This window comes from Passer domesticus, chromosome 6, assembly GCF_036417665.1.
Source record: "Passer domesticus isolate bPasDom1 chromosome 6, bPasDom1.hap1, whole genome shotgun sequence".
Lineage (NCBI taxonomy): Eukaryota > Metazoa > Chordata > Aves > Passeriformes > Passeridae > Passer > Passer domesticus.
In genome coordinates this window covers 8727502-8867751 of record NC_087479.1, presented here as the reverse complement: position 1 = coordinate 8867751, position 140250 = coordinate 8727502, and the positions used below count along the sequence as shown (strand labels likewise).

General features: G+C 43.3%; 3 protein-coding genes across 13 annotated transcripts; 2 read left to right on the top strand and 1 right to left on the bottom strand.

Moving 5' to 3' along the window:
- Positions 1-2443: 2443 nt before the first annotated feature.
- On the top strand, positions 2444-9407 carry SIVA1 (SIVA1 apoptosis inducing factor). 2 transcript variants are annotated; one of them, XR_010364160.1, is made up of 5 exons: positions 2444-2666; positions 2790-2966; positions 3589-3745; positions 4494-4638; positions 5475-9407. XR_010364160.1 is itself a non-coding variant. In XM_064423153.1 (4 exons), the coding sequence occupies exons 1-4, from the start codon at positions 2549-2551 to the stop codon at positions 4268-4270; spliced, it is 510 nt and encodes a 169-aa protein (XP_064279223.1). In that variant the 5' UTR covers positions 2444-2548; the 3' UTR covers positions 4271-4451. The 2 variants fall into 2 exon arrangements, 1 of the variants encoding a protein (XP_064279223.1); XM_064423153.1 differs by lacking the exons at positions 4494-4638; positions 5475-9407 and adding an exon at positions 4213-4451.
- Positions 9408-20067: 10660 nt separating this feature from the next.
- Positions 20068-95975, bottom strand: AKT1 (AKT serine/threonine kinase 1). Of its 7 annotated transcripts, XM_064423146.1 has the most exons (15): positions 95540-95911; positions 94471-94545; positions 88938-89113; positions 56769-56897; positions 50008-50119; positions 47093-47240; positions 42543-42674; positions 42332-42397; positions 40468-40536; positions 39626-39751; positions 38216-38344; positions 33808-34022; positions 26539-26626; positions 21931-22033; positions 20068-21398 (listed from the first exon to the last, which is right to left on the bottom strand). In XM_064423146.1, exons 3-15 carry the CDS (start codon positions 88981-88983, stop codon positions 21319-21321), a joined length of 1443 nt encoding a protein of 480 aa, XP_064279216.1. In that variant the 5' UTR covers positions 88984-89113; positions 94471-94545; positions 95540-95911; the 3' UTR covers positions 20068-21318. The 7 variants fall into 7 exon arrangements, with proteins under 7 accessions (XP_064279216.1, XP_064279221.1, XP_064279215.1 ...); XM_064423151.1 differs by lacking the exons at positions 94471-94545; positions 95540-95911 and adding an exon at positions 95959-95975; XM_064423145.1 differs by lacking the exon at positions 94471-94545.
- Positions 95976-126920: 30945 nt separating this feature from the next.
- ZBTB42 (zinc finger and BTB domain containing 42) lies at positions 126921-133215 on the top strand. 4 transcript variants are annotated; one of them, XM_064423141.1, is made up of 2 exons: positions 126921-127052; positions 128413-133215. In XM_064423141.1, the coding sequence occupies exon 2, from the start codon at positions 128427-128429 to the stop codon at positions 129852-129854; it is 1428 nt and encodes a 475-aa protein (XP_064279211.1). In that variant the 5' UTR covers positions 126921-127052; positions 128413-128426; the 3' UTR covers positions 129855-133215. The 4 variants fall into 4 exon arrangements, with proteins under 4 accessions (XP_064279211.1, XP_064279213.1, XP_064279212.1 ...); XM_064423143.1 differs by lacking the exon at positions 126921-127052 and adding an exon at positions 127152-127289; XM_064423142.1 differs by lacking the exon at positions 126921-127052 and adding an exon at positions 127622-127708.
- Positions 133216-140250: the final 7035 nt, after the last annotated feature.

The window sequence follows — 140250 nt, the reverse complement described above, 5'->3', positions numbered from 1 at the left end:
AGAGTGGCAGGAGTAAGATTTTGGAGTTCAGAAGGGATTTTTGGGAATTGCTGTGAATTACAACCAAGGCTTCTGCTCCACAGACCAGAAGGCTGAGCTCATCAGCTCTACAGAAGAACAACAAAAAAAAAATCAGATTAACCTGTGTGAAACGAGAGTGGTTGTACCTGCAAACTATTAGCGGTCCAGAAACTCACTCTCATCATTTTGGTGTTTGGACAATGCTCTCAGGCATTGGTGTGATTTTTAGGGCTGTCCTGGGTGGAGTCAGGATGCAGAGTTTGATGATCCTTGTGTGTCCCTTCCAATTCAGGATAGCCTGTGATCCTATAGCCATAGTTAGGCACTGTGCTCTCTGCTACTGGTCTTGGGGTTTCAGCAGTTTTGGAAGAACTTGAGCAATGAAACCAGACAAGAATTGGTCCATTAGGTATTGTGGCCCATTTTCAGCACATTAATCTATGCCATTCTAAATCTTGTGCTAGTATAGAAAATTCACATTGAAAATGTACATTTTTATGAGTTTCTGAATGAAGGAAAGCTTTTTAAAAATACTGATTCTATCACTACTTTTTGAGGAGGTTGTTATTGTCTGGGTTTTGGTGTTTAGAGTTTTTGTTTGTTTCTTTGTTGTTTTATTTTTTTCAGGAAGAAACATAAGTCTTTACTTGATAACTTGCTTTTGACCAAAACAAAACAAAGAAACCAGGAACAAGTCCTTCACCCTTAGCAGACTGTAAGTTCATTCATGGAAAAATTGCTCCTGTACTTGGTTGTGATTCTGTCCACAGTACATACAGAGGAAGTTTTGAATTCAGAGACCTCTGGAAGAAATAGAACTGTCTTGACAGATCACCTTCAAGTGACGCAAAACATAGCACCTAAACTCCAACAGTTTAAAACTTGTTTGCCCTGAGGAAAACAATGTATTTTCAAAATATACATAGTACCCAGCCTGGCTGCCACTTGAAATGGCATCTGATACTTTTAACCCATGTAACCACACCTGCGGTGCTATTGACCCCATTTGTAAATTGCAAATTAATTGCAGTAATTCCCTTTCACACAGAAGAAGATCTTGGAGAACTCCATATTTAGCTGAAACTGGGTGTCAATCCCCAAAAACTCATTGTGCACATAAGTGGTGAACCCACTCCTGATGTTGACTGGAGCTGAGGAGCCCACCAGAGCCTCCTGGCCAGACAGGGATTCTCCAGCCTCCCTGGTGGTCTTTCAAAAATGAAATTCCCAAGCTTGTGCATATTTTTGTTGGTTCCACAGCATTCACACAGCCCAAACCCGGGCAAGGCTCTTTTAGGCTGCACAAAGAGCACAGTGTAGTGTGGGGGCCTGCCAAGAAGGGAAAAGAGGGTTCATAAATTGGATGTAAGACTGGAAATGATACTAAGTAGGTTTACAGATAAAATTGGGAAGAGCTATTGATTCCCTGGAAGGCAGAGGTCTTGCAGACAGATCTCGACAAATTAGAGGGCTGGGCAATCACAACTGTATGAAGTTTGAAAGGGACATGGGCTGGTTTCTGCACCTGGAACAGGGCACCTCTGGATGTGGAAACAGACTGGGGAACTAGGAGAGGGACCTGGGGGTCCTGGTTGATGGGAAGCTGGGTGTGAGTGAGCCGTGCCCTGGCAGCCAGGAGGGACAATCCTGTCCTGGGGCATCAGGAGCAGCATCGCCAGCCAGCAAGGGAGGGGATTGCTGCTCTGCTCTGGGCCGGGGCTGCCTCACCTCGAGTGCCGGGGGCAGCTTTGTCTGCCACAAAATAAGTAAGAATTATAACGTAAGAGAGATTAGAAGGGAGGGCCACAAGGAAGGTGGAGGCTCTAGTGGGGAAGCAGTGTGAGGAGTAGTTGAGGGCACTTGGTCTGCTCAGCCTGGAGGAGACTCAGGGGAAATCTCGCTGCAGCTACAACTTCCTCATGAGGGGCAGACATTGATCTATTCTCCCTGGTGACAGCGACAGGACGTGAGGGAATGGGCGCCAGCTGTGTCAGGGAGGTTTAGGGAAAGGTTCTTCACCCAGAGAGTGGCCGGGCCCTGGAACAGCCTCCCCAGAGAAGCGGTCACAGCCGCACGCCTGGCAGAGTTCAAGAAGCTCTCAAGCTCTTTGGACAACGCTCTAAGGCACACGGCGCCAGTCCTGGGCTGTCCTGTGCAGGGCTAAGAATTGGAGTCGATAATCCCCGTGGGTCCTTTCCAACCCGGCATATCGGTGATTCTGAGTTTATCGACAAACTCGAGTCCCAGAGGCGGTTTCGCTTTGCCCGCTGCGGGCGCACGGAGGTGACGCCTGAGGGGCGGTGGCAGCGGGCGGGGCAGCGGGGCCGGGCCGGCGCCTCCTCTGCCAACCCCGCCGGGCGCTCGGGACGCGGCGGGAAGAGAAATTTTCCGCTGCGGACGAAGCTTTCGCGTCCCTGTGAGAGAAAGGAGCGGCCGCGGCTCCCGAGCGCCCGGGCCGGGATGTGAGGGAGGCGGCGGCGCGGCCGTGACGCGGCGCGGGGCGGAGCGGGCGCGGGTCCGTCCGGCCATGCCGAAGCGCTCCTGCCCCTTCGGGGACGCGGCCCCGCTGCAGCTGAAGACCCGCGTGGGGCTGCGGGAGCTGAGCCGCGGCGTGCGGGGCGAGGAGTACCGGCGGGAGGTGTTCGGTGAGCGGGGCGCGGAGGGGAGAGCGCCGGGCCGGCCGCCCCGCCGCGGGGATGTGCCGGCCCGCCGCGGCCCGCGGGCGTGGGGAGCCCGCCCCTAACTCTGCTCTCCTCTCCCGCCGGCAGAGAGGACCCGGCGGCTGCTCTTCAGGGGTGCCCAGGCCTACATGGAGGGCGCGGCGGCCGCAGCCCGTGCGGCGGAGCCGGGGCCGGCCGGGGAGGCGCAGGGCGAGGGGCCCCGCTGGAGCGGGCAGCTCCTCATCGGCCACGACGGCAAGCTGCGGCGGCGGCCCGCCGACAGGGGTGAGTGCCCGGGCCGTGGCACAGAACCCCGCCATCCCCGAGCTGGAAGGGACCCATCCAAGTGCAACCCTTGTCCCGCCCAGGGCATCCCCGACGTTCCCACCGTGAGCCTGGGAGCGTTGTCGGAATGATTCTTAAAGTCTGGCAGGGTTGGGGCCGTGACCACTTCCCTGAGGAGCCTGTTGCAGTGCCAGACCACCCTCTGGGTGAAGAACCTTTTCCTAATATCCGACCTAAACCTCCCCAGACACAACAGAGGCCATTCCCTCTGTTCCTGCCCCGGTCACTACAGAGACCAGTCCTTTGGCCTCCCCTCACAAGGAGGTCTGTACTATGATGGTTTTGTGGTGTGTAGGTCTTCTTTATTGATTTTCCTTAAAGGAAGTGTTAGATTTGAGCTGACGGATTTCAGTTTTAGTATCCCTCAGTCTTGCTACTGAGAAAGAACCAAGAAAGTTCCAAGCGGCGCTCCCGTCCCTTCGCATTCCCGAGCGTCCTGCCGAGCGCTGCCGCCTGCAGCTGTGCCCGGACGCGCCGCGCTCTGCAGCTCCTGGGGCTTCCAGCCGCTTTCTCTGCCTTGCTCTAAAGCTCATCCCTTCTTTGCCGTGTCTTTGCCGAGCAGTTCCGCCGCTGGGAGCGTCCAGAGCCTGCTCGTCGTGTGTGAGAACGGCCGATGTGAAGGAGGCGTGTGCGCACTGTGACCGCTTCGTCTGCCAGAGCTGCAGCAGGCTCTGCAGCTGCTGTAACACGGTTACCTGCTCTTTGTGCTCCGCTGTTGAGTAAGTGCCTTTCGAGTTTGGAACCTTGTTTTAATTACACATGGCCTGGTGGTTGGGTGCCACAGATATCTAGCTCATATACATAAAGGAGTTAAACTCTTGCCATGCTTTAGCAGCAGTAAAACTGTCTGGAACGTGCAAACCAAGATTGATGTGTGAAGCACTCTAATCAACTGTTGTACAAGTCTAGTTCAGCTTCTTACTTAAATGCTGTAGGAGGCAAAAATTTCTCTTGCTTTCCCACCAGTGATATTCCATACTGCCAGTACTGAATGCATGCACTTCCAAGGAATAATCTCAATTTTTTTTCTCTCATTGTTAACAATTCTGTGGTATAAAGAAATCCTGAGTGTGCTGTGTGGGAGTCCCGTGGTTGCAGTTGATAATGGAATAGTATGCCATTGTTATGTTCCAGAAACATGACTGACTTTTGTTTCTTCTGATTTTTTTGTTCTTTTTTCCCCTAGTTATGGTGATGTGGGAGAGCAAGTTCTCTGCAGTGGTTGTTCAGTATTTCAAGTCTGAAACTTGATGGCTAAAACTCTGAACCCTTGTGGTTAAAACATCCATGAATTTCATGAAGTCTTCTCCTTGCAGCTGGTCAAACAGTCCTTTTAGCATGTGAATTAGTTATGGAATTTCTATGTTTTATATCTTTATATTGTACTTTTAAATATTGTAGCTAAATAAACATTTATATTTTAAAGCTTTTTAGATTATTTTGAGTCGGCTCTCTCCTTTTCCCTAGTTGTGATATGCCTGTCTGGAAGGGACCACTCTGTGCTCTTTCCTGGTGATATGGGATTCAGAATATTCTCTTCGCTTGTTGGTCATGTTAGGACACACTTTTGTGGGATCAGAATAGAAATCAGTTGCTCCTTCTGTGCTTTCAGGTGAGTGTAACTCCATTCTAGACACAAAACATTTTCTTTGTGAGCTTACTAGGAAAACCAGCCAGGCCTGAAGGCTTTTCCAAATAAGAGAATTTGCTGATTCTAGTTTATTTTTTTTAAGCTATCACAGACATCTTGTGTTTACTGACAGCTTGAATGGTTTTAATCTTTCTATGGTAACTTTGACAGAAAGAGCCGTGGCACACCAGGCTTGGAGTAGAAAAGTTTTTCTTATTAGTAAATTTTCCAGTACCTTCACTGAAAGGTCTTTCTTGGAAAGCAGCTTATCTGTATGACTTTATCACCTAGACTGTAAACTTCATATTGTTCTGAATACCCACTCAAAATAGCTCATAATGGTCAGCACTTAGGGGTACCTCTCCATAAACCAGCTCATTCCTCATTTCCAAAATGAGAAAATTCCTCATTTTCTTTTCAAATCACTGCAGAGGCTTAGTGTTGTTTGTGCTGTAAGAGTGAAGTAAAGTACTACTGGACAGCCCCTCAAAATGGTTTTATTGATTTTGCTATGTTTCATAAAAAAAACCCACTTTTCATCTGGCAAACCAACTGTGCCTAAGAGAAAACTACAGTGGTCTTTACCTCAGGAAAATGCTGATTTGAGTGGCTGATTTCAGACTGTAGGGTAGAAGGAATAGGTTTGACACACACACAAGAAAAGAAATCCTTGTGGCACAGCTAATGGTTTGTTTTTCAAATTTTTTGCCCTGAACTCCTGAAGCAAAGCCTGCCACTCATGCTTCCCAGTCTTCTCAGCAGTAATTAGTATGTTTTGGGTGGAGTAACCTTGTTTTACCTGTTTCCCTCCACTTTAGCCATTTCTGTCTGAAGAGATGGAAAGTCCATGGCAGTGCAATTTGAGAGCCTGACTCCTCCCTCATGGGGACACCTTTATTTGACATTCTGTTGGAGATACTCTGGGTATTTTCCTGTCAGAATCCTGCAGCTACCCAAGAAGACTGGTAAATGCTTTAGCAAAGGGTGGGGGGCTGTTGCTGGAGAGCAACTCTTCTTCATAGCTGCAGTGTCATGGCTTTGGGTGTATCAGCCACAGTGAGGTGCAGGATGACATCCCCTCTAGTCTGTGTAGCACTTTGTATAACTATGCAGGCACACTTCAAAAGCATTTGTGCCCTTTAGGGTTTCCTGAGGGGTGTCACTTCATTCCCAACCTTCTGTGCCGGCTTAGACTGACCATCTGTGCCAGCCTGGACGTGCTGATGGATCTGGTTAGTTTTCCTGTTCTACATGCCAGTGAAAATGGGAGACTTTACTGGTTCTTACTCCAGTCTTCATTTTGAGCAATTCTGAAATGTGTCTTATCTTCGTTCCCCTAACAAACAAAAAAGTCTGAAGTCAGGTGACTTGGTAGTGAAGGAATTAGTTGGAATGTGCAGGAATTCCATAGCATTATCTATCTTTTCAAAGCTCTCATAGATGAAGTCAGGATGGTGGCAGATCTCTGGTGCAGTTCCCAGCTGGTATCACAGGGCAGCTCCTGTGGCAATCATTTTAAACCACAAAGCTGAGTTTTATGGATGGGAAGAACCTGTGGTTTACTGCATTTAGATGTTAGTTTTAGGAAAGAGTTTTAAGACTTGTCTTTGTTTCATTTGAAGCTTTAAGCAGTGAACTAAAGTGTTTTTCAGTCAAGTATATTTTTCAAAATAAAACCTTTAAGTATGTGTCTGCTTTTTCTTACTCTCTCCTGAGGGTGAGAGATTGAAAATAATGTTTTGCTTCTAGGCTCTGGGAGAGATGAGACATGTTGTTACAAATGATTTGTGTTTCAAACTAGTGATAGAAATGTTTTTTTGGCTCATTTACTCACTGCTGTATTTCATAGAAAACTGTCCTCTGCAAACAATGACATAAATTTCATGGCTTAATGTTCTTATTTGTTATCCTCTAGCTGCTTGAAAGACAGTTGTGCATTAGGATAGATACCCAATGCAGCATGAAGAGCTGGGAGAAGAAAAGCAGGAGGGCTGGAAGAAGGTTAGAGGCTGGGAGGGGAAGGGCAGGAGGAGCACTGAGCAGCATGGCCAGCTCTTGCATAGGGGAGGTCTTTGATACCTGTGAGGAATGGGGTTTAGTGGTTACCAACTCTGCTTATGTGGCTTCAGAAGGTGAGAAAACTGCCTGTGCCTACCCAAAGACTCAAATATTATTCAGGAAAGTTCTTTTTCTAGTCCTGCAGTTCTCAGATAAACAATGGGAGGTAAGACTGGAGACTGTTTGTAAATCTTTATAATGCCTACAGAAAAAAAATAAACCTGTGTGATGGGAAGAATCTTTGGGTGAGAAGTATAAAGATTTTTCTCTTTGCCTAATTAACTCCTCCTCACAAGGACTTGTCTGTTGCCACTGATCATTGAGCTGTAATAGAGTTACAATACAACACAAAGGGTACCCCTAGGACTGTAAATGAGAGCCAGAGAAATTGTCTGGTTTATTAGCTGAGCAGGAAATTGGGTTTAATCGTGTGCTTTTTTGTTGCAATTGTATATTCTTCCCCTCCCACTCAGTGCAAAGTGTCAAAAATCAAAGTTTGCCTGCTGTTCCAAGGGAAGGAGATCCCCTGAGGAGCCAGCATATTGATAGATAAAAATATCCTGCAGTAATGATTTTACAGATGGATTAGAAACTTCTGAGGCCTGTGTGACATATGTCTCAAAAAGCAGATCTTTATGTCCAAAAGGATCTGATCAGGATAAAACAATTTCTCTTGAGACTAATAACTGAGTCAGTTCTAGAAATGTGTGGTTTCATAGACACCAGGTATTTAAGGACAGTCTAAGGTGGTAAATTACTGCAGTGGTCTCCAGACTGTAATAGAACAAACCCACAACCTTATAAAAAAGCTCACTGAAAAGAACAAAAACACTTCAGCTGTGTCCTTCAATAGCATTTGTCCTGTGCACAAGGGAATTCCCAAATATTTTGCAGTTCAGTCCAGAAGTCTGCTTTCTTCCAAGAGAAAAGTGAGCCATTCTACAGGTGATCCAGACAACGTGAAAATTAAAAATAAATAAATGTTAGCTCTGCATTCTGTGATTGATGTGTCTTTTGTTTAATACAGCCAGCACCTCAGCCTCTTCCCCTCCTTTTTGTTTTAGTGTCCTACACATTTGGGCCCTGACTTGTAGCCAGTTCAGGTGTTTTTTGTATTCCTTTCTGAACAGGTGATAACTAGATACAGCTGTGTTTTACCTCAGGACAGGGCATAAACCCCAAATAATGCAGGTGGGTGTGAGAGACAATGTCCTTTTTTTTTTTCTTACAAGTATGGGCAAGACATGTATGCTTTGCTTCTGTGCTGAGTTGGCTGCCATCAGCTGTGGCACTCGGAAGTGGCAGCAAAATGCAAAGGGCTTAAATCTTCTGAATCTTACTTTGAAGAGGTGCAGCCAAGAAGTAGAAATGGAAACAGTTATCTTTGTCCCCAGGTTTGTTGGGCCTGTTTTCTTTTGAAAACACTCATCTGGCCTCTGGCTGGATTGGTGAGACAACAGCAAATGCCAGCACCATGCAAGGAATAAATACTTCTCTCTTTCACCATGCTCCCTACCAGTCATTGCGTGATGGCTTTGGCTTTTGACAGGATCAAACTGGATTAAAAAATTGAATCCCAGCAAAACTTACCTGTCATTAAGCTCCCAGGAATGGAGTATTTGTACAAACTTGCATGTACCGCTGCTCTGTAGCTTTTGGTTAGGTGTGATACTGTTTCATCGTGGCAAATTCTGCAACTAAAAGCTCTTTGTGCTGCCTTTGCCGCCCCTCTGGATCCAAGAGCCCTGACTGCCTGGACACAAAGCCCTGTGTTCCTGGGGAAGCTCCAGCTGGGATAGAGTGTGGCAGAATACCTCCACAGTTTGTTCTGTGTCTGTCAAGCTTTGTGCTCTGTTCTTTGCAGAGCTTTACCATGGATTGTCAGACTAAGCTTAGATCCAGGAACATGTAGGGCTGTCCAGGGAGAGGGAGGAAAACCTCAACCCAACAGCAGCACTCAGATTGTGCAGAGCAAACCTGCTGCAGCAGCACAGGGACTCCAGAGCCCAACCTGGCCGCACAACCTCGGGTGTGGCAGCTTGGAAAAGGAGAGGGAGGTAGGGGCCTCTTCCCAGAGAGCATCCTGCTCCCTGCAGGCTTCTGAGCGAGGACAGGTAAGGCTGAGGAAGATCACCTCTACCTGCTCTTTCCTCCACCCTCTTTATGGTTTTTCACTGCTGGAATGGGGAAGGTAGCAAAGATTTAAACATTGTTTTTAGTGAGGTAAATTGGTTAACCTATTTAAAGCAGTCAAGAGGTCTCGGAAAATGTTAATGATTCTTTAAGAAATAAGTAGGAGCTGTGTAATTTAAAGGCAAATACTTGTGGGTAGAAAATTGGAATAAAAATCTTCCAAACTACTTTTCATTTTACATTATTAAAATTGCAATAGGGTGAAAGCGATCACACAGTGTTGTATATTTTAATGGCTAATAGACATGCACACACATATATAACTTTTTTGTATAGATATTTTATATTGATAGATGTTAAAATACCATTGCTTTTACAGTTGATTGCCTTTTGAACTGCTACAATTGTAATACAAGCTTTAATATTTACTGGTGGTGTGTATTCTGGGATTTTGTTATTTTGTTTTCTTCCTCTGGGGAAAAACTCTGCTGGAATCAAATTATTATGTCTTACACTTTTATTAAAAGTTTTTATTCTCATGGCTGTGATTTGCATTAAAACCCTCTGATAGATGTTAAGTTACTTATCTCTTGCAGAGCTTATTATTGCTTGAACCTTTTGTGGTTATAGGATTTACTTTAAATTTTAGGATTTATTTAATTGTATTTTCCTACATTGTTTTGCTCAAATGTCATAGTTTAAATCATGATCCCCTTCTTATTTATTTGTTCTGTAAGATGCAGCTGGTTTTCTGTTCCTTTTTTCCCTGACAAAGACGCAGTTGAAGGTTTTGAGGGGTGGTGTCCCTTTGATAACCTTTGCACAGGTTATCAGAACCGCGATGGGGTCACCAGTACTGTCCTGATCTGTTCTGTACGATTTCTCTTAGACTCGCACTGAATTCCACCAGCTGCCAGCGGCTCCTCCTGCAGAATGGCTCTTTAATCTGATTAGTTTTAAGATAAAACAATCCCTCCTCCAGCCTTCGCAGCGGAAGTTTTATCCTCAAGCCACAGGGTGGCAGCACGACGTTGAGTTTATGGCTATTGTTACCCAAATTTTTGGTTTTTTTCTGAAGTCCTCACTGCTCAATTGATATTGTAGTAATTGCACTGCTAATGTGGAGGGGAAGTGTGTTTTAAAATATTTCCCTCATTAATCTGTAGGTCAAATAGTCATAAAACAGATTTGTTTTTAATCCCAGATATTTTGTACTGTTCATAAAATATGGCCTGAAATTCAGACCAGACCACGAAGACAAGAGCAAAATGTAAATCAAATGCAAAAGCATAAATTGATCCCATTTTTTTCTTTGAATTCTAATGTATCAGCATGACAAATAAGGGTGATTATATGCCAACATGTAAGTTATGTCACACTTAAAAAATAAAGCCCAACAACAACAATAAAAAAAAAAAACCCTACCAAAAAAACCCCCAAACCAAATATTCCCATTACACATTTCTTTGCATTTAATTAGCATCTTACTCAAGTTGCTTCTCATAAAGATGCAAAAGAATACAGTGATGCCCATGCCAAGAGTAGGACTGTGATTCTGGACCAGGAAATGTACAGTGGGATGCTGACTGGCAGTGGCACCTCAGGGATGGTCCTGGTAGTGGTGGAAAAAAGGTGAGAGTTGTGCCAGACTTTGAGGAGAAGAATTTAGGGAACGATGGGCTGGTCAGTGTGACCTCAGCCCACAGGAATGTTACAGTGTGAATCCTCACAAAAGCTGTGTCCAGCTCCATCCAGGCACAGGAAGGGTGGGAACATAATTGGGAACAGTCACACAGATTTATCATGGACCTGTTACAACCTCACTGGCGTTTCTGATGAGATGAGCAGCGCTGGATGAGAGGAGAGAAATGGAGGTGTCCTTGCAGGGGAAAGGCAAACCTCGTTGGGCTGCAGGAGCAGGGGCAGCACAGACCCTCCTGTGCCACAGATCCAGAGCTGCTGCTGCTGCAGGCTTTGGAGACCCTGCAGTGCACAGAAACCACAGAGGGGAACAAGAAGCCTGGCGACTTCCAGGTCACACATGGGGCACATCAGAGCTCTTCAGAGTCTGCCAAAGCACAAGGATTTCATGAGTTTCTGAGCACTGCAAGGCTGTGTGTTGAGGCGTGGTGCTTTTGGACACACTTAGGAGTTTATAGTACCAGTGAAACTCTTCAGCACTCTGAGATCTGCTGGCGTCTTCCGTTCTCCTGAGCATTGATTGCTGCTGCCAGAAATGAGAAACTGGTAAAAGGCTACGAGTGTGTCCACTCTTACATCCTGTTTACTCTTCTAGAACTGCTGATAAGATCAAACTTACTCATATCCTTAGGTGTTTTGGTAGGATGTGCTGTAGAGTGCAGCACTTGGCTGAATATTGATTTCTGAACCTAAAGAAATGATTCAATTTTCAACCAAGTCATTTACATACAGAATTTAATGCACTTTTGTGTATTTCATCCCAGTAAGTTTCATTTCATTCATTGGAGCTTGGTTCTCCCACGCTTTCTTGCACTGAGTAATACCTCCCCAAATGAGTAATCTGATTGTTCTCTTTTTGCTTTCCATGATATCAAGTTTATTTACTGCCCCAAAATAGATTTTGAAAAATTTTTTAATGGGGTAAAAACAAGCTTAGGACCCTGGGATCAGTTGGGATAACCAGTATAAGGATTTTAAATACAGTAAAATGTAAGGTTGAAAATATGTAGTCAATGTGCAGATTTTCATGGTCTCCTCCCAAAAATGTTAAGAAAGCCGGTTTGAATATTTCCTTCATGAAGTGTTTTCTCTTCTGTTGAGTGGTTTCACTCCAGGTTGTTCTGGAAATCCTCACTTCTCTAAAAATGAGAGAACTTGGTTTCAGTTGGGTGTAGTTGCCTGTACTGCTGCTTACAGAGCTGGTTTGAAGAAATTTGTGTACTGAGATGGGTCACAGGAATGCAGGATCTTTCTTGCTCAGCCAGGGCATGGAGAAAAGAAGTATTATAGAAAACTGCTTTATTCCTGTGACTTTGGATCAGCGCTGCTGAACACAAACTTCTATAAGTCCTGAAAATACCTTTTGTTCCTCACCTAGCTATACTGGAGTGCGCTGCCTTGGTGAGACCAAAAACTAGAAGTTATTGAACGTGGAGTTAGAGGGACTTCCTTTCTTCCCTGGTACAAGACTTCGCTCTGTGCACTCTCCTATACCCTCCGTCGTGTTTGGGATCATTGCTAGATCAGTTTTTCTTACATCTTGCACTGGCTTTGTCCCTTCTGTGCTGTTGCTGCTGCTAAGGACACAGTGAGAGCCTGTGCACTTCTGTTCCCCTTAGCACTAACAAGGCTCCCATTTGTGAACTGCAGTGCTGTCCTCGTTCTGCTGGAGAAATCATCAGTGCTTGTCCCTTCATTGCTGCTGCTGCTTGTAATCTACTGCAAAACAACACAACTTGGGGTTCATTCCTCTTTTCCTTAGTGCCAGACACTGTGGCAAGTGCAGCTTCATGTGCAGGAGTGGTGGCTCTGAGCTGTACCTGAAATGGCTGTGATATTAATTCCATGTGTGGTTGCTTCTGCCCAAGTTAAATGAAGACTTCCACCCTAACGAGTGCTGCCAGAAGTGAAAGTACCCTTTAAAGTTTAGTGGCATACATCACTTGGACATGAAAAATAGTTCCAACCTTAACACTTGTTCTTGTATTTTCTCAAGAATTTCAGTTCTTGTGAGGCCTTTAGCTTAGAATATTTTCTTAGTTTGCTTAACTCCTGCTACCATCTGTTGTTCAGTAACAACTCGGAGCCAAGGCGGCTGATGGAGATCTGAGTTCTCCTAGATCAGCACTTGGCACCACAAGCTTTTTCACAACCCAACAAGCAGTTCCAACAGCTGCATGCATGAATCACTTAAGTTATAGTACCCTGCAGAACCCTGTAAGAATGGGTTTTGACAATCTGGTCAGATGCCACACAAGCAAAAGTGTGATGAACTGAGTTCCTTGGAAGGTGTAAAATAAATTTAAGATGATTATTTTGCTACATATTTTAATGCAACGTGCTCCACAGTTTCATTACTGTTCAGAAAGTTCTGGGATTACTTAGATTGCATGTAAGAGTTTATAATTACTGAAAAAATTCAGTGGGCTGGGGTGTGTGTGTGTTTATTTGTTGTAGCAAACTATTCTGACACATTCCCTGTGGCATTTCATATTACTGAGAGACAGTTTGCCCCAGCAGTAGAACAGCTCTTCACGTGCTTTCGAGTCAGCCTATATTTAAACCTGTCTCCAGCACTATTTTATTTCAGTTGTTTTACTCTGGTTTGCCTAGCTGTGGATGCATTCTTGATTACGATCTGTGTTTATTGAAAATTTGCTGTCACAGAACCACAGAATTGTTTAGGTTGTAAAAAACATCAAATCCATCCAATTCACCCAGCCCAGCACCAAACCCAGTCCCCAGGTGCCACATCTCCGCAGCTTTTAAATACCCTCAGGGTGATGGGTGACTCCACCCCTCCCTGGGCAGCCTGTCCCAGTGTTCACGTCCTGCTCTTCCACAAACACTGCAGAACACCCTTTCATTCGGCTGGCCCTGCAAGGGCACCCCTTAAAGCTTTGCAGGAGGATTGTGTGGATTCCAGGTTGGTTTCATAGCAGGCAGCACCAGCACCGAGGGACCAGTGTCAATGAGCCTGGTGTCACTGGGCAAACTGGGCTGCACAGCTGAGGATCTGCCCCGTGTGTAATTTGTGTTCTGCTCTAGTGGTGTCATTATTTGTTTAATGATAACCATTGCTTTGGCTGAGTGTTTAACACGAGGCCATTTACAAAGGATTTATGGAGTCCATATGTTTGGATTTCACTTAGCTGCCCAGAGAAGGGGGAGGAAGCAGAATGGAGGTTGATTTTATTTTGAACCTGCATCTGCAGACTAGCTGGAGCCAAGCAGGGTAACTATAGGATGGGACAATATCATCCAGGAATAGGGTGTTAAAACTTCTTGGGCAACTTCCACAGAGCTGCCTGGCAGGAATTCCCCCTCAGTTCCTCTTAGAAAATGAGATCAGTGGATACCCAGGAGATAATGTGGGCTGGGTGCCAGAGAGGGGAAGCTTTCCCTGGTTCTGCAGTAGGATGGGAAAATACATGATTAAGTCTTGAGTTCCAAGAGTTTTATCAATATTGTTGAGTTGGACTGCAAGCCTTTCACACCTAGAAAAAAAGGATGTACAGACTGCAGACTGAAGCAGTGAACTTGAGGATGCTGAAGTAGCTAGGGTTTAGTTTCCCACATTTTGAAGAGTTCTTAAGTGTTTGTAAGAGTTTTAAAGAGAAGATGTAAATATTTTCCATCAGCAATTTTCAGTTAGTGTCTTATCAAGTACTTAACTCTACATTTTTAGAGAACTCTAGATAGGTTAAGCTTGATAGTTCATACCACAAAGCAAAGCAGAGTGAGATAAAGGGCAGACAAATTTTCTGTTTTGTTTTCCCCAGGTTTTTTATATTTAGGAGGTGGAAGTTCACACAAATTTAGGTATGTCCTGTAACAGAAATGGATGGCAGACAGTAAGGGGTAACCAAATATTTTTTTAAAGCAATCAACTCCCTTCTAACTCTACTAAAGGAGCAACAGTGTGTGACAAAAGGCACTGGACACGTATCTCCTCCTCTTATATGTAGCAGAATTGATATTAAAAATATCAGTAGGACTAGGAAATCACTTTAAAACTCAATGGGAGACTTGCTCTTTTCTTTGTTTAGGCCAGTATTTCATGCCAAAATACACCAGTCAAGAGTCTACATGAACCTTGAGGACACGGGTCTGTACAGACGGTGTAAGTGTTCCTATGGATTGGGGTCAGATGAAGGCTCCACAGTGACACAAGGAGCATCCAGCATGGGGAAAATAATTATTTAAAGAGATATTCTGTCAGTTGATAAGGGCCTGCAGAAGAGGAGAGACAGGATAAGGCACAAAAAAAAGAATTAAAGCAAGGGAGAAGAGTAAGAAGGAATCCATTGTTCCTTGTCTTCTGGGAATAGACGGAAGAATGATGTCATAAGGCAAAAGGCAAATAAAGAGAACTGGAATTCTGGAAAAAAAATACTGAAAAAAGGGAAAAGGAACTCAGTAGTGCAGGCTGGTCTCTACAGGTACCACCCAGCAATCTGCACCCAACCTCCGTGCAGCAGGGAACTGAAAGCCCACCTCCATGTGCCAGCTTTTTTCCTGCTCCCAGGAGAGGAGATCTGCTCAGCAGAAGACAGATGGCATTGCCATTGCCTGTGCTCCTGTGGGGGCTTTTTCCAGATGGGGAGTTGGAAGCTTCTTTGTGCTGCTCCAGCCTTCCTGTGCAGCAGCCCTCGGGTGCTTGGGGCTCCACCAGCCTGCGTGCCCGGATCCAGTGCTGCTCAGAGAAAACTGCAGCTGAACCCACTGGGAAAATAAATGGATTTATATCCTGGGTTTGAGGTGTCCTTGTTGACTTCTCCTTTCTTGTGAGGAGAGATTATTGAGAGATTGCTAATAAAAACCAAATTACTGTCAGTGATCTGAAAAGAAAGTTGACACAACTGTTCTGCACAGGGGAACCCCAGAGAGCTCTGTGCTGCTCACACACTGACCTGCAGCCAAACTCGGTGCTTTCCTGCATTGCTGGGATGCCTCTCCTACCTCAAGCAAGGCACAGCTATGAGAAGTTTCTCAAAGTTACCTGAAAAATCACTGGGCAGTCCAGGAAGCATCGCCCTCATTACAACTCCCTTTGCTGCTTATGGGAATTTTAAAAAAAGATCATTTTAAATACCAAGCAGCCACCTTTGATCCCCACTTCCTTCATGTTGAGAAAGTCACCACAGAAAGTAAAACTTTGGAGAGGTAACCTGATTCTAAGTTTTACAATCAAGTAAAGAGAGACACACTAAGTTTAATCCCTTTATCTTAGTTACACATTAAATTTATGACCTCACCTGCATAAATAGTACATTTTGTTCCGCTTTCTTCCACTTCCTTTCCTCTGCAACTTTCCAACCTGCAATCGCTCCAAGAGACTTTGTTCTCTCTGCTTTTTACTCAGTTTCATTCTATATTCATTACTGGATACCTGGGCACCAGGTATTCCTGTCTTCCTGTTTAGTTTCATTTCTCCCAATATCATCAGAATAAGGAACAATCACAACAGCTAAAGACATCATAAGGAAAACTTATGTGTGCTGCAACCATCCTAATAATATCACTCCATTTTTTGTTCTGGAAGTTCATTGAAGGGCTAATGTTCTGATCCTTCTGCACATCTATAAAGCCTTTCAAAGTCACTGGAGCAATTTATCAAGTATGTGAGAAACGTTCATTAGCTATTTAGAAATAAAAAAATCACTCAAATGCTGTATGAACTCCAGCCCTGTGTGTGGGAGAAGGTGCTGGAATCATTCTCTGAAGTCAGATCTGTGCCCCAGTAAATTAAAATAATTTCAGAGAAAGGAGTCTCTGAAGTGCAGCGAGTCCTAATGCAGAGCAGGATCACAGAATCACAGAATCAGCCAAGTTGGAAGGGACCCACAAGGACCATCGAGTCCAGCATGTTTAAGAATGGATTTCATGTTCATTTTAATCCAATTTCAATGAACTCTCAGGTACTCTGCTGAAGATCACAATCACTATTTTTTGTTCTGATATAGATTTTTTTCAGTACTACACAACTTCCTGGGTAACAGCATCAGTACTGTAAGGACACAGCAGCACAAAGGAACAGATACAGGGAGTTTACCAATAACTAAAGATCACAGCATTTGAGGAAGAGTTTCTGTGTCCTCTGTGAAGATTTTTCACTCCAGCATAAAAATAATTATATCTTCTGCAGGGTGAATGTATTAATATGTAGAGAATTTGGGAGACCTTCAGAATCCAGAAAATACAGCAAATGCTGTGTTGCCATTTGTCTTCTTGAAACAAACTCAAAGCCCCGATGAAATGCAGCGTTGCAAGCAGTTACAGTAACCTGACAAAACACATGAAGAAAGTGTGGAAAGCAGGGTTACACTTAACACAAAGCCCATCTTTGGGGGGGAGGCAAAAAAACCCAGTTACAGGCAAAAAAAACCCCATGTGAAACAGCACTTCAGCAAACGGGAAACAGAAGTGAGCTATGTGCAGGCTCAAAAACCACAGAGGGAAGTAGAGTTTTTACACATGAATACAAACCTTGATTTGGTCCTTAAGAACCCACCACGGTCACAAACCCAGGGTGGCGACCATCAGTTACAGAAATTTTAAAAAGTGTCAAGCAGGAACTACTGTAGCAAATTGCATTTGTTTAAAATGATTTTGGGCAGAGAGCAAGCAGCCATCACCTGATTAGAATGCAGCATATGCTGCAGCAGACAGCGGGCACACGGCTGCACTCTCAGCTGCAGGGGGATAATAATCCTGCTCACTACAGGCACTGTGTGTTCCTTGCGTGTTACTCCTCGTGGCAATTAACCTCCCTGTTATTACAAAAATTGAGCTCAAAGTGGAAGACAAACACTCATTAAGATCGTTTACATTCGCCTGTTTCTTCAATTTTACCTCTGAAGCTCTTCTAGATACAGTGAAATAAACCAGACCTGCTAAATCACCATTTCCCAGACTTGTCAGGCAGAAGAGCTGTACAAGAACTTGCACAGGCACTTTCTGTGTGTGGGCTCCCCCTCTGCACCTCCGTCTCCTTGGAGTTTGCACTCCCACTGTGGGCTGTGACCTCTGATCTGAGACCACCATCCTACAGCCAGCTACTGGAGATAAAAACCTGTTTTGGCACGTGCTCTCTAAGAAGCAAAGGGTATTTTCTCTGACAAGGATTGAAAAGGCCCCACAAACACTCAGGAGTATGAAAACAGTGCTGGTGCACTGAGCACTTCAACACATGGGCACAATCCAAAGCGGCTGACAAAATTTCCCACTAGTTAAAGCAAAGACAGTTCAATTCAAACAATTCAGGCAAGTTTTTGCCCTCAAACCTTCAAAAACTATCATTGTTTGTTTCTCAGGTGGAAAACTGTGAATGAATTTAAAAAACAGCTAGGACTCGAGGCCAGTATGAGAGCTGGAGAGCAGGTGGAGGTCACCTGCTGGAGGAGTGAAGGTGCAGAAAGAAAAGTGAAGGTGCAGAAAGAAAAATGAAGAAAAAGCTGCTTATTGTACTTGTTGTGGCGGGTAGTGGTCACAGCTTGTGCAAAATTTGGAATGCTACGAACCAGTTATCTTCATCCACTTTAAAGGGAGAACAGCCTGTCACATCCTAATGGGATTGTACTGGATGCTTTAGTTACACCAGGGAGTACAAAATGGAATTTGCAGAATTACCTGGCTCCAGCCCATGCCTCAACCCCAAGCAGTACTCAGGGGTGTATCTGTTTCAACCACTGCCCAGCTGACCTCAATTCCAGACTGCAGTCACAGGCACACAGAGAACTTGCTCTCATGTGCTCTTGCCAAGGGTTTATTTTCCCTGTTTTTCTCCAAGTTCAAATTTACAAGATTCCTGGGCAGTAACACAGATCCACTGCAGGTGTTCAGAACCTGGGATGCACCATCTTTGCTGCAATGTGCAACACCAGAGCAAGATGACATTTTCCAGTGCCAGAAGGAAGAATGGGGAGGTTCTGCTGCAGAGATTGCTAGAAAAGTTTTGAGGTTTCAAACCAAAGAGCTAAAGATACATGCAAGATTTAAGCAGTCTCTGCATACATGGTACAAAAAGAATCTGAGGTGAATGACACTCAGGTCACAGGTTTTTGCAGTAGGATTTTCTGTGCTAAAAATGTAAATAACACATTTTATGTTTGCAGATATACAGCTCTAACAGCTATAACCATTCACTTATGGACAACAAGTAAGGTATTTAGAACAATCACTGGCAAAATGAGGGAATGTGGCCAGAAGACCCAGCATTCAGGTGTGGCCCTCACAGCTCTCAGCTGCTGACAATATTAAGATTCAGAGATTTCTGGTAGCTTTTTTTTTTTTTTTTTGAGTTCCATTTTATATAAGGGAATTAAAACAATCCATTAGCAACAACTGGCAGAAAAATAGTGTGATGTAATCAGCCTCAACAAAACGACCTGATCCATGCCTGCTCCTGCATTTGACAGAGCAGATTTTCCTGGGCCAGATAATGGTAACCTTTGCTCAGTAGTGTTGCCTATATTTGGATGCACAAAGTTGTGTTGGTTCAGAACTTGTCACGACTTGTAGACTTGCAGAAGAGTTTCCTTGGACTTGGTCCCTGGGCTGGCTGGAGATGTAGATGAAGACTTGGAAGCAAAGGAAGGAGAGCAGCTAGATCAGTCTTGCTGAACAGGACAGGCTGTCCAGCACCAGTCTCTACAGAGGCACAGATCTCTTCTTCCCCTTCCCTCCTTGCATAAACACGCAGTAAATTGCACTGGGAATTACAGCTCATTCTTTGAACCAAACAACGTGCTGGATGTTTAATGGCTTACCATGGTTGCAACTCCTGTTGCTTATTCTGAAGCACACTGCAGTTGTTCTTGGATGTTCAGATCTTGGTCTTTGTATTCTTGTTTGAAAAAGGACATTCCAGCCTTCTGTAACCCAGCTGTGATTAACATTAGTGCCTGAGAGTGTTAGAGATTGTGCAGCACAGGCTGGCCCAAGCGGTGGAACAGAAATACCTTTGCAGATCAGGGCTTTTGCTGGCACCAGGAGGGCAGCAAAACAAGGCCAGCCCTCATTCACCTCAAAACAATTTATTCCTGGCACAGGTTGCTTTTCTCTGAACAAGCGTTTTCCAAAATTATCTTTGCATAATGATCAGCACAGAGATGAAACAACTGAGGAGGAACAGAACAACATGAATCCCTCAGTGATAGGCACATCAAACTTGAGAAACTGGAGCAGTTGTTGCATCTCTACATAATCAGAAGGCTCCTACCACAAGAAATAAGAACCTAACTTGTTAAAGCAATTTTATTTAAGTATTTGGAGGGAAACTTTCATATCATGAGTAAAATTACTAGAGTTGAATGTTGTTAAAAAAAAAGTCAAGATGATGGGCTCTTTGTGCAAGCACTGCAGTGTCTGACAGAGGGGAATGGGAGTTTTCATAATATAATTACTTTCAAATAAAAATATTAAATGCTACTTAACTGGAATACATGTCATAATTTTTTATACAATCAAGAGAATGAAAAAAAACAAAAAAAAAAGCGCAATTTAAAGAACGCAACCTACAATGGAATAACTTTATTTGCAGCAGAGACAGAATAAGACTGCTTTTATGAAAATTACAAAGAAACATGATACAACAAAAATAGGGTGTGGGGAATTTCCCACTAAGATTAAAAATGAAAAACAAAAAAAGAGTTCACTTTTTGAACACCATTATTATTCAAACACATATGAAGTTTCAACCTAGTTTTTTTTATACATGGGAAACACTGTTAAACTGAATCTTCAAGAGTGAGAAGGCACCATGAACTGTTGGTTGATACCTTTAATGCACACTCAAGAAAGAAGAAATGATCTGGCATGATGCAAAAATTCATTAAGTGTTTATATATATTCATATATCTTTTCATAAAAAAAAAAAGCGGCAACAAGTCATTACTTCAGTGCCAAATGTACTCGTGTCTGGCTGACTTGCTCATGAGGATGATTTCTCACTTAGACCTGTGTGGTATTTCTGTACAGTGGTGGAAGTGGGTGATTTTGTGTTGTTGCCTTTCATATTAGATTGGTAAATCAAGCGTTTTCTAGGTTCTGAGAAGCCAATCCTATGAAGTATTCCTAGATTCTATGCAAACGGAATAATTAAATGCACTGTCTAGAATGAAATACTCATCTGTACGGCGTGGCAATCCCAGCGGATTCAGTTTGATATGTAATGTCTTGTAGCAGATGTTATAACAAAAATAACTTTTGCTTTTTGATTTACCTCACTGAGGCCATTAATGCTGTTCCTATAGTTGGTTTTCTGGAGTTGGATGACACTTCACTGCTGTCCAAAATGAGTTTGAACCTTAACCCTCCAGAGTTTGTTCACTTTGTTGCTTATATTATTGCACTAGCTACTAACGTCTTATATCTTCCTCTATAAATCTAATTGATCAGAGTGCAGATTCTGTATTTAGATAATGAACTGTATGAAATAAATAAAATAAGGGGATTTTCTGGTCAGAGTTGCTGATATGTTGAATACCTTAATTATTTCTAAAGTAAACAGTTTTGGTGTATATTCTTAAAAACCTATGGTGATTCAGCATAAAAGCCTTGACGTAATACTTAAAGAATGGATTTGTTCTCCTTCTCAAAAACGCATCAAAGAATTGTTTTAAATACAGAATCTGTGAGGCTTCCTACAAATTCATCTAAGTCGTAATACAAACACAGTTTGTAACTTGATAATATAGAAAGTTCTCTAGTGTCCATTGACGTAAGGTCCCCAAAATGCAGTCTGTTTTGTTTCTGAATGGCAAAACATTAAGCGGTTCCACTGGCTGAGTAGGAGAACTGAGGAAAATGAGGTCTTCTCTCATTATCTACACAATCCATGCTGTCATCTGAAAGAGGAATAAAAACCCATTAGGTAACACTAGCTACCTTTAGTTTTATTTTCAGCAAATCAACAATAAGATAATGCATGGTAAAGTTATTTCAGAAAATAGATGTTCAGGTGTCCATTTAAAATTGCTAGGAGCTGCACTGATTAATCCACGCTCACTGCTCTGAATTTCTGGCAATTGCTATTTGAGAGCATCAAACATGCTCAGTTATCACAAAAATACAATATTTTGATGAGCCTGTGCTCAACTGGCTGCTTGCATATACACAGTGCATATGAATATGGACATGAGCTAAACATTATTACCACTGATTTCCAGTGGGAGTGTGCAGATTGGAAAACACCATAGTACAAATAAGTTCACTCTTATTAAGCAGGTTTTTCATTTTACCAACTTCTTGGTCAAATATATATGGAAAACCCTCAAGTTTAAACTGGTACTTTTTTCATATGGGCTGAACAGACCCATCATAGCAAATGATTTCTGGTGGTGTGGAGAACACAGTGGGAAACATTTGGAAAAACTTTACCTTGGTCAGGAGGAGTGATTGTTATCATCTGTGCTGTAAATTCTTCATCAAAGTATCTTGTATCTGTTTCAGATGTAACTTGTGGCTTGAATGGAGGTACAAGCTAAGGAAAGAAAAAAAGGGTCCATTTACAGGTTCTTGCAGTGCTTTTTGTAACAAGCAGAATTTGACATAGTTATAAGCTACAGTGCCTTTTTGTAAGTTTCTAAAATGTCCAAAAATCACCAGTTCCCAAAGAAGGAAGTATATACAGTAAGAATACTTACTTAGGTGTGCACTTACTATTTATGGGGCATTTAAGGCATTTTTTTCCTTAGGATTTAACTGCACAAAGAAAACTTAGAATCCTAAAAATTCTTCAAGTAATACCATGCTGACCAGTGTTTAAAAGTAACAACACATACTAGTTCCCCACAATTATATGGAAATTGTCAACCTCGTCTAGTCAGATTTATGCTTAAAGGAGGATGAAAATGAGTAAGAAAGATACTTAGTGATATAAAACTTATCAGCTAATCCTGTGTATCACCACAAGGGTTCTAATATTCACCAAAAAGTTTCAGCTACAGCACTACTGTGCCCACGCAGCTCACACTGGATGTCTGACCAACCCAGCAGAATCTAGGCCAAGGCAGCAGCAACACTGAACTTTAATACTCCTGGTCCCCAAAAGCAGTTTGATGTCAACTCTGAACTTTGAAAACCTGGAGTGCTTACAAAAACCTGAGCCCAGTCAGCAGTGAACATCCTCCTCTTGCTACACCAGGAGCTGCACTTGTTGGGGTTTATTCCTGAAACTCAGGCAGACAGGCTGGAAATCATCCATGTGTACCTAGGCAAGCTCTGGCAAGAGCAGCTCCAGATGGAGCGGAGCTGCCTGACTGGGGCTGGAGGAGGAGCGCGCCTGGGAAGCGGGATGGGGAGCTGGCTGCATACAGATGCACACTCTTGGAACATGGACAGCTCTGGAGGGCACTGGAGCTGGGATTCAGACCTTGCCCACTTTCCCTTGCATGGGGGGGCAGAACCAGGATGTGAACAGGGCTCTGAGCCCTCCTGAGCACAGGGACAGTGCCGGGGTTACGCGTGGCCACCTTTTAATAGCACACAGCCACACCGGGCAGCAGCTCAGGAGCGTGACTGAGGAAGTGCCAAGCTTCCAATCCAAAACTGCAGGGAGAGATTTAGCAAGGTGGATGGCAAATTGCTCCAACTGGAATGATGCAGTGACCCCAAGACATGCACTTCTGCATTTGTACAAACAAGAACTACACCGACAGAAATCACTACCTGGAAAACATCAGCAAATCCTGAATACACAAAACACCTCTTCCCCACCCCTGACTTTGCCTCCTGCTTGGATGTGAAGAATTATTCGTTTGTCAACTTTCAAGCTCCCTATCACCAGGATGGTCTTTCTGATCTGTTTTGAGAGCACCTAACAGTGTCCTGTCTTATAAACAGCAATCTAATCAAATGCGTTCATTTCCAATGCAAAGACTGTAAGAAATGTAATGCATACACATGGCAGTGTTCCCACATACAAAGAAGCATTTCCTGTTTAAAATCAATCCTTAAAAATTTAGGAGCATAAAAGCTCCGTTTATTTTAAGAGAACACAATTACAGTATATATTCATCATCTTTTTTTCCCAATTACTCACAATCCTCTGTGCCGAAGAATGGCTTAAAGGAGCTGGGTACATTTCCCTTACAAAAAAGTATTAGGTCCTTAGAAGCGGTTTTTATGTCCTGAATTTAAAAAGGGAAAGGAAATAGGATATCCCAAAGTCAGAAATTACTATAAGCTTTGCAGTCCCCTGAAGCTATTGAAGAGGGAACGCTTTATATTATAATGTTAATAACACTTCTCAATCAAATCACACCAGCATGTTGCATATAAAAGCCCTGTGGAGCAGGAAGATTCTTCCTCATGTAACTATTCTCTCTCTCTCCTTGCAGCAGTTTCTGCCTCCTTCCCAAAGCAACCCTGGGTTTGACAGGCTGTGCATGTGTGTGAAGCTCTATCTGTCCTTTTAAGCTAATGGTGGTTTTGGCACTCACAGTGCCCCCAGTTGCTCTGCTTGCTGTGCACAGCTCGGAGTGATTTAGGGCTTGGGCACTGCAGCAGCCACCTGAACTGAGCACATTGCAGCGACTCGGAGCAGCAATCCCAAGCCAGCACACATGTGGAATGGGCTAGCGCTGCCTGTATCATTTTCCTTTTTATTTTAGTATCTGTTAAAAGCAATTTGAGACAGATTATGATGCACCCACAAGACATCTTTTCCCCCTAGCTGTCAAATTCTGAGCGCTAAGCTGGAAACAGAGGGGAAGCCGCAGAAAGCTCCAACGCTGGCTTTAACAAGCAAATATGTCACTTTACTGGAAAGCTGTCACTGCAATAGCTCTGCAGTTCAACTGGCAGGGAGGTGCCACCTGTAGCCTCCCACGGCTGCAGACCAGCATTGGTACCCACAGGCTCATGCTGGTTTAAGAGAGAAAAAGGACCTGAAAAAAATCCCCATGTGATTAAAATCTCTTGGAGTATGTTTTGCTTGTGGGTGGGCAAAATGCTGCAAATTAAACTGCACCTTTCTCTGCACCAGAGTCAGACAGCATTCTTCCAAGTGAGCCTAATAAACATTTTAAATTTAGGGGGCAACCCCAGTTATTCAAAGCTCCTTATAATTTAAAGCAAAGCTATGTTTCCAAAAAGCTTAATTACAAAGCATACATTCTGAATTACCCAAGCCCATACTCATGCACATGCCCAGCATTACTGGAGATGGTGAGGAACCAAGCTTAGCACACAAACACCTCTTGGCAGCTGACAAAATGCAGCTCTAATCCATGGGACTGCATGTCAGGTAAATGCTGCAAGGTCCTCTTTGGACCCCCAGAATGTAGGCAGCAACTACTCACAGGCTCTCCATTTGCACAGTGTGCCTACCTCAGCTGCAAACACTAATGGGACATGACCAAAGCCAGGGTCTAGACTCCCTGCATAGTCCAAGGTCAGGAACAGTCTCAATTAGCACAGTTTTCTCTAAAAGATGCAAATATTTCAAATTTCCTGAGAGTTTCCAGAATAATCTCAATCATTACCACTATGGAACAATTTATAAAGGCTTTCTCAGTCCTATGGATAAATAAAACTGCCTCCAGCTTGTGTGATTTCTCTTCTGTTCAGGGAACTGGGGACTACTACCAAATTACAAATAACTTTACTCAAAATATTTGAGCCCCATTGTCAGCTTTGTACCTTTACCTTTTACCTGCACAAACCCAGCAAACCCTCAAACATTCAGCTTGTCAGCTGGGTGAAAATGGGGACAACTTCCTGTTTAGAATAGGAATTCAGATCTACTTTTCACATTATACTGAATAAACTCCATGGAACTCTCTCCTGCCCTCATGACTGCATGCAGCTCTCCCTCAAGGGATGCTCTGAAAGGGCTGAGGTCCTAACGTCTTATCCACACTTTCAAGGCACAAAAACTTGTCTGCTGATTTTTCAGTTCTTTTAGGCACACAGATCTGTGAGGAAGTGAAAGAAGAGAAGGAAACAGAGCCCTCTCTGTAGCTGTATACAGGCACTGGACAATGCCCCCACTACAATATGGAAACTCGGTTTCTGCCAAGTTTCTTACCTGCTCCCACCAACTGGAGGGACAACCAAACTGTATTTAGAGATCAAATGAGATCTGACACCAGGAGGGACTGCTGAGGGAATTCAGGAAAGGCTGGGACTGACCGAGACCGTTTGGCACCAGTAGATGGGAGCCTTGAATCAGCAGACCCACGTCTGGCTGCATTTCACAAGTGTTATGAAAATGCGGCTGTTGAGGATTGAACTTGAGAGGACAACAGCACACCACCCTTAGAGTACAAAGCAGGGCATCTGGGAGGTGTGAAATAGTTATCTGAGAAATAAGGGGCAGTGAGGCACAGACAACTGATGAAACACATTCTTACAGGAAGGGCTGGGCTCTTTGACTTCAGTGGCTCCCACTGAAAAGCCAACAAACCCAGTGGGTCTCAAAGAAAACCCATGAAGTGCAGACACTTCGTATCAGTCCTTTGCCACACACAAAAAACAGAATTAGGCTTGGACTGATGTAAGAGCCTACACTTGTCTGGACTTGTCTTGAATGCTGACAACATTAGATTGAAAAAGTAGGAAAAATCCAACGGGAAAGAAAAGCCCATCTTCTACTTCTCCCTCTAGAAAGTTTGGCTACAGATGCTCAGGAACCAGCAGCAACTCTGGGATTGCAAGGGATGCATCAGTCAACACAAGCAATGGCAGCAAGAGTTCATAGGAAAAGCCATTTTAAAAGCTTACATACTCTCTCAATTTGGAAGCTATTTTGATTACATCCTATTTATTGAGCCATAAAACCATGTATCTCATTAAGAGATACTCCTACCATTGCAAAATAAAAACCCAGAAGTAATCTGATTACAGTATTTTAAGTTGTTGCTAAAAACAACTACAAACCTTTTCTGTGGAGGGTTTCTGTGTACCTTTAGAGAGCGACAAAATTTGAAACATTTGATACATCCACAGCTACAATACACCTTGGGAGAACAGTTGTATAAATACCTTTTTCTCGTATACATCTTGCCAAACAATGCCAGCAAAGAATTTGTGCTGCATGATCTCCTTGGCATCATCAGGACCGCCACCTAACCTGTAGGAGGCAAAATAAGTAATTAAATGTTTGAGCACAGTTATTTTTTCTAATACAATTTTTATTGCAGTGTACTGAAGAAATTCTGAGTTTATATAATGCATTTGGGAGCAGTTCTAGCATTTGCTGTGTGTTTGGTTTTTTGTGCAGGGTCTATTTTAGGCTTCAACACAGTTCCACTAAAAGATTTAAAAACAGGCTAACAAACAGAATTAGAAAAAAATGTCTCTCTTACACACAGAAAAAAAAAATCACTGTTCAAAAAACCTGCCTTTCAGGAATGATGCTGTCCTGGGACCACAGCAGATCCTGTAAAGTAAAAGGTCTGAGCCACAGATCCTTCTCTCTACATTAACATGCAACTACCCCTTACAGTCCTCTAGAGCACAGTGATGCCAGCAGTAAAACTGAATTTGAAGGGAAAGAGAGACAAGGCTTTTTAAGGCAAACTGATTTATGCAACCTGATTTAAATTTCCATTAAAGAAAACAGTTGACAACTGCAATGATAATATCACAGCATATGCAAATCTTTCCTCTTCCTTGGCTTCAGGAAAGCACAAAGGGTGTTTTATTGACTTGAGGTATATCAAGATAAAGCACTTTTATTCCAAAATAAAACTGTCCACACAGCTTATAGATGCAATCAGTTTTGCTGCAGTGTTGAGCTAACTGATGCTTAAATTTTGCTGTGGAGGTTAAAATGTTCTCTAAAAGACTGAACCACATCTGCAAGCAAAGGAGGCACAGAGAAAACAAAACAGATACTGGGTGATCAGCAGCAGACTCAGGTAACAAGGTCAAAACAATGCTCAGGTGTTACCATGTTCACCCCGGCTGATCTCCAGGATCTGCCTGCTCTCCCATGCCTGGTGCCACTGGCAAACTGAGATACTGACCCCAATTCAAGAGCTTGAAGCAATGACTGTAGAAGGCCCAGGCTAGAGTTATACTGTTACAGACATCAGGGACAAGGCCTCTTCTCTGGGCCTGAAGCCAAGACCTGGCCAGGCCTCATCCATTGTGCTCAACATCTGGCCCTGGATGTCCTCTGGGCCACCTGTGGTAACCCCATGCCCCAGTTCATGATTATCTGCAGATAGAGGGGAGGAGTTTGGTTCAAAATATCAGAGAAAATATGAAGGCTGTACTAAAACCCATTGAAGTGAGATTTTTACAGCTTGACACTGCATGCTCTGGAATGCAGCATGAAAGCACAATGCTGTTGGGACAGCACTGGATGACAGTTCAGCATGGAAAAGTCAAATACTGTGACACTTTGTTCTCAGTGCTCACTGGGAATGGATCCTGATGCGTTCAACCCCTCGGCCATGCCTGAGCAGCATCTGCAGAGAAGGCAGACTGGCAGAGGCCACAGCTGTACCAGAGGCACCCAGCAGCACAGGTGCCTGACAGTCCAGGGGCTGTGCTTGCTTCCTTGCCCCCTTCCATCACAGTGCCACAGTGACCTAAGGGGTTTGCTCCTTATCACCCTTTAGGAAATGTGCTGTGGAACAGCTCCCCAGCCTTCCAGTACCTGGGTGACTTTCTACTCCCCAGGTGAGCTCTAAGACCAACCCAAGTCCACCCTAGAGCCCCAGGGGCCAAACCAAGCTGGATGAGGGCTCTCCCATCTGCCTGGCAGCACTTTGTACAGCTGCAGAGCAGCCTGGAACAGAGACAATCTCCAGGGCAGCCTGGGAACAGAAACAAACTCAGTGAGTAATCACTTCTCGGCTGGTTCCCTCCAGGTGTAGTGGCTTTGCCAGGTCTCTGCCAGGCTCCTTGTTGCTTCCACAGCACAATGCTGATGGCTGATGAGGAGGGTGGAGTCAATCCTCTATCCACACACTGCACAGGAGCTCGGCAGTGACTCTGGGCTAAGAAGCACCTGGATGTGCTCTGCAGAAGCAGGCAGGAAGGCTGGCTGCAGCCATGTACAAGTGCTTTGCAGAATATGTTATCTAACGCGAGCCTGTGTTCCATGAAGGGCAAACACGTATTCAGGGAAATGCCAAGAAAGACTCCAGATGTTTTACTTACCTTTTAAAAATGACACAAATCCAGTCAAAGTGAATGGCAAAAACAACAGAAACCTCGTATTTTGGATATGGATTTATCCCAAAACACAGTTTTGTTTTCCAGAATTATTATGAAAGGTCTGTCTCAAGGACAACACAATTAAATTGGCAACTAACACAAAAATCATGGTTAAACACCAGTGAGAATGTAAAGAGCAGCAGGTTTGTCTTTCATAGGGACATGCAATAAATAAAATGCAGCAGAAATAAGAGCTCTGAAGAGATTCCTGGATAATAAAGTTAAATTCTGCACATTTAAGTCCTCAGACAGAACCAAAAATAGAATATATAGGACTTTAAAAGCAAAAAAGCTACAGAAATTTACAGTATATAAAGCAATAGAACAGAAAGTATAGAAGCCAAAAAACAATTTAAAGAGAAGCAAGAGAAAACATCCCTCAAAATCTAACCACCAAACAATTCTGGTTATTCATTTAACTTCTATCTACACTTGAGAGACTTTCTTATTTTAGTTAAATTCAAAAGTGAAAATTATTAATAAAGTGCAACATCAATATTAAAATTAAATTATTTGCACATTTTAAATTTTTATGAAACTGCATATTGCTTTTAAGTCCCTTTAACCATTTAATGACAAATGTCTGTGCTCCATAAACTGAGGGCAATCAGCCATCATTCCACAGATATATCATATAGAAATAATTTTAAAAATTTGCCGTACTGTATTTTTAACATATATAAATATATTCTGTAAACACATAGGAAGACTGCAATAAGTGGATCACATGAAAAATAATGTATCTCTACTGGCCCACTTACTTGTAGAAGTAAACAGTGCTCAGCTCACAGGTCCATTCCCAGCTCTTTAAAAAGAAACCTGCACACTTCTAGTTTTCCAGCCCTGTCTTCACATGATTTCTCTGAGTCAGCCCTGCCCCCAAACCTGATTCTACCATGGCACAAACATCCCTACCAGGCTCAAGAACAACAGCCCAGCTAAGGCTGTTGGTGTTCTGCAGCTCTGAGCACACAGACTCCTATTTCTCCTCTCTGATACAGCCAAGATGGACACCAGCAGCTTGTTTTACTATGGCCCTTACCTTCAGAGGCTTCTAACAGCCACAGGAAGGATTTGGGAGCTCCATCCACATCAGCTTCCTGTGACTGGCACTATCAGCACACAGAAGCTGTCTTTGGCTTTGAGAAGAGCACGATTTGAAGACTCCATATTTGGAAGGAAAAGGCCACATTCTTCCCAAAGCCCTGTACACAGTCTTTGGGTGCTTTCCTGCTCAGAGATTAACACTTTTGGAAAGCCTAATGCAGCTAACTCCCAGTTTTTTGCTGAGCATTACTTCCCCACTTCTTCATTAACCACATGCATATGACACAAACATGGTAGATACAGAAAGCACTGAAAAAGCTCCCACTTCACAACATCAGTAATCGAGAGGAGTCATGTTTGAGGTTGGTGAAGCTTGGGAAGTCTCTAAAATAGTAATTTCTGGAAAGCTGGGAGAAAAAAATCTTTAAACTTGCCTTTTATGTTTTTCTCAGCTTCAATTTAGATGTCTGTGGGAGAACTGTTTGTCTAACTTGCTGTGGACAGAACTGATTTAGACTAAAATTATCATACACAACAGCTAAATCTCAGCCTGTCTCAAAGCCCCTGGTGAAACATGAAGACTTGAGCATTTTGCACTTCAGCTGATGCACAGGACCCTGAAGCTGTCTGGAGACAGAAGCACCTTCCTACTCAAGCACACACGTTTCAGAGCAAACACAAGTCACCTGTCACGTGTGGCTCCAAAACTCTGCATGTCCACAAGGCATCCAAGTGTGCTGTCCAAGAGGACCAGTAACTCTTCCAACACCAGCAGTGGCTGTGAGGGCTGCACACCTCCCTGGGCCTGAGGGCAAGGGTGCTCAAGAGCCACCTAACCTTCCTGTAGCAGAGCAGCAGGGAGGACACAGACACACAGCTTAACTACAAATCTCCTCCTTTCACTAGGGAAAAAACCAGGAGTTATACAAGGAAGGGCTTGATCGACTCTGACAGTCCTGAACATCTGTGACCAAACTTTCATGTGTTAATGGAAAGAACCATCATGGCTAGGGAAGAATGAAGTATCAGATCTCCATGTGACTGCAAGAACTGACCACCAGGTCCCAGGGAAGACCTTCAGCTCTCCAAAGCCACAACTACAACTCTCTGAAGTCATCAGAGTTTTGAACTGGTGTTTTTGAAATGCTGCATCATCTTCCTCTCATTCTTGCTGAATGGCAAGGTCCAAGAGCACCACAGAGGCAGGTGAAGCAGCCTGTGACAAACCCCACCTGAGAGAGGCTGAACAACCCTGCCCTACAACAGGGACTAAGGCACGTAGTAAAATCCTATGATCCAAATTCAGATTAAACCATCCTGAAGTTCTCTCAAGTTAAAAACCTGCCAAGATTGAGAGCTTGCAAGACACTGATTATAAACCCACCCACCCACCCATCTAAACTTAGCCTGTTTACACAGGGTGCTCTATTCCATGCCCACTTTCACAGGTTGCAGTCTCCACAGCCACAGGAAGAACAATGAAAGGTAAAAAATTTATTGTTTCATGTATGAAAAAATGCTCTGATTACCTTCCTTCATTTGATCCATGTCACAAAGCAGCAAAGGGGAATTTCAGGTCACATTAACAGGAAATATTTACAGAATAGATTTTTTCCTTCTTAGGAAAATTAGGGCTCACATTACAAGATTAATAAACTTCTATCAATCCCAAAAGAAACTTCAAAATTCCTTTTCTCTTACAAAATGGATTTCATATGACCAAATTTAGAAAACAGCCATGATTAAAAGCAGAATGCAATTTCTTTTTCTTCACATTTTCTCCATATGCCTGGGAGTCTGGTATTACTGAACACAGTGTGCTAACACTGCTTCAGTATATCCAGCTCAGGTACAACAGGTCATTTTGAAGATTTAAGTGACTGATAGACATCACAATTACCTAGCTTCCTGATATTTAACCTAAAGTATCCTTGGCACTAAGCTTCAGTATATCAACCTTTATTGTTGGGTCGGTCAGTTTTTTTTGATGATTTTAGGGGAAGTGACAACATCTCCCAGTTTCCTTTTTCTCATGGTTTTGGCTGCCTCCTCCATCTCACTCTGAAGTTCATCCAAAGTTATGCTGCCAATTCTCACGCTTTCTGCCACAAACATTACAATGACACCAACTTCTGTCCACCACTGGCATTTCTGTTGAATTACACAGTGGCTCCCCAAAGCACACTATCACACATTATGTAACTTTTCAGTGAATGTATTTCAGTAGCTCTCTGGCTGGTTTTTGTCCATATGGCTCCATGAGCACACTGTGAGTCAACTACCAAGTATGCCAAGCACCCTCCCCAGCACCCAGACCACCCAGAAAAAGGAACATAACACTGCAAGGGCAGGATGCAGGACTGTTACCTCCAGTGCTTCCAGATCAGGTGTCCATGCTGCCTGAAATGTCACAAAGTGCAGGGGATTTGCTGAACCACAGCTTCAGTTAAAAAGTTATGTATTTAAGAACAGTCCATGATCCAAAAAAGCTTGGGAAGCACCAGCATAATTAGGCATAATTACAATAAGGCATTTGTACAGGCTTGTCTAGTCAACAGTTATTTCTATCAGCAGCATGAAAATCATCTGTCCACCAGATCAGAGCAGTGCTGCTTCCAAGCCTGCAGAAGATACATGTGAAGAAGTGGCTATTTGTATAAAGTGAGCATATTGTGGAGTAATTACTGGCACTGGGAAAATCTCGTAATTAGAAACAAGTGGGTATTCTTTGTTTGTAAACAAATTGCATTTTGGTTCATCAGAGATGCTCCTTTAAGAACAAACTGCAGCAGATGCTGCTTGTGTTCCCAGTGATTGAAAGGCCCCACCTGAATAAGCTATGAAAGGGTCACAATTGCATTTAACCCAGCGCTTTGCTGGACAGGAATGCTGCTGGCAGGGGCTGCAGCCAGGCTCAAAGAGCAGAGCCTGGGGCTGCTCATCAATTACTCAACCCTCTCCTGGAGGTCCCCTCGCAGGCGCCAGGTTCAGCAGGGGTGCAGCTGTTGCCACCTTGCACAGGGCTGGCCACGCTCTAGGCTGCAGCCCTGCCCCGCTCCCCAGAGCACCACCAAGATGAATCCTCCAACATTAAAAGCGGGCATTTGCATTACGAGACCTCCCAACAGGATTCTCCATCAAGAAATACTGAAGGAAATAGCCTACAGTGATGACAGAAATCCTTGCTCCAAGTATCCAGGTAGTGGCAAATCCCATTTTCCTGCTATGTGCACACACATGCATGGAGACTAAACAAATACCAGAAAGTAAACCGGAATTCTTTGCTTGCACCTCACATGAAAGGTTTCCTATTTGGGGCCTATTAACAGTGGAAGGTTCAGGACAGGAGATCAGGGGCAGAGTCACAACATTATTTGTTTTAAAAATGTCTGGGTTGACAAGATGGCAGGTTTTTAAACTGATGTTTATCTCTGTGAAGGTCAACATCCTTTTTGGATCTTGTTTCATTTTTTGTTTGTTAGCCATTAGGGGCTTTTTTATGTTTTTTTTTTTTCTGTTTTTAAATCAAGGGTTATTTTAAAAAATTACAGCAATAAAAGAAAAACAAAAACAAAAGGAGGAAATGGGAAAAGTCAATTGAGCATGGTATAAACTCCACTACAAACATGGTACAAACACCACCACCTACTGTCCAAAGCAGGACGCTAAACCACTGGCACAGATCTAGACAAAAATTCAGGAAAGGGATAGCAGTCTCAACTGCAACAGAAGGTAAAAGCATTTGGTGTAGAGCATCCCAGCAGCCACTGGATTCATTACAGCCAAAGATAGGGTTAATTTGCTTTCTCTCAGGCTATAGTTTTACTTTAATGGCAGCCACCATACTTTGAAGTTTAGCACCAAAGCTGCTTCGTGTCACTATTTACGCTGTCAGCTCATTTAAAAAGTTTAAAATATATGAGCAGATCCATTTGCTGCATCTTCTTGGATAATCAATTTGAATGGATTAAAAATTAAATTACAATTTTGTCTCAAATACCTTAAAAAAGTGCAAATATTAAGCAACAGCCTCACCTTTGCTTAGGATCTTTCTTCAGCAAACCTGACAAGAGGGATTTTGCTTCAGGTGACAATGTGCGTGGAAATCTGATCTCCTCCATAAGGATGAGTTCAAAGAGCTTTTCATGGTCCTGATTGTAGAAAGGGAGCCGGCCACACATCATTTCATACATCACAACTCCTAAACCCCACCAGTCCACTGCACGGCCGTAGTCATTATCCTCCAGAACCTGCAGATTGTAAGGAAAAGGCTTTAGAAGGTACTCCCAAACCAGGCATGAACACAGAACTCATGAAGCAAAATTCACCCCAGCAAGTCCATCTTCCATAACACAGCCATATCTACCAGCAGAGTATTTGCAGAAGAGCCATGTGAAAAGAACTGGCATCCATGCTCACCGCCCTGAGTGAGCAGAGGGGGTAAAAGGAGGCAGCAGGTCTGTTACAGCAGCTTCCTTGTCTTCCTTCTCCCATCCTCCCTCATGTTATAGTCATGATAAGCACAACCTTTGAGAGTCCAAAGGCCAAGAAATGTTCTCACATTACAGAGCTAGCTGTTAAACTCTCACTTATTCATCACAAACTGTTCCAAACGGGATCCAAGTTTTTAGAAAAAACTCAAACCACCAAGGAGCCAGTACAGGGAGAAAAGGCCATCAACCTGCTCCTCCACAAGCAAAAAGCCAAACATATTCATCATCTTCTTACCAACCTGCACCCCAAAGAGGTGGCTCTCCACATCCTAAAAGACCACCCACAAATACTCAGTGACTAATCTATGTGAAACACTAAGAGCCAGAACCACACTTCTAACATTTGACCAGCTCTAAGGCTGTAAAATGGCAGCCAAATTGTCTGGAAATGTTTCCCCTCCAACCCTTTGCCCCGCTCCAAAGGCACTCCTGCCTCTGCTCAGAGGGCTGCAAACACAGGAACAGTCAGTGGGGTGGATTTCTGCCAGGTCTCACAGCAAAAGGAGCCCAGCACAGTCCATTCTTCCCTTCCCCTGGGCTAGCAAAGCAGCAGCTGTGCAGAGACTTGGGACCCAGCAGTGCTCTCCACCTCTCCTGCTTGCTCCAGAAAAGCCCTGCCACAGAGCATTTCTGATCTGCTGCACAGTGGGTTGCTGAAGGCAGTGGGGAGTGTTTTGTGGCCTGTGCAGTGGATGTTACCAGGACTTCTCCAGACTTTGTGTCTCCTATGCAGTTGTCTGTAGCTGACACCAACATCTCATGTTCCAAACCCTGTCCTCAGGTTTTAGTTATCATCTTTACTCCTTGCACGGGCCTGCACTGAGCTGCTTACTCTTGCTACGAGCATGAACCACAAATGCACCCCCATCCTGTTTTCTTACTGGACAGTGTCTGTGTGAGCTTTACATTCCTGCAATTCAGAATACTTAACATACAAAATTAAAAAGGTAAAAGAGCCCAAGTCAGTGCAAGTTTACCAAAAGCAAGATCTTTACACCTTACAAATCTTGATATAGAGGTTTTGCACATAAAAAAGAAGCATCGAGGCACTTCATATAACAACTGTTTGCACTCTGCCTCTCTTTATCCACTAATTATTCCCCTTAATTATCTGAACGAGGGAGAGGGCCTGCAGTAAAAATCAAAAGGCTGCCAGGTATTAGATTACCCCACGTCGGTCTATTTCCAGCTTCCCCGGCCGTATGATTCACACCAAACGACAGCTGGCTGTGCAGCTGCCCCCTCCATGTCCGCGGCCGGCACAGCTGCCGCCGGCTGGGATTCCAGGAGCCGGCCCCGTCCTGTCCTTCCCGAGGCACGGCAGCCCTCGGCTCACGGAGATTGTGTGACAATGCAGTTCCCGCTCTGAGTCACCCAGCGCTTCCTGTTCACACTCCCCTACACTTGGCTTGCCTAAAATAAAACACTCACACGGCCTCCGATTTGTATTTTTGTTTTTTAAACTGCTGCAAGAGATGCAATAGGAGAGACTGAAAGAAAAAGAAAACCACAGAGGCCTTTGTTGTGCATGTAGTTAATGTTACAGGTGCTTCTGAAATGCAGTAAACACTTCACATGTTCCTTTAAAAAGTGTATTAATACTCTGTATTATAAACTAGATTACTACCTACAATGATTTCCCTCACCTCCATTAATTTTAAATAGAATATAAAATGCTTATTTCTTCAAAGTTCTTTAGCACAACAAGCATATCATCATATTAGTGATTGCATAAAAGAGAGCAATGGTGTGAGTATCGAAACTGCACCGTAACAAAAAAAAATATTGCACTCATCCATGACTTATTGCAAGACACTGGATAGCTGGGGAGCAGTAAAGTAACAACGTCATTTCACTTAAATTAAGGGATCATAATTCCTTAACGAGCAGCTCTAGACTGTTGCGAGATGGAATTCCAAAGAGAAGGCAGAACAGCTGTACACATCACAGCCATTGATGCATCTGACACATCAAAGCTGACATGGCTCAGTCACTGTCATCCATGCATGAGATTCCAGTATGAACCTAAAAACAAGGATGCAACAACTGTACAGACACACTGCTGTCCTGGACTCGAGTTACAAATGCAGACAGGAGCACTGACACCCCTGCTTTTAAGGATATATGACCTTAAATGCATGGAAGATCATTTGCACACAATTTCCAGATTTTTGCATGCTATCAACCAGATGACAAAAACCTCCCCAGAATTTAACACTCCAACTCACAGATGGGATTTGCAAGTAAGGGAGAGAACTGAGTTAATCAAAAGGATTTGTCCTTCAGGGTTTTTGGATGAGCCAACTCATCATAAATATTAAAAAAGAAAAAATAATAGCAAGTAATAGAACAGAAGGAACAGTCCAACTGCCTGCACAGGGAATCCCCACATTCCAAGTTAGGAAAAACCAAAACAATGAATATTTTTAGCATCCTCACAAAAATCCTTGATGAGAAACTGAAGTTCAGCAATTGATTTTAAGAGGGAAGCTAAAATAAAAGGCATGTTTATGAATAATAAACACTCTGTCATGCTGCTAATTACTCTCTGCATCAGTAAATCTCAAATTGTGGTGCATGGACCCCAATTTAGATTCACTGAAGACTTCTGGTGATCCATGGAAAAGCTGGCAGTCATCATGAGACTGGCTCCGCCTCTTTGCTGCAAGCTACTTCGACAGGTGCCCATGTTCTTCATTATTACAAAGGACTGGAGGCCCTTGAAAGCAGCTGGGAGTTAAAAAAAAAACACAACAAAAACCAAACAAAACCCAAGAGCATGCTGCCACCACTATGAAAGCAGGGAGCACAAAAGCACTGATCAGCAAAGACATCAGCTTGCAGCAGAAATATTCCTCCTCCACGCTGGTTTTCCACCTTTGTTACTTTTGCACAGTTCAATTCAAGGCAGGTTTGCAATGCTCAAGTCTCCCAACTCACAGGAAAGTTGTGCCAACAATCCATAACCTGCCAGCAGCCCAAGGCTGGCTTCTGCGTGTGCTCCGAGCAGGATGGAAATACAAATGCCACAGGAAGCAAAGCCCCACTGCAAAGGAAGCAGCCCTCGTGCAAGGCACCCCACCTTGGCCCCGGCTTCGTGCCCCACGAGTCCAGGAGTTTGCTTCCACACAGCTCAGAGCATGAGCAGGGGAACCAACTCTGAGCACCGAGCGTACGCGCACCCCTACAACTTGACCTTGCTTCTCATCCGCCCCTAACTCACCCTCATCACCTCTGCTGCACAACTCAAGAGTGCTCCCAGGAACAAAACTGAAAACATGCATTTGAATTTTGCACTTGCAAAGGAAAAAAAAAAAAAACTGAACAAAAAAAATTATCCAAAACTGTTTGGGAACTGAGATACCCTGCCTGGATCTATTTCCCCAAAAGTGGCGTGCTCAAATTAACACTGAGAAATATCTTGTGCTTTTATAGTCATAAAACAGTCAGCACTTTTAATGCATGCCATGCTAAATAATAGAGAAACAGCTTGGTCTGTCCTGTTTCTGAAAGCATGTCACCTTTTACTGTCCTCAAATAGTAAAAGAATTGGACAATACTTCTACTTCTCAAGTGAAGTCCTACTGATAACCTTTCAAATAGGAAAACACATAGAAAGCTGCAAAATAGACAATCTATCATGAAATATTTGAAGTGATTAAAAGGGCTTTTTTTAAAATTATGTATCTGATACAAGAAACAAGCACTGTTCCAGTAAAATGTACATATTCTGTCAAGTGGAAGAAACTACCCCGCCAAAAAATTATCATGTATCATTATGCTAAAGATGTGTTCCAGATCATGATGAATAAAGGAGTCTCAGGATGCGTAATTATATAACAGCAGTTAGAGCATGAGCACATCATGGCACAGGAATTATTCTGTACTCCTACTGCTACCACGGAAGGCGTGAAAGAAGGCAATTTAACACAACAGCCAACATAAACTACCTCTGGTGCAAGATACTCTGGAGTGCCACAGAAAGTCTTCATTGTTGCTCCATCCTTGATGCCTTCTTTACATAGTCCAAAGTCTGTTATTTTTATGTGTCCATCTTTATCCAGCATAAGATTTTCCAACTGGGAAGAAAAGCCAAATTAAAAGACATGATTACCTGTAACATACACTAATCCTGAGCAGAATAATCAAAGAGGTGAATTTTGCAAATCAGTTTTGAAACTTATCCTCAGTGGGGTCAGAGCCACAGCAGCTGCCAGGGCATGTAAAATGCAAATATACATTTGTAACATTTTTCTCAGTTCTTTAGGGAACATTAAGTAACTAATTTGTAGTCTTGGGGTAACCAACCATATACACAGAAAGAACTCAGAACATAAACATTGTATTTATGCTTCTACAGTATCATCATCAAAAGAACACAAGTTCTTTAGAAAGTATAGTAAATATTCCCCCTCACACAACTTCCTGTTTTTATCTGATTTTATTAAATAATGTGTACCAGTAAGCAATAGCATAAAATAAATAAAACAGAAATCATATGCAAGTTTAAGGAACCACTTCCCAAGAGACTCTTTAAATGAGAATCATGATATACATTTACTCAGCACATGGTAGTCATCCCCCGAGCCTCTAATATTTTAGAAAGTCACCCAGGTATTAGGACAGTTTCCTCTGTGTACCAATAAAGTGCATTACAGGTGAATCACAATAATATGAAGACAAAATCCCAGCAGAGATCCCAAAATTACTCTGACACAGAGAACATTACAGAGAATTCTTCATTTTGGACTGCCCCTAAATAAACCACCACGATCCCTTCATCCTGTTCTCTGAAAACTCTGCTCAGGAAGAAAGAAAATGCTATTGTTGCATTTTCCTCAAGAATTTCTCAAGTTCGTTTGCCCTGAGATACCTTGTTTGGTTGGGGTTTCTTTTCCCCTTCTGTGCTAACCAAACAAATGAGTAACTTGAAGCATAGGCAGTTTTCCAACTGCAAGCAGCTACTATGAAGATGATGTGAGCACACTGCAAGGAAGCACAACATCCATGCAGTGTGAACTTCCATCTCTCTGGTAAGACCAGGATTATGTTCCACCGTGCAGAAGCACCAGCAAAGTTTCTCTCAGAACTTAAGGAGGCAAGTGAAAATGAAACCCCTGTAGCCCAGTAACCCTTCATGTTCTCTGAAATGCTGCCAGAGTCACAATAAATGCCTTATGCAGCTTCTTCGACTATCAAAGGGTTTAGACATCCTGTAAAGTCCAGCCCAACAGCTGCAACAACAGTTTGGACAAAGTTCAGTCAGGAAAGGATTTCTTAATAGTTCAGGATCATTTGCTTTTTTTAACAACAAACAAAAAGGCAAACCCCAAAAGCCTGAAAATGATTTTTCTACGTACCTTCAAATCTCTATAAACCACATTCTTCTCTGAATGCAGGTAATCCAGCGCTGAAACAATCTCAGCCCCATAAAACCGAGCTCGGTCTTCAGAGAAGACACGCTCTCTTGACAGATGGAAAAACAACTACAAGAACAGTAATTTGTTAACTTTAAATGTTTCTGAATCATGTCTTGCAGTTCACAAGCCATCCTATTTGGAAGATGCTATCGACTAAGAGAAAACCCCTTCCCACCCTCACCCAGCTGTGTTCCCAAATGTGTTAAAAAGCATCATAAATTAAATGATTAGATAATTATGTCTCATATTCACAGACACACACTGATAACCAGTTCATGTACTACAGTCTTACAGGTTCAGAAAATTATAAACCTGTATTTGACTGAACTACAATTGCATATTAAAAGTAGAGCCTAATGCATGATTTAAGAGAAATATTAATATTCAAACTTTTCATTCCTGACTGTAATAGCAGTCAGCAGTTTCTAGCTCTCCCTCCAAGTATACTCACAATATTAATTTAAGTGTTAAAACTTGTCTGACAGCTAGAGCAACTAGAAAGCAACCTTGCCTTCTTGAACTTCTAAATGTCAGATCACAATATAATGCTGTCATGTAAAATATGAACCTATGCCCAAAACCTCTATGTTCTAAAAATGGAGTTGAAAAAATTAAGAGTCTTACTTCTTCATATTAGTTAAACCTGTGAACAGCTCTGTTTAATTGGGACAACTTGGATTAATTAGAATTGCAAAAATGGGCCTTAGCTAAATAATATCAAGCAAAATTAATAGTAGAACAGGAAAATCCTAAAGTATTAAATATTATTGTATTTCCCTTACCTCCCCTCCATTAGCATACTCCATAACAAAACACAAGCGATCGTGTGTCTGAAAGGAATACTTTAAAGCCTGAAACAGATTTAAACCAAAACTTAGAAGACAGATCACAGTGACAGTTAGAAAAGCACTTTTAATAGATTTTCAGAAGCAGACGTGAAATTTTCTATTTTAGTGAATTTTTTTGTCCTTAAATCTTATATAATACTTGTATTTTCCTGTTGCAGCTGAGGACTGATTCACTGCCAACCTATTTCACTAAATAAATTTAATAAAACATCAAACAAATACCTTGCAGAAGCTATCATCACCTACAATGCTGCAAAACTAAGTCCTGGCCCATTAACAGGGACTCAAAGTGTACCAACAGTGACTGAAGTCTCCTCCTCTGGCCACAGGTTCAACTGAGAGAAGAGAGGCCTGAACCAAACCCTGGAGCACAAGGCTTCACCACACTGGCTGCAAGACCTCTCATATGAAACACACATATTTTCACACACCAGCCCCCTGGCCTCTGCCCTGCTGCCTGCAACTGCTCCCTGCTGACAGCCTGCCAGGGGATTGGCCAACACTGGCAATACCAATCTGTGAGCAATTCACAAAACCAGACCAGATGGAGGCTGTGATGGAGTCACCAGGTGCCTGTGTATAGTCCTGTCACGTGTGTTCCTGTGGCAAGAGTAACATCAACTTGTTTGCCATAATATTAAGATTTTTCATCACAGAATATGCGGAGCTGGAAGGGGCCCAAAAGGATGATCAAGCCCAACTCCTGGCCCTGCACACGACCACCCCAAGAATCCCATCGGGGCCTCAGAGCATTGTCCAAATTTTTCTTGAACTCTGTCAAGCTGGTGCTGTGACCACTTCCCTGGGGAGTCTATTCCAGGGTCCAACTACTCTCCGGGTAAGAACCTTTTCTAGTACCCAAGCTAAACCCAGTCTGGTAGCTAACGTCTCAAGACAGCCCTTGTTCTGGATATTTGGGTTTATAAAAGCATTAAAAAGAAAACACTGAATATGCTATTGTTGTCTTCATTGCAAAGGGTGGCACTTTTAAACCAGTCATATTTTTTCTGGAGAAATGAAGGACCAAGTTTTAGACATGTCAACATTATTGACTTTACTCAATACAGGCAATGTTTACTTCCAGAGGTCATGCTTAAAAGGTCTGAGCTTCAGCTAAGCCCTTGTACCTGGAAAACACCAGGATCCTACACAGTCTCTTAGAGGCTTTAAGCAGTTGTAAACAATTCAGAGACAACTTATAATAAATACTAGAAACAAAATCTTGAGATGGAACTTGGATATCTGAACTCAGCCCAGAGAGACTGCTGGCACTGGTAGTCTAAAATAAGAGTATGGATTGATTTTACAATTCAAAAAGAGAGCAGCAGATAAAGGACAGTCCTGCTCTTCTCCTTCCCTTTCCACATGCTCCTACCACTATCCTTTGGCTGGTGTTACCAGTGCTCTGATTCCACTGGTGAGCTGTATCTGGGAGCTTAAAAAAACAATGAAGACAAAATCACAGAGTCACCCTGACCTCTCCTACAAAAGGGAGACCAAACATTTAAAGGGCAAGGAAAGCAGATACTCCTCTTGAGACAGCAATTAAATGGGTGAGCCCGAATGTCAAACCACAGCCTGAAACACTGTCTTCAAGAGGTGCTGAGAACCTGCCCTGCAAGAATCAGAAAACTTGAAAAAGCATTTTCATATATGCGCCCCTAAAATGGAAAGCTACAAAACGACACAGCCACTCTGTAAACACAGACCTCAGATGTGTTTAGTAAGTAACAGAAAATAAGGAAAGCCTTGGTGGTGGTGATATCAAGTTACACTGTGCAGAGGCAGAAATGCTTACTGTTAGGAATGGGTGCCGAGAGTTCTGTAAAACCCGGTTTTCTGTCAGCGTGTGCGCTACTTCATCCTGAAACGCAAGCAGAAGGAAATCAGCAAAGTGATTCCCCAGATCAGGGGTCCATTTCAAACACTAACAGAGCAATTACTTACAACTACTCTGAGAATCCTTCCCATGACTCTGACAAAGGGTAAACCACATCCCATCTACTCACCTTTGCTACAATAACTTCCTTCTTCAGAATTTTCATAGCGTAATACCGTCCAGTTGCTTTTTCTTTAACTAAAATGACCTTTCCAAAAGTGCCTTTTCCCAGTAGCTTAAGGTATTCAAACTCATTCATGGTCTGTTAACGATACAGATAAAGAAAAAATGAATTACATGATCTAACAAGAAGTGTATTATTCTCAGACCAGAATTTCTCATTCACGTGAGAAGCCATCGCATATGTCGCACATGTGGGTTTTTTATCCTTTTGTTTAGCAGAATTCAGGAGCAGAAACGATTCTTCCACAAAAATGAATGCCAGTGCACTCCCAAAGATAATCAATCAAACTATCTGCAGAAAACCATAAGCTTTCAATTAACTGAATGCTCTGTTCCATGACTCAATACTGAACTGTACAAGTAACACTGAACATATTAATCCATAGCCATTCTGACCTCTTAGCCAGTGCAGACATTCATTAAAGGGCATATGCTGCTCTGATTCCAGGGATTAAACCCACACCTTTTTTCTGATGTTCCCCATCTCTCTAAGAGACCAGTTTTGTTGTGCTTCATTGAACAGTACCAAAAACCAGAGACAAAATGACACCCTGTAGGTTTCTATCTACTCGCTTAATGGGACATTCGAAAGGGCTTTCCAGTGGTTCATACACTCTGAGTTGGACACATGGGAGAAATACCAACCAGATATTTTCATGAGGTCAAAACAACACAAAACATTTACTGGCAAACTAGAAAATCAAGCAATTTTGGCAAAAGGTTTACTACAATAGGCCAACTTGAGTTAGAGTAGCCAGCCATTCTTCTGAGGCCTTTTCACTTTAGACAAAACAATTTGCATTGGATCTACATAATCTGTTACGTCCAATTTTGCAAATTTGGACTCCAATCCAAAAGCCAACAATAACATATATTTGTTCTGTGTGTGTGATGTTAGAGTGGTCCTTAGGGAAAAGGACACCAATCTCTTTTCTTTCTTGCTCACCCCTTTAAAACCATACTTGCTACTACAATTGTTAGGTACAAGGTCCTGCTAGGATGGTCAACTAATCCAGGAGCAAACAACTGTGCTGGCATACTGGGGACACTGTTCTGAAAATACAACATCATAAACTATTTAATGTATTTCATTTTAGATTTCAGATTTCACTGCAGCTTTATCTCCAATGGATAGCTGTTTACTATATTGTCCAATACGGTTCCTCTGTGCTCCTCTTTGTCCAGAGCTGACTTTATTCACATAATTTAGATGTCTCCAACTGCAGATCTCACAGCTGTGTGTATAGTTAGAGTCCTTTCCACTTCTGCTTAAGCACCTCTTTACTCCACTTCCAGACATACACCCAGTCTTCTGTCTGGTCAGGATATACTTGAACATGCAGACTTATTACCAAGACCAAAACAACAAACTTGCACAATGACAAAAGTATTTTTTCCCCAAGAGGTTATGGATTCTGCAGTCCCACCTCTGGCCTCTAACAGTGGACAAGGTTCAACACCCAGTGCTGCCAGGAGGAGGCAGTGTAGGAAACTTTGAGGGGATTTGAATGCACCACTCTCTCCCACTTTTTGGAGCTGGCACAGAGGTTTTTCGTCTCAGGCTTGATCCTTAAATTTTGCAATAAATAACAATTACATTGGAGAAGACCAAGATGGCACTGGCTGTTTCCCATGCACTGGGTGGAAGCCCACTGCCTGCCATACTCTTCCAGCAATTTACCACATGCTGGAGTGGGGAGAGGGATGAGTTCTTCCCCCTCCAACAAAAAAAAACAAACACTCCAACAGGTTTAAACTTTTCAGGCAATAGGTCACTCCCTCCTCAGAAAGCTTTATTTCACTCCCCATCAGTGAAACTTTCAAAACATTCTCAGTTTTAATTTTCCCTTGCAAATTAACCAATTCTGTTGCAGACTGTGGTATCACCATCGGCTCTGTCTCTGGATAGCAGGGCTTGCAGTGGGGGTTGTCTTTGCTGAGTCAAACTCCTCCTCCAAGGAGTGGAGGGAGGTGACATCAGTGACATCTGCTCAGGGAGTCTCACCTTGTCATTTTTTTTACCGATGGGTGGAGTTTATGGCTTGGGGAGGGGTTTGACTTTGTTGCATCAAACTCCTCCGAAGTGCAGAGAGGGTTGAAATCACTTTCAGGAAGGCACAACTCCTCCCCTAGGCTAGAAGACCCTGGCTCATCCTCCACAGCTTCCTCAATGGTGTTAATCTGCAACTCTAAAGCTCTTTGGCTCCTGCACAAAGTTGTTTAACAGGTTTCTCAGGTTTCGGGCTAGTTGCTTTTGGGCTGTTAATTCTCACTCCACCCTGAGGCGAGCTATTGTTTCAGCCTCCAAGGCAATTTGCAACTTCATCAGCTCTTTCTCTGGCCCTTCCAACACGTGCTTCTTTATCTTTCTGGGCAGCCATTTAGTACTCCGAAGTGGAACCCCTACCAGGCAGTTTTTTGCCTTCTTTTGACCAAGCTCCAATGTATACCTGCATTTTGTGCCAGTTTTTCTCAGACCACATGTTTGTGTCTGATCAAGCTTCTATACTCAGGATTCTATGACCTTTTTGCCAGAAAACACTGGTTTTGACCGAAAACTACTTTCTTATTCTGAGCTGGACACATGGAAGAAATACCAACCAGATATTCTCATAACAACACAAAACATTTACTGACAAACTTTAGAAAATCAGGCAACTTTGGCAAAAGGTTTACTACAATATCCAATCAATATAAAACACTTCTCACAGCATTAACTTGGACCATTCACCTTAGCAAACTATATATCCATTCAATGGCAAGTTACTCAAAATATTCCAACAAGGAATGAGGAGAAAAAGACAGGAAATATCTAGAAAAGCACACACGCAGCTACCAACTCCTGGGTTCCAGCTGTGTTCAGAGAGAAACTCCAATAATAGGTAGGGTTTAGACAAGGTGATGGCCTTGTGCTGCACCCTAAATATCCCTTGGCCTTCATGAGTCTTTTCCCAGGTGGGACTTGTGGTCATTTGGCCTCTCAGGAGCTGGGTTAGGGGAGAGTGGAGCACTGGCTCTGGTGTGTCAGTGAGTGGCAGCTCTGCCAGGCTGGGATACAGGCTCTAGGGGAAGTGGGGCACTTCACTGTCTCACCAGAGCAAGGCCTGACTGTTGCCTTCCCCCACACACACATGCACCCCAACATTTATTGGGACATCTTTCCAGTCCCTGACACTGCCTCATAGATCAGCCATTTGCTCTGATTTGTTTCATCATGAGGAAAAATATTGGAGTAAACAGAGGCTGAGCACAGACTGTACCATCGGATCAGTGACCATTGCCAACGCGGCAGCAATGGGACTGACACAACCAAAGGCTGCTGCAGCCTCAGTTTGGGAAAAAAATTAAGATGTCCCCAACAGCAAACTTTTCCACATATTCCCTCGACCTGGGTGAGGAGATTTTCTGCCAAATTGCTCGATACAGTTGATGTCAGGACCCCAATAATAATTTTGGTTATCCTCACTAACATGTCCAGGAAGAGAGTCACTGTATCAGAACACTGTATCCCTCTGATGAATGAGGCAGTTCTTGCATTTCTATGAAGGACTCAGCAAGAGCAGGATCTGTTCAGCCAAAGACCCAGAATCCTGCTGGCAAGCTCTGATTCACAGAGGCATTAAAGTAGCCAACCACATCACTCTGAAAGCACTGACATGACACAAGGGTAACACACAAGCTAAGTGAAGACACTGGTGGATATCTTTTTTATAGAAAAACATCATCAGTTTTCCCAAAACTGAAACAAACTTATGAAAGTGGGTGAGGATGACAATGGTGAGATGAAGACACAAGGAAGTGCCACCTAAAATCCACAGACAATGGATTTGCATGGGGAAAGGTTCTACCAATTCCCTCTTGCAGGAACAGGTGGGAACACTTTCAAAAACAGAAATACAAAGAGAACAGAATGGGGTAGAAAGAAATAAAGGGAAATTGAAGACAGATACCTAAAAAGGCTCAACAGGGTAAAGATCTTCTCTGGCACATACTCATATCATGGAAGGCCATTCCTTAGCTGGCCCTCTGCATTCAGACTATGTAGTGCCTAATTCAAAACCCCAAGTTGTAGGAGCACTATGGGCAGGCACTGCAGTGGCTGGCTGGAGTTAGCATAAATCCTTAATCCAGAGCAATTAAATCCATGGACCCACCCTAAATACTGCAAATCCATCAGAATACTTCTGCACCAGCCTGCAAGGAGTTTAGAGTCACAAGGTCCAGCAGGAGCTTTGGTTTCAGGCTCTGTACCACAGGAAAATGGGCAAACCAAACTCAGACCTGAGCCGGCCTTGAAAGCCATCCAGTAAGGACACGTGAATTCAGAACTCTGGCAGACCCAGACAGGCTCTGCTCAGCTGAGACAATTGTTTCCTCCAGAAGCTGCATCTACAGGCAATCATGTAATTGTCAGGGGTACAGACATGGCTTGATGGCTATTTCTTGTCTATATTTGAGAAGACCTGAAAAACAGTCAATCCTGCTATACCCACTTACCACTTTGTGTTTTGGCTTTGTCATAGAAACTTCCATTTCTTCGGCACCTGAATTATCACTGGGAGAGCCAGATCTGAAATCCATCATCTCTTCCTCTTGTTTCTTGAGGCTGTCTGCTACTGTTTGGATGGCTTTTGTCCATTCTTCCCTGGCAAAATATAGGCAAAGACATTAATTACTTGTGGCTTTAGATCCTGCCATGGCAAGGATCACCAAGGAACACAGAGCCACTAATACTCTCTCATGAATCAGTGGAAGATATGATGAATTATGTGCATTTTCAAGCACTGTAAAAATGCATTTTAAAAATCTTTATTAATCGTACTAGAAACAAGAGACAACTGAAGTCCTCCCAGTCTGGACACAACACAAGGCTTTTTGGATAACAGAATTTCTAATGGGCATTCAGTCAACAGCTCAGGATATGACCTGGTGATAGAGATTTACATAACCAAAACAGACTTGCCAAAAGCAAAAAGCAAAAGGTTTACATGACGCACAAAGCAATTAAAGACAGTTTCTACATTTCTGTGGTGCACTGAAACACACATCCAACTCCTGGGGACACTATGGCACCTCTTCACACACGTATACCAAATTTTAGTGGCTGCAGTGGCAAGAGACGTTCTTGGAAAAGGTCTTAAAGCTCAGGACACTTAAGTTATTCTTCTGTTCTAAAGATGATGACATTAGCACAGCAATTGCTGTGTAAACTTTAGCAGAATGTCAGCAAAAGCAGTGACATTTCATCTTAGGCACAGGTCTTGGTTATGATAAAGTTTCCACAGCTGTTTCAGCAACCAGTGCTCTAACAGTGACCCCTTCAACTCCCATGGAGACAACTTCCACTCCAGTGTTCTTTGGGAGATTTCACACCTTTGAAGCTACTGAAGTGAAAGTCCTTGGCCTTCACTTGATTTCACTGCAAATTTATTGAACATACAGAATACAACTCATAAGGGCTTCCGGGGTCTCAGGACAGGCTTTAAAGATACACACAGGGGCTGAAGACACATCCAGTGGACTATCTGAACTTAACATGTTTACTGTCTTTTGTACGTGCAGAGAACAGGATGTGGTGGTTTAGTTGGTGTTTTCTAGGGACTGTTTAAATTCTTCTCCTAAGGACATCCCAGGTAAAATATTTTGCTACTACAGCAGGATCAGCAGCAGCCAATGCTGAACAACTCTGTGCACAATCTGCAGTGCAGCCATGCCATCCTTATCAATGTCCAATTTTTCAATGGTCCTATGAAGTTGTTTTTTTTAAAAGTTATATCTGAACATGTGAGTTTCCATTTATAATGGATGCAAGAGGCACATCATTCCCCAGAGGAAGCAAAGTCCATGGGAAAAAGTATCCAACACAAGTTTTTAACAAAAATTGCACCACCTAAGGTCTTTCCTGCCTTGTGCATTATTTTGGATTTTGCCTGAATTGTGCACAATTCATCCAACCCTGTCTGGGGCAGCAAGGCAATGTCAAACATTCAGAACATTCTCCCTATACTCCCAACACAGACTGCTCCATTCACCATTCCTAACATATTCCCTTATTTACTAGTCATATTTTTACATTCAAAATTATTACAAAAAGAACAACTTCTTCCACTTTTCTCTCTCAATTTCTTTCAAAAAAGCAAACATCGGTTCTAAAGGCACGTAGAAAGCTAAAGGCATATTGACCTTCATATCTCTTTTGTTACTGACTTGGTTGAGATCTCAGCCCTCCTGAAGTGAGTATCTTTGATTTCTGGGAGAACAGAATTTCACCCTCAGCTTTTATGTCTCAAGAGTACACAACAGAGGTGACTAACACTCTGAGCCCTGAAGTGTCACAAAGCTGACTTAATTGGCTAGGAGGGAACAAAACAAGACTGAAATACAATCTTCCTCCAAGTGGAAACTGCTATTCACTCCCTTTAGGGTCACTGACCACGAAGTTCCTAAAAGAAACAAGGACCAGTTTCTTTTTCTTTGCTTTTAATTTGACTAAACCTTCTTCTGATCACTGTAACAGAATCAAATGCAATAACAAGGAGCATGCAAAGTGCATGCAAAGGCTGTGAAAGAAATAAGTGAGTAATTCTTGGTAGAATTTACTGGTCTTCAAAATAAACATGTGCTAGGATCATATCTAGGGAGGACCAGGGTTTTAAGATTTCCACTCCCTTAGGGCAATGATACTGGAATAATTTAAGTTCAGTTTCTGAAGAGCAAGTAAATATTTAAATACTCAGTAGTTGCATTATAGTTGTGCTGGAAAACTGTTCTCTCTGGAGGGAAGAGATCAATTATTCTCCAATGATGAGAGCACAGGATGTAGCTCTTAGCTTTGTTTCCTAAAAGATGAAACAGAAATCTGCACCTGCAGCAGATAACTATCACCTTTATTATCTAATTTGCATAAAACATTAGCAATCAGCGATGATACAACTAACTTTTCCTTTAGAAATAGGGTGTCTAAACAGACTTTAAAAGGTCACTATTTTGATACAACTCAACTCTGCCTAAATGTCTATTTCACTTGTGCTCATCCTTCCAGAAACTCCCAGGTCAGAAACCCTTCATTTTACAAACCACAACATTTCCAGTGAGAAATGAACCTTACATTCCAGAAATAACTACCTGTGTGCTGGTACACACCTGCACCCGTCCGTTTTGGATACCCAACCTAGCAACAATTCACTTACAAACACTGCTCAAAATCCGCTCTCTGAAACTCCCCCTTCAGCGTTGCTTTTATACTGGAAAATGCACTAAAACTGAAGGCACTCAAAAATTATTTGTCACTTTTCAGTCCAGACGTACATCATCTGATAAATAAGAGCTTCAGCAGAGGACTCACTATTAATGCTGAACACTTGCATCTGCTTTTGCAAGGAGTTTATGCATTAAATATGAATGAAACATACCGCTCCTCTGGAGTCTCCACATGAAATGTTCTTTCAATTACTGTGGTCCACTGGAGGCATCTAATGATAAATGTGTTTGGTTTAGGTCGCTCTGTCTTCATCAGCTGGCACTCTACCACAATCAAGGAAGAAAGAGTCATGGTACATAAGCAGGTTTAAATAATCATTTGTCTTTATTCTTATCTAGCAAACTGTTGCAATTAATCAGCCATAGAAATCTCTGTAAGTACTTCTTTAGGAGACTTGAGACAATTTACTGTGTTGATGAAACCAATAAATAGCTTGGGAGATAGCCATCTAAGCAGCGTTGAAATCAAATTCTTTTGAAAGGCTCCACATTTGGTCTGCCCACAGAGGTAAGCAGAAATGTGATGTGATAACACAGAAGCCATTCAGACTCAGGTCCCCCCATACTCTAAAGGTCACCCAGAGCACAGCACACGGCCAAAGCCATTTGATAATGTAGCAATTACATACACTGAAGCTAAAGTCAAGCCCCCACATTCCCTCCTATTGACTTTCCCATACAAAACCCTGTCCATGGGTTCCAGGGAGCTGCAGGAGAACATCTGATCATTTTGCAGCAACCTGATGGAGATCAGACTCAGCATTTCCAGTCCTCAAACACTAGAGGGAACATCAAACTGCAGAGGCACCCCCTGAGAGGACCCCGTTCCAAAAGGCCTCGGGAGGGCTGCCGCAGTCGGATGCTGCACGGACACGCAGTGAGCAGCTTCCATCCCTGCCAGGGTTTAAGCACAGCCTAAAAAGGCTACACAAGCACAGCTCCATGCTCAGCCACCACTTCCTTCATCAAAATGTTCTGTTGAGAGCTGAGTGCAATTTTTAAAAATTTTTTAATTACATCTACTACTTTAAGCTTCTTAGGATGTTATGAGTGTTTATCCTTCAAATTTGGGCCAGAAAATGCTCCTAGGTAAAGGGTACACTTTAGGTCTACTAACAGAGATCCAAAAAACAAAAGAAAATCAATGAAATAACAAAAGGAGCCAAACCATCACATTTTTTGGATGAATGTTAATAGAAAAGGTAATTAATTAAGCAGATCCTGCTAGAGGAAAGTCAAATTAAGAAACAAAGTGAGCAGAGGGAAAAAAAATATAACTGTGGGAGTTTTTTTCTTGCATTAAACTCTTTTCCTTGCAGTTAATGAAACCACAAGCTTGCTATTATTTGGTCTTCAGTTTCTAAATAGACTCCTAAATAAATAAAAAGGCACTATGAAGACAATATGAAATTTCTGTTTACTGCTAGAGCTATTCTCCACCATCAACAATGTGCAAGTGGAGGACAGAATACACAGAATAACAGTACACATTACTAAGGCTACACTGGTACCATTAGGTTAATTTCATTATTGTGTGAATTTAGAATGCTCAGTTTTTAAGTTCAAGCTCTTAATTAGCACCAAGATAAAATATTTACTGCCAGTGTTTTTGAGCACTGTATTTTTGGCAATATATTTCATGCCTCATTTGCTGCTGGAATTATAAGCTTTTCAATTAGTAACTCTGCATTTTTCATTACAAGAAAATATAATTTTTCTTTAATAGCACGCTGAGGTTATACTGCATCCTACTAAAGCACTCCAATTAGATAAGAGAAAGTTTATTAATGAGTCATGCAAAGGCTTTAGTGCAATAAATGGCACTCCTTCATTCAGATTAAACAACTTCCACGCAGCAAGGTGGCCACGCTGGGCTCAGCCTTGCAGCCACCTCTGTCCCCTCACAGAACAGCAGCGAAAGCCAAACACAACTGCCCCGTGAGCCTGGGCCTGATAAATTCCACTCCAAACATCTCACTTCTGCTTCCAGACCTCCCACCTCTGTTTAGCTGCCCTTCTTTTTTTGTTGTTTGTTTGTTCTGCCTCCTGCTTTTATCTGCTTAATGTGATTAGATGAAGGCTGGGGTTGTCCTCTAGGAGCCTGCACAATGCAGCCCTAAAACACAGAATGTGGCTGAAGACTCGAAAAACAACATCAGGCTACTTCCTAACCTTGTGCTAATCCAGAGCTGCTCTCCCACACTTATCCCAAAGTTCAGCATCATAAAGAAATAAACACAGAGGTTTTGCTTAGATTTTAAAAACACTTTTGATTCATATCCTGAAGTAGCTGCATAGATATTTAAACTAGCCACAAACTCTAGATTTAACCATTTAATTTCAGCATGATAAACCACACAAGGCTTTTTATGTCAAAGACAGGGACCAATTACACATCACTCTTCCCCTAAATCAGCACTGTCCATTGATATTTGTTAAGCTTGCTGATCCAGCAATCTTTAAGGCATACAGCAAGATGAATAATAGAGATTTGTCAGTTAATAACCACTATAATTCAGGAATGTCACCCAGAATTGTTTTGTTTAGTGAACAATATGCTGTCTAATTACCCTGCTCAATCATAACAGCACATATCAAGAAATACAGAAGGCTTTACTCTACCAAAGTGCTATACCATATAGGGTGTAGAAAGTTTGAAACTACCACATATTTCTCACCATGTATGATAATCACATGGATTTAATCAATGAAACGAATGAACAGGATTTTTTTTCTTATTTTTAAACCTGTGTGCTCTTCACTGTAGCTGAAGTTAGAGAAACACCAAATCCACCTTCTCTAATCATCAATGCAATGTGCCCCACTCCAGCAGAGCACAGAGATGCTGTGTAGTAACAGGTCTGATTTATGGCATGTTTGGGGATTCTGCTATAAAAACATTCAATTTCAAATAGGGGCTGAGGGTTGCTTACCCACTTTGAAGAAGTTTTTCCTGTGAAACAGGCCAGTGTAAGTATTCTCCATTTGTAACAGAGTAGGTACTAGAAACAGCAGCCTGTTAAAAATTATTTAAATTTCTCTAAAGAACCTCTTGATTCTTTCCTGGCGTTTGGTCTTTTAAAGTAAGTAGGACAGAGAAATTGTTCCTAACAGGAATAGACACCAAGGCATTCAAATGTAAATTACCATTTTGTATTTGAAAGACACTTAGTATTATCCCAGTGACTTTCTAAAATGTCACAATATTTGCTTTCCCAGCACTTAAGCTAAAAGGCAGATTACTTTCGATGAAAGTGTCAAACTCTGCTCCCTATATAATGACATCACACTTTAAAACAATAATGTCAAGGAAGATTCCTTCCTATTCCTGCTTTGGTTTCTTTAAGGAAGGGTATGGAGAAACAGAAAAAAAAGTAAACAGATAGAAAAAAGGGAAAAGGTAAATAAGGAAAACAGAATGATGAAGAAATAAAACTTTTGGAAGACAAACATGAATATTATGTTGAAGTGTTTGTTTTCTGCTAACATCACTGGACAGGTTCAACTCTGAACTGTTCAGCATAGCACAAGTGAGGGGCCAGGAGAACCAAGTTACAGACGTGCACAAAGGTGGCTCTTAGTAACAGCAGACAAAAATCCAACCACTAATCTGGCCATCCTATGCCCTCTGAAAAATGCTTGACTGCAGACACACAGTCCTGTCCCAAAAGGAGCTCTCGTATTGTTGAGCAATTATGTTTTCAGCAGTACAACAAAACCACCACAGTTCATCTTCCTTTTTGACAGCCGGGAGCAATAATCCCTTTCTAACAGGAACACCCTCTCTCTCCATGTGGTTTTTCACAATATACTGCTTTTCTCAGCTATATGGTTTTAAAGGCTTATAACCTAATAGGGAGACATACATGATAATCCGAGATTACAATTGGTATGAAGGCTACTTATCTCACAGATTTACAACTCAGCCTCTACTGGTTATTCATCTGCATGAGCTCTGAAGCAGAACTTTTAGGTACAGATTTTTTTTATTCCATCTACCTTATTAGTAGTAATGTACAGAACACAAAACACAAATAAGATTGAAACACTCAGGCACCATGTTTCACGAGTGTGACTTTGGGTTATTCTGTATTTGTTTTTTGTTTGCTGTTAGTTGCTGTTTTTTTTTAATAAATCATCAATAGGTTAATTACAGAGAAAATAAACTCCTTTAACACAGCAAACATTAATATACGGCTATTTTGAAAGGAATAGGTAGAGAACAAGCTATTTAAAATAAACAGTAAGGCTCTCTTTAGCTAGAGGAGATTAGAAACAAGTTTTCAAAAATGTACGTTCAAAACCCTCACGGACCAAAAGGAAAAGGCCAGTGTAGGAGAAAGAAGGTACTGTCAAGCACATGGAAATCACACATTATTTATTGCTAATACTTTTTTCATACCCGTTAAAGGAAAAGACAGGTGACCATTAGTTGTTATCTTCTGTCATAGCTGTCTCATTAATTATTTCCAACTCATGCGCTGACAAAATCACTCAATATTAATTTTACACTACAAGTAGTAAAATTCCCATTTTAAAAAAACTCTCCATTTACTTGCAAAGATAAAAAAGCCTACATTTTTGTACAGCAGAAGAGGGTAAAGATTTTAATCAGAAACATGGGACCACTTCCAAAGAACAGACTGACAGAGACAGCCTGCCATCTCATTAAAAAAAAAAATCTGGTTCACTAATTAACAAAATAAGTCAGGGCTATCATAGTCTCTTGGATGAAAAGAAAACAGAAAGATTAATTTTTACAAAATATTTTATCTTAATATTTAAAATAATTCTTGTTTTTACAAAATAATTCATTTCCCCCACCTTTCACTGGCAGGAGGCTTCTACAGGCCTGTGCTCTGGCCTGAGCCTTCCTCCAGAGACAGCTCAAATTCATTCATGTTAACTTGACACGTTAACCTAAATTAAATGATCAGGCAAAAAGGTTCAAAGGGAAAACCTGTGGTGCAAAATACATCCAAACAGTGATCCCTGAGATGAGCTGAGCTGGTTAGAGCCTGGTGCTAATAATACCAAGTTTGTGGGTTCAATCCCCATATGGGCCATTTACATGAAGAGTTGGACTCAATGATCCTGTGGGTCCCGTCCAACTCAGAATATTCTGTCAATCTGTGAAAGTGTGGAGGGCACCCAGAAGGGACAGGAGTGCTGGCAGCACTGCCTGCTACTGCCTACATGAGAAATTAAATCCTGGTGGGGAAACAGCTGTTTCTGTGGGCCCCAATCCACAATAATCACTTCTAGCAAGGAAGCTCCACTCCAATCTTCAAGGCCTTCCTGAGCTGCCACCAGGCAAGACCCACTGTGAGGAACATCCTCCCACCCACCACCCAGCCCACAATGCCTCTTACAGGCAACTCTTACAACTCATCTATAGGCATGTGCTGTGTCTTCTCTCTCTGACAGTGCTCCAATGCCATGGTAACAAACCTGTTTATCTATAAATGCTGAGACTGATGGGCTCAATCTGCCAAAAAGCACCATATTCCTGTTGTGAAAACTGATTTAAGTTAACCCATTTTAAAGGCAACTTAGACAAAGAAAAGGCAATGGACACATTTTTACCCCTTAGCACTGAGCTGCCCAAGTAATGCAGGTAGCAGCAGCAAGAGGATGGAAGTGTCCTCCAGAAAGTGCATTTGTTAAAAGCCTCTGGCTATAGACCAAGTACTGAATTAATTTATGAATTAATGGCTTTCTTCTGCTTTGCTTTACCTTATTAATCTGTAAGAAGATACCAGTTTGAAGAGGAAAGTACCATGTCATTACTGAAATGAAAACTCAACGAGAATTCTGCCTCTCAAATTAAAAGCCCCAAAGCACTCTTGGAATCCTGCACAGAGGCACCAGGCAACAGCATGTCCATTATGTATTCCCATCATCACTCAGAACAGGTATATACTGCTACTGGAGGAAAAATAATGAACATTTCCATTAATTCCTACTGTTGCCCAGCCCTCTTCCAGCAGCAGGGTGTTTCAAAATAAATACCTGCTTCATGATCAGCTACAAAGATGAATCCCCTGTATTTTGAGCTACCTTGTAATGAAGAGGGAAAGACCCTACCCTTCCCTCTGCAGAACTCTGCTTCCAATAGTCACCAGGAACATAGAACAGACCATTGTTAATAACAGGTGCCACAATGATCTATTTTTAAGTGGTGGAACGAGACACAGGCAGATCACGAGACAGGAAAGATTAAGAACAGGAGAAAATAAAAGCTGGAAGTATACAGTGAAAAGTTAAAAACATCAGCAAGAAAAGGAAATTATCTTCAGAGTCTTCTATCACATCCTGTGCTGCAGCACCTGAGCAAAGTCGGAAATGTTTGCATAGTAGAGAGTGCAGAGGTTAGGAGATGTTATTATTTCCAAACCCTTTTGTTGGCTTTCATAGAAGAACTACGGGTTTGTGTTCAAAATTAAGAAAATCCAAGTGTGCTTCATTAAAACATGTACTCGCTCTGCATTCTCTTATGTTAACAATTAAATAACTCTGACCAATGTCAATGCCACTGAAATCCAGAGCTGGTGGCAGAAATGCTTCTGCTGTACCTACCCACCAAGTACATGCACCTAGGTGAATTTTCACTTTAAAGTAATTTGCTGACTAACATACATACAAAATATTAACAAATAAACCCATTTTATTCAATAACCAGAAACACTAAATTACTAGAAAACTTAAAAAACAGGAAAAATAAGGAGAGCATCAAACCTCCATGTTACGATCACTGCTGAGAAACACGATGGGATTTATCAGCTCAAATATACACTTAGTGTTCAGATACAGCACTCTGGGCAGATCTGAATGTTACTGATGCAGCTTACCAGCTACGTTACAAGAAGACATCAAGCCCAAACTGGACAAGGAAGCAGCTAAAAACACTTACGAGCTACTGAGAAGTTATTTAAAGGTGATTCCCGCTGGTCAACATCCTGTGGCCGCTCCTTGTAGCCAATGAAGGTGCCATCATTCTTCAACAGAAAATACCTCGGCCTCCATGTCTTGATGTATTCTCCTGGAAAGAGAAGATGGGCAAAGGGAAACATCATCAGAAAACACCCCAAAATACTGACACTCCAATAATTGCTGTTAATATTGGAACTACATGTCACCCTGACAGCAGCAGTTTTAAAGAACATTCAGTTCAGTCTGATACAAACAGTGGAAAAATACAGACACTGAGTCACATACTGGTATCTATGTTAGCCATAAAAATGGGACTTCATAAAAGGTAAACAGCTATGTTTTGTTCTTCCATCTACTTTGATTTCCATTCAAATTCTGCAACATCTGCCTTAAATGCATTTTAAATTTTAAAAAAATCAGAGCAGATGTCCTATGTATTATTTTTGCTATTGTCATTTTTCATACTGACAAGTGGAGAAATTTTTTTCATTTACATTTTGCAGCGCAAGTATTTTAAACAAGAATGGGTAATTTACTAATTAGTCAACTGCTTTATCAAACCAACAGTCACTTTCAGACCATAAGAAGATAATTCTCTGCTTATGTTACATAACATCACTCACTTCTCTCACAACATCTCAAGCATGAAACACAAGATGATATATCACAATAAGAAGAAGAAAACACTGGATGATGTATAGCTACCACAAAGCTGAAAACAAACATCTACTCTGAAAGATATGCCACCTTTCTTTGTCTGAGGAAACACCCATTGCTCACACCACACTTCTGCTCATCTGTGTAACCTGCACAGGTGACACTTGTGTGACTGCATTACAGCCACATTCAAAATGTTCAGCAGTAGAATAAGAAGAGTTAACCAAAACCTCAGTTATTTACTGGATTTATTAATATCTTCAGGGAAGGAAGCAGAAATCCCATTGATGGTTCTTCTGGATGACTGTCAGTATGCCTGAGTTTTTTGCTCATTTACCAGATCATTGTTTTCTGAGGCAGTCTCAAGAACCTCAAACGGCTTTTCATGGGGTCAAGCTGCCCCTCTAGGTCCTAAAAGGTCCTGTTTCTACTCAACTGAGTCACAAAAATCTCATTCAAGGTGTTATTCTAAACACAGTACTGGCCACACTTTTCCAATTCTGCTTCAATTTTAAAAGCAAGTGGTCAACTACAAAGCACCCACAGCCGCACATCAACCATGCCCTCCTCCTTTCTGTACGGTTTCTCACTGGTTTGTTTAACAGTGGGGAGACGATGAAAGAGCACATTAGGAGCTGAGCTCCCTTCCAGCCTGCCACAGCAGGACCACGTCTGTGCACCCTGCAATGCTGCCCTGCAGTGGCTGGTGCCCAGTGCCTACAGGTTCACCTGCTGGCAAGCTCTTCAAACAACCAAGAATGGTGAGAGGAGAAGGCTCACCAGATTTATTGGCTCTGGCAACCTTCTGCTGCTCTCCTCTTCTCCAAGGCTCCTCTCACACTTTCCCACTGCTCAGCTTTGCTCCGCTGGTGACTTCTCTCCCAGCAAAATGCACCCTGCCCCAGGAACTCCCTTGCAGCTGCTTTGTCTCCTTCCTGTCCCCACAGACCTCTTCTCTCCATCTGTGGTGCAGTTTCAACCTGCTTTGGGCAGCAGCTGTGTCACTTCTCCGTTCACACTCATCCTTCTCCCTCCTGCACACAGAAGCAGAAGCAACCCTGACACCCACACAACACAGACATGAGTGTGCACGGCCCCCACCAGCTGCTTTCACCTCTTTAGTCCTCACTGGGCTTTCCATTTCCTCATCTAAAACAAAAAACTAAGAGCTACTGAACTGTCAGGGAGAGTCACACAGAGTCACCTTTGAAGGCCATGTCTGCAGAAAAAAAACATCCATTTGAACGAATGAAACAGGTATGGGGCAAGAAAGAGGAGAGGAAAAGGAGCACAGACCTTCTCATTGCTTCTTTTAGAGATGGCTGTTACTGCTCCAAGTGTTACACCAGCCTACAAGGCGTTTACGAAAGCGTCATCATCGCTCCAGGAATTTCAGAACTCACCTGTCATGGTTTAACATTTATAGGCAAGGAGGTAAATGTAGAAGGTTTTGTTGTCATCATCTTTTTAATTCTGACCTTAATTAAATGCCAAAAACTTTCTGGGATCAGGAGGAGATTATGAAGCCTTTCACATTTAAATTATCAGTCCAACTCGGCCCAGATCAGTGAGATTACTCCAATCTCATTACTATTACACCACAGATGTGACTACAGGGATGAGGAGACACGTGGCATGCTCAGCCCAGCTCTTGACTAGAGGTTTGCCAGGTAAGCAGGTTGGGAAGGTGGCTGCCTAGACCATCAGGATTTTGGAACATGCTGTTACATATCTGACTCCTTGGTATTTTCTTCTCTTCCATAAAGCACATCTAGGAGACCTAATGACCACCACACACCCCTTATCATATCTGAATTTAGGACTAAATCCAGATTGGATGGGACAAATAATATCTGAACAGGGATAAGACTGAGAGTTTCTACTTCCCTTACTCCCTAATTTATGCTACACATCTTCCCCACTGGCATTTACAGAGGGGACAAAAATTTTTTGCAGCTTCTGAAATTATTATCTGGTTATTTGCAGTGAAGTACACGTAATTTTAAACAGAATTACACTGTACTGTCACAGGAGACTTTCTCTAAGATTAGATGCTTATGTTTGGCTCTCATACTTTCTTACAGCTTTATCCCACCGATCTGCTTCTCTGTTAGAAACACATCCTGTAACAGGATTAATCACACAGTCTTTAAAATGGTGCATTCCATACATATATAGCATCCTCCTCCACACTTACTGCTTCTGTGTGAAAAATCAAGGATTTCATTACCACCAGCCTTTCTGTAGGGATCATTCTACTTGGATCTTCCTTTAAAGCATTGCTTTAGCTGGTTATGGTTCCTGATCTACCTTTTTAATTTGTAAATAAATAATATGATTTTATTTCAAATATTTTCCAAATGTCTGGAACTTAATGAATACTGTAATATGGCAATCCAACATACTATTGATTATTGTTCTTGCCAAGTAGAGTATGAGGCACAGTGCAGCATCTGTGGTACAAATTTTTATTATATAACACACTGAGGTGGTGCTTCTGCATCCTGCAAAAAAGTGGCAAGACACTGCCTGGTGTGTGACTTCCCAAAGAGATGATCTCCAAGTATAATTTTACATTCAAGCCTGAGCAAGCTATCATTCCTCTGCAGAAGCTTGGAAACACAGATTCACCAAGAGTCATCAAAAAGATGTACAAAGTGCATATTCTTAAGGAACAAGTTTATATTTTTATGATTAGGTAAAAGACTATAAATGGCCTACAGCACATGAGGACCACATCAAAAGATGACAGCAAATCTCAGTACTGGAGGCAGAAAAGGAGTTTGTCAATACAGACAAAAAAATAATTATGTGGAACTGCTGGGACAAAGCTGTCTGAAAAACATCAACACCTTTTCCTTCCTCCGATATACTCAGCAAGCTGTCATGCCTCAAGAGTGAACTGAGCTGTTTCAATTTTTGCCCTGTGTTCTTTGTTCCTGTTGCGGTTTTGTTTTTAAGAATCACAAGAAGAAGTTACTTGAAGTCACTAATATTAGCAGTTATGTAGTCACACTAGAAAGAATCATACAGAGTACAGTAAATGCAAGCATGTGTGGCAAATTCTATCAGACAACACTAAAAAAAAAAATAATGATCCACCATGGAAAAGTGAACAATTTACAAAGCAAAACATTTTTTCCTCTGTGATTCATTGCTTGTGTAATGCCCTGGCAGAGCCTTCTTTGTTTTCAGTAACAGAATGCTAACACTGCAGAGACAGGAAAGCAAAAGCATGGGTTATAAATCCTACATATAAAATCCTGGAACCAAACAGACTCCTCTGTAGCTTGCTAGCTTTATTATTTAAAATCTTTATGTATCATTCTGTTTACTCCGAGCAATTTCCAAATTGCAAAGATTCCCAAACTGTATATATCTGGAAACATACACAAAGATTGTTATAGACTGATTTCCCTTTATTGCCTTGTGCCTGCCCCCACACACTGCACATTAAAATACTTAACACACACTCAGAATGTAAATCCATCTCATGCCAGAAAAGCTTTTTCGCTGTAACACATACTGAAAAGCACACTTATGCCTGAATATTTCAGAAAAAGTTAAACACAAAACTCCTTTGGCTCATGAAAAGTTAACTCTACTGAGGATTTACAATAATGCAGGGTTAGATGATTTTCCTCTCCTCCCCACAACAGTATCTCACCGAATCTGGAGCTGTCTACCACTGATAGAGTGTCTAACATCAGAAACAGCTGCCACTCCCTGGGAAGCTCACGGGGTAAGTGGAGAATAATGAGCAGCAAGCACCAGCAGAACAAAAGAAAATCCATCTTTATTTACCAACTGCTGCATGCTTGTTGCTGCATCAAGCTCATTCAAAGCCAACACCACACCCTTTAATTCAGAACAGACTATATTTAAGAAGCCTCTGCTTTTGTTTTAATCAACTCATACATACCAATGATTTGAAAAAAAAAATCATTAGGTTAACCAAGTCAGCATCCAATGATATTTACAAAAGCACCCGACCGACTATTAACTTTCTTATGGCCCAAAGTAACCAAGTAACAAGCCCAGGAGCACTGACTGAAAATAAAGTCTCAGTTATATGAAATGCAGTCAGGTGGCTACCACAAATCTTCCAATAAATAATGCATTAAACTTTCTGCTCTGAGCATCAGAAGTAGCACCTTTAATTGCATTTAAGCATAACACTCAAAAAATTAGAGCTTTTGAGTTATGCAAGCCTTCTCTACATTCCCACACGCTCTGATGATGTAGGGCACTCCCTGCTCGAACAGCCCCAGTTCCTGTCCGAGGGAACATGAAAGTTATGCCAATCGAAGCGCTAAAGTGCCACCCATCAAAGGCACAGTGACTCATTTCTGAGCCTCAATGGCCACGAGAAGTGGTCTGCATCCTGTCGGCCTAATAAGGGCTCGGAAAACAGACGCCAATTTCCTTAAAGATGTGAAGCTCTCGGGAGCTACCATCTCTTTCGTGCTGAGGAGTGGGATGGGGATTTACAGTTAGTTTTTACTGCTTGAGTAAACCGAGTAAGTGTCCACTCGCTTCAAAACCAGCTGAAATCAAAACAGATTTGGAAAAAGCAAGCAGGGCTTGAAAACTTGCCTTTGCATTTCTAAAGCACTCGGAAGCAAGCCCTTTCCAAGTGCAGGGAGCTAATTCTGGATCTTAACGACCTGACACCAAACAATTAAGTCTAGGGTGACCTGAATGAAAACTCTCAGCTCAAGTATGTTTCGTTTTTTATAAAAATAGCTGCACAGACACCCACCAGGCTGGTGCACCACTCTCCGCTCCCCCGTGCAAACTGTCAGAACAAGATATTTAAACACAGTAGATTTTCGGTAGCTTGGGGAAATTAAAAAGAAAGGAAAAAAAAAAAGAGGTTATGTTAATGTCTTTCCCAACACGCTGGCGGAGAGAGGAGGACCTCTGGTTTGCCTGCTATTCAGAGGCGCGGCGAAGGGGCCGGTTCTTTGATGATTTTTTGGGGCCCCTCTCTGGATGCCTCCCCGGCCACCGCCTCCAGCGTACAGCTGCAGAGGCGCTCCCTGTGCCTGGAATCTCAATGAGGTGGCTGGGGCTGCCGACGGGGCTGCTCCCCGGCGGGGAGGGAGGTCACCCGCAGCCCCGGGCCTCCGCGCCAGGCCAGCGCGGCGCGCACAGCTCGGCTCCCTGAGCACGGCCACCGCCACACCAGGCCAACACTGCACAGCTCAGCTCCTCCACGCCCGGCAGGGCCCTAAAGTGGGGTCCCACAGTCCCAGTGGGCTGGCTGGGGCGCGACAAATCGGTTCCTGGCTTTCTTCCCCCCCGCAGGCAGTGGGGCGGCTGTGGGGTGCATGGCCGTGACTGACGTGACTGCCAACAGGTTCAGGAGAAGTGCCGCCTCCTCCTCCTTGGTTTCAGCTTTTCTAAACCTCCTGCCGCTTCTCAAGCTCAGGGAGAGTTGCAGTGCAGGGCACCTGTTTCATTATCATATCTTGGGGGAATACGGGGAGGGGGGAGGTGGCACTGGAGGTGTGGTGAAGGGTGATGGATGAGCCGTCTGGCCTTCGAGCAACAAAGGGAGCTGTGGGAGGACAACTCCTGGTCACCTGGCACATCTGTAAATTAACTTCAGAAAGAAGCACACAGCCTTGGCTTTGGGCTTCCCACAAAGCTGTGTAGAAAAGTAAACGTACTGGAAGCTGCTCCTGTCCGTAGTTACACAACAGTGCAGGTGGGAAACACCGAAGGAAGGCAGCGGGTGCTCTGATTCACAAAGCTGGCCATGGGAGAGATGAGAAGCCAGATTACAGAGAAAGAAAAACAGATTATCACCCAATACTTTTTCTGTGCAAGGGATGGACGACTACCACGTTCTCAGATTCTCTTTCTCCCAAAGGGTCTGAGATCACCAGCCAACACCACCACTGCAGAAGATGACACCCCCATATTTTTTACCACTATACTTCAACCGTATAGTTATGTAAAACTGAAACATGGAGGTTTATATTTTTCTTTTTCTTTTTTTGCTGAATTTCAGTTTAGAAGGTCAAAAATGTTGCCATATTGCTTACAGCAATCAATTTAAGCAATACCAGATATTCCCAAAGGAGCAAAAGAGAATTAATCAGCATGTAAAAAACTCCTTACTCCTACCTTTGGCACAGCTTAGTCAGGCTAGTCCTAACCTACAGCTGTCTCCAGTGGGAGAAGATGTAAATGAAATTTCATTAAAAACAGCAGTTTTAAGGATAGCTACATAAATTACAGGAAAATATAAAGTGATTTCTTAAGCTATACTGAAAACAATCTCAGAGTGAATTGCATCTTCACTATCTCATGGTGTGAACAAAAGGACTTAAAACTACCATGAGGTGTCCAACACGATTAGAGAAATCTTCAGAAATAAACTTGCAAGCAGATACAGAATTTTAACAAAATAAAACATTCCTGCAACAGAAAGTGCCATGATGTATTTCTCTGCTTTTGACAGGTGCCCAACGCTCTCCCATTTTTATAAATAAATAAAAATGACAGAGGAGGTGTCAGATTCACTGAACTGAATTAAGCATACTTAGAACAATTATTTCTCCCCAAGTAATTTTTACCTTGACACCATGATGGAAAATAGCACAAGCAGCTAACAAGGCACTTAAGCTAATAAGCCTCTGCAAGTTTTTAAATATCTTCCCTTAGAGGAAGGAGGTAGCTACAACTATTCCTCAAGCTCAGTCTGAATATGGTCAGTATTTCTGCAAATCAGGCTATTAAATACATCCCATAAATTCAGACCAACAGCGTGACTTGGTCCTCCAAAGATTTTACGTCTACTACAAATACAAAGAAAAATAAAAACTAAACCAGAAACACCAAGTACACCACACCCCAGTGTATTTGAACAAGGATGGCCTTTTCTAGACAGCCTCTGAAAGCTGATTAAATGATTTTACCTTTTTACCTAAGAATCCTTAGGCATGACACTTGTGCTTAACTGAACACTGATTTGAATATCACAAACCCAGTTTTGTTCTTCAGTAAATCCCATCTAGATACTGGCAGAATGTCTGAGGGGACAAAGGAAAAAAACATACACAAACCAAAGCTCTTTCAAAACAAATTAAGACTGAAATCACAGTTTTTAAACTTTTATTCCTCAAGCGACCTAAACATAGGGGATGTTCACGAAAAGCATCATTAATTGACTAAAAATTATTTTAGGTCTCTTCTCTCACTCTACCCCATTAAAAAAAGATTAGGTGAGTCGAAGACTCGGGCAAGAGTGATTTTTATGATGCATTTATTTGTTTTACGAACATTAAACCTGGAAAGTACTCAGAAGAGGTTCTTCATTAAAATCCCAGAGTTGGTGAGGCTGAGACCTGGTAGCTTGGGGGGTGGGAGCCCATGGGAAAGCAAGACCAGGGGAGAGAAAAAGCAAGAAGGAAACAGACACAGCCAAGAAGGAAACAGCAAACATCCACACTGAGGATGTTTTCATCCACCACTCCTGGCTTGCTCTTCCAGGCTCCCATTACCACATAATTGTGTCATTCACAAAATGAATCAAAACCTCAGGGAATTGTAAAGAAATGGAGGGGGGAAAAAAAGGTTAAAGGACATTAGGGAAGATTTATGGAAACAGCAGCATTTTTAAAACAGATATGAACCAACTACAGAGGCAGTTTGAAGAGGGGGGAAAAAAAGTTCTCTTAGTAAGAACTAATCTGTAGAACATGGATTTTAATAAATAAACAATTTATGGAGAGTAAGAAATTAACACATTGTATTGTTATCCTTTAGCTTCTGGGTTTGAGTCCTAATTTTCAACATAAATGCACAGAGCTCTTTTCGGTCACTTACAACAAAAGCTCAACCAGTAATTGTGTGATCATGCTGCGCATCAGGAAATTTCTTAGAAGTGCCAAGAAAATAAAATCAATGTAGAATTTTCAAATGTTTATACAAACTGATACATATTTCATAGAAAGATGAATGAAAGCTAAGTTAAGCAAACACTTCAATGGAAAAAATAAGAAACAACATTAAAAGAGAGGTGGTGTCTTTATAGGGCTGGGGCTAATTTGGATTTCCCTTCTTCATTTAGTCACTAGCAAGTCTACAAAATCCTGGAGGAGCACAAGGAGACCATGTTAGTTCTAATAAAAAGTTTCATTTATCTTGAGGCATTTGATGGCCATCAATGGAAAAATTAGCAGCACTTCCCAGAAAGCAAGTCCTAATATTTGTTATCATGGCAACCTCCTGGTTACGCCTCCAAATTTAGTATTCCACAGATAAGTTTTACTGAGTCACTACCCCAAACTCAGCAATGAAAATCTCCTCCAGATAACAGGAGTGCTGCCTCACTTCAGAGGAATTTTGCAAAGTAACTTAATTGCATGCTGAGAATTTATTAAAGCAACTTCACCACTGAGTAGTGTAAGAGCAGAACAGCCACTGCAGCTCTGGTGCTAAGCTTAGCTGAGTAACACAGGTGCAAGAAACTCTGCCAAGGATCTCTGTGCCTTGAACTAAGGTGTGTTGTCACTGTAAAGCAGAGCACAATCCACACTGCTGCTTCAACAGGGTCACAAGCTCAGTCAGACACACCATTACATCCCATTTATTTTTGTAACAGACAGTAAAAATATTGAGTCTTAATATAATCAAACAGCAAAACTTCTGCTGGATTTCAGTGGTACCACAATTTAGCACTGTGACATTGAAACATGTCTAAAATACAACCAAAAACACATACATATAATCACAACTATTTTTTAACCTCTAAGTTACCTATTATATTAAGCTCATGATACTTCTCTGTAACAGCTCCAAGCTCTAAGAGAGAATGCATTTCAGTCACACAAAGATCTGTTTCTTACACAAGGACAAATGAAATAAAGACCAACCTGAAAAAAGACACAATAAAGACCCACCTACTTTGACACTGCTACCACAAATTAATTTTCTTGTTGCCAATGGCATCTTGCTACACTAAAGTCACTTTTCATTTTAAAAATAGCATAAAACATGAACAGTGTATCCCATACAGAACTGGGAAGCAGATGCACACAGAAGATGGGAGCCTGAATTACAGTTTCCAGTCTGCAGTGCCTCTTACTTTTGTTTTGGGAGGACACAGAAAAAAATCCAGTTTCTATTCAAACTGCTCCTATAAGCAGTGTTAAAATAAACATCACCCCCAGACTGCCCTAAACTCACACCAGTTTCTGTGGGCATCAAATCTGGTACTTGCCTCACTGGATCTTCTGAGGTCAGGGACTGCAACATCAGCCCCACCTTTCCTCCACACCTGGTATTCCAAGCACAACTGCTCCTCACCACACACATTCCTTCATCCACCCGAATCCTGAAAACCTCATCCCATAACTGAACACAGTCCACTCTCTGTAGTTCCATCTTCCCACTCTCACTAGGATGTCCCCAAAGAACAGAAGCCAAACAAACTCCAAAGCACATCCCTCGCCTAACCGCATTACAGCTACCCATCAGGTGCAGAACTTGCAACAACTACAACAGCTCTCCAGGAAAGTCAGATTGCCACACTTTGAGAACACCAGAAAACCATAAATAAAGCTTTAAACTTTTAAATGACAGCTTTTTGCTTTTTTTTAGTGTTTATTTTTCCATTTTCTTGTTTATTAATTCCATTTTTTTTAAAAAGGAGAGAGAAAGAGCCCTACAGGTCATCTGGGGTAACATTCCTGAAAGCCAGGTGCCTCAGGGACTTCTGGCAAGGAAGGTACAGACACACATACAGAAAACCGTGTATGTAAGCACTGTTTGATGCTTAGCACACCCTGCTTTACAGCATTTCCTGCCACTGGTCCCTGAGCTGATGCTTCCAGCTCAGGTGGCAGCTGCTAGGGGCTCCTCTGCCACTCCAGGGGTCAAGCCAAGCAAGGCCACCCTGCAAACCCTGCTGCGAGTAAGGTGGGAGGGAAGCTGGAGGAGAAAAGGGATGGGGAGAAGAGAAGCACCTTTTGGAGGCAGAGAACTGTGCTTGACATGAGTTAAGACGTGGCTACAATTGTGGCTGAAATAGCTGCATCAGAGCAGTGTTGACAAAGGGACAAGCTGTGTCTGGTGGGCAGAGGGGAAGGCACTGAGTGGGCTGAGAGCACAGGCAGGGCAGGGACAGCAGCCTGACCCCCACCCCAGGCCATGCCAGCTGTGCCTGTGGCCACCACCAGCCCCTCCTGCTCCGGTCCCAGCACCAACGCAGGCAGCTGGGAGCACAGGTTGTGTGTGCCCAGCCTGTGGGAAGACCATGCTCCCAACTCAGCACCTCCTTGCTGACATGCAGCCAAATCCAGCAAGCTGGAATCTCAAAGCTGTGTCCTTCGGATACACACAGACACGTAGGGATGTTCCACAGAGCTAATGCAGAGCCTGGCTGGGAGCACAGCGTGGCTGCACTGACCCTGCTCCTTCACAGGCACAGCCAACACTCACAGGAAAATCTTCCTGGGTCACACTGCCCACAAAGACTGTACCACCCTCTGGTCTGGGGAAGCTGTAATGTTTAGATTATTCCCCTATTTACAGCTTTTGCAAAATTATTTCCCCATCCCCTGTGAGAAAACCTTTTTAACTTCAGAATTACAGCCTGAGTATCAAACTAAGAGACAAAAATGTTTTCAAAAAGCAGTCACTGAACACTTAAAATTTTCATTTATCCATAGCATAGTAAATTAACCTTGGTTGTGGGCAGACTTACTGAAAATTATAGTTTTCCAAATGAAGACACATTTGGCTATAGAAACTGGGCAATACAGGTAACATGCTCTTAAAGAAAAGAAAAAAAATTTAAAAAGAGAGAGAACAAAGGACCAAAATTAAAATTATCTTCCTGGTATTTTATTTGGTGGTAAAATTGCAGCTCAACTACAAGATTAACTAAGCACAAGTCCACTACTGGGTCACTATCACTGGTTTGAGGAAATGTTTTTCTATACACTTGCCTTCTCCTCATCAGAGAATCCAAATTTCGTAGTTTAATCATTTTCCCAATTTCAAAAGAAATGGAAGCCTTTCCAAGCAATGAAGAAATCTAGTTATTTAATCACAGATGCAATACAAGATTAAAATGGTTTTGAAAAATTAATCCTCTATGATAAAGTTTCTAAATTAATATTAAATCAACAGGTACCAAATTTCAGGTATAAAATCTCATTGAAATTGCTGCTCTGCAAAACTACCACATGCTCCTGCCTGTCCTTACTGAAAATGCAGCTTAAATTGCTACTTCCATAAAGAAATATATGCAATACTAACAGGAGTTCTATGAAAAATTCTTGATGGCCTGCAAGGATTGTTGTACTTAACCCAAAGGTAAAATTTACAGTAATTTATATTACAGAAATCAACTGCTCTGCAGATATGCATACAAGCAGGTTCTCGTTTCATTGTGCACTTGGAACTTCTACCAAATTTTGGGTGGTGGCAATTAAATAGCTTCATTTGCAGTCCTCTATTCTTTGCACTTAATTCATGACAGTACACAGGATGGAGAAAAAGGTGGTTATGGCATTTCATTAGGTATGCTTCCATGTCTTAATCCTTAAAAAGGAAACTGTAAACAGTAAGCTGCAAAAAGGATGATCATGAAAAAGCAAAGAGGACAGGGGTGAGGGAAATAAAAGGATTTTTTAAATGGAATTTAGTATTATAAACATCAGTGCCTTTTTCAGAAAGAGATCCATCCATATTCCCCCTTTCTTTGTACTGAAGTTTAATAACATTCTCTCCAAGTTACCAATTTTGAGAAAATCACTGGATAAACACTTGTGTTAACCCAGCTACATGGCTCAGTGCCAAATGTAATGCCAAACTTCCCAGTTGCAAAACGAGCTGTTTTTACACACCAAAGTAACCACGCAGCAGGCCTGCCGAGCCTGAAGACAGCTGACAGAGATGACTGTTGCTGTCCCCCCATTGCACCGACATCCATCCAAATACCAACATCTGCTGTGCTACAATTTACTTTTTACACAACATTTAGCAAAACAGTGCCTCTGACTGCAACATCATTAAGGAAGTAACAACAAATAAATCGCAAAGTCCCATCAGACAATTGTAAAATTAAAGCATAGTTTGCCTCGCATACACTGAGCTTTAGTTCTGACGTGTTGGACTTCAGAAATGATAAGCATTAAAAAGTGTTTTCTTTTATTAAACGCACAACACAAAATTCTGTAAACCATGACAAGTGTAATCCATCATTACAATGTAAATTACAGTTTTGAGGATATTGACTTGACTCAGTCGGCAGAGAAGCAGATGCCTGCGAGGCAGCACGGCCTGCCTGGGACCATCGCAGCAGCCCAGACTCCTAACAGGATTACCCCGTGCCTGGGAGTGCAAGCTCTAAATTCAGGGCCTGCTCCTTTCCAAACACTCAGAGCACGTATTTGTGCTTGCAAAGTAAGGAATTAACATTCCTAGAAACTCAAGTGCCCTTTGCTTTAAAAGCAGGGCTGAGCAAGGGGGCCAAGGCAATCGGACACCACCGCACAGAGCGAGGTGGGCGCTGGTAGTGAGCCCTGTTACAAATTCACAGCGTGGAATTTCAAACCAGATTTTGGCTCCTGAGTGCCAACCAGGTCTGGTGAGTGGTTCCACTGCACTGCCCAACACAGCTCACACCATGGAAGACCCTACATGATCAGTGTCCTCCTCTCCTTCAGCCCCTCATCACTCAGGGTACAACTCAAAATGGGGCTGCACTGCTGCTCTGACATTGCCACATGGCTCAGCACACAGGCAAAAGAGGAGGAAGAACAAAGAATTTTAATCTTTAAAATTGTGACCAATTTTCAAAACCAACTCTTTCCTCCTTCCATCCTGCAGCAATTCTATTAATGCAAAAATAAGCAAAAAAAAAAAAGGAAAATGTCTCACTTTCTTTTGAATAGCAGATACTGAAATGAAAAATTTAATGAAAAACAACTTGAATTTTATTAGGCATCAATTAAAGCATTTTCCCTCAATCTTTCTGCTCCACATCACCCTCTTTAACACCTTTAATTAAAAAATGCTTGAGTTACAAAAAGCAACATTTTTTGTTGGAACAATCAGTCCCCCTGCATCTCCACAATGTGTCTGTCAGGAACAACAACATACCCAGCACTTAGCTCGAGATACAAGAACTTGGCAGGCTGTATTTCAAAGCAGTTTCACCAAAACAATACTGTTTCCCTTAAATCCCTATCAGCTTAATAGTGGAAGACCATAATATTTCAGATAACACAGACAGCAAGCATTTTGGTCAATTCAGTGGACATTCTTTATCCAATCCAAAAATAGCCAATGTTCACAGTCAGATTAACAGAAATGCTACTTCACCTTAATTCATGCTAAAGGCAGGGGGTTAAAGCTTAAATACTTCTGGGGCTTTTGGCCAGTGTTGATCTGTGTTAAGCTATGTATACATGCACACACACACATAAATATATATATATATTTTTATATATATGCCCATTGCAGGACACAGGAGAAGCCACGCAAAGCACAGTCTGTGCCCAGATCCTCTCCCAGGCAGGGTTTTAGAGGACAGACTCCTCTGTGCTAGCTACTATGTGTTTGCACAACACAAGTCAAGGTCCAATTGGAAACTTATCTGAAGAGTTGCTCCTGTGCAAACTTTAAGTTCTGAACCTCTGAGTTCAGAACTGAAACACTATTTGTTTGTCCATTTATCCCCTGGCACGGTTGGCTTTTTGTCAGACAGATGTATGCCACATGCAAGTCATTTCCCAACCTCTCTGCTCCACCTCCCTCCACACACTCTGCACACACTCTGACCCCTCAGCAAATGTTGTAAGAGAGGAGGAAGTGTTTCTGACAGTTTGCATACTCTTCACAACAACTTTATGCCAGAGTATAAATGTTTTCTCCTGCCCTCCAACCCTACTTGTAAGGAAACAAAGCAAAACAAACACCACTTCCCAAACAACTGAATGCCCTAAACCTAGCAGCAGGAAAGGAAAGGGGAGGGAAGGGGTGGAGAGGAAAGGACAGAGAGGATGGATTACACTGAAGTTATTTTTGTCCTGTTCAAGTGGATGGGCAGAGATGACTAAATATAGAATTTATCAAGGCAGGTGAAGAAGAAAGATTACATGAGCCCCATGTTTCAAGAAGTAAGCAATAAATGAAGTATACTTCTACCTCATGGCCCAAAAAGCTTCCAAACCAAACTTATTTGTGTGAGCAAGATTCAATTGAACAAATACTAAACTCACTGCCTTCCTTCCCTTCAGACACGTCACAATGTACATATTAAGCAGATAGGTTTCCTGTCTCTTACCTGCTTGTACTATATATAAACAAAACTATAAAGTCCACATTAAAATGGAAAGAGCTTCACTCTGTGGTGACTCTGGACAGAAATTCTTCAGAAGAAAGTATGCCTGCATGTACAGCTGGGTAATAAAGCTTTGCTTGAAATCAAACATTAAGGAGTGTTACGTTGTCAGTGGCAACACAAAGGATGTGGTTTCTATGAAATTTAACCAGTTGTGTCAGGGACAATTGCTTTCTTCTGGTCACACTGCATCCAGTGCTTGCTCTGAGTAATTGCTACAGCAGTCTGGATTTTGCAAGTGAAAATCCATTCATACATATTTTTAACTCCTTCCAGGGTGTGAGTAAGTCTGTGAAATGTCCTGGGTGGCTGGTGCCAGAAGCACACACTCCATTCAGTAACTGTGAGCAGGCCAGGCTGGAAAACAGACAGCGAGAGTCACCCAGGCTCTGGGCTCAGAGAGCCTGCAGCCAAGGAGCAAACAATCACATCCAGGAGGATGTCAAGGGCTTTCCCTGTTGGCACATAGAAGGAAGGAAACCTTTGAAGGGAAGACATGGCACCAGTCAAGCCACGACTTCAGTGGAAAGCCACAATCACATCAGTGCCATAATCTACCACTGGGCTCAAAGAACAGAAAGCTTTTATGTGGAACATTTCCCTTCTTCCATCTGTGCTCCCAGTTACCACAGTATCCAAGAGCCCCACAGCTTGAGCTGCATTTGTCCTCACAACATCCCCATGAAGCAAGGAAGTGCTGTTATCACCACTTTACAGATAGGGAACTGGGGCACAGAGAGAGAAAAATAACCCTGTCCGAGGTGATTGTATAAGGAGGAAGTTTGTGGCAGAGCAGGGGAAGACTGGGTTCAGTTCTCAGTTCCAGGATGGTACTCTCCTGTACCAGACACCTCTTCAGCTCCTGCATGCTCTGCCTTCAATTTCACTGACCCACCAAGCTCCTCTGGGCCACAGGGAATGGGTAATGGATATGCCTTTTAGCAACAGTATTTCCAGCCCAAGAAAAATGGAAGAGGGTATAAGACATAAGGGCTGTTTGCATTCAAAAATCAAAACCTGAACAAGGAAAACAATTTCCAAAATAACCACCACTATCCTGGTACTGTGGGAAAAGGAAGGAAGACGTATCAAGTTTTCAAAGCAGAAAATTAAAAACATCCACAGCAGATTCTAAGTATAATTTTAAAATAATTAGTGAAAGTTTAACAGGAAGCTGGTATTAAACATGCATCCATCAAGAATCTCCCCGCTCTGGAGAGTTTAGGTTATATAACAATAAGAAATAAAAAAAGTCCCTTTGGTACTACAGCTATCTCATTTCATACACGGATCCAAACACAGGCCTAGTGTAGTTTCATATGGAGACCTTGGCTCCAGACTTCACACAACAATACTGTCTCAGATAAAACAAATTCCAAAGGCTGCATACTGCTCAAGGTTTCCCATTCCTGGCTGAGCCAGACTTCAACCCTGCCCTCAAAGGCTCTCTTTTCTAAATGAAACAGCACATCAGGTCCAAAATTTACTCTGTCTTTTGGGACTCTAGTTGCAACCATCCAGAGAACCTGTTATGAAATAATCTACAACTTAAGGGCATTCATAAAGCAGCATTTAATGTCAACTGTTTGAGGTGACTATTACCCTGGAACAAACAGCAGAAATCCATCACACTATGGATCACCGGGTTTATCGAATCTGACTCCAAAAGGTGACTGCTCATCTCAGTGGCCAAGAAATGACAGGACTGCTACTAAACCATCAGGAACAGGCCTTGATGAATGACACAGTCACTACACTGATTTGGTCAAAGGAAGAAATTTGTGAGTCGGTGGTAGCTGAGGACACCATATCAGCCATGATGAACTTCCTCTGCAATCTATGGACTGTTCTGTCATTTGCTGTTGATAAACTGGACCTCATGGCTCAGGCCTCAACTTTCACAACAGGCTGTTGCTGTAAACTCCAGCCATCAGCAACACAACATGCATCTAAAGAAGCTGTAGCCAACCAGCTTCTTCAGAAGGCAGCACCATCAGGCACCTAATTTAACTCCTGTCAGTGACAAAATACAAGCCCTGCCTGAAGGTGCCCAGAAGGAACAGAGCTAGTTCTACCACACATCCTGCTACACCCAAATTTCTCCCCTTTCTTTTATACTAGCACTGTAAAAAAGTGAAGGAGAAAGGCTGGGATGAGGTTAGAAATATTTCTGCTTTCTGACAGCAAGCCTCGCAGCAGAAAAAGAGCCAAATAAACAAGTAAGCAGAACTTCCAGCAGCTTCACAGCTACACAGCAATCTTAGTAAACTAGACATTCTAGCAATTAAAGCAAAAAGTAACTTTTGGGTTCACACCCAGAACACTTACAAAAAGTAGTAAATAAACACAGTTTGTTTATTCCAAGTTTTGAACCTTTCCCTTGAAAAATCCTAACATCTGTATAAGAACAGACCAGCCAACACTGAAAAATGAAAAGTCCTGTTGACAACTGAGGAACTGTTACTTATTTTCTCTTTGGTGGCCATCACAAGAAATATGAAAAATAAAGCCAGACACCTCTACATATTGTGATTAAGTTGTTATTCTTCTTCACAATCAAGGTGGGCTTTGCATGAGATTCCCAATATACCAGTATTAAACTGGTTAAGAATCACAGAATACTTTATGCTAAAAAGAGCCATTTGAGGTGATCTGGTCTGATCACCCTTCCCAAAGTGGGGCCACACAGAATGCTACGAGAGAATTCCTAACACTAATGCTGCATGTAGGCAATTCAGAATTAAAAAACATACAAACACAATAAATAGAACAAATGCAATTTTATCAAACTGCAATTTTCAAATAAAATTTGAGGAATAACATCTCAAGCCTGCATGGGCATGTGCCCTCATTTTTATCTCCTTACCTCCAGAAACTTTTAAGAGCATTTTAAGAGTCAACAGAAAGATGAGTATCAATACATTCTCTGTGTGTTCTGGGCATAAAAAGGAGAAATGAATCCACTGTTCCTCCATGGTTTATTTCACCACATGAATGATGAGAGAAAAAGCACAGGATTGTACATGGTCACAAAGGTATGCATGGCCCCTGAAGCGCGAACATATATCTACAACCACACATCCTGTTGCGTGTCATTCCATTTCTAAAATAATGCCTGAAAAGAGGAAAGTCTCCAGAAACATGAGGTTTTGCCATAAGCACACCCACTCTATTCACAGGAATAAACAAACCTCTCCAAGAAACCAACAAGAGCTGTTATGAAGTAGCCCATTACTAGTAGCCTGCAGCAGCTCCCAAGGAGAAAGCTTCCCTCTGGCCACAGGAAAGGTTACTTAAAATGTGAAGAGAACTTCATATCTATCCATTTTTCGCATGATCCTACCAGTAACATGTCAGAGGATTAATTAAAAAAACAAACCCAAACCCTTAAAAGTGCATAAAATTTATTAGAGTGTATCTGATTTTTCCCCATATTTTAGATGCAGCTTTTCTGTAACATAATGATTTGTGTTACTGCAGTACACAGCAACTTCAGATACACATCTGGATCCGAGCCACCTGCTGTACACATGGAACAACGAGACAGTCCTGTTCTGGGAGCTGACTGTCACAGGACAGGGACAATGGAAAGCCAGACACAGACACACACAAAGAGGGGGACGGATACTGGGCATTGCTGGGAACAGCAGTCTCAGTACACACACATTACAAGTTCATTGGGGCCTTTTATAAGCAACACAAGGAGCCAGAGCTTTTGAAGAGGATAATAAAGCAGCACTGCAGCTGTTTACAGGGACCATTTCCCAAGTGTGAAAGGGTAGCACAAGAGAAAGCACGTACAACTGCTTGCTTGCCTCTACGTTGTAGTCACAGTATAGACACATGCTAGGCTAACGGGAGGCAGAAGTTAACATCTTAATAGCAAATTAGAGATGGTACAAATAGGTATGAAAAGCAAAAGCAGCTGGTTTTGTAGCTCAATGCAACAGAGGAACTAGTGGTAGGGACAAAGCAGCAGCCTAAAGAATGAGCTCTGCTCTGTTCAGAGCAGCACTCTGAATGGGACACGGTTACATGCCAAGCATACAAAGATGCAAGATGATGCAAACCTTAGAAAAGTATATTCCCAACCTCCATGTTTTGCTTCTGTTTTCCATTTTGAAGAATAACAGTACAGTCCAACAACTACAGAAACTTAGAAAAAAGCAACTTTGAAGATTAAAAAAGCTTCTGCAGCTGATCTGCTCAGAGCTGAGACAAGTCACTATTTTTCAGAAAGAAATCTGGCCACCTGCTGCTCCAAGCAGAAAAGGCGGGATACATGTAAAATCATGCTCTCTCTGAAATTACAACTGATATTACCCAGGAAACACAGACTAGACTGGGAAAATATGCATTAATTCCAAATGGTGCAGTGTGCTGAACTGAACTGTACATGGCTGGCTAGCAGTCTTCTGTTCTCATAGGTTTGCTTATCTTAAAATAATTTTATATTATTCCAAATGAACAATCTTCTACAGACACTTTAGACCCGTGGCTTCTGTTCAAGTCAGAGTGTAGATATTGGTAAGACTGGGGCATTACAAAACCTCAGGCATTAACAAAAAGAAAGTTACATGAGTTATTACAGAAGGATGAAACACCTACAGAACAAAGAGTTCCTACTGCAGCAAGAACAGCACATTCTAACCCAATAAAAGCAATCACCAAGTCTAGTCACAGAGCACACAAGAAATCAGATCAGGCCAATTACAAGGTGTAAGTTTTAAGCAACTGATCTTAATGCAGCTGTGCCACCATGGCTGAAGGGAAGACACTGCTCCTCTGCACCTGTCTTTAACAGGGATGTCCCACTGTGCTAAAAATGTGAGGTCACATTTGGCTGCCACATCTTTGCAACCCCACTGCATAAAGGGTGAGAATTAACCCAAGCTTGTAAAAGCAACAGTCTGGAGGAAAAATGCCTCATTTTACCTGAACGTGCTGCATCTGGCAAGAGCTGACAGTCAGGGAACACACAGAACCCTTTAAAAATACACAGCATCGTTTATTACACTGGAACAGTACTTTGTGTTGCACAATCCAAGCTTTTGTTTCAAGCAAGAAAATGTTTTCTAAATATTTTGTCACCATGACAGTCTAGCCCTGGACTCTGATTCTACCCTTGGTTACTCCAGAAAACCCCTGTGAAGTCAACTGTGTTGCACAGCTCATCACTGCATCCCAGGCTGCCAGGAAGGCTCACCTGGCAGTGCAGCCAGCAGCATCCTCTTGGGCCTGTTTGTTCTGCACGGCTCTTTCAGCCTGAGTTATTGCCTGCCACAAACTAAGAGCTGTGTGAAGAAACAATATCACATATAAGAGGAAGCGAGGATTGCAACTATGAAGCACCAAACATCTTCCCAACAGGTTCAGCTTTAACTAAGACAAAATCTGCTCCTGAGACAGCAGAATCAAAAATTTTAAAGACAGAGAGAAAATGAGGCACAGAAAAACATGCCAACTTTGAGGGCCCTGTTCCAAGTAAAAACATGTCTTTCAGGGACATTAATTTAGAAACTAAGTATGAGCAGATACAGCCCCAAGTCCACAGCACAGCACCAAGAGCAGTGGAGCATTTCCGTATAACTCAGGAAGCCCAACAAACACTTCTGCAGAACAAGATCAACAGGGTGTTTATATACAGCAGCAGCGTCATGTGAACGGGCGGTTTAGTTTGTGAAATGAATGTTTGCATTGTCATTAAAAAAAAAAAAAAAAACAACAACCCAAACCAAAAAACACCCTCTATTCCACACTTAAAAGTTTCCAACATAAAAACATAGCAGGGGAAGGAAGTACTTCAGCAGCCAAAATTTACAAATTCTTACCATAACTTTGGCACAGTAAACTTCTCCAGTGTCACAAAGGCCTATTCTTCAGGGGGCTTGGTTGCCTTTTTTTTCAGAAGGACTAATCCACATGTGAAGGCTATTAAAGAACACACAAAATGCCAACAGAAGCATAAACACGCACATTTTGTGTGCGTCTGTTTTCCAAGTTATATCTGTTTTTCCTTACACAGATACCTAAGAACAGCCTGGAGGCAGGTATTGCTGCTTTCTTGCTTTTTTTGATGAAGCTCAGTGAGCTTTTTCCTTTCCTAAAATGACAATGCTGCTTTTATTTTAATTCATTCGAATCAATGAGAGAGATTCACCCTCTTGAGCTGCACTCAAGCGATCAGGCTTCAGGAATTTAACAAAGAATGAAGATTTTAATACAGAGGGGTTTTGCTTGTTAGTTTGACTACAAAAGAAATTCCTCACAGTAACCTTTTAATTGTTTGAGAGGCACCTTACCAGAATCTCAAAGAAAATGCTTAATGCTCTAAGTTACACTTGGCATTTCTGCACAGCAAAACAAATTCAAGCTCTGAAAGTCAGCATTTTTTTCCTCTTATTATCTGAAGCTACATAAAAGCTCTAGCATAGATTTGAAAGAAATATAACAGAAAATTCTGCCTGATCAAAGTACATAGAGCTAAATTTATCCTTCAGTTTCCAAAACACCACTTGGAGATTGGGCATTTAGAGTTCTATTCACTGGCTAGAAAAAAGCCAAATGGTACATTTTAAAAAAGTGACTTTGAAATATTGTTATGAGAACAGGGACAAGCTATGTAAACCCTAAAATTCTGTCGGTCTTTGTATTCACAATTATTGTCACAAACTAAAAGGCTCATATTCCCTACTAAGCAAACATTTACAATTAAATCCATTCTGCACAAAGCATTTGCATTTTGAGATAGAACAGTCAGTTGTTCAGCTGCTGTGATTTAGATGGATTGGTTCATTATTGCTGCAGTTCGTTTTCAGCTACACTGTATAACAAAGGGGTGCCAATGTAGTCGTGAATGGCTTTAAAGCTAAGTACGCTGCTATTCTTCCATGATGATGTAATTTAACCATCTTCCCATCTCTCAGATCAAGATATCTTGACTTTACAGGCTAAACTTCAGCAGAAACAACAGAAACAAGCTGTCACAAGTGTTCAATAGGCATTATAGAGATACTGCAAGTCAGCTGGAGGTTGTTGGCAGCAAGTTTGCAGTGGTTTTCAACAAATGAAAATGCAATTTTTCCCTAATTCTTATTTAGAATAAATGTTTTCTTATCATGCAAGCGATAAGGCAACTTTTACTTCGACATCAAGAGACATATCAGTTATATACCTTTCACATGTCCCTGCTAAGTAAAAATACACCTACAGAAAAAAAGATGAGATTTACAGCTATCCCTGAAGCAAAGAAAACTTCCACTTGAAAAAGTCACATAGTATACTACTCTTTCACTGTTTGAAAAATAACACCAGGACAGTATTGAAGTCACCAATTTTATTCTTTAAGAGGGATTAAAGAGAGAGTGACTTCTTACACAGGCAGACAGTGACAGGACAACAGAGAATGGTTTCAAATTAAGAGAAAAGATTTAGATTAGATGAGGTTAGAAATTCCTTAGGCTGAAGGTGGTGAGGTGCTAGAACAAGCTGCCCAGAGAAGCTGTGAATATCCCATCCCTAGAAGTGTTCAAGACCAGTTTGGATGGGGCTTTGAGCAACCTGATCTAGTTAGTGCAAGGTGTCCCTGTCCATGGCAGTGGGGTTGAATTAGATGCTACCTAAGGTCCATTCTAACTCAATCCATTCTATGACTAAAGCAGATAAACCATTTTTTTCAGTAACAACCATGTAAAAAGGCAGGATTTCTTTTTAAAAAAATTATGGAAAAACCCCATGATGATCTGAAATTCAGTCTTCTCCATACATTGCCCCAGCAGCACGAAGACCATTTTCACTTAAAATTACTTCATCAGTGAATTTATACTGGCACAGGACTCATATCCTCTGCCCAGAAATCAAAGTCCACCTAGAAAACAACTTCCAAATCCTACAACCAGCATTGTCACCACAGATAATCACAACTGGATTACAGACTGCTCCACGCACAAACTTCCAGTAGAATACATAGTACTGTATTAAGTAAGAATACTTAATACAGCTAAATCTATGCAACTACACATTTGAGTCTTGAATTGTTCCTTGATGTTCCCAAATTTTCATTCTAATTAATGAGCATAGGAAGGTAAAGAGACTGCATGACCAAAAGTTAAAACTAATAGAACAAGACAAAGAAAAATCTACATTACAAAGAAAACACTTTCAGTTAGTTAAATGATTGCTATTTAGAGATGGTTTATTGACCACAGACAGGCGCAGGGATACGTATGACAGGTAATAACACCAGTCCAGACAATCCATGCCTGGAAGCCCCCTGAAAAGCAACCAGCAAATAAAAGGCTGTATTCCCACTCTGCTGAGGCCTGGCAATGGATTTTGAGCTGCTTAACAGGTTGTTCAAGGGTGTAACTATTTACTAATACTCCAACTGAGACGCTCCAATGTAGGCATAAAACCAAAAATACACAGAATTGTGTGCAGTCCTGTAATTCTGGGCATAAACCCTACTCAGTGTAAATATTTTGCACACCAGTTTAACTACATCATTCTGCACAAAGCAGCAATATGTTGTCATTTGTAACATGGCACCTACAAAGGCTTGTACAGGAAGACATGACAGAATTTTAACTATGTATTTTTTCTCTTGAACCTCAAGATTTATTTTAGAATTTGATAAATAAAAAAGCAGTTCAAATACAGTTTCATTTCTATGTTTCTATTGACAATTAGACCTGTCAAGCATCTTGCAGGTAATCAGAAATTTATTTTTTCATATTACCTGCTTTCTGAAGTGTAATCAGGATATGCCAGACCCCCTGACACAATTGCAGAAATAGCAGGGTACTGACACTGCTAAGACTAGGAGGCCAGAAAAACAAAAACACACTACTACTACAAATTATTTCAAATCCTCTATTTTTTGAGCTTTTTTTCTGACAAGTAATTAAACAGCCCTTTTTGTTCTGCTTAGTCTAAACCATGAAGCAGGCACTCAGGTTATCTTTTCCAATTTTTCTCAATGTCATGAGGACCAGCAACCTTCTCTGCTTCAGGAAATAAGACAGGCAAAACTTTCAAGATCTTGTGACTTCCACAGATGGGAACTGATTTATAAAGCCAACATAAACATAAGGGCTGCATTTAAAATTTGAGAATTAGTAGCAATTGCTGTAAGCAGCCTGACCTCCAGCAGCAGCACCTGAAGTTCACTTCAAGGCACACCAGGGCCAACCTCTTGAGTTTCCATCAGCAAATAATGTTTGTCTTGAAGACCTCTCCTATGGAGACAGGCTGAGAGAGTTTGGGGCTGTTCAGCCTGAAAAGAGAATGCTTTGGAGAGACCTTACTGTTCACTGTTTATACACATTGAGGGCTTTTAAGAAGACTGAGAGTGGCTTTCAATCAGGGCCTATTGTGACAGGTTATGGTTTTAAAATACAGGAGACTAGATTTACGTTTAATAAAGAAATTCTTCACTCTGAAGGTGGTGAGACACTGGCACAGGCAGCCCAGTGAAGCTGTGGATGTCCCATCCCTAGAACTGTCCAAGGCCAGCTTAGATAGGGCTTTGAGCAACATGGTCTAGTTACTGCAAGGTGTGCCTGCCTGTGACACAAGATGATCTTCAAAGGTCTCTTCCAACCCCAACCACTCCAAGGCTGGAGCTCCCTCCCCAAACAGGTATCTCCTGTGAAGGCTGTGGTTCACCACCAACACAAAGCCCACTTTTCTGGCAAGCTTGTCCTGTGGTTCTCATTAAGGGACCATTAGTAAAGCCCAGGCAGAGGAGACTGATTTGACAGCCCCATAAATCACTCAGATGCTGCACTCAGTCTCATTAAGAGCATGAAATGCCATTGCAGCCATGCACAGAACCACGGACTCCAAAGTGTATTTCTACATGCAGTTCACCAAAGGCCTGGGTTTTGGACAGCACTTCAAAACATGCTCTCCCAACTTACCCAGGAGGCTCAGGGGAAACAGTAACTGACTTGCCCACAGTCTGTGATGATTGTTTACCTCAGCTGTCCTCAAATATGACCATGCACTTTTGAATAAACTGACAAATTTCACAATGTTATTTGACCAGCTATCTTTTTCACATTTTTGGCTCAACTTGAAGAGGTGGGAGAATAATCCCAGAGGTCTGTAGCATGCTTACCAACTGCATTCAAAGCCAGTCTTCATTATTTCCCCCTTTCAGCTGCAGTAAACATTTCTCACAAAAACACACTACTTTACACCTAATATGGTGTTTTTCTCTCTCCATTCTTTTTCTTCCTCTTTCCTCACATAGTTTCCTGGTTTTTGTTCCCCCTTTAAGAAGCACATTGTACCTACAACATAATTCATCTGAAAATAATAATCCCTCTTCTATCTTCCCCCATGAGAGATGACTTTTAAATAAGGCTTAACTAATTTTTTTCTTCATAAATCAGCTACTCCAATATGTAAAAGGGGGAAAACCCCAAACAGCTGACAAGTATTTGGGTTTTACAATGCTCTCTCTCTTTTAAAACACATCACAATTAAATGTTGAACTATTAAGTAAATCCTTTTTTCCCCCAACAGATATCAAGGTCTGTTTCCCAAAGGAATCTGACACCAACCACCACCCCAATTTTTAAGAGAATTATTAGTAACATGGAAAGTGTATGAAAGGAGAGACACCACATGTCACCATGTACTGCTCTAAGAGCATCAAATCCTCACCAGCTTTTTCAGATGGCAGAACCTCAGGCTATGAGGGATAACCAGGAGCAAGTTTGGGCAGGGGAAGCCACAGGCACAGACAAGGAGTGCAAATGACAGTGCTTACACAGTGGCAGCAGCACCAGCTGGAAGGGAAGGAACCTTCTGGCATCCACACAGGGGCTGCAGGGGAAGACATTTCCAAGCGAGGACAAGGCGCCAAATTTTAAATGCATGGCACAGCACCCTGCCTAAAACCACCCCTGCAAGAACGAGCAAGCTTTATTCTCTTGCTCTCTCTTTACCTCAAAATAGCATACTCACTCAGTACTTCTTTCTTCCTACATCCAAACCTGATGACTTCTCAATATGCCTACTGAGAGAAAAAAAGAACAGAAAACATCGAGAGCTTTTTTTTTTTCCAGAGGCCTACCTTTCCCCTTTTGAAAAGGAAGGAACCATGACAAAGAAAATCAAAGCCAATACAGGCACTTTCTGCATGATCCACTGTATCAAGCATTCCCAGGCTTGCTTTTACAGGGCTTGCAACGTCCTAGATCCCTCATTCTCAAATCCCTTTTAATAACAAGTAGCATTAATCTATGACGCTACCCCACTTTTAGAGATAAAATTGAGACCTAGTTTGTTTTGCTTCTGATGTGCAATAAAACAGAATATGAAAGTAAACTTCCAGGACTGACATAAATAACCTGGGCATCAACATCCAAGCTCTTCCTCTTTGCCATTCAAAGAGAGAGCATTCAGTCTCACTTCCAACTAAGTTCCAGTCATTTACAACCAATGAAAAACACATCTAACCCAGCAACACTTCTCTAAAGAACTGAAAGTGTTTTGTGAAAATGTTAGAACAAAGACTTTGTGGAAGTAATTTTTACTGAAGAAAGAAACATTTGGATGTCACCCTTCAAAAATGTGAAGCTGCAGAATAAAGAATGGGTTACATGCAAAAATGTTCTGGAAGACAGTTTTCTGAAAGGTTGCTGGAAAGTAACAGAAACACTCAAAGACAAGAAGTCTGCTCTGTGAAAGGAAGATGAGCCATTTCTAGGCTACACCAGCTCTTTCCAAGTTGAAGTACAGTACAGTTACACTGCACCAGCTGATTCTCAGTTTCTGACCTTCCCCTGTCATCCAGAGCAAACTTTTTACAGTACACTGGATCCAGTCTGTTTCCTATGATCTCTCCACAAATAATTCCATCAGATGAGATTACCCTCCAAAAGTCTAGCTGACTAGCCATTATCAGCTCATATTTCTCCAGATGTTTTGTGATCTCATCCTTTCTTAATGTCTCTAGCATCTTGCCTACCACCAAGGTCAGATTTATTAGTTGACAATTTCCTGGTTCCTCCCCAGTCCCCTTTTCCCAGAACAGGACAAGCAAAATGAAAGCAACCAAGAGCTAGAATTGCAAAACTATTGCCCCTTGTGTTGAAAAAGAGACACACAAGGAAAACCACAAACTGACACAGCTTATCTTTTGTTTCCAACAAGAAGAGCAACAGATTTCCCTATAAACCCAACCCTTCAGCTCTAGAAACAGCACCAGCTTCTTTCCCTCTGACACAACTTCCCCACTCCATTCTTCGTTCAGGCCCGCTCCGTTTTTTGTTCAGCCCCTATCTTGTTTCTTACCTTTCCATTCCCCCCAGCTTTTCCTCTGAAGCAGCTGTGCCCTCTATAGCTGGCATCTTCAGAGTTCAGATGGCTCTTAGGATCCTCTGCATCAAGTGCCACAGCCATTCTTTGAAATACCATGAAAGCCAGACGATTCTTGAACTAATCTGAACCTCAAAGGTTCTGACTACACAGGTCACCAAGACAGTGCATCACTACATCCCAGGGACAGACACAAGCCAAGGTAAGAACAAAAAAACACCCCAAAATAAAACACACACACACACACATACAGAAAAAGAGGTAGGGAACATGGTGAAAACAGAAAAGAGAAGAAAGAAGAGGTGAAGAAAAACAGCAACACCAGAGACTCCCTGGCTTAAAAATATATCTGGTCAAACCTCATAAAATCCTCTTTTGATTCACACTAACAGAATACTGAAAGTATGAACCTGTGCTCCAAATAATAAAGGTAAAGTTCACCATCTGTGCTATTCTGCTAGGGAAAGTAAAAAGAGCAACAATCAGCATTTTAGTCCTGGTTTGTATTTTACATATGGATCTTGCATCCACTTTATGCAATGAAGGTATAGCAAGAAAAATCACAATGGGCCACTTGTTATTTATTAGGTTGTCTGTATCACTCCATTCATTACAGAAATAATTCTTTAACCAAAAGAAAAAAAGGTATTATATCCAGAAGTGGAGTAGGTATCTTATGTATTATTTCTCATTTTAGGGCCTCTATTAGACTTGGTCAGCTTGTAAGCTACAGACTCCATCAGTCCAATAGTTTTACCAGCCTGAAGTCCAGAAAAATTGGAATTTGGAGGACACGTTATGGTTTTCATGGTTAAAATTACTATGTGGTGTCACTATGCTATTTAAAAACAAAATAGCTCTGCATTTCCTGTTAAATATTAACGGATGAATACACAGATCTCTCCAGCTCTTTATAATTGCTTCTGATTTCTCAGACTGAGAAATGGAGATTTTTCAATTTCCTTTCTCAAATGTCAGTGTATATTTTTCCCTCCTCCTCTTTCCCTGCTTCCAAAAGACTCCTTTTTTTCATACAAGTTTATGCCCTAATAAGAAAACCGGACATACTAGGGAGGACAGAGATGACAGAGTATCAAAACACACAATCCCCTCTTTGTTAGCCATGCAGAAAGACTTTAAAAAAAAAAAAAAAAAAAAACAGGATGAAGACTGAAAACAATAGAAGGATCTTTATAAACAGGGACCAGAGCAGAAAGATGCAAGAAATCCAATGAGAACTTTAAAATGGACCAGTAAAGCAAGTAAAATACACGTGGGAACACCTCTGTTCTCCAAAAAGTTCCCCACACACAACCAAAATTAAGGATCCTCATGACATACATTCAGAAAACCTATAATCTCAGAGCTCAACAAGCAGCAATTTGGGCAGATAATTTTCTCCTTCTCCCTCATATTCAATCACAATTATAGCACCTCTGCATCGAACCATTTCCCCCATCCTTTCCCACTAAACAAAACCTTCAGCATCACACAAGCAGGGACTGCACACCCTGGATGTACACACACACCCTGGATGCACAAACACAAGCCTGAGCTCCTTCACACCTCCCACCTGTGTGCTGGAACAGTCCAGCCATGCAGCTGTACAAAGAGTGGTCACAAGACTCTGTCCTTGCTGGGATTTCAGTAACAGCACCAAGCACTGCAATGGGGAAAGGGATGGGGAGGGCAAAGTTCATCCATGAAGTCTTTTATTTCTGCCTGGCTGAGGTTAGACATGTCCTGGACACAACATGTCCCCTGCACAAACACACATCTGCTCTACTGGAAGTAGAGTTTCCTTCAGTGACTGACTTAGAGAACTGCCAAGAGCTCTCGGTCAGGCAGCAATGTTTAATTTCATTTCTCCATTTGTATTTTTAATCTTGGAAACAAAAACATAAATGTAAAGCATGCTGACAGAAGAAAACAACTACACAGTTCTAGAAAGCCCTGCTACTTCCCTGCCAGGCCGAAACACCTGCTCCTGCTAATGATGGCTTTATGCTTACTTACACCTGCCATCCAGAAGGGCTCCAGAGCACTTTGCAGCCTGATTTATACATACACAAATCATTAAAACCACCAAAATTAAGCCACTGCTGGGGTGAGATGTGGCAACTGTTTAACTGCACGCAGCCATGCTGTTAGACTGCTCAGGACAGGAACTATAAGAGACACCAAATCCAACCAAAGCTATGGGGAACGTTAGGTTGAGAGAACATCATTGCCCAATCTGGATTTTAGCCAGTCACTACCTAATATATTTGCATGTGGAAAGCCCTAGAATCTTTAAAGAACACGTGAAGTGCAACCTTTGGTTTTATAAATGATCTAAAATACTATATATATATATATACACACACATACATACACACATATATATACACATATATATATATACACACACACACATATATGTATGCTTCTAATATCTGAAATCCCCCCTTTAGCAGTCCCTCCCTGCACTAATTATTGTTTATGCCTTGACTTCAGAAGCTCACCATATCAGACATCAGTTTTGGAAACATCCTGTGGTTGAAGCACTTAATTTAGCAGAGCCAGCAAACTGATTGTGTCTGGTAATAAATGTAGATTATTAAAAAAAAAAAAGATGCTTAACAAAACACACACATAGACAGAGTGGATAAGCTACTCCCCAGCAAAGACAGAGCCAAATGAACTAAATTTGTCAACCTATCCCTGAACAGCTACAAAAACCAAGAGATTCCCAGGGCTGACACCAGCAGGCTGAAGAGAAAATAGAGCACTGCTTTCTAAAAACCTCCTCATGAGGACAACACCAAATTAAGAGTTGCAAAGTCAATGGAGTGGAATGAAAGAGGTGTCACTGCACATGCCAAGAGGGCAAAAGGACACTGGGAAACAGGTTAAGAAGATTAGGAAACCTGGCATCCAAAAAATGCCAAGGTATGTTTAACAATTTAGGAGTTTGAGCACAAATTTGCAGCATCAAATATGCGGAACATGCAGAGTAACATTTTGAAAATGGGAATGTGCTCAGCACGTAATCTCATCATAATATTATCAGCAATCCATCACAGATAATAATCTGTTTCTCTAAGGCAATTTTAAAACAACAAAAAAAGTCAGATCAGGAGATCTGGGCATCTTTTTACTAAGACCTCCTCCAGAGGTCTCCTTACTTGAAAGTAACTTTATCATAATCCTGGAAACAACAAAAATTCAGTTCCCAAAACGAAACACAAACAAACCTGAAATACAGCATGATTGTTTAAAAGTTTCAGACACATGTGCCTCTGAATCATCCTAACAATGCCTTTTCCATACTGTTTAAAATAAATGTTTCTCCCTCAGACTGTTGTGCAGTGCACCTCAAAATAACAGAATTTTTTTTCAAATTACAGGTAAGTGTAGGAAGAATTGCAACAACAGATGATTAAAAACCCTAAGCCTGAAAACACTGTTTAATACTAAAAAAACCCCTCTGATTTGAAGAGTTTCTAGATTCATAAATGGGAATGGGAAGTACAATTCTGTACTTCTTTCTTCTATTTAATACCAACACAGAATAGTTCTCAAATACTTTGTCAGAACAAAGCAGCCTGGGTACACCACAATTACTGAATGAGCTAGTTAAGCTAATGAGTGCAAAGGTGTTTCCAACCGAAATAAACCGGAACAAAAGAACCCCACACATCCCCCTAAAAAACTTAAAGCATTTGTACATCAAGCATCAATCTGCTAAACTAAACTGCATATCCAATTGCTAGGAATATACACTTCCACCCTCTTAAATACACATTATCAAGATGTTTTCTAAATTCCTAGATATTTCTTATTGTTGCCGAAGAACCACCAGCCTTTACCAATGTTATGATAACGCATTTCAAATTTCTTCCATAAATAATTATGCTACACCTTTGCACCTTCAGGCAAGTTGTTGCAAACCCTCTAGAAAAATCCTGAGTCTGCAGAACCACATAAGCTTCCGTACTGCTGGAGCACACAGATTCTGGTTTTGGTCCAAAAAAATGACACTATCATGGAAAGTACCTAACACTGCTCTCTCCTTTCCAAGAAACAGTAGTAGAATACAAAGAAACAGGTAATATCCTATAGAATCAATGCTGTGGTACTTGAAAATGAACACCTCCCCAAAAAAACCTGTTTTGGGAAGAAAACACGTAAGAAGGCAAAAAGCCTAACCATACATGTGACTGTCTTTTCAGTTTTGTCACTCTGTCAAGAATAAAGACTTTTTATAAAAATCAAATGTCGTTCATGGTACAACCAAAATGCACAGAGTGCAAAAACTCGAGGCTATTCTTCCTGTCCAGGACACTGGTACCCAGAGCAGCTCAAACACACACAGAATAGCACATCTTCTAGCAAGTCTGCAAGAGCACAGCATTGCTCACAAAATACAGGCATATTTTTCACTGTTCAAAAATATTCATCTTAATTCCCCTTTGTAGCACAGAAAGGAAAGCTACAAACCTACATACAAACCAAAATTATTTACTACAGTTTAACCACTAAGACTCTAAGTAGTACCTCCTTCACTTGCTACCTTTATCATCATTTTCAAAGCACTTGACACCAATTTCTGGTGAACACATGCACACACACACAAGAAAACCTCTTATACATGCATTTTCTAAAGCTTGAAAAAAGTCAGGTATGCTACCTATGTGCTGTTTCCCACTGGGATGAACAGGAAAATAACGGATTATTTGAGGACATGCTGCTGAACACCAGATTAGAGAGGGATGGAGTCATTTCACTGTCCAGAAGGGGAGAGTCACTTACCCCGTTTGTGAAGCCAGCCTTCCTTCACTATCGCTACTTCATTCATAATGGCAGGAATGTCTCTTGAAAACCAGTTTATGGCAAAAGATCACTCAGCTGAAATTCTTGAATTCCAGCAGAAGGCTCCACAAGAGGGACGAGGGTTTTTCCTCCGTTTTCCTCCTTTCCAGCTATTTCTAAAAGAATCAAAAGAAGAGTACGCCATCATTTCAAAGCATGTCGCAGATGTACAACGTATACAACAGGGAGTAGTTTTCATTGCTGCATTGCTGGTTTGGGATTTTTCTGTTCTATTGTTATTACAAATCTTAAACAAGGGCTTAGTTCTCCACAAGAATTTATCTTGGCGGGTGGAGGTGCCAAAATGCAGGCTTGCTGAAGTCCTGCTTCTTCACTGAGTAGGCTGATCATGGGCAGACTCACAATACTACCAGGTGCTGTCTGAATTACAGGTAGATTCAAGACCTTACCTAGCAGACCTCCATCTCTGCAAAACCACCTCATTCTTTGCAACAATAAAAATTCTGAAATATCACAAAAAACAGTTTTCAATGTTTCCTGGTAAGGGAGACTTCCAGAACATCTCCTGGAAGGTTTCTTTACAGCCTGATAATAGTCTATTAACCAGCAAACAGTGTGTCTTGGAGATAAACCTCTGACAGTAAATATTCCTATCCTGCTTCAGATCTTCCTACCTTCAGCATCAATCCCTTAATCCCACTCAGATCTCCTTGACTCCCCAAAAAGTATCTCCTCTAAATTTGATATTTCTAACTTCTACCTCTCCTAGAAGTATATAAACAACCAGAGATAAGCTCATGTACCTTACTGTTATCCCAAATCAGCCCTTACAGCACCCTGATCAATTTTATTGCTCTTCCTTAACCATTCTGCAGTTTGCTGCTGCCTTTCTCACAATGAAATATACCCAAGCACAACTTGGGACTTTTACCCCTCTGCTTTATGAGACAAAATCCCTCTCTAAATAGCTCAGGATTGGCATTTCTTATTGAAAATGTGCCTTGCTCGTGGCTGACTACCACAGAAATATTCTGTGCATTTCCCTCCCTCACTGAATATAATCTCCTCCCAAATGCATTAGCTTTTATTATTTTTCTAAATTGAATCTGATTATTTTTCTCCTTGTGGTACAAATATTCCCTGTTTTTCTTTAATTCTTCTATGCTCTCCGAAATGTCCATGCTGCCATTCAATTTGGTATTATCTAAGTGATCAAAAAACCTAACTGGTGACAAATTCCCAGCAGTAACCAACAAGCTTAATAAAACAAAACCCAGCAGCATTTGTAAACTGCCACCAAAGACCCTGCTGTTACTGGAGTCTCTCACTTACCACAGAGACATCCCATTCCCACCTGACAAATATATACCATCTCTGCATGCATTTGGCACGTGTGCATCAATTATCCCAGAGCATGCAGGTGATAGCCATCCATCAGAAACTAGATTAAACAGCAACTAATTCCCCATAACTCACTAAGACACAACACTGGATGGAAGAAAACAGGTGGTCAAAATGAATCCAACCTAGAACTGAAACCCCAGCAGGGGCAGAGGGCTTTGTGCTACATCCGAGTGATCTGAAACACGCAGCGTTCAAAGCACAAAGCTCGATTTGAACAAGTTCCATCACTGCCAGCAGAAATGGATGGAGAAAGGAGGTCACTCCCCTGACACTCTGCCTACAAACCTACACTGTTACTGTTCCTCAGCTTTTCCAGTTAGCAGTTTATGTTGAAGTTCTCCCCAGAAACAAGGTGAGTTTGGATTTTTTTCCCAAATTATAAATCTGCCGATCTCACTAGTTAGAATTATAAACTCCACGAAACACATGTTTGCCTGAGGGAGGGAAGATACACAAAAAATTACACTGGAACAAGTGACATGTAATAATTCCTAATTTCATGAATAAATATGAGAACACAGTATGCTACAGAATAGAGACCAGTAATCCACAGCTGCCAGAGATACCTTGGAACAAACTCCTTGAGCTCCAGAGCAATTAGGATAGAACCTGACAAACACAGCAGGCTTGTTCCTTTCAAAATGGCCATGCACAATGCACAATAGCCATGCAAGCTAGACTTGCTTGCTGATGTCAAGAGGAGACTAGACCTCACTTAGAGGCTTGAGCAATTTGCAAAGTGTTGAACAAAACCCCCAAAATTATCACAGCTTGAGTATGGAAATGCAACACCCAGGTGTGAAAGTTAACGCTTCTAACTCTGTGTCATACAGGGTGCAGGGACTGTGCAATCCTACCTCTGCATCCTGAATTCAACCATTTAGAGGCACTGAGCAACCAATATCCTTTCCAACAACCATACATAAAAACGGAAGCTACAAGACAAACTAGGCTGTAGAAAGGGCAATACTATTATTAAAAACATGAAAAAGCATGAAGGACAGAATTCTCCAATCTGCAGCTAACTTACTCCAGGTTTTCCTGTGTTAACACTTGCCAGGATTACAACTTGGCAGCTTCCTACTTGTCATCAGCTAAACTGTCATTTAATAACCCAAATTTGAATGACAACAGAGCCAAAAAAAGCAGATCAACCAAGAAATACAAAGTTCAGAGGGACTATTTTTTCTACTCTCTGCAGAAGGTGTAAAAGGTGTCCAAGCAGCTTGGACTGCCTTTTCCCTACCATTTTTACCCAAGAAATATTTCCCACTTGCTACTGAAGCAAGTGCTCTCTGGGATGTGTCTTTACCTGCCCACCTCATTTCAGGGGAGAGGGGTGGTGAAAGGGGTGGAGAGTCTTGTAAAGAAGCCATGGCACAACGAAGTGGAAAAACATTCAACGCTTCCTGACACCAACCTGCATCATGGGTCCCACCTCAGTCCTTCAGTCAGCCATGTCAGAGCACTTACTTCACATGGAGAAACTTAATCTATTTTTAATTTGCAATGTGAAGAGCTGGGGAACCCTTCTCACTGTCTAACAAGATGTCCATAGGCACAGCTCCAGCAGCAGCAAACCTGCTCTATCTACTGTATTTTAAAACACACATTCAAGCTGTGCCTAATATATCTATTTTAGTAAGAGACGTTATTGAAGACAGTGGCAGCAAGCAAGAGTGATTTCTTGGAATAGAAGAGCAAGTTAACTATAGGTCAACGTACTACTGAAGATGTGTAAACCAGAAAAAGTTCCTTTTCCATAAAATCCTTAGAGGGGAAAAAGAAAAAAAAAAAAAAAAGAAAAGGAATGATTACAGTCCTCATTTATGGCCATCTAGGAATGGTTCCCAGTGAAGAGAGGGCATCTGAGGTAAGTATGACCTGGCTGCTCCAGTCTGTGTCTGCACAGGACTGAATACTGTCAAAAGCTAAACAACTTGGTCTTTCTCTTAGTCTTCTCTTTGCTTGTTTTTTAATACACATTTCTGCAATACTTTTTTTAACAGTGCAATAGTCCTCACGCAGCTGAAGTGCTGTAAATCATGAATGGCATGACATCAGCATTGTATCACGGTGACACTGGTTTTGCGTACACATTAATTCCTTAAAGGTTATAAAGTTCTTCATAAATAATGAGATAACTCACTTCCGTAGGCACTGCAGCAATGAAACCTGCTTTAAGAAGTCATTCAAACCAACCATGCAACAGAATGTGGAGCCTTTTCTGTATTTGGGAGAGTCATATTAGAGCTCCTTCTCTCATTCTCCTCTATACATTATCCTCATCTTTTTCCTCGAAGAAAGTAGAAATATTAATCTGTACTTCCAGTTCTCTTTCCAATGCAAAGTTTTATATTTGTTCCCACTCACACCCTAGAGCACATCAGGAAGAAAAGGAAGTCTTCCATTAAGCTTAAGCTTATGGGAGCACCTATGGTAACCACCTCATCTTCACGAGGGAGAGTAAGCAAGGGACTAAAGGGAGACTGACCCACCAGCCTCAGTCCTGGCACGTGTGTCTGGGCCGCACTCATTAGCCCAGATCAGAAAGTAGATTACAAAAAAGCATTCCCCCGGGCTAACACTTTGCCCTGTCACAGACCAGTTACTGATGCCCACTGCCCTGGTGTGGCACATTCCTGTATCTCCCAGGACACTTGGAGTTCAAACATGCTGCACATCCTTACATGCTCTCATAAGGCACGGCAGCAGGACCAGGCAAAACAGGATCCAGCTGCCCCAGTTTGCCTACAGTGGCCACATGACAGTGTCATGAGAGCAGATGAGGTACACAGGAGCTGGACTGGGCCAGGGTGGTGTGTTCAGGCCCGTTACATGGGACGCCACGAGCAACCTACACTCTCTTCCCAGTGCAAGCTCCCAGCTGACAGCCAACTGCACCAAAACGGCACAGACACAACAAAGTTGGGCTCCAGCCAACGTTTCAAGTGGAGCGTACAGATAGATGTTCCCACCAGGCTTTGACCAGTGAAGTACATCTCCTGCCTTACGCAAATCCTGCCCTGGCTGTTTCATGTGAGCAGCAGTGATTCCAATGTGCTCAAGGCCCTCTGAGCCTGCAGCAGCTTCGCACCATGACCCAGTTACCAAATCTGGGCAGACAGCTTTCAAGGAAGCTTAGAAGGACCAGGTTGTGCCACCATCTCAGCTTCCCTTACAAAAAGGCATTGTGGGCCACTACTTAGGTGTGGCCACCAGTATTTGCTGCTATGTGTCCAACGACACCACATCTAAACTGGAATTTCATGGCAGCAAGTGCAGCTGATCACAAGGTTCACAAAGGATTCTCAGATACTAAGTTATTGGGGAAATGGTAACTGAAAAACAAAAATCTCTACAGCCACATCCCCCTCCCCTTATTTTTTTTTTCCAATCTATTAGCCTAATCTAGGTTTACAAAACTGTAATTTGAAGTATCTGTGCTCTCCTGCCTCTGCTGATCAATAGGCAGGAGGTTAATGCTGTTCAGGTGAGGGGCCACAGTTACGACATCCAACTGTCCATGCTGCAAACACAACAACAGTTTGATAGGACAAACTAAGCAAACTGACTGATGGCAGAAAAGTGACTTCTTCATAAGCCCCTCTGCAACCCAGACAAAATCTTCTTTATGTTCCCAAACAAGAACAAGTCTTTTTACAGTTTATGCTCATATAATTTAAGAACTGTGCTGCTCGGAACTTTGCTACCGACCTGAGATATATTTAATCAAATTCCATTTTAAAGTATTTGTAACTGAAGTGTTGTTCAGTCCCCAAAGAAATCGAGACAGTTGTGAAACTATTTAATTGTTAATGTAATCACTTACAGAACATTTTTATAAGACTGTAAGTGAATACTGGAGCTGAAAGTGACTTGTGGACACTGGATCAATTCTTAAATTTGATTTACCGCTGCTGCACACCAAAAACAGTTCTATAAACACCACACATAACACAAACCCTACTATTTAAAAAAAAAAATCAAAGGTAGTTCCACAGTGTCTTTAAATCTGCTAACTCAGACAAATGTTGTGGCTGTCACCATGAAACTAACTACTACATGAAAGTAATTACTAGTCATGCAGTATGTCAAATTTATTTACCTGCAAACAAATACTCTTCAGCATTAAGTGTTAGTAACTCCCTTTTATAACTGTATTTTGAAACGTACATCCCTCCTGTGGTATAAATGAAACAAACAAGCGAAAATCATGGATTTGCTTCTTACATGATAAAGGTGGTAGGAAAACAAAGCAAAACAGTTAAATATTTCCCACAGGGGTGGGGGGGGGCACACACCACCAATAAGGTGGAAGCTGTATCTGCATCAGTAGCGTCCTGTCAGTAAAATAAATTGAAAGTACTAGAACGTTTATATGCTTGATTATGCGTTTTTACAAAGAAACAGGCACAAGTCCTACAAGTCTCTAAGAACATTTCGGCAACTGCTTCACCTGGGGGGGGCGGGGGGATTCTGCAGACAGCTCCCCACACCTCTGCAAAACACGACTGCAGGGAAAAAAAAAAAAAAAAAAAGAAGGAAAAAAAAAAAAGAAAAAAAATCAAATCCATAAGCGCTGCACAGCCACCTACACACGCGAAATGCCCACGGAGAGAATCACACCCCCGTCGGCAAACACTCAGTGGTCCGCAAAGCGGAGCTGGGCTGAACAACGCGGCCGCAGAAGACAAGGGGAGAAAATGGGGGCGGGGGAGCTGAGAAAATGGGGGGCCCTCGGCTACTCTGCTCGCCGCTGTCTCAGAAATACCACAAGCCACCCCCCAGCCGCCCCCACCGCCGTTTCCCCGGGGGATGCTCGCGCAGGGGCCGGGGCGGGGGCAGGCCCGAGGGGAGACCCCCGCCCCGCCGCCCTCTCACCCACCGCATCCCCGGGGAGCCAACAGCTTCCTGTCCGCTCCGGGCCCGCCGGCAGCACGGACCGACCGGCCGCGGCCGCCTGCACCCGGGCCTCCTCGCCCCCCGGCCCGCCTGGCCGTGCCCGGGGGCCGGCGGGGCAGCCCACGCCCGGGGAAGGCGAAGGGAGAGCGGCCGCCCCCTTTCCCGGCCCTTCCCTTCCCTCCCGGCCCCGCACAATGCGGCCGCGCCGAGCAGGCCCCGGCCCCGGCGCTTCCTTCCCCCAGCCCTTCCCAGCCGGGGAGCGGGTCACTTACATGGCTGGAGCCCCGGGAGGAGGCGGCGGCGGCAGGGGAAGGGAGCCGGGGAGGGAGTCAGGGGAAGGGGAGGGAAGGGGGGAGCGAGCCAGCGAGCGAGCGGGGGAAGGGGGCGGCCGGCGAGGCGGGCGGGCTCTGCGGCGGGCGCCGAGCGAAGGCCTCACTGGGCTCCCGGCAGCCGCCGCCTCCTCCTCACCATCCCCGGGCGGCGGGGCGGCTCCTCCTCCCCCTCTCGTAGGCGCTCGGCCCGTGGGGTTCGCACACCCGCTCCGGCTGCCGGCTCGCCTTCCCCGCCGCTCCGCCCTGCGAGGCCGCCCCTCGCCTCGCTCCGCCGCCGCCTCCCCCCGCAGCCCCGGGCCGCGCTCCCGCCGCCCGCGCCGGGCTCGTCCCGCACGCGGCTCCGCGGCGCTCGCTCACACCCTGCGCGGAGCGGCCGCCGGGTCCCGCCGCCGCTTCCCGCCCGTGCCGAGGGGCCGCCCCGCTCCGCGCCGCTCCCCGGACGGGGTTCGTGGCCTCGCCACCCTCCGAGCTCCCACAGCGCGGCGGAGCAGCGCCCGCCGGCCCGGCCCCCTCCGCCCACCCGCCGGCCCGGCCCCAGGCCCCGGGGGCGGCGTTTCCTGGCCCCGGGCGGCCCGGTGTTCCCCCTTCCCCGGGCACCGGCCCGGCCCTGGAGCAGAGCGCTGGGCGCGCTGTGCCCCGGCAGGGGAGGGACGTGGCCTGTCCTGACTCGGCCTGTGAACCGGCTGCCTGGAGCATGGACAATTTCACAGAATCCCAAAATCAATTAGGTTGGAAGGGACAGGTCATCGAGTCCAACCTATGACCGAACGCCACAGTGTCAACTAGACCATGGCACCAAGTGCCACATCCAGCCGTTCCTTAAACGCGTCCAGGGACAGTGACTCCACCACCTCCCACTGAAATGGGCAGCCCATTCCAATTTCAAAATACCCTTCCTGTGAAGAATGTCCAACCTAAACCTTTTTCAGTGCAGCGTAAGACTGTGTTCTCTGGTCCTGTCACTGATTGCCTGGGAAGAGAGACCGAGCTCCACCTGGCTACACCCTCCTGTCACGGAGTTCTAGAGAATTATAAGATTTCCTTGAGCCTCTTTTTTTCCAGGCTAAACACCCTCAGCTCCTTCAGCTGTTCCTTGTAAGACTTGTTCTTCAGCCCCTTCACCAGATTAGTGCCCTTCTCTGGACAAAGGGCAACCCCAAAAAAGAGGGTTCCTGCCCCACATAGGTGAGAGGCTTAGACAGCCCCAGACTCTAGGAAGGGCCAGGCTCCTTTAAACCTCCTGGAGGGGCTTCCAGCAAGCTCCCCCAAAAGCATGGAGTGCCGCTTCTGCTTCTCTGCCCTCAGAATTTTCCCTTGCACTCCCCTAAAATACCAGATGATTAACTAACGAGGTACCACAGTACATTGGAGGATGCTCCAGTATCCCATTCCACACTGGACAGGCTAAATTAAGGAACTGCCCGTGGAGGGGCCAGGGTAGTGATTCTGGATGTTGCACTTCAAGGCCATCCTGTTTTCACAGTAGGAATGGCTCAGAACATGACAAATTGCTTCAACTATTGCTTACAGCATGACAATATTTTTTGTAAGGTTTTTGGGAGCCATTCTGCTCTAAAAAATAATGTTGTGGAAACAGCAATGACAGATTAACATTTCTCCACCCTTCCACTATGAAAATTTGTCTTCTTAGGTCATTAAGAGATCTTGCTTATTCTCAAATTGACAGTGCCATAAACGTTAACTGGGTTGTAAGAACTGATTGGATTTCTTCAGAAACATACGATCGCTGATGATCACATTTCTGCAATCGGAAGCTGGCTGGAATTTAGGAAACAGCACATCTTCCCACAGCTTTGCACTGTTGGCAACATAAAAGTGCATAAAACGCATTTACAGCAGTAAAGCTGGGGAATACAGCTCTGCCTTTACAAACCTATTGGATATAATAGGAGGCTTTTTTACCACATCATTTTGATGACTGTAAATGTTTACTGAAATTCATGTTCTTCTTCCGTTTTGATCAGCTAGGTCTGGCTGATCATATCTGTCATCAGGGTTCCCAAGCATCAAATGGATTCCTGGATTTTGGGTGCACTGGTGTGCTAGAGGAGCCAACGACGAGACAGAGGAGAAATGTTTCACTTTTCTTCATGGAGGGTGAAGAAAGAGTAATGCCTCCTTTCCCACCAACATACAGAGCAGTTCCTGCTGGCAGAGCAGCTACACCAGTGTGGGATTTTCTGTGCGTCACCTTTAGGTTTACTGGGGCATATTTCAGCACAGTTTTAAAAATGTACCATTCAGGCACTTTAGCAGAGTAAGCAGGCCCCGTGGTACTGGCCCAGTTACCCAGGGCAGAATGGAATGGCTGTGGGAACTCTAAGATGTAAAGGTAATGGAAAGGAAAAATCTGGGTTTGTGATCACATTTTGACCTACCATGCATTACTTACAAAATACTTAGTGTGCATTAAAATGCAGGTAGTCCTTAAAGATGTATTTAAAATTAAATTCATCATCAGTGTGCAAAACTTTCAAGCAGCTCAGTTGACATGTATTTTACTTAACAAAAACAAGGACAAAATTGATTTATCAACTAATTTTGAGCATTTGGGCTGTAGTTACATCTAGAAGTAAAGAGTACATGTAAATATAGGAGTTCACTGGCTGTGAGACAGTGGGGGTAGGGGGATCTCTGGTAATAGATCTGATTCCAGGAGAGCTTTCTCACCTTCCTGACAAACCCTCTCCTGATTGATAAGCTCCCAGGCTGCATGGTGAGCAAGGTCAGTAGGACTTCCCCCTGCAAATGAAGCAGCAGTTTAAAAAATAAGATCATAGAGTAAACAGTTTTCTGTCCTGAAGAGAAGAAAATAAACGTCCGTTGTTTGCTAGAAAGGAAGTACAATTAAAAAAAATCCCTCCAGATTTCAACATGAACATATTGTTTAGATTTGCCGACTGTTGATTTACCATGATGAAAGACAGGCCCAAACTAGAAAGTTTGGATCCCGATCTGGATCTGACATTCCCCAAATCTGAGGGGGAAGTGTGATTCAGAGTCTGGAGTAAGGGCTTATCTCTCAAACACAGCAAAGTACTGTGGATAAAAATACCCAGGTAAAGTAGGAAGTGCCTGGTCTGCAACAACAAGAGTGACTTTGTATCAACAATGAACAAAAGCAGCTTTTTTTTTTCTTTGAGAACAATGAAATCACTCAAGAATTGTTATAAATACAAACAATGTGGGTTTTATCACTCAGCTATCATCAGTGGGATTATAGTCTATAAACCCTAATTTTCAGGGAAGTCCCTAGATTTCCCTGAGCGCTTCCTCAGATTTCACATCTGTTAACTCTAGTTTATTAAGTGCTTCAGGATAAGGTGCATCAACTGAGCCTTGGTATTACATTACCAGAAAATACTGAATGTAGGTGTTAGTGGCAAAGAATGGATAATTTCCAGACAGTGTATTGATATCATGCCAGAAAAGCAGGCACTTCCCATTTATTTTTAACACATATATAGGTAACAATTCATTCAGCATCACTTTTAAAAGTTATTTCTAAATTTTTAAATTATGAAGCTTTGGATAAAATTATCCAGTCAGGCATAAGAAGAAAGATTACCATGCTAAGATGAAGTGGAATTACTGAGTTAACCCCCAGTAGAACAAGCTCTGTTTCATGATTCAAGTAATGACAGCACCTCTGTGGGCCAATAGTGAATTTGTTCCTCCCTTTTTAAAAGGTGGGCTGTACTCAGAACATACTCAGAGGAAAAAACTATATGACATCTTATTAGAATTACAGAGCTGGTATCTCAGTCTAGGCATTAATAGCTTTTAAACAAACAACTGATTTTTGGTTTCAGAGAAAAATCTAGCTCAATAAAAATAGAAATTAGAAGTGCTTTTCACAGTGCCAAATATAATAAACATAGTTGTGCTTCTAAACTGAACTAATCCAATGTTTGAAGGTATATTTCTCAATAGCGAAACATAGCAGGCTCTCTGGAAGAAAATAATAAATATAGTCATGCTGAAACATTGTGCATTTGCATTTTAGAAATTCATCTTGAGACTAAATAGATGTATGAGTGTATGAGTACTTCTCTGATGAATTTCCTACAGAACTGCTGTCAGCTGAACTGGTAAGGTTGCTGGAGAGCAGCACTGAATGAGGCCTTGTTGCTCTTCCTCATGGCTTGCTGGAAGTCCTGGAATAGACTGGACAGGAGACCTAGCTTTGGTTTCCTTCTTCTGTTCCTGGGATGCTGAAGCTAGACAGCCCTAGGATCTCGATGCTGTTAGCTCTAATGTGAGAGCTGTGCAGTCCTCTTCACCAGGAACATGATAGCCACGACAAGGGGCTAACATGATGTGGGGAGTTTGATACATAAACAGGAACCCAATTGGTTTGCATAGAAAATGCACTAAATAAAACACACAAAAATAGCAAGTATTCAGTTCTGTGCTGTACCCCACTGCAGTCACTTTTGTTGTTACAAAAATAACCACAAGTCTCAGTCTGGACTAGGCACTGTTAGGTGCTGTAGGCACATCAGAAGACTTGGGTTTTGATGTGAAGGGACTGAAGTCTGCTTCAAACCTCTGCTTTTCCCCCTTCCCTGTAAAGTGACTTGTCATGGATTCTTAGATCAGGAAAGATAGCTGAAAAAGCTAAACTCCAACGATCTGTGTGAGAGAACATCATGGTCTTAACTATAGTCAGATAGGAAAATCCTCTGAGAATGAAATACTGACATTACAGACACATACTAAAAGAAAGGCAAAAATTTTCAGGTTCCTGTTGCATTCCCAACTCTCACACACCCAGTGCTGATTACGTTCTTCACTTAAAATTACAGAGCTAAGCACAGTGTGAGCATATTAACCTGGGGGCCCTTTCAGTGGTTGATTCCCCCTGCAGATCCCCACATACAGATCTCTGTGAAAGGAGCAGCAGCCACTCTGCTGGATGAGGGCACAGGCACAGCAGTGGGTTCTTGGAGCACTGGTTCTGGCCACATGGATCTGCAGGTGACAGCCAGCACAGAGCAGCTCAGTCTTCCTCATGCAGTTTCCTAAAGAGCAAGGGTGGCAATCAAGTTTTTAAGGTTTTAAGCATTATGGTGACAGTAGCTTCCTATATCCTTTAAAGTGTATATACCTATGACATTTACCTGGGGGACTAGCAAGTGTTTTTATCATTTTCATAATAATGCTAGAAGAGAGGAGATTGCTTGTAACTTCTTCAGTGTGTTTTTAATGGCGTCTGCATGCACACAACAATCTGCTATGCTTTGAATCACCTGCTCAAAATTATATAGTTTGGAAAATTAAGGGGAGAAGTGACTGTTTCAGCATCAATCTGGTCTGACACTCTAGCTACTACAGCCACAAAATTGTGCTTACTGATCTATATTCTGATCTATATTCATCTATATTCAGATTGTGCTTTATTTGTAATACAAGAAGCAGTCCTGTGAAAGGTGCAGTAATAATTTTTATATTATAATTTTTTGTTTGTTTGTTTGATCATCTCTCTCCTGTGTTTCTTTGATGCCTAAGCTTGTGTTTCCACTTGCCCTCAGCAAAATCACTGAGTTCTCCTTTTCTGCAAGATGTCACAAAACTTTTGAGTGCTTTTTCTATCCTTTGGCTACTTCTAGACTGGTTCTGTTAGCTGTGCCTACAGATAGGCTTGTGGCTGCTGCACTCTGTGGCCAGAGTGAGTTATATCCATCCTGCTCTGAGGGGGCTGGGCTCCTCTCCAAGCCCAAACCCTCCTTCTCTGCCCTCAGCCTGAAGTTCCCTGAGAGCAACAAGCTGCAATGCACTTGGTGTGTGTGAGCAGTAGTGGCCCTGGAGGAGTGGTTTTCTGGAGTGATTCTGTGGATGTTGAGGACCCCATCTCCAAACCAAAGGCGTTTCAGGGAAGAGGGGGTGCTTCAGGCTAGCTTTAATGGGGTCCCATGGACTTCTTTACCCAGTGATGGCCAGAGTTCATGTGCACTGCTCTGGAGGATCACACTGCTTTAGGTTCACTGGAAGGGCGCTCAGTTCATGCACTCCCAGTCTGGTCTGTGATACAAACCTAACAGCAATAAATCAATGTGATCTGGAGGTCTGCCTCAACAACAGAGCCCTGATTCAAGCACGCTAGTAGAGAGTAAGGCATTGAAAACCAGAAGTTAGGTAGACATTAAGGAGAAGTTTAAGAAGATATTAGGAGCAAGAATCAGACACAAGCACTGCAAAATTCAGGGTCAGAGCCCCTGCACACATGCTGATGTAACAAGTACCTCTTTGGTTGCCCACCCCACCCCTCAGCATACTTGGCATGTAGCATCAGTTTTCTTGGACATTGCCTGTCTGCTGAGCTTCCCATCCCACCTTGAGCAGAAAGGCTCGTGCATTAGCTGGATCCAAGAAGAGCCTGTGTAAGCCAGGACAGGACTGTCCCCCCAGGGCTGTGTGGGACAGAACCCACCTCTCCACATGCCCATGTCCAGTGCTGAGCACCATCTCTGCAGGAGCTTCTTGGTGCTCATCTAACATACTAACTTTTAAAATAACAAAGGCAACCGCGAAAGAAATCAATCTGCTGACTGGCCCTGCGGTCTTCACTGCCCTCAGCCTTGTCATCTGCATTCAGCTGGAGGAGCGACTGCTCCTCAGGCATTTATTCCCTGGCAGCCCGGAGGGAATCAAGCCCAGTGTGTTCCTCTGCCGCATCCAGCCTGGCTCTCACACAGCGTTCCCGCTGCAGCCCCGGAGCCTGCCAGGACAGGCTGGCAGTTGTCGGGAATGATGTCACCCAATGGGCAGGGCTTCTTTGCCACCGATAACATCTTAGCAGATGTCCTCCAAACGTGCTCACAGTTCTCCCATTATAGCATCTTTATTTTCCGTCTACCTTTCACAGTCCCATCTTTTCAGCTGGAAAAGAGGTTACTCTTTGCTAAAGACTGTGTCCAAAACTGGAGAAGAGCTTTGCCAAAGTTTTTTTTTAAGTGTTTTTGATTTATTCTTGGGCAGAAAAACTTTACATTTCAGTAAAACACAACTACTGAGATACTTCAAAGCTTGTAGGTACCAGACTATCACTGAAAAAGTTTATGATTCTCCCTCATTCATTTACCCTCTTCCAAAATAAAACAAGGGATAAAAGAAGTTGCTACCCATTACCTATAATGGTATGTTCCCCATAAATCCTGCAGGTTTTACTCCCACCTACTGTGCCTCATCCCTATTTAGAAAATCAGATCTACCCCAGGGTATCCTTCTGGACGTGTAGAGTTCCACTGAAATCAGCAGGGATCTGTTTAAGGACATGCTGGCAGAGAGTATCTGTTATTCTATATTTACACAGTACCCAGCATAATAGGACATGAAACCTGATTAAAGCCTCCAAACACCACTGCCATGGAAATCAGTCTTGTTATTGACTGATGACTCAACATGTCTGGATTTAGATGGAAGAGGGCTACTTTCAATTCCCAATTCTTTTATAGACTCTCTACATAACCTAGCCAAGTCATTGAATCTCCATGCCTCAGATACTCCTGTATTTAATGCAGAGAAAGTCAATCATTGATTAATTCCCTTCTCCCAGCCCATTCTGCAGCTTTTGATTATAAGTTCCTTGGGGCCGGCATTGCCTCTTGTGAAGTGTGAGGACAGCACACAGCACCAGAGAGCTCTGGCAAGTCTATAAATGATAAAATAACAATCACGTGCAGTAGCACAGAAGCAGCTGTTATTGTCCTAATATTTGTCCTCACAGAGTAATTTTTAAATTGAAAGCACACCTGGGATAATTCAGTTTCAGAAGATGCTTGACCTGATCTTGGGATGATGACAACCTCCGAGTAACCTGAGCTACAGCACTGCCTTTAACAAAATAAGAAAAGGGAAAATGAAGAAGAGTAATAGTTTTGTGGTTTTTTTTGCAAAATGTAAAGCAATATGGGATGGATTCAAACCTTAAATAAAATACCAGCAGCCACACAGCTTTCCCTCTTCATGAGAACAGATGTGGAAAGCCATTATTATAATTTGCAAATAATGTTACCCCCTTATGTGTGTCATTGGAGCTTTTTTATGACATGGTTTCAGCTAGAGAGTTTCTTACATAACACTGTTATTCTGTTTTCACTTCAGATGTAGTTCTCAGGTGATGGTTTCCCATGTAAAGGTTCTATTAATAAATAGCTATCAGTTACACAGCTATTTAGCTCTCAAAAATCAGTGTCCTGAAATTGTGAAGGTATTTCCTAGGCTGGAATATTTGCCAAAATTTAAGCCCAGGAGCAAAGACAGATTCCTGCAGGTAAGCCACACAACTTGCACAGACAACCATTATTAATACAAATCACTTCAATTAAAATTGGCATGTGAGCTAATTAATAGGATGTTGATTGATAAACAAGACCTTGCTCGTTTTATCCAGGCATTTGTTAATTACCTGCCCGATGTCGCAGCTGACCAGAGAGGACACACTCCTGCTTTAAGGAATGTTGTGGGGTTTGTGTGCATTCCAGTTTACCAGGAGTACTGCTATAAAATAGCAGTATTATTTTAGCCTTGCCATATGAAGTTTTGTGTCTGCCTGCATCGCAGATGGGATACGGTATGCATCAGTTCACTCACGATAAGGAAAATAATACCTGCCCTGTGATGCTACAGTAATTTTTCACATTATTTGCTCACAGTGTGTATCTTTTTTTGTCTTCTCTACTTCCCCCCTGTTTCTGAGTGCACTGGCAGCCTCCACAGCGCTCTGTAGCAGCGAGCACACTGCGACACTGTTGCAGGGGTTCCCTACAGCAGAGCCTTCCCAGTGCCATTGATCAAGCCACAAGCACTAGTTAAGTAATGCAAGGTTGCTCTAATTCCCTGACTCATCTCCTGCTCCCCCTGGAAATCCTAAATGTGGTGCTGGAAACCAAACTGCAGTCCTCTGCAGCAGGATGAAGTAACTTTGATTGCTGAGTCACCACGCTGACCCACACAGCTCAAATGTATAGTTTAGCAATAGTCAGAAATGCTCATTGTAATCTTACCACAGTCGAGGTGCTAACTGCATATTCCCTGGCAATGCATTCAGCCTGGCTTTCAGCTCAGGGCTCAGGTTCCCCAAATCACTATTTGTGTAGTGTTTACAAAAACACAATCCATTTGAAGTAGCCTTGAATTATTGTATTCCTGGGGTCCTTTTTTTTATGCATATGTCATCTTAGGGCTAATCAGCATTCTGCTCTTGCGTTTGCAACTGCTGAGAAAGTCAGATCTTAAAAAGCCATAACTCCTTGACAATTTCTGCCCATTGATAGCTTGTACAAGCTGTTTTGGTGTAGAAAGTAACGTGGAGGAAAATTGAAGATCAAATTATTCGCAGGTATGAATTAAATCTATTGCTTTGTAGCCGCCGACACGTCTCCTTGCTGTGCGTGGTGAAAGTCTCCTCATTATGTACTGCACGCTTTTACAAACACCGCTGTCCTCCTGAGCATGATCTATGTTTCTGTGATAGAAATCTGTGTTGTGCCACAGTGCCATCACTATGGAACACTTCTGATAGTGTTGGCTGTGAGTCCCACTGCTTTAGCTGCAGACCTTTTCTTCTGCTCTGTGACGTGACGTGGAGTGTGTTTGATGTGAGCCTGACTGCAGAGACAAATGGAAGAGTAGCAACATTTGCGTGCTACAGTTTGTTTCTAAAATTGATCTTGACCAGTCAGCATGAAATGCACAATGTCAAAGCAGTTGCCATGATGCTCTTTCCTTAGGAGAAATGATTCCTCTTGGGCACAGGGCAAGCAGGAGTTGAGGGGGATGCCTCTGCTGCCCCTTCAAACTGGCTGACAGACAAAAGTCTGCTTGCAATTCAAAGCAAATTATGAAAACAGATTAGTGTAAATAAAGATGAAGGAAGAGGGGACTCACATCAGAGAAGACACAAATGAAAAGGCATGTGACCAGTTTAAAATACGAATAAGCTTCTGTTAAAGGAGCTCTTGTCAGTGACCTTCTTTCCTGCCATGTGACCAAATTCTTCATTCAGGCACTGTAAAAGAATGCTAAAATTGTCTTTATTTTCATTTCAGATCTGACCACATTAGTCTATACTTGGTGTATTCATTTATTGCCCAAATAATCTCACTTTCTGCTGAAGTCAAAGGGTATTTTTCTTGAAACCCCTCTCCTGGGTCTGCTCTGGGATTCAGTGATGGTGCCTGCAAGCTTTCAGAATCCCAAGGACCTGGGGAGGCCAGCTCTATGCCATTTCAGGCCCATGTGGGAAGGGTGCAAGTCATTTTAAAGCCAGCAAATAGCTATGGAAGGAAGCTGATCACTGTGCAAGGTCCTGGGCTGAAGGGCAAACATCTCTGAAAAAAGCCAGCCCCAGCATGAGCAGAGAGTCCCTCTCAGGAGTTTATATTTAATCAAGACAATTGTCCTAAAAACAGGCACAGAGAGGTAGCAAAGTGGGTAACTCTATCTATGCATCTTCTGAAATTTCTCAAAATCCCTGCTGAATCCCAGACCCAGACCTGGAGGCAGCATTCACTTGGTTGCACCAGGTGTGAAATGCAGCAATATGGCAACTCCTTCTCCTCCACTCCCCCCCACTTAAACTTCCAAGGATCACAGAAGAATTTCTGACGTGCTCCAACATTGAACAAAGCAATCTCTGATCTTAAGGAGAAAAAAATAAAAAAGAAAAGAAAAGCAGGGTTCAGTTTAATACAGGCAACTGGCAGAGATTCAAATTGCATCTTATTTTAGCCAAAGCTGTTCACCAATCCTGAGGAGAGATGTGAATTTTCAGCTCCAGTCAGATGCCTAATTATTCCTTGCTCCTTATCTTGCTTTTAAGATCTTGCCAAGGCTGCACCCATCCCTCTATCTCCAGGCATTTGAATACCACTCAAGAAACATCTGAACTCTGTGATGTTCATGTTCCCCGTCACCGTGTAACCTCTCAGGAACCCCTGCAGATGACAGTGTCTGACAAAGAGCACCTCGTGCTGGAATGATCCTGCCTCTTACCTGTAGAGGTACCCCTCCATCCAGAAAGGATCTCTGGGGCTGTCAGCCTGCTCTCACCACACAGGAGCACACCCTTTTCCACGGGGTGTTTAAGCAGAGCTGCTGTGTGACAAATAATAGCATTCCATTTTGCTCTAGGCAGGACCCAAGATTGAATCCTGTTACTGACTACACAGTGGGGGCTTCCTCAAATTGCTGAGTCTAAGTGAAAGGGAATGGCAAAGAGGGTAAACCATGCAGGTTGTGCAGCACAAAGTAAAATTTCTCAAAAATTCCAGTTTTGTTTTCCTTTCTACCCAACTTTCTCATCTTCCATTTCCTCCCCACCCATGTTTTCTGCAAAGGTCCATTTCAGAGACACACCACACATTTGTTTTCTTCAGAGCTTGACTTCAGTCTTACCAAAGTCTGTGTCAGTCCTGAAGGATGTGAGATGACCACATCTGGGCCCCAGAGGAGGGACACTTTGGCTTCTGGCAGGGCATCAATTATAGAGTCAGAACAGATTTTTTTAATGTGTCAGTTACAACTAGAGGAGTGACCTGAGTGATGGATAACTCTTGTGTGGCTTTGCACAGGGGCCAGGTTCACCCAGGTAAGGGTTAGCTCCACTAGGAGAGACTGATGGCATTTTCTGTTGCCTGGGAGACATGCTGTACATGTTGCAGGACTAGTTTCTTAACATATCATGTAAGAGGATGCTATGGTTTCCTATATCACCTTCCACTTTTAGATCTGCTTATACTGTATCAGTTATAAAAGTGATTATTGCTTATTACCTTTGGCTTCAAAAATGGCCACCTGCAACTTTAGAGTACAGAACACGCTGAGAAAAAAATTAATTTCAGTTCCCTCTCATTTATTAACAGCTTTGAGCTTGGGCTTCAGGTTTGGGTAAGGAAACATTTAACAAAATTTAGATTGGCTAATGCAGAACCAAAGTCTCTTTTTTGCCCTTACAGACCTTTCTAAAACACATCAGTTTGTGTGATCCCTGGAGAGTGTGTGACACCAAAGCCCCGCTCTGAAGAGCTTGACTCTGTTTCTCATGCTCTAGACAGAGCAGGCACCAGTGACATTGATACATAATTTAGTCACCACCTTGAGGGTACATTAAATTAGCAAATTCCCTAATTTGCTACAAATTCACATAGATGAATTGATGATTAAATAGCTGATTGAACTGAAGAACCCAAATGGAGTAGTTTGTTTCTAATTTAAATGCTCTCTATGTCTAGACCACTCTCCTTGTTACATTCTAATTGACCTAATTATTTCCAAAAACACCCTTTTAGTCATTTCTTTTGCATTTAGATCGTTCCATATGGGGGCTGGATGTGGGAGGAGGGCTGTTCTGGCGTATTCCAGCAGCAGAAAGTATTTTAAGCATTCACTTTGGATAGCAGCAGCAGTGACTGCTTGTGAAGCCGTAGAACTTCACGTAGACCTGGGGAGAAGATTGTGGGCTTCCTGTTTGAACTCTGCCACTGCACAGCCACAATCCACTTCTAAGATGTCTGAAGGATGACCACATCTCTGGAGAGGTCTCAGTCGAGTTCCTGCCGTCTGACAAGCTGCTGCCTGCCAGCCCAGCCGAGCGGGGGGACTGCTGTAACCATGGCCCTGCTTGGCCTCCCGTGCAGGCAGCAGAATGGCACTTGCTTGTGGCGAAAGCAGGGCTGAGATAGCACACTACAGTTGCTGTAGGGAGCTATTGTTATTGCTTGTAGGAGCAAGCACCCAGAGAGTTACCACATCTCAGCTGACGTGAGGTGGCTTGTTCGCTCGCGGGAGCTGGATCGTGCGTCTGAGCCCCACGGGGACCTGGGCTTCCCTCACATCACATTGTTATCTTTAATTTAAAGGAGTGAGGACTACAGCTGTTGGATACAGGAAAGATAAATGTTAAAACACATTTCTAGACCTCTGGATGCTCTGTCTTTAATGTCAGAATAAAAGCCAGGCAGCCTGTGAATGCTCTGCATGGAGAATCCACCATGGTTGCTGGGAAGCTGTTGCAGGGGTTCATCATTTGTCCTGAAAACATGCTTTTTACAGTCAGGTTAAACTGCACTTTCCAGCTCCTGATCTTGTTGTTAAATGTTCACCAAAGTTACATGCAATCATCAATGGAGCCAGAATGGCTGTAATTATATTTGACTCTTCTAGAATGCACTGGCAGATATCAACTTGTGTGACCAAAGCAGCCTTTTGTTTCCCTCATTTAGAGAGAGAAACTGAGATGAGGGAAAGAAAATTTACTATCCCAGGTCCTGCACAAAATCAATGATGTTGCAAAGGGGAAATCTGGATGGCTTGGTTAAGAGAATGTCTCATCAGGCAAAAGCATTTTAACCAAAATTCATACCATCTTTAGCCTTCAGTCCTTCACTGACCTCAGCTGAGTTACTCCTGGCTCACTCCTGGTGGCTGAGAGAAGAGAATGAGGCTTAAGATGCACAAAAATGCATTTTGTTATCCCTGATAGCTGCTTTGGTTTTTACCAGCTTTCTGTAGCTGGATATGTGTCAGTCAGATGTTGTGCCAGATGTTTCCCCTGAACAGTCACATAAATGAAATAGCTGGAACAAGGTAGGAACATACCTGATTGCCAGCTGCCTGCCAGTGCCTGCTGACTGGGTTTGGCAACCTATGGCTCTGCTCTTCTTCCAGTCAGCCTCAGAGACTGGCCCATCCACAGGACCCAGAGCAGACGGTCATGGCCACAACAGCTGTGAGCAGAAAATTGCAGTGGCCACCCTGGTCTAGGCTGCCCTTTCCCTCACTCCCTTCTCAGGAGGTCAGGACCAGCTGGCAGGGGCTGCTTGGTGTACACTCATTTTGTGGCAATGCTGGACACCTGGACAGAGGGGCAGTTGCACAACCATTGACATGAAATAGCATAAAGTTTCTTGGTATAAACAATCCTGCTCCAAATAGCCTTTCAACAACTTTCCTGTAAAGTTTCTTTTCCAAATCCAGAGTGCCAGGCGGGTGTTTCCTGGATCTGGGGCTTTAAGGGAGGTTTTCAGCTTACAAAGCACTGGATGTTTTCTGTCGCGTCAGGCCATGAGAAATTTCTGTCGTGTACTCATTTCTCAAATCAAGTACATAAAAAGATGGTGCAGGCAGCCAAGTCTCACACAGATCCGGCTGTGTACTGCCAAACCTTTACACGCTGCCACTGACCGATGCAACTGGCAGCCAAAAGTGGCTGCTAAATCCAGCAGCCTCCTCGGGAGGAGGTGCACGATGTGCAGATGCAGAGTGTCCCTCCTCTCCATGTACCATCGGCCAGAGGCTCCCCAGCCTGGCCCCCAGTTTCCTCATCCTCATCCTCCCATGCTTATAGCAGTGAACTGGGTCTTTCCTTTTCCTCTAGTCTCTCCCTTCCCACCCTTGGATACCCCAAAATCAAAAACTAAGCCTTTTTTAGGGAATTTAGTGATAAAAATTGGAGTAGCAGCAGCCCTGTCCTTCCAATATTTTGTGCATTATTATTCACCACACCTTTGGATGTATCTTAGAAAGATTGTTATTTAGGGAAATCAACCATCACCTGGATCAATATCCTGCATAAACCCTCTGATTGCATCAGTGATCTCTGCCCATCACAGACCTCACCTCCCTCTTTTGGTTCTTTAGGGAGATCTTTGGTCTTTTCCAGGTTTTCTGTGGCAGTCCTCTGCTCATTTGCTATGATTGAATTGCAGTTAAATCCTTAAGGTATTTGCAAATACCTTTTCCCTTTTTTTTTTTTTTTATATTGTCACTTGTAGCATGACTTTTCACTTACAATTTTCTCAAAACTTCAGAACAAAAATTCTTATTATGTGTGCATAGTACTTTTCTCTGAACAATATTTCTGCATGCAATTAAAAACCCCTGATTCTGTACATTTTATAAATAAAGCCTCTAGACTTATATTTAGATTACAATGATCTCTTGGGCATGAACTGTCTTTCCAGTCTCTATTTATGAAGCACACAATACTACAGTAACAATAAAAGCAATGTCATCTGGTTGCATTCAGACAGCAAAGATCTATCATCAGCTATATCTGGATATCCTTCTTTCATCAGCAGCATGTGAAAAAAAACTTACATGAAAATTTCTCACTTGAAAAAAAAAATTAGATTTCCAGCAAAGAGAAATATTCTTGGGAAAATTCAGTTTTATTTGTTTTCTTGTTTTCACTGGAAAATTGGGCACCTCAAACACTGCACAAAAAGTTCAGTGCAAACAAAACATAGGGATCTGGCATGTTAAGGTAAAAAAACATACTCTTTGGTTTCAGGCCAGAACTACCAACAACAGAGGATGTTTTTTAATTAAAAATCAAAATTTCCTCTAGCTATTCTTTTGTTTTTCAGTAAAAACTGCCGAACAACATTTTCTTGCCAACTCTAGCACAAATAACCTCTCTTCTGGTTTTGACAACTTCCTTGGGATTATGTTGCTCTATTTCAAGTTCCTCCTTGTTTTCTTTCCTCTACCTTAATGCCAGTGTTGGCACTGAAGCTTCCCTTAATGATGACATATGTTCCTCACTCATTCAGAATATGATCTAACTCTTTATATAGAGCATCTGTTTATTTATCTGTGGGACATGTGGCTAGAACATAAACTTGAATGAGCTGTGGGAAAGGCCAATTTTAAATATGAAAATAGACTAACATTGGTGTAGTTACAGACACTTGCAGCTCCCTAATTTGATTACTAGTCACAGAAAATGCTTAGACATTCTCATGACAATTAGTATAAACAATCCTCTTTCCATTGGAGAAAAAATATTATCATAGCTGGACAAATAAACTGACCCAACTTAAAAATGAATGTCATTTCATTGCCTTTGAAGGCATAATTCAGTAGTGGTGCTTAATATTCTCAGCTGTCATCAACCATGCAGTAATTAGTTTGAGTTCTAATGAATATTTATTTATATGAACAAGGTATAAGAATTGCAAATATCACACCTATTTGACCACAGTTTATGATGATGATATTGTAGGATTGCATGTATGTATTCGTTATTATTACATGAATATTTCATAGATCAGTGTGAAATGTAATTACACCCCAGTATGTTTGCTTAATGTCAGTGTCAACAGTTTGAGCGAGATTAGCATAAGACCAAGAGATTTTCTCAAGTTTCTCATCTCTGGCACCAGGAGCAAGATTTTGGGGATCATAAATAACAGTGAGGTGCTCAGGGCACTTTTCCACAGCTTGAATCGCTCGATAGAAAACTCCTCCTCATCTCAAAACAGACATAGGAGAAGGGGGAAAACATCATGTTTAGCTTTCTTGAACGCTTAACCCTGGATAATCAAAGATACAGAGCTATGGAGAGTGCTGTGAAGATCTGCAGTCCATTTAAAGCCATTTATCCATTGCTGTTGCTGAGTTCAGGAAGAGTCCTAAATACAAACAATCTTTGTATCCTGCTGTCAGTAAGAATAAGATATTGTTTCATCGCATGCTAACACCTAAACTCTCTATTACATCAGTTGTTTTAAAATTTCCCATTTGCCTGAAATGTTGGAAGTTCTCTGTAATCACAAATATCCCCTAAAAATGAAAGATCAGAGAGAAAATAAAGCACTGCTTTTCTATTTTTGTCGGTGTTTACTTTGTTCCCTTGTTCACATGTCATGCACGAAACCATTTCAGTTTCCTCTGTTGAGACAGTTTCTCTTGCACTTTCAATGTCTTTCTCACAGAGCAAGACAGCAGAGAAAACATGTTTTAAAAATAGGAAAATGTGATTGTAAAACCACAAACTTGTGTTTTGTACAGAGAAGAGGTGAAGATGGTCAGAGAGCTACTGCACAGAAATCCCTTTAATCTAAGTTTTGAATTGACAAAGTCTTACTAAAGATGAAACTCTTCTCTTCTATACTCATATCAGCCTTGGTATCAGAACCTGTGTACATTTGCATGTAGGAAATGATTTCTCAATATTATTCAGCTGCATAATTTCTCTTTTTTCTTTGGATTCCCGAGTTTGAGCATCTTTTCATTTGCAGTACTGCTGACCCAAATTGCCCATCCTTTCTGAAATACCTCTGCTGAGATCCTAAATCATGAAGATTTCACTGTATTAATCCATCAGTGCTGCAATGCCACAGCAGCTCTGTGGGACTCAGCTCAAGTCCACTGCTGGCTTAGTGTGTTTGGATGCTGCTCTGTGTTTGGGGGGGCTTGTAATGCTGTTGGAAGGGAGTGCAGGGTGGGGAAAAAACCCTTCCCAAGGACAGGGTCACAGCCAACTTGTTTTTCTGATCCTCTGAGCTGTGAAGCATGTGCTGACATTTTCTACTGGCTGCTCTTGACAATCTCTGAACGATGTATATGGGTTTGCTTAGGACTTGGCATTTTCTTGCTCTCCCTGTGTAAAAGGCAGAACCCCATGAGTCTGCAAGGGCCATATTCTCACCAACAAAACCTGCAAGTGCTGCTCCCAGTCCCATTCTCCCAAGCATTATAGACCCAGATAACACAAGGATTTCATGAGAGGTGGGTTACAGAGGCACAGGAAGGGCTTCTGATGTTTGGGGTGTGTAGAAACCCCATGGTGGGAGTCATCTGATGGTCAGAAACCTCTTTTGAGGCTGTGAGTGGTGTGCTGTCTTGGAAGAACTGATGGATTTTTTTTTTTTGCTTTTAGGAAATGATTTTGTATGGAAGAGTTCTGGAAAAGGAGGCAGGATTTGTCTTTGCCTAAAGTCCTTCTAAGTCATGCTGGTTTATGATGTTGAGATGGTTCCCAGGTGTTTGGACTGAAACCACCAACAAGGTGACAGTATGCACAGTGTGTCACAACATGACGTGCATAGTGCCTGGCACAGGCTTTGTGACAAACTGAGTTATGGTAACAGAGTGCCCAGACCCAGTGTCTCTGATATTTCTCTTTAAAGGGCCACCAGCTACTGAAGCCTTGAAGGATGGTTGGCAGAAGGGTGCCAAGAGCCACAGGCTTTCCAAGCACGCTGATTTTGGGAATGTGTAGTACTCCATTTTCATCTCACGTGGGCTGTTTTTCTCAGTGTAATAGGTTGATTTCAGCACTTTGCTACCTTGACTCTATCAGCCATCCCCACAACTGCTGCATAGCCAGCACTGGTGTAATTTCAGCTGCTAAGCCCTTGGCTCTTCTTGGTTTTAATCTTCCTATCCATTTTCCTGTTTCAAATCACAAAGGTCCGTCCTCGTGAAGAACAGTCCTTTCCTCTTTGTGTTACTGCTTGTTCTGCAGCTGAATCTTTCCTTGATGCTTCCCTGGTGCTTTGTGTCTAAGGCACAACACAGAGACATGCAATGCAATGTGCTCCCTCCTTATTAATATAGATTGATGTTGAAAGGAGTGCTGGATGTAAGATTTTAATCAAGAAACTGCAGCAACTTTATGAGCATTATATATCTCTCTTAATTTGGCCAGCAATGAAAATATGGTTGGCAGGAGGAAAAAAGAAAACTCCTTCTCTCTCTCTCTCACCAATGTACTTTCCAACATGGAAAAAAAAAAGGATTTTGAATGAAGTGGCAATATGGATGCATTTGAAACTGCGAAATGTGATTCTTAATTGCTCGTGATTGTCTCTCCAACAACTGGTAGGTTAACCACGGCAGGCTGACAGCCTGCACTAACTGACAATCAATATTGTTGAAGCACAGAACCTTTGCCTGCAAGACACAAAAACATTTCATTTTCAAACACTACAGGACATCTGCTTCTGGAGAGAAAAAGTTGCTTCTTCTCGGCAATCTGCACCAACTTGTAACTTATTTTTTCTCCTTGCTCGGAGGAAACAAAAGTCTTCTTTATACCATATCCTTTCCACTAATCTGGCAGCTATCCAGTGTGGGTTTAAACAGATGTTCTGGAAAAAAATATGGCATATACAAATGAGATGGAATCCAGCAATTCAGTCATGGATTATTACAGATATAAAATGTGAAGGGCTAAATTCTTCCCAGATTCACATTCTGTATAATATTTGGCACTAGATGTAAGAACAGCACACAAACAAATCATTAATACCCTCATTATAATAATTATTATATATTTAGCACAAAGACCCCAGGCTGGCTCAAACCCTACATGTTAAATACTGTACAGATGCATGTTCAGGCTGAGGAGTTTATTCAAATGGCTGCTTGCACCAAAGACTTAGATATGTAAGTAACTTTCCTTGTGCATGTTTACAGGATTAAGCCCCACATGTGATTATATTATTGGCAACAACAGGCATTTCTTACTTTCCACGCTGCAGCCTTTGAATAAATCACACAATAACGAACAATTTGATGTTAAAGGGAAAGAATTTGATTCCTGCTGCATCTAAGGCTACTAAGGGTTGCCACAGGGTTGAAAATTTAGTGATATAAATTGTATGGACACACTCTTCATAAACATACATTACACACAAGGCAATGCAAGTGATAAGTTTATCTTTTTAAGTGCTGAGATGCATCATACAGCCTCCTGATGTGAAGGGCAACCACCTAAGCCCCTGGGATGACTGGTGAAAGCATCAGGGAAGGAGAGCTTGTACCTCAGAACAGATGCTGGGTGGGACTGAGGGATGCTGGCAACTTTGGGAAAGGCACAAAGAAATTGCTTTCAGCTTTTACTGATACTGCAGAGCCAATATGGACTGATGGACTGAATGTCTAAGAGCAAGTGTACCCTTATGGTCCGTGGAGAGCTCAGGGTTCTGATGCTTCTGGGGGAATCCTTGTCTCCCATATTCAGTCTGAGCTCCTGCTGACTGGGACTGTGCCTACCATAACCTGCTTTTCTTTTTAACTTTTCCATTTCCAATTGTTGAGTGATAAAGCCCAGTGCTTATGGTAATAAACTAAAAAAAACAATTACCTTTTTGAGTATTCATAAAGGACACTTGATAACTTGATAAAAAAGTCTGTTTCCTATTATTGTTATTGCTGAACAAAATGAAATGAAAGATGTTGGGGTGATGCCAGGGTGACAAGTGGGAGGGATTCACTTGTCCCCATTTTTCTGCCTGCTTTTTCTTTGCAGTCTCTAACTTCTCATCATTTCACAAACTTCAAAAAAGTTTCAGGGAAATGAAAATAGAGCAAACTGTAGCTTTTTGTACCCCCATACTTTTTGAAAGGAGAGCTCACTTGATGGGTTGCAAGGGAAGAATAATGAAAAAACATAAATGAGGAAAACAAAGACCTGGGCAGGTTATTTTTTTCCCCTGCAGACGGGGTGAAACACTAAACATCAGACCTTGGTGAAATCCAAAGATAACCATAAACCACCATCTAGTAAACATCCCGAACACAACTGTAAAAACCACTGTGTGTGAAACACCATGAAAGAAGAGCAAAAAGAAGAAAGCAAAAGAAGAAAGCAAAAAGAAGAAAGCAAAAAGAAAGAAAATCAGCCTGTACTTTTCCTTGCAGGAGTGTAACAAGCCTGTTCTTCCCTTTCCCTGCTGCTGCCTGTTGCTGTGAGAGCAATTGCAGGAGCAGCACTGCTTGAGGCCGGTGGCCTGTGCCAGGGGCAGATGTTCTGGCTCCTGCCCAGATGTTCTGGGAAAGCAGAGGTGCTGGCAGTGCCCGGGCAGCCCCGTGGCTGCACACACCCTCCCCCACACACACAGCCTGCCCAGCATCCCTGTGCACTCGATGTCTCTGCAGAAATGCTGGTGAACAGCCACGTGGAGATGGCTCCAGTGCACACTCTTGGGCAATTTTAATAAATTTAGCAACAGAAGAAGGAGCTGAATTGAACGTGCGGGCTGACTGCTGCAAACTGCCTGGTTCTGGTTACAAGCTCAAGAAATCAAGTGAAATAACATGCAAAGCTTAGCTTATCCCATCTAAGCCAGTGAGCAAGTCAGGCTTAGTGGGTTATTTGATGATATTTGATTCTCCTTCTATATGAATAACATCTGCAAATATGCTGAGTCTCTTTGGAATTGGTTTTGGTTTAAAAGAATTTGTTATTTAGAGCATTTCAATCAGTCACTCCCTGCCTCGCTGCTTTGGCTGGTCACAGTGTCACGTTTGAGCCTTCCCATCCCCTGCCTCAAAAATCACTGATCTCAAGATAATCAGGTGTTTGTAAGGGAAGCCTCCAAAGGCAACGGGAGAGAGCACTGATGCCATAAGCCCACTGCTAAGGGTTAGAAATGAGGATGATGCTAAAGCAGGGAAAAAAGACAAAATGAAATAAAGAAAAATATTTGATTTCTGAAACTCCACTGGCTACGTTTAGATGCCTCAGCAGCAGGCAGCTCAGTGCTAGGCTACTTCACATGTGCATCCTGCCCCGTGTCAGTGCACCCACACTGCTGCTGTGGCAAGGCCAGGGACACTGGCAGTGTTGAGCCTCCCAGACATCCCAAAAAGTTCCTGAACAGCGGTGCCTGGTCTTTCTAGGAAGGAGCTCAGGCAGAACTGTTTGTCTTTTTCACCCCAGTCAAGTCACAGGTGGGTGTTGCTAGAAAAATTAGTGGCAACCACACCTTGAATCCATCAGCTCCATCACACCTTACCTCCATCATTTCCATCACACATCTAGAGGGCTTCTGCAACTGCCACCCATAACAGGGTGACAGGAAGCTTTCTTCTCTGTCTCAGGATAATAATGTAAAAGGGTCATCCTGGGACAGAGCAGAGGTACATCTAGTCTAGTGTCTTCTCTCCAAAACAGAACAGCAGTGATGTGGTCAGATGAATGTAAGGACAGGGTAAGCAATCAGTGATGCTACACAAGAATATTCAGGCTGTCAGCACTGTGTGGCTTTATAAACCAAACCTGTGCATTGCATTTAACACCTTTTGATGAATTTATTAACCATGAGATTTTCTTATGGACCTCCAAATCCATGCAGTCTTGACACCCTAGAGGTGCTGTATCAAGGAGATGTACACCAAAACTACAATCCCATGGAGAGTGACCTCCTTTATTTCATCCTGAACCCACAATCTTGCCAGATTTTCTGCTGTTCCTGGTTCTTATCCTGGAAGAAGGAGGGAAGGCCTGATCTCCCCATAATGATCTGACCCTGCAGTGCCCTGCCACCCCACCCTGAGTCACCTCTCACAGAGGCTGCGAGAGCTGAACCTCAGCAACCAGCCTGAGACTACATGGCCATGTCCACTAGGCTGGACAGTAAGTTTGGGATTGGGAATGATCTAGACACAAGCTCAAAGAGAGTCTCCTGACTGGTGAGAACTTAAGCGTCACCCAGGCAGTGTGGCTTAACTCATCAGTGCCCACAAAGAGTGCAGGTACCCAAGTGCCATGCACAAGAGCTAGCAGATGGAGCAGACAGTACCCCAGCCTCTGGATGTGTTTAGACAGACAGCAGCATTTTGCAACAACAATTATTTCACAATTTGCCCACCCTTTCCTCCTCTTTCTTTCCAGACTTTAAGGTAAGCAACCTTAAAAGCAGCTCCAGAAGTGGGCAGGGACAGAAGAGGAAAGTCCCAGAAAAAGCATCTGGGCAGGGAGAGGTGGGAGGGAGGCACATGCCCATACCCACCATCACCAGCCTGCCTGAAAAGAGAACTAATATAATTTGTGTGGGATTTTCCTCCCCCTCCCGCAGATCAAAAGGACAGCAGCAATGCAATCTGCTGTTTGTGTAGGAAATGTGTCAGAAGAAGGAAGGAGGGGATACACATGGGAACATCTGCTCTAAGAAGCCACTTGAACATTAACCATTTAGGTCCTGATCCAGGGAGCACCTGCCTAGAGTTAAGCCTCAGTGACACCGGGGCTGTGCATGTCCATGGCACCTAATGCAAAGCCCTGGAGGAGGATGAGGGTGATGAGCAGCTCTTCCTCAGGCTGGGCTCACGTTGGCAGAGTGGAGCCCTTCCTGGTGCTGCTGGGCAGTCCATGTAGGCTCACTCTGATGGCTCTGCTGAAGGTGTGGGAAGAGCTGTGGCTGGCCAGAGTTCTGCATCTCCATCGAGGCACACCTGGACAAGTGCAAGGTTTGCATTGTGGCTCTCTGAGTCACTGGTGCCAAGAGCAGGGCACAGGGGAGACAGGACTTTTTATCTCATTTGTCAGTCAGACTTTAAGCCCCCAACTCCTCCCTTCTGCTGCTCTACTTGTTGTTCTCTCCCCCTTTCTGCAACAGCTGGACCTGACAGCCCACAGAAGAAGCAGAAAATTAAAGGTGAGAGCAGCACATCTGTCTGTGACTATTAGAAGTGCCCTGATCACCCACAGCCACCCCTTGTGACCTTTGCACAAAAACTTGTCACTGGAATAAAGTATTTGCTGACCTGGCCTTGTAACACCACCACACATAAAGATAAGTACAGTGGAGAAACAGAAAAATAAAAAAAATAAAAAAAAAAAAGGAAAAGGTCAAATTCTTTCTTCCTTCTGCGTATAAAATTAAAAATCTCACATTGTCCCAGTGCAACAGAGTTGAGCACAAAAGGGAAAAAACAGCCCCGTGTTGTTCTAGGCCAGGCGCCAGAACAACTTGTGTGAGTTTGTGCTGGCAGCCGCGAGCTCCGGCCGAGGGTCCGCGCGCGGCCGCCGCACCGAGCCCCCACCACCGACCCTTCCTCCCGGCCACTGAGTCACCTTCCTGCCAGCCCCTGCTGCCCTGCACATCCCAGGCACTTCGGCAGAGCTTGCTTTTTTGTTGTTGCTTGTCCATTTGTGTGGTGTGTCCTGTAAGACGTGTCCCATGGTTGTCGTTTACTGCCCAGGGTGGCATACGAAAGACTGATGCCTCTGTGAAAACATCAACCCTAACCTGGTTTTGAACACAGTCCAACAAGCCCTTTACCCAGAGAAATACTTTTACACAAGTATTTAAGTCAACAGGAATCCTTGCATGAGTAAAGTATTGTAGGATTTAGCCTTTACCCATCTTATTTTTCCAGTAAATAAAATGTACTTTTTTTGCCATTTTTATCCTTTCACTGTTTCTTGGTGTTTGCTTATTTCCCCAGAGTTCCCTACAATTCCAAACATCATTTACCTCACAATTCCTTTCTTTCTCATCTCTGCTCTATATAAATTTTGCTACTTTTACCCACCTTACCTGTACACATGAATCAAATGGGCAATCTGATCTCCAAATTAGGAGAGAGAAATTGTTTGGATTTCACCTTCCCCATCAGAGCTGATCTTGTCAGTACTGACTCCACATCAAAAGCAGTGCTGGAAGAGCTGGGGGAATTCAGGTAACTCTCAATAACTAAATTTAAAAAAAAAATCCTGTTTAACTATATTTTTGTTAGAACTGATATTAAAAGGACCTCTGCTTTCCTTTTCTGTCCCTGCCTTCTTAGGAGTCTGGTTTAAATGCATGTAGTCACAAATCCTCTCCCATATTCATCACTAAGATGCAGCAGAGAGCCTGAGAGTATCCTGATTACAAAGGTGTAGTTTGAACGTTGCTCTGGACTAGAGCTGGAGGCTATCTCTACTTCACTCAGCTGAAAGTAAGTACTTAGCCTTTTGGACTATGGAATTAAAGGCAGCCATGAGCAGCAGCACATCACACCATGTACACTGCTGGCTACAAAACCCTTGGGTCCTACAGTCACCCCAGCCCAATGGACCCCCTAGGCACATCATCAATTCTGGGTCATGAATGTCAGACAAAAAAGGTAAAAACCACAGGGTTCTGGCCCTCTGCTACTTCTGCAACACTCCCAGTCCATTTAGTTTTACTTTTAGTTTGGCCCCTTCTTTGTCTGCTGCAAAGGAGCCTTTCATTGTTGTGCAACTTCACAAAACCCCTTTTTGTCTACAAATGGTCACCAGCACCATTTCCAGGGCAGTGCTCCCTTCATCCCACCGTGCTGTGACCAGGTGCCATCCTACCAGTGACACCTGCAGGTCCCCGCAGGTGATCACCATTCCAGGTTGTTCCTTTCACTTATTAACTGTTATGGGCTGGCCTCCAGGTTAAGTGTGGTGCTGAGTGTCTTTTTTTCCGGTATTTTTTTCCTAAGGCTTTGTACATTTTCTGACATCTCTACCATCCCACTTTATTTCCCAGAGCAAACTACTGAAATCCTTCTCTGCCCTGGGTGCAGGTGGAGCTGAGTGTTGCAAGAGGAACTCAGTAGGTGATAGCCTGGGTCTCAGACTGCAGCCTGAACTTCCTGATGCAGTGGAGTCTGTTGCTTTGTTGGGAAGCCATGATGCAGGAGCAAAGTGTTAAATACACAAGTGCAGGCTCTGAAATCAAAACTCTTCTGCCTGCATCTAAATTCAAGCTTTCTCAGGTTTCAGGGAGTCTGTTCCCCCTCACTGCACCTTCACCTTGGTACTAAGTGCTCATCCTCCCACAGACCCAGCGGGGGGATCAGCTTCAGGTAACCAACTCTGCAGCCACATTCTGAAGCTTAATGTTATTCACATCTTTCAGTGATTCATTAAAGCAGGACTTACACTGAAAGTCTAATTAAGACTGAAGTCCCACATTAATTTCCAGAGCAGTAAAAGGCAAGTTATGTAAACTCACAGCAAGTAATTCTTCTTTTACCAGAAGAGCAACATAAAAGCATAAAATGCATCCATAGGCAAAACAGTAAAAGAGGGGAGCGAGGGCTCTGGCAGACAGTACGTAAGAGAAGGAAGTCTAGAAAGACATTTTTATTTGCATTTCTTACATGACATTCTCTGGACTTCCCCTCCACCTGGAATACATCAGAGGGAAGTGGAGCAACCAGTGTGATGGCTACTGTACAGCCCTGAGACAAAAGCAGCTCATTTTGACTAGAAAAATGGTCTGTCTTGCTCTCCTCATGCCCAGCCTCCCATTTCTCTCTCCATACCTGGAGCTGGGCTGCTCTCAGAGGCACAGGTTTGGAATTCAGGCTCCCTAAGGAGTCAAGCAGAGACAGCCCTTTGGGCCCAGCTTCCCTCTGCATAGAGCTCCCTGGGTCACCCCAAAATCCTTCCTACCAGTGTCACCAAAGTCTTCATCCCAGCTCCTCTGACTCCATTGTGAGCAGCATCAAGGCAAGGTTGAGGCACGGCAAAGAGCAGGATCTGCCTTTGTTGAAGGAGCCTGCACAAAAAGGTTACAAGGGTGAGGGAAGAGGAAAACATCCTAGGAGGGTAAGGAATAGGACTAGAAGATTCTACCAGCGTGAGCACTCCAAGTTACAGAGGGTCTTGGAGGTGGGAACAGGCAGCTTGGTTTTGACTGAGTACCTGATAAAAGGATAAAGGAGTAGTAGAGGTGATTGCTGCAGCTATGGGGATGTGTTTGGGAGGGCAGGAGTGGGTATCACATTGCAGCAAGGACAGTGTGAACTGTGTAACAGGGAGGTTTTAGTGTGGGCAACGGAGAAAAGCGAGGTGTTTGGGATTTTCTTATTTTAGCAGGCATCTGGGATACTTTCTTGTTTGTACTCAGGCTAGGTGATTTGGAAACCCCATGGAAAATCAAAAGAGAAGACTGATATTATATACCCCACATGTGAGAAAAGACAGAGTGTTTTATGCCCTGAGATTGCTGATTTATCTAATGAGGAACTCAGCTCTTGTTCCAAGAACACGTTCTGCCAACCCCACAAGTCCCAGGAGAGGAATGGATCCTGCTTAAGAGACCTTTTGCAGATAGTGGGATAAACATGGCAGATCTCTGCCTTACAAAGCTCAGGACAGTAGTTGTGGGTAATATTTATTTGTCCTGGGATGAAGTGTTTTCTGAGGAACTGCTGCAAAAGTTGTATGAGAACATCTTTAGAATGAAAGCCCTTTATTCTAGGTTATATTTTTTGCTTAGCAAGTATTTTCATCCTGAGATCTCCCAGTCCTAATCTAGCAAAACACTTCTGCAGTATTAAGGTCTCTTCTGGGAGTTACCAAAATAAAGTGCATTGTTAACAGGGTGCATTATTTGCTTACAAATAGAGCAACACCAATTAAATTCTCTCCTTTAATATGAAATTAGTAACTCTACACTGGACTCTACACTACCCTTATTGAGGGTACAGCAGCTTCTGATTTAAAGACCTTTGTCTGGGTCTGATAAATTTTACATCTGGTCCCAAAGCAGACACCAATTTTGTCTCTTACTGTCCAATGATATTTATGGTCTTTCACTGTCCTTCTCTATATATCCTGCTACAAACTTCTATACACCTGTTATTTTATAAGGTGGGTTCTCAGGTTCCTTCTTGGGCATTGATAAATAAATAAAACAAATATTAAAAAAGAAGGAACCTGCTTAATTTTATTTGAATTTTAAAATTAATTTGGCAAAGAAAACCCAAGCAATGTTAAAATACAGTTGCCAGGGTGATGAACAAGAGTGAAAGAGGAAAAAAACTCTGAAAGAAGAGTGTGCCTTGTCAATGCCATGCAAATTCCCTTCACCATTGCAAAGCAAGAAGCATGCTCTCTTTACTGAAAAAGCAATGGCTTTATAAAGGCTGAAAAGGTACCTTCATTTACCATTTCTAGAAAAACAGAACACAGCAGACTCTTGAAGAACTGGTGCACCACAACAGACTGTAAAAAAACCCAAACAAGCAGAAGCGAAGTGAAACTATGGAAGATGAATAACTGAGTGAAAGCTGCCTCCCAGATGCTGAGAGGGGAGCCAAGGTACAGGTGTGATATTAAATGCCTGGCTGGCTCAGACAGGGATGTTGCAAGCTCTCACTGCAGAGTTGAATGTGACCTGTGCCAGTGGTACCTCTGCAGAGTCCTTTTTGATTTTAATGCGTGTTCCTAGATTGATGCAGCCTTATTGACAGCCACGTTATGGCAAATAGAGCAATATGTAATTTATACATGCAGCTTAGTGCCACCAGCCTCTCCATCTCGCAGGATGATTTGACAATGGCCCTGGCTGCTCCAATATATACTCACAAATACTGCAGCACACGCTGCAGGGTCTCGTTATCGGGGAGAAATCAGCAGGACAGCCATAAAACAAATACGACTCACATAAGCACACTGCTGAGGAGACTGTCTGCAATATATGCTCTGATTAATGTCTGGAATGGCAGCAGTGCAAGTTAATGCTTTCTGGAGTCTTGGATGACATGCTTGAAAAGATCTTTGGGAAAGTCGTGCCCACTTTTATGACTTGACTGCAAACTGAGCAAGCCCCCAAATGCTGACCTTGGATTTGACTGCAGGGTAAGTGCTGGAGGAGATTGCTAATTGGGGAAGTCCCGTGGATGCCAAGGGCAACTCCTTGTTTTACCACCAGCACCTCTGCATCTTTTGGGGTTAAATTCCTCCCTGTTTCACAGGAGGGAATGAAGCATTCTGTCCTTCTAATGCTCACTGCTGTCTGCAAGGGATAAAACAGCCTTTGAAAAAGTTTGGAAGAACTTCTGCAAATAAACCTCACTATGACCAATGCACTTAAAATAGCTTCAATCCTGCAAGTATTAGTCTCAAGCCCCGACTCTCCCTCTGAAATACAACTGGACTATAACAAATAAGACGTCCTATTAAAAAAAAAAAAAAAACAACATAAAAGCACTGAAATCATGTAGAAACAAACACAAAGAGGCTTCTGCCCAATGTGGTGAGAGAGAAAACGATTAAATCACATGAAAAACCTGTTGCTACCACTTCTGCATCTGGCCAACAAAGAGGGCTAGAGAGGCCCCACTCAGTAAATACCTACTCTTGTTGGATCAAAGGGGCAAGAATGGAAGCAAGTCCTCAGGCTTTATGGACCTGATCCAGTTGGTTTTTCTACTAATTTCTGTGGGCTTTGGCTGGTGTCCAGGCAGCAAAAACAACCAGGAGCAGGGCTAGCCTTGCCTGGCAAGTGGAAGCCCTGCCAGCACCACTGATTTTTACTCTCTCTGCCCTAAAGCTGGGCTTTCTGCTCAACTCTGGAAAGCTCCATAGGCAGCAAAAGGCTTCTTGGAGCCCAGGAGAGTTGTAGCCAGACCCAGGAATGCACAAGGATGCCCAACATAGTCACTCCCAGCAGCCCTTCCGTCAGTCCCCATCCACATTCAGCCATCCTGCTGTCTGGTGGCACGGTGGTTGTGATCTCCTCCGAGCACAGGCAGCAGTCACAAAGCTCTGTGTTGGCCAAGCAGCTCTGCCTGGCTCTGCTCCACTGAGGAAGGACTGAAAACAGAGCCTTCTCTGGGCTTGGTGGGAGGGGAGCCCTCAGCCTCAGAAGGGCTCAGGGGCCAGGGAGAGGAAAGCAGTTTCTCACCCTGTCGTGCTCTCACGAGGGCTGTCAGAAATGCAGGAGCTCTCAGAATAAAGTTTCTGGGGCAGTTCTTCCTGTTGCCTTGCTTCCAGTAATGACTTTGTGCTTGTTTACATTAGCAAGTTGTACTACCAGTATTTTATACAGCTAAATCAGTACAACACCTGTATTGTACCCAGCGTTGCCTTGGTGTGAAGGTGAGTATAGTATGTCTGAGTCCTGAAAAAGCAAGCCAGCAACATGCCAAATGGATACTTAGAGGAAATGGGAATGCTGTTGTATTTTCTGACACTTCAAACTCGATAATGACCCAGACTTACTGTGAAATTGTAATTGGCTTCCTAAAAATAAGGCATTGCTAGATTGTAGACAATTACACCTACCTTGCAGCACCCAAATAGGAATTAACACCTGGGTTCTTTTTGTAACCTTGTTTTTTCTCAATTTATTTATTAAAGGTGAGAGGGTACCATGAATTATTACTTTCACAAAACAAGGTATTTCTGTCAAGAAGCCTAATTCATACAAGTATGAAAATCTGCCTAACATTTCCAATGTACAAAGACAACAAAAACTCCACAAGTTAGCAAATCCACCGAGGAACTTCATGGAGATTGCACTTGCATTTTGGGGAAGAAATTGCTCCAGTTTTGGTGGAGCCTGTGCAGACTGTGACTGTGGGCTGACACTGTCTTTAAATGGACAGAGCTCCCCAGTCCTGTCTGCCATGGTGGACAAATAGATAAAGCTCTCAGCTTTACAGAATGGTGACAGATTTAACCCCAGGACCTTTAACTCTTTCACTGAAGCTGGGCACCTCCACATTCTGAGCTGGAGTTTTCCTGTTTGAACTTTACAGCTGACAGTAACACCAAATACTGCTGCTCTGAGAAGGGCTTTGTGACAACGCAGTCATTAATGCTCAAACCCACCCAAATATCCTGGCATTCACTGCCAATGGAGTTAAACAGTTGAGGTTTGTGGAAAAAAAGTGGTGTTGGTGATGCAGAGCCCAGCTCCTGTGACAAAGAGCCTTAATATATCAGAGATCCAAATTAAATTAGATTAAAACCAAATTAAACCTGATGTTTTAAGGTGCTAATGCTACCATTGTAGAAAAATGTGGGGAAATGGATTAATAAAAAAAAAAAAAGTTGCTATTTTGCAGATATTACGATCTAGGCAAAGCAACCTAGAGGAAGGAAAGGGAAAGGAGTTTCCCTGCTGTACTTGTTGGAGACTAAAGCACAGTCTGGAGACTCCAGCTGGCACCACGCACGGCGTTCGCAGGCGAGCTCTGGAGTGCCCCCGGTGCTCCGCGACCCCTCCACCCGCCCTTACCCACCAGCACTCTCACATTCATCCCTCAAAAACGCCAACATCCACCTCGACCCGGAGCCTCAGTCACAGCCCCCTGCCTCCCCTCCGGGCGCTGCTGCAGCCCCGAGGCTCCGGGACGAGCCGGAGCCGCGACATCCCGGGCAGCTCCCCGGGGACGGAGCGGCACCGGGGCTCGGGCAGCTCCCGCGGGTTTCGGCCGCGTCTGCCGGGTCCGACCGCGGTGGGAGCCCCGGCGGGAGCCCCGCGCCCGCTGCTCGCGGGGCGCTCACTTCTGATGCGATTACAGCTAATTAAAATTTAAAATTCAAATCAACTCTCGGAAAGGTCATCTTGAAAAAAAATCCGTCGGCATTTGGTGTTTATCAGCTGGCGCGCAACTACGGACAGAGCCGGGGTGTGTGTGTATATATGTGTGTGTGTATATAATGTGTGTGGGTGCCGGGGGGGCAGCGCCGCGCCCCTCGCCTCAGCCCCGCTGCCCCGGCCCCGCGCTCCGCGGCACGTCGGGCTGCAGCGGGCGGGCGGGCGCGCCCTGTCCGCGGCGGCGCAGCGGAGTTGGGAGCGGGACGGCGGCGCTGCCAATGCAGCGGCCGGGAGGGGAGGGCGGCAGCAGCGGCAGCGGCAGGAGGAGGAGGAGGAGGAGGAGGAGGCGGCGAGGGGGAGGGCGCAGCCGGCAGCGCGCACCGGCCGGCGGCGGCGGGGCTGGCCGGGGCGGCGGGGCCATTGTGTGCTCCACACGGGGACACGGCCGCTCGCCACCGCACCCTCGCCCGCACCCGCGGCTCGCAGCAGCGAAAGTATCGCGAGAGCGGCCGGCCAAACAACCTGCTCCGCCACAGCCCCGCGCCGCGCCCGCGGAGCGCCCGCGCCGCCGCCGCGCACATGCGGACGCCGAGCGCCGCCGCCGCCGCCCGCCGGTGAGTAACGCGGGGAGAGCCGCGGAGCGGGGGGACGCCGGGGGGAACTCGCCGCCACGCCACACCCCGGCGGGGGAAAGTCCTCCCCGCAAAGTTGGGGAGCGCGGCTGAGAAGGGGGGAGATCCCAGGAGCGGCTCCGCGGTGCTTCCCCTGGCCGGCCCCCCCAGCGCTGCGCGGAGCCGGGCGCCGGCGAAGGTCACAGCGGCGGGCTGCGGGGAGCAACTTTGCGGCGGGAGGTGGGGTCCGGGCCGGGGGCTGGTGGTGGCGAGAGTGTCGGAGGGGGGGGGGCCGGGCTCGGGGCAAGTTTGTGGGATTTAATCGCGGGCTATAAATGGGGCTGCTGGAACTTTAAAAGGCAGCAAGCTGTGGTTGGCTGGTAGCGAGATTTGGAGTAACATATGGCATTAAAAGGCGCACAGCTGGAGGTAGCATTTCCATCGCAGTGAAGTCAGAGCAGCTGACTCTCCAGCTTGCGGTGTAATTAGCAAACCGAGCACTCCTCCTTCCCTCCCTCCTCCTCCCTCCCGCCTGCCTCTCTCTCTCTCTCTCTCTCCCCCTCCCTCCCTCCCGCCGCGCCTCGGTCGCACTCGCACCGCGCTCCCTCCTGCCCGCCCGGCTCCGCGCCCGCGGCCGGCCCCGCCGCGCCCCGCGCAAGGTAAGCGCCTGGCCGCGGCACGCAGCCGGCTGCAGCCTCGGAGCTGCCCTCCCGCCGCTTATTTTCCTCCTTGCCTTTTAATAACTTCAAGGGAAACTTTTTTTTTTTCCTCCCCCCTTTATCCCCCCCGCTCTTTCGGCGTGCGGGGGCCGGGGCCTCTCGCCCCCGTCCCCGCAGAGCCGCCGCTCCCCCAGCGCCAGCCGCCGCTGTTTTGTTGTGATTCGGTGCATAACGACTGAGGATAAAGTTTAAATGTGCGTGTGTGTGTGTGCGTGCGTGACGCGGGGAATATGCTTTATTAAAAGATGCCCCAAGTTAGCGTTGCTGGGAAGACAGCCTGGGAGTTGATGCTTTTTTTTCTTTTCGGGGGTGTGTGTGTGTGTGCGCTGTCCTCTGCATAATTTTATTAAAGTGCTTAGTGGGAGAAACAAAGGTTGGAGGGGCTGCTGCTTTACTAGCTTTTGTTTACTTACAATCAAGTTTTTCCTGTTCGGAGCAGGTGCGAAAGGATGAGAAACATGTTGTGTTGGTGGTTTTTTTTTTTTCCTCCCCCCCCTTAATAAAACTATTACAGACAATTAACAGTAAATGTTATCTCCAAGGCTGTTTCTTTGGCTTGGGTTACCAAAAAGCCGATCTGTTTGTTACAGCTGCTAGGAGGCTTTAGTTTACAGTAGCATTCAAGTTTTTCCTGTTTTGAACAGGTTATGAAGGAAGAATGGAGTTTCCAGACCATAGCCGCCAGTTGCTGCAGTGTCTGAGTCAGCAGCGTCACCAGGGCTTCCTGTGTGACTGTACTGTTTTAGTTGGAGAAGCTCAATTCAGAGCTCACAGAGCCGTTCTTGCCTCTTGCAGTATGTACTTCCATCTTTTCTACAGGGACCAGTTAGACAAAAGGGATATTGTGCATCTGAACAGTGACATTGTCACAGCCCCTGCCTTCAGCCTGCTGCTCGAATTCATGTACGAGGGAAAGCTGGAATTCAACAGTCTCCCAGTGGAAGATGTGCTGGCTGCGGCGAGCTACCTTCACATGTATGACATTGTGAAAGTCTGCAAGGGCAAGTTGAAAGATAAAGAATTATGTTCGGAAGAGAAGATTAATGATGAGGCGGCGAGTTTGGAGAAAGCGGAGCATTTTCTAGACGCCGGAGTGCCCCTGGTCCACGAGTTTGACCCAGGAAACAAACAAAAATTCAGCGTTGCAGAATACGAGAGAGCAGCAGGCAAAGAAAAGGTCAGCAGTCACCCCGCCTGGTCCTCTGATCATATAAGTGTCAGCTCTGTGCCGACAGAGGCAGAACCGTGCGCCGCAGCAGCTGGAAAAACAAAGGCTAATGTCAATAGTTCCACAGGACCTTTGTCCCAAAGGTCTGTTAACCATCCCCTGGCTTCGAGTGATGTGGACTGCGCGCTGGATTTGTCTTTCAAGCCCGTGCCGGGGAGAGATTCCTTACACCCCTCCTATGTCTTTGGACAGCTGGCTTCCGACAGCCAGCAGCAGGGTACCGAGCCACTTGTTAAAGATGAACAAGACTTGCTGTCAGATCAGGAGGACAGCGAAGCCAGGAGTCCAGAGAGTCAGCATTTTGGGAATTCAGCCAAAAGCCTAGTGACAGGGTTAGGACACATGTTCGCGGGGAATGGCAGCTCTCATGCCCGAGAGGAGGACATAGATCAAGAGCGAGACGAGAGCGAGGACGACATGGATTCGTCGGACATCTCCTCGGGCGTCCTCGTGCCTCCTGGGCATATCTGCATTTGTCCCCTCTGTAGCAAGGTGTTCCCGAGCCCGCACATCCTCCAGCTGCACCTGAGCTCTCACTTCCGCGACAAGGACGGCTCCCGGACGCGCCTGTCCCCCGACGGGTCGGTCCCCACTTGCACCCTCTGCGGAAAGACTTTTTCCTGCATGTACACGCTAAAGAGGCACGAGAGGACTCACTCGGGGGAGAAGCCCTACACCTGCGGCCAGTGCGGGAAGAGCTTCCAGTATTCCCACAACCTCAGCCGCCACGCGGTCGTGCACACCCGGGAGAAGCCCCACGGGTGCAAGTGGTGCGAGAGACGCTTCACGCAGTCCGGGGACCTGTACAGACACATCCGCAAATTTCATTGTGGCCTTGTAAAGTCCTTGGTTGTTTGAGATGTGTGACTTTTGTTTCGTTTCGTTTGTTGTTTTGGGTTTTTTTTAAATATCTACAACCCCCAGCCCCCAACCCTTTTAAAACAAAACAGGAAAAAAAAAAAAAAGGCAGCATCTGAATTTTTAATTTTGTTTTTCTCTTCCCTTTCCTTTATTTTGTTTTGGTGATATGATTCACTTCAGGTATATGATCTTTAAAAGATGCAGTGGTATACACTCCAGAGGCCTTTTGATGCAATCCTTCCACCTTTCCATCTCCCCCCTTCCCCTGCCACCCTCCCTTCCTAGCGTGGTCCTTTAGGTCTTCTCTTGTGCACCCATGTTACATTATTAATGTGAAATGATCTTAAGTAATTCTGCAATGATTTAGCATCAGTTTTCACACTGGAAGTACTTGCTTTGTGGTCAGGGTTATGTTCGTTTGGGTTTTCTTTTCCTTTTTTTTTTTAACCTTATTTTTTGAAAAAAGATTTTCAGCACATTCTGGAGAAAAATTTGGCTTCCATTAAGCTCCCCAAATGCCCTCTGTGTGTTGCAGAGAAACAAACATCTGAAGAGATGAACTGTGATTTAAATACATTTTGGTGTAGAGAAACCTGTCCACACATTACAGAGTGTGCAAATGTACTTTTGTTTTATAGAGCTAGATGAGACATTGAATTGGCCCAAATTTTAAAGGGGTTGAGGATTCCTGGCTGCATCTTTGGTACTGGTCATTTTTTATTCTCTTTATTCCATTAATACTGTTCTGCAGTTAGTTGGTCCTAAAATCTAAATGAGAAGTTTTTGCCTTGGGACTTGACTTAAATTTTCCCTTTCCACCCATCCTCCTCACTGGGCTGACCTGCTGAAAAGCTGCTTTTGAGCATAAAATGTGGATGGAAAAACACTTTCTGTCTGCAGCGTTTTCGCTCCCTAAATGTTGAAGGATGCACGCTAGGACATACAAAAAAATTGTATAATATGTGAATATTTTCATTCCCATATCGACCTCCAGAGGCTGATCCCATCACCCTTGGAGGGGACAGCAGCTGCAAAGTGGCCAAATACCCCTCCTGTTACCAGGTTTCTGGGGTTTCATAGCTCAAGGTACCTCATGCCTCGTGCATTAGGAGATGCCCTGCTGTCTTGCCCGAGAAGTTTGCTGCCATGCTAAAATCAGCAGCCTGAAATTATATTTTATTTCATTTTTATGAAGTTGGCAATTCCCTCTGAGCCAAATTGTGTGCAATTGCTGGTGTTCCCAAGAGGCAGCACGAAGATGAACCGCTGGAGGGAAAGCCTGGCCTGACTTCTTCCCCAGGTCCCACCTTTTCAGGGGAAGTTGTTTGGGGTAATTTATTATTTTTTTTAAAAATTTATTTGTAAATTGAGGCTGCCTATAACTATAGCCAGTTTTACTCCAGATGATTCACTTTCTTGCCTATTAGATCATCATTTGGTCTGTGCATGTTGGTGGATATCACTTTGTTCCCTTCCAGTCAAATTACCCATTCAAGGTACATGTACATGGGACTGAAATATAATAATAATAATAATATCTGAGGGGTGTGAATATCCTTCTGCTGCATTAGCATTGCTTCACCAGCTTTCTTGACACTCCTGGAGTTGTTTGGTGAAACTTAAGTATGTGTTCTGAAATGAATTTGAAGCACTGAGGTAGATTATTTTTAAAAGTTGTGCTTAAAATACTGTATTGCATCTTATGAAGAAAAAACTTCCCAATGCCTTTCCCCCTCTGGTCCAAAAACTGAGCACTACCTACATAAATAATATGGGAATAAGTTTTGTTTTATTTTTTTTTAAATAAGTACTTCCTCCTTAAGGAAAATCAGGATATACTTGTTACAGCCTCTTATTATTCATCTCTTAAACTATGAATGTACATGTAATGTGAAATTTTGCTTTTATTTATAGTTTTGGGGTTTGTTTTCAGTTTAATTTCTCAACTGTAAAATATTTTTGCTGAACCTGTTACATATGAAAGTTGTGGGAGAGTACTGTATCTTGAACATAAGTGGCTTTGGTACTGTGGTCTTATTCTACTTAATCAGTTTTTTCTTTTTTTTTCCTTTTTTATTTTTGCTGTGATTGGAAATAGCACTGAACAAAATCTAGTAAAATTAAGTTATTTTTCTTTCTACTAAAATTAAGTTATTTTTTTCTCCTGAAGATACTTGATATAGTATTTATTAGATTTTTTTTTGTTTTGTTTTTGAAGTGGAATTATTACTGTTAATCTATTTCAAAACTAGTTAATTTACACTTTAAATTTTATAACAATGGTTTTTGCATGTTGAGCAACATGTAAAGAGTTTAATGTAGAGTCAGCATTACTGAAGCTGGTAATCTTAATTTTGCATTCTTGTGACACTTTGTTTGCATTTCAGTCTTCAATTACTGTTTGTTTTTATTTTTTTTAGAAGATCATAAAATAGGATGTGCCATAAGAACATCATTAGCGTATGGAGCAGGGAAAAGTTGAAACAAGTTTTTGTCTGATCTTAGTATAGAAGTAATTAATTAAACTGATGCTATGAGCATGCTCTGTGCTGCAGTGAATATGGGGCAAAAGTTGTTTTTGTTTTGTTTTTTTTTAATTACAAAAAAAAGACTTTCTCATCCTTGACTACATCATGAACACACTGTTCTCATAGTCTGGTATTTGTGTTCCCACTCCTCTTAGCTTGAATTTCTAAAGTAAAGAAATGTTTGCACTTATTTTTGTTCTTAAGGTGACTTTTTTTGGCTATTTCTCTGTGTGTCTCTTATTTTTAAGTTGCAATAGCTCGGAGCATGTTTTCAAAATGGTTCATGGCTCTACAGAGAAGTACTAAAACATGGCACACTTAACGCTTGTCTCTTCATAAACTATTTCTCTGTGGGGCAGTTGCTGTCTCCATAGGGAACAGTCCTGCTCTGCATTTTAAACACTGGATTTGTCTTCTACTACAAACAAATACTGTGAAGTTAATGTAAAAAAAAAAATCATTGATATTTTTAATTGTTTTTAATCTTGGTGCAGTTCAGATTAAATATGTATATTTAAAGACACTAATTTTTGTGGGAGAGTTTTATAGTATACAGTATGTAGAAAAGCTATTGGAATGGAATATATTTTATAAAAATGTTCTATCACTGTTTTATAGTGAACTATTTTTCCTTCAGTGTTAGTGTAATACTGTTAGTCTAGATACGACAATCGCAGGAAGAGTGATTCAGGCTACTGTTAGCGCTTAGTTTTGCGTGGAGTTCTGTTTGCAACTGTATTGGTATGTGCTGTACAATGTGACAATCGTGACTAGGATTGTTGTCTTTATAAATTTACATGAAATAAAACGTGCTAGAATTGTAAGCTTGAGCTTCCTCCACCCTTTAACAGATGGGGTGTGGTGTTTGCCATTTTTTATGATGTATTAATAATGATTACTTTAATTGCAAGTATTTTATAATTTGCCGCTTTAAAAAAATTTATTACAATGTACTCTAATAATTTATTTCTTTTTCAGGGCCATCTGGAATTTTAGGCGTGTAAGGAGCTGCCGTGTCTCAGTCAGAGCCTGACTGAGCATTTCCTTAGTGGCTGGGCTGGAGCTAGCCCAGCACCACTTCTGCATTTTTGCAGGGGGTTTTGGGGCTGTTTGAAGGGGCTCAGCGCTGCCTGGGGAGCTGTGGGGCAGCCCTGCCCCGAGTGATGCTGGCCAGGAGACAAACCTGAGAGCACGGGGGTGACATGTGTGAGGACAGCCTGGCACCCTGGGGCTGGCCCAGCACAGTGCTGGCTGACTGGCATGAGGGCGTTCTCTGAAGTGCAGAATCTCTCCCAGCCTTGGGGAGCTGAGCTCTGACCCACTCCTAACCCCTGCCTCAGTCCTTGGGCTGAGTTTAGCAGGAGCTGGGACTGGGAGGAGGAAGGCACGAGCTGTCTGTGCTGGCTGCTGCTTGGGGAGGTTTGCACCTGCACCGTGAGCACTGTGTCTTGTGTTTCTTAATTATTTGGAAGCAGAAGGTCCTGGCAGTGTGGGACTGCCTCAACGTGGTGCTGGTTAAAGGATGAGCAGGTTATAGTTAATGCTGGTGTGGAGGCACAGCTATTGCTCCCCTCTTGCTACCACGGAGCGGTTTCTTCGCAGTCATCTCAAAATAGGTGCGTATTTCTTGCCTTCAAGCATGTGTCCTTCCTTAGAGATCCTGTGCCTGCGTCCCCATCTGTGGGGAGGGCTGAAAGCTGCTGAAGATGCGTGGTGATCTGCTGCAATGTGGTGAAGTGTTAAAAACTATAAATATATATATTTTTTTAGTTTTTTTTTTTTTTTTTTAAATTTCTACCGCTGAGAGTTAGGTGTCCCTGCAGCTGCTGATTTGTGGCACTCTGTTTCCAGTCTTTTCTGCTGTTGTGGATTCAAAGGTGTTTTATATTGCCCTTGCCCCCCCAAAAAATTAAATAAATTTGCCCAAATCTGAGTGTGGTGCTGGGCAAGGAGGAGGCAAAAGGCTTTTCTTTGAGAGAGAGGGTGCTCAGAAAGAAGCAAGCTTGAAGCTAAACCTGGGAGGTGGATGGCTTGCAAACAGGCTATAAATAACCATGAGTAGATTGAGGAGAGCAGCCCACATCTCCTCTGGCATGGGCATGCTGTGCCCATTTTCTTTGTTGATAGCAATTGCTAATGTGAATTCTGGCACTCCAAATCCCGATGCCTGTTGTTCTGATAACATAATTAAATCTTAGGAATGTGAAATATAAAAAGCTTTGAGAAGAAACCAGGCCACTAAGCAGATACTGGGAAGGGGGGGTGTGCAGGCTCTGTATGTACCAAAAAAGCCATGGGGTTGCTCTAGGCAGGATTCCCTGCCTGCCAACTCTTGGCCACGTTGGGAGAGAGATCCTGCGACCTATAGGAAAGGGGGTGACCCCCCAGGAGCATCTGCTGTCCTAATCCCATGCTGCAAGGGCTGTCATCTTCCAGGATTACAGCACCAGGTGGGCTCCTTAGGTTGGCAGGGGTCAGCTGTGCCCATGCCAGCAGCTTGGGTTCGTGCTGCTCTTGCAAAGCCTGGTTCTCCGTGGGATGAGTGTTGGGAAATGGTTTTGTTTATTTTTAGCTTTTGTTTTTAGTCTGAGTGCCTTCTGGAAGTGGTCTGGTAGGCACAGAGGTGGCTGTGGCTACCTAGCCATGTGTCACCAAATGCTGCCATGCAGCTGAAGACCACGAGAAGTAGCTTTTTCCTGGCTTAGGTGATGGGGTCTGGGTTTGGACCAAGTGCCTCTGAAGCATGAGGAGAGTTCATGCTGACCCCTAAGAGTGTCCATGGTGCTGTTGGATTCTACATTGTGGAGAAGCACTGTGAGCAATAAACCTTATTTATTGCTTAAATTGATTAAATTCTTGCATGAATTTAATGAGGGAGGTCCCCCACACAAAGTAGTTGGGGTAGAGGCATCTTGGTGTTGTTGCCCAGCTGGCTGGCAGTACTGTCACCTTCCAGTTTCTACTGTGCTCGAGGTCAGCTCGTGCCACCCTGAGCTTTGCTTGCCCACGAGAGCCTTTCTGCGCCGTTCTGCTGAGCAAGGTGAACAGCAGAACATGAACACCAGCTGTTTTCTGAGGGAATCAATGGCAGGTGTGACCCAGCAAAAACAGCCTATGTAGGACAAAGCTGGGCCCAAGTGAAATGGAGTCAAGCTTACAGTGCAGTTGGTGTGTGAAAACGCCTTGTCCTGGGAGGAGGAGGAGGAGGAATCATGAGCGGAGCTGCGACTGCCTGCCTGGATGGAGAGCACGTAATCTCAATGACTTGGTGTGTTGTGCCAGGGAGACCCAGCTGCAAGTGCTGCAGGTTGTGCAGCCACGTCTCCTGACAGTCAGACCAAGGGATCTCGGGCTCTTACTTTGCAGAGGTGGGATGCCAAGTGCTTTCCAAGCAGGCATGCTCTGTGTATGTGCTGTAGCCCTCTGCTCTTCCTGACATGCTCTTTTCATCCCAATAAAAAAAATAAAATAAAAAATTGCTGTTTAACAGGAGGAGAGTGAGCAAACACACTGGTTATTGTTACCTGTTTCCTGTTTGTTGTTCTCTTCTGTACAGCTGCTCGCTTCTGTGCACAGCTGGCTCCCCTGCCCTTTCAGAATGATCTGTTGCAGAAAACTGAAGTATTTGCCAACCTGGCTCTAAAAAACCCCTCAAACAACAAAAACACAACAACTTCTCCTAAATCCTTCTTAATATTCTTTGGCCTCTAACACATCAGTCTCCTTTGTACCCTAGCCCAGCTAGAGGAGCTTGGTTCAGGCATGGATGAAGGCTGGTGCTCCCACCAGCAAAGCAACCTGGGCCTGGCAGTGCTGCCAGCATTTCCCAGGGCAAGGAGTGGGCTCTGGCATCCCAGTGGGTTTTGAGGGCTTTTCCCAAGGGGGGACATTAAACAATGTACATTGTAGATGTTGGGATAGAATTTCTAGGGAATTGATGTTCTCAGTCTTAATAACATAGGAATTTGGGAAAACAAAAGTTCAAATGCCGACCTTATCCACAGGTTACTTATCCCGGGGGATAACTCAGCCCACACACTAGGTACTCTCCGTTCCCCAACCTTCTTTATCTCTCTCTCTCTTCTGTGCTATCCAGGTGGTGTTACGAACCATCTGCTGCAGTGATTCAGCAGAATCCATTTAGCGCTTTCCCAGAGAGGCCGGCATCTGCCAGGCAAGGGGGAGGCCGTGGGGAAGCCCGGCACATCTGCCACCGTGTCTGGGAGCGGGGCCGGGGTCAGCCGCAGCCGCCCCGCGGGGTGACAGCACCGCCGGCTTCGCCCTCCCGGCCCGCCTCGTCTGCCTCGGCCCGGCTGGTTAATTATCGAATGGCTGATTTGGCTTTGGGAGGGAAGAACTTCCCTTGCGCTTTGTGGTGTCTGGCTGGCGCTTGGCAGGCGCCTGACTTCCCGGCTGGCGCAGGGTGGGAAGGAGACGGTGCCATTTTCGTTCCCAAGGTCGTGCTGAGAGTGCTTGGGCTGAAAAGCGCCAGAGTGAAAAGATCTCCAAGGTGGGGGCAATAAGGGGATGAATTCCCCTGTGGGGACACAAAGCTCCAGTCCAGCAGGATTTTGCAGAACAAATGCGGGAGAGGAGGGGGGCAGAAAGGGTGATGCCAGCTCTGCCTTGGGTGTCACAAATTCCTTGGGGTAAGAATTTTCTTTAGGGTAGTTTGCATTGCCTTTTGCCTTCTCTTTGAGTGTGAGAATCACTCGAATTTTACTCTGGGATGGGGGGAAGATGATCTTTTAGATAACATGAAGAATTTCATTAGCAGTGCTGACTTTCCAACCTATTGGTAAGAGTCAAGTAATGCTTGGCAGGGACTGCCAGCAAATACTGAGTCAGTATAAAAAGTAACTACCTGGCAACGTGTTTTCAGTGCCTGTGTGCATTTGAGCCTCTGGCAGGAAACATAATAGATCTTGTGTTCAAAAATCCATCACATCTGTGCAATAGGTTGTGGCAATGAGCACTGAAAGAGGACCAGGAACATTAAATTTCTCATGTACTGGAAAGTGGTTTTAGCTCATGGAGGACCAGTGACATTTGGAGAAGCAGAAGCTGCTCTCTTTCTCACTCTGTAAATTAAATAAAAATATCTTCATTTTAGTAGATTAGGAGTAGTCACACTGACTGGGGTTTCAACCCTTCTGATGTCTAATCAGCTGTCAGAAGAAGCTGCTTTCCTTTTAATCATTTCCTCAGAGAAGTTTTTATACATCTAACAGTTTTGTTTCTGAAAATGTTTTGTAACCAAAGCCATTTGCCATGCTGCTGTCGAAGGATATGCACAAAATCCTTGTCACAAGAGGGGAAAAGACCTTGTCTGGGATCTGGTCTGCCCTGCTCCTGGTGAGTGCCAACTAGCCATTAGTTTTAACTGAGGAATGTGTGTTTAACCTGCTTGTAGGAACTTCCTTGGGCAGTCTGTAATGATGCTCACCTCTCCCCCAGCTTAGAAAGCCTTTTCTCTCACCCTAATACCTAGTGCAGGTCATATGCTCTGAAGTTTTACCTTTTTAGGTGGATAAAGAGGCAGGCTCTACTGTCAGTGTGATGCCTGAGATGTAAAAATGGTCTGTGTGGGGGACTGACCCAGTTTATAAACTAGACCTGGATGCAGTCTTGGGCAAAGCAGCTGAACAGCAGAAGAAGCTTATTCTGAAGCCCCCTGGGTGTTTTATTTCACAGCCAGGAAGATCTAGGAGGCCCCAGGGCATAAGCTGCTGTCTGTAGGTGGCCAGCACGAGAAACAGGCTGTTGGGTTAGTGCCTGCACAAGTGCCTTCAATAAAACATGCAAGATTAAGGCTGCATTTGTTCTTCAGGACACTCTTAGGGACTGACCCCTGCTTGGCCAGCAGTAGGCTGAGCTCTTCTGGGCCGTGTCTTAGGCTTTTGCTTAAGGTAGAATTTTGATCTCTTTTTAATGAACACAATTTAAATTTTTAGAGGTGTAGAGGGGAAACCCCAAGCGAGATTGCCTTCCCTTTCTCGTAGCCTTCAAACTGATCATATGGTTCTGACTTCAGAGATAACCTCATTAGCCTCTTACTAATGAAAGTAATTTCTCTTGCATTAATTCAAGATGAGGGTATTCAGATAGAGCATGCTAGGAAAAGGGGGACAGGGACCAGGTTACACCAGGGGTTATTAACCTTGTGAGACCTCTTGGGCTGGGGCTGCACCAGTGTGGGACTGTGTAGCCTGTGGTGGTGTTGGCAAGTAGATGAGGGAGTGAAGGTGAGGGTCCCTCCTGCCTTTGGCCTGGTAAGATCTGAACGCTTCAGCTGGCAAGAGTTTGGTGGAGAAACCCACTGCTGGAGGGAAAAGGATCTGGGGCTGCTGGGGGAGTGCAGAGAAACTCCCGGTGCGTGAGACCTGGTGCTGCAGGTGCCAGTGTCTCTGCTCTGCCTCGGGCTGATGGAAGGGTGCAGCAGGATTAATCAGTCCTGCTCAGTCATCCCCTGCTCTGGGCAGCACTTTGGCTCACGGTGCTTCTCCTACACCTGGCAGGAAAACTTTCAGCTCCACGCCTCTCAGGGAGTGTGAGAATTTTCCTTAAGCTCAAGTTTATCCATGTGATGGAGCTTTGCTTTAAGTCTGGAGCAGGTCTGAGGGAGCTCTGTGGAGCCACTCAGCTGAAATCCAACCCTAGTTTCAGTACCATGAAAGTGGAGCACTGAATTCCCTTCAGTTCATGTATCCAGAAGTGGTAATATGGTCTTGTCTGGACCTTTTAGAAGCTGGGGAAGGAAAGGAGATGAAGTCAGTGATGCCATTGAGTTCAATAAGCCTGGGGTAGCAGCCCTTGCCCAGCAGGGATCTCCTCCTGCAAGGGCAAGACTTCTCCAAAGAGAAAGAGAAGACAGCCAGACTCTGCACCCACTGGATGAGGACAATTTTTTTGGTCGAGGTCACAGTCTGATGTTGCAGACTTGAACACAAAAGGTGATCATTTTCAGAGCAAAGAACAGGGCTCTGACCCTAAAATCATGGTGATAGTTCTGCTGCTTCTTGTTGCTGGTGTAACAGGACTGAGGTGCTCTGCCTCTCAGCAGCCCCAAATTCCAGCAGGACAGAGAAGCTGCAATACTGCCAAAGGCTGCATTTAACTTCTCACCATCAGCAGAATCAGAAACACTTCTTTCCCCTAATATTAGGCTAAAAAGTCACCTGTGACTTCCAACAAAAAAAGCCACCTGTTTTATTTGGCTCAGGTTTTTTTAGCCTTGCTTCTTGTAAAACCAGAATTTAAAAGATCAGACAACACTTTGTTCTACAGTATTTTCAAACATCAAAAGATGACAAAACTTACTGAGCAGTGCTCTGAAGTTAGGTATGAGCACAGTGCCTTCCTTGTGGTGTTCACTGTGCCTCCAGTAGCATTCTGGCAAGTTCTTGCAATGCTTTGTGCTCACCTTCAAATCAGAAATTCTGCCTTTTTGTTTCATTTATTTCAAACTCACAAAAAATGTCAACTGCTTTTGGAATATGGAAGCTTAGGAGATTTATCTTGGAAATGATTTTTCAAAACATGCCTTTTTGTGTGTGTTTTTCTCTGCTTACTGGGTCTTCAGGGTATGCAATGTAGCTGTGCACAGCTGATGGAGCACAGGGGAGTGTGGGGAGGTATCAGGAATGTAACTACAAAACCCGAATTTGTCCCCCAGGATGATTTCATGCACAGTCATGATATCTGGATCTCTTAATTCTCCTCTCAAGTTGACATATCTAACAGCCTTGTTGCTAAAATGTCAGTGCTGGGAGTTTCCCTGGGAGAGCCTGTCTCCACATCATGACCTGGCACAAACTCCCTTAGCTTTTCCAACTGTGTGGTGTTAAAGGGTTCTGTGGAAGGAA

Bases quoted from the DNA above. Each gene is read 5' to 3' on its own strand.
- SIVA1 (XM_064423153.1), top strand. From the start codon at position 2,549: ATGCCGAAGCGCTCCTGCCCCTTCGGGGACGCGGCCCCGCTGCAGCTG. The intron at 2,667-2,789 runs GTGAGCGGGGCG...TCCCGCCGGCAG, and splicing joins GTACCGGCGGGAGGTGTTCG to AGAGGACCCGGCGGCTGCTC. The intron at 2,967-3,588 runs GTGAGTGCCCGG...TTTGCCGAGCAG, and splicing joins GCGGCGGCCCGCCGACAGGG to TTCCGCCGCTGGGAGCGTCC.
- ZBTB42 (XM_064423141.1), top strand. From the start codon at position 128,427: ATGGAGTTTCCAGACCATAGCCGCCAGTTGCTGCAGTGTCTGAGTCAG.
- AKT1 (XM_064423151.1), bottom strand. From the start codon at position 88,983: ATGAATGAAGTAGCGATAGTGAAGGAAGGCTGGCTTCACAAACGGG. The intron at 42,398-42,542 runs GTGAGTAGATGG...CTTGCGTTTCAG, and splicing joins AGGAAGTTATTGTAGCAAAG to GATGAAGTAGCGCACACGCT. The intron at 39,752-40,467 runs GTAAGGGAAATA...CTGTTCTTGTAG, and splicing joins AGTATGCTAATGGAGGGGAG to TTGTTTTTCCATCTGTCAAG.